The sequence below is a fragment of the Myxocyprinus asiaticus genome, chromosome 17 (genome assembly GCF_019703515.2).
Source record: "Myxocyprinus asiaticus isolate MX2 ecotype Aquarium Trade chromosome 17, UBuf_Myxa_2, whole genome shotgun sequence".
Classification (NCBI taxonomy): Eukaryota; Metazoa; Chordata; class Actinopteri; order Cypriniformes; family Catostomidae; genus Myxocyprinus; species Myxocyprinus asiaticus.
In genome coordinates, this window is record NC_059360.1 from 5,862,140 (window position 1) to 6,006,318 (window position 144,179).

Below are 144,179 nucleotides of genomic sequence, written 5' to 3' on the forward strand. Positions count from 1 at the left end.
CTATTTCGCCATTGCAAAGCCTTTCTATGGACAAAAGAGTCCAGAGTGTTTAATTCGGACATTTATTTAAATGTTGCCTTGCGCATATGGCTGAACCCAAAATTATGTATTAATAAGTCCCCTTTCTGCTGGTCAGAGTGGGTTGTGAGGGAGGTTAATACACTCTGTGACCTATATGAGAGTGGAGTGTTGAGATCCTTTGAAAATTTGGTTCAACATTTTGGGATTCCCAGATGTCAGTTCTTTAGGTATTTACAATTGTGCCACCTGCTCTGTACTATTTTTGGGAGTAGCATACACCCCCCTAAAGCAGCAGATACTCTGGGAGTGGTGATTACTGCTTTTGGAAAAGGTCATGAGGCAACAGTACGGTGGTGCTTTAACTTCTGTCAAGAGATCATGGGAGAAATATTTAAACTTGGTATTGGAGGAAGAAGTGTGGGCTAGGATTAAAAAAAACATCAAGTCTGCATCTAGAGATGCAAGGGTGCGCCTTATGCAATTCAAGATTTTACATCAATTCTATTGGACCCCCTCTAGATTGTATAGGCTTGGTCTTAAAGACACACCTACCTTCTGCCAATGCCAATCAGAAGATGGAGACACAACCCATGTTTTTTGGTGGTGTGTTAAGATTCAAGAATTTTGGTTGAAGGTTCAGAGTTTTATGTGTAATGTATTGGGCACTCAAATTTAATTTTTGACTCTGTTTTTTAGGATATCCTAAAATCTCCTATCCTAAAGACTCCTCTCATCAATATAGTAGATAAACACATAAAATATTTAGTTCTAACCAATGTCATGATCGATAGACAAATTGTTTTAAGGGGATGGAAGTCGGCTGGAGTGCCCTCATTTCAAGAATGGTGCATGGAGATGGGGAGGGTGGCGGCTTTCGAGGAAGCGTCACGTAGAAGGCTGGGGAGTTGGGATTTATCTGATGGGAAATGGGGCAGCTATTTGGCATTTTTGGAGGGCTCTCGTGGAAGGGCAGTGGAGAGAGAAATTTAGTTTTAAATCTGTATGATTATAATGTGGTTGTTTCAAGGAGCACAAAACGACAATACTTGAACAAAAATGAGCTGCATGGTCGAGTTGCCAGAAAGAAGCCAGTGCCTCAAAAAAGCCCGGTTACAATATGCCCGACAACACCTTGACACGCCTCACAGCTTCTGGCACACTGTAATTTGAAGTGACAAGACCAAAATAGAGCTTTATGGTCACAACCATAAGCGCTATGTTTGGAGAGGGGTCAACAAGTATTGTGCTCCTTGAAACAACCACACCGTCTTTTTCCAGAGCAGCCTGTATTTCTCCTGAGGTTACCTATGGGTTTTTCTTTGTATCCTGAACAATTCTTCTGGCAGTTGTGGCTGAAATCTTTCTTGGTCTACCTGACCTTGGCTTGGTATCAAGAGATCCCTGAATTTTCCATTTCTTAATAAGTGATTGAACAGAACTGACTGGCATTATCAAGGCTTTGGATATCTTTTTATATCCTTTTCCATCTTTATAAAGTTCCATTACCTTGTTACGCAGGTCTTTTGACAGTTCTTTTCTGCTCCCCATGGCTCAGTATCTAACCTGCTCAGTGCATCCACGTGAGAGCTAACAAACTCATTGACTATTTATACACAGACACTAATTGCAATTTTAAAAGCCACAGGTGTGGGAAATTAAACTTTAATTGCCATCTAAACCTGTGTGTGTCACCTTGTGTGTCTGTAACAAGGCCAAACATTCAAGGGTACGTAAACTTTTGATCAGGGCCATTTGGGTGATTTCTGTTATCATTATGAGCCAAACAACTATGTGATAATAAATGGCTTCATATGATCACTATCCTTAAATAAAATTTGTTTTGCATGATCAGTCATATTTTCAAAATCAATGCCAAAATTTCACAATTTCTGCCAGGGTATGCAAACTTTTGAGCACAACTGTGTGTGTATATATATATATATATATATATATATATATATATATATTATTTTTTTGTGTGTGTGTGTGTGTGTTTTTAATTGTGTGTGTATAATCATTTGTGACCACAGGGATGTTGTTGAGGGTCAGGGTAGGGTAGGGTAGGGTAGGGGATTGGGAGGGGTAATAGTGGGGTTAAATGTTGATTCTGTATATATATGTTTTCAGAGGGCTTTTCTTTGTTATCTATATAAATCAATAAAACATGTTAATCAGAGAAGAGTGCTGGAGAGGTATCCTAAAGCTGGCACTACACTAGCAGACTGAAGGTGTCACACATGCAGACTATTTTTTTGAGATCTCGCTCTCTTCAGTCTGAGGCATGACACACTTGCTGATTATAAATTGTGGAGGGGTGACACACATAATGACTCACCGCAACTTTCTTTCTGACAAAATAGCAACACGAGTAAAATTGCAATTGCAATAGAGTGATTTGGGGCATTTTCAAACATGTAGCCTGCTTGATTGTTCCGAAACAGGGGCTAAAATAGTTACAATGTTGCATTTTCTTCATGGTTCGGTTGGCTTTCACAAGGTTATATTTTAAAATGTACCAAAACTGTAAAATGTCTGTCAAGGTTATTTTTATCCGTCATTAGTTGCTTTTGTATTATTTCTGCAGAATGACAAAATCACTATGGATTATAATTAGAGTTTGTTATGATATGAGTGTGATTTAAAAAAAGTTCCAATTAGCTTGTCATCTTTTCAGTTCTTCTTAGTGATAGAATGATTTTTTCAAACAAATCATATGTGTCTTTTCAGTACTTGAAGCCATTAATTCAGCAGGGAGTCCCGACGGTCAAGTGATTTACACCTCCCGCTGTGAGGCGCTAATGTGGCTCTGTCTCCCTCTGCCTGGCCGGTGTTAATGAAACTGTAAAAAGGGATAATATTCTATCCGTTCTGGAGTGGAACTTCAATAAATTGCCCTTGAAGGTCTCTGTGTTGTTCTGTCTTTTCTGAGCGCTGAAGTAAAGCAATTATTATTAATTCACACTTTTGATTCCATTATTCATTTTATCTGACTCCAATTTTATATTAATCTGACTCCAATTTTAAGTGGACCTCTAATTTATATTTAAGTTCTAATTAATTACTGATCATTCTTTTAATTTAACATTTTTAGATTATTGATTACTCTAAATCATCTTCTATTCATTGTCCTTTCGATCTTTGGAGACTTACGCTGGCCGTTATTAAATAATGTAAACCTCCCGAAAACGGATAGCCAGTTCCGTTCTTAGTCAGCGGTTTTAGGGTTAACTAATATCGTCTGGTTTGGCTTGTCTCCTAACCAGACGATATTGCTGCTTAGTCACGTACATACAACTTGCTAAGACAGGCGGTGAGCAGTGACTGAGAGTCTTTAAATGGCTTTCTCCTACCCAGTTGTCCTAGGTGGTTGTCCTACCTGGTTGTCCTGAGTGGTTTCTCCTATATTAAAGCTCCAGTATGGTCTACCCTGGTCTAATGAAATTCAAATCCTACCCAGTTGTCCTAGGTGGTTGTCCTACCTGGTTGTCCTGAGTGGTTACTAATGAAATTCAAACTAAGAGTCTTTAAATGGCTTCCTCATATATTAAAGCTCCAGTAATGATATAAATGATTTTGGAGGAATTCAGAATAAATCAAATAATAACAATTTATTTGTCAGGTAGGATATAAAACATTGTTGTAGAAATTCAAATCAAAGCCAATTTAACATGATCAGAATAAACAAGCATTACTAAAAATAAAAGACAAGTCAAAGAAACATACCTGACAAAACTACATGCAGCGGTACAGCATGGGAGATCTGCTTACATATTCCACGAGCTTCTTGCCAACTTTCCTTAAATACCCAGACAGAATAAACATTGTGTACCAAATGGTATTTTCCTTTGAACAATGAGAATTTGGGGGTGAATGGGTTCTTGACTTCCTGGGGTTTAACCTTGTTAACATACAGGAGATCATTTCAATTGTAGGTCAAGGAGGGGGATAGACCTCCAGAATTATGCAGTATTTGGCAAAGACCTTATAACTTTGTCACCATTAGTTTTATCAACATGGGAGAGAGACCATTATATCAGTCACACAGAGACCTCTTAAATGATATCAAACACATACAGTTGCATTCTTTGTTTTCATGGAATTTGTTATATTTTTACATATAAATCTTGTGTCTTTGTATTGGTCCTGAGCTGTTGAAGGGGAGAAGGGGGAGAGAGAAGAGGGGGCAGCAAGGCGATTTGCAATTTATCACACGTGGTGATATTCAGGTGAAGATTTCAGCTTTTGTGAGAGAGTTCTATAACGTTGATTCTCGCAGAGTTCTTTTACTTTTACCGGAAATGGCACCTTTTGGGTTTAGACATCCTGGTGCCAGCCTTACAAAACTAACACCAGAAAATCATTGGAAAAATCAGCTAGTGTATAGCCAGCTTAACCTAGTTAGGAGTAGCACAATCACTGTGTTCCATGGAGACAACACACTCTACAACAAAGAAAGAATGTGTTGGACTTCTGATAGTGGAATTTAGGCAAATGTGTTTTGTAGTTGAGCGAAATGAAATCCATCAATATTATTTTTTAATTGCAGCACATTTTTTTTAAATAAAATGAATACACTGAAACTCATTGTTGTGAATTAAGCATTTGACAAATTTGATGGGCTACATGCCTAAATTTTCAGAGGGCTGCAACAACTAATTAATAAAATCTAAATATCACTTAAATTATAAAAATCAATGATGAAAATAATCAAAAATGAATTCAATTATGATTAGTTGAATATCTTTGCACTAGCTCTGCAACCTCTGTCAGTGACACCACTTTTACAGTAGTGAAAACGTGTTTCTATGGGAAAAAATACATTTGAAAAATGGTACAGAGCTGCACCCTTCTTTTTTTTTTTTTGTTTCTTTTTTTTTTTGAGGCAGCCTTATGTTAAAACGCTTTAAATTATGTATTTTTTTTTTCACATCAATCTACACTCCATACCCCGTAATGACAAAGCAAAAACCAGATTTTTGATAACTTTGCAAATTTATTAAAAAGAAAAAAACTGAAATATCATTGTAGAAGTTCCAATAAAAGGAAGGAAGCGGGAAGCAGGGTGGCAGTCCAGGTAAGATAATTTTTAATGATCTTTAACTTGAATGCAGTACATGCACCTTTAGCTTCACAGCACAATACACTTCAGCTCCACAACTAAAGACACTTCAGCTTTACTACTAAATGCACTTCATTTTCACTGCTAAATGCACTTCAGCTTCACTACTGCGGGTTCCTTGGTTCCCGTCTCTCTCTCCCTCATTGGCGTTCTCGGCGGACTTTTCAAGCCCATCTCTGACGTCACTGTAACAAGACACAGGTGTTACGTATCATTAATCACCAGGTGATGGCCCTTACAGCATCCTCTCTCCCCAGTGACAGACACATGACCACGTCCCGCTCCACATACCCCCACTGCTCGACTCAGGCCTGGGCAATGTCCGGCCTGCTAACTCCCCCCCCCATTCTTGGAGAGGAAATCAGCCACAACCCCGGCCTGTGGACCACCTTGAATTTGAAGGGCTGAAGTGCCAGGTACCGATGAGTGAGCCGCACGTTGGTATCCTTCATGTGGTGGAGCCACTGAAGTCTGATCGGCGTGATCAGAGTGGAGGATGAAGGCCCGCCCCAGCAGGTAATAGTGGAGGGTTAGGGCCACCCACTTGATGGCAAGACACTCTTTTTCAATCGTGCTGTACTTAGTCTCTCTCAAAGAGAGCTTATGACTAATGTACAGCACGGGGTGCTCCACCCCCTCCACCTCCTGCGAAAGCACGGCCCCCATCTCCCTCTCTGATGCATCTGTCTGTAAAAGGAACGGGAGAGAGAAGTTAGGAGCATGTAGGAGTGGCCCGCCACAGAGTGCAGATTTCACTCTTGTGAAAGCCTGTTGGCACGCCTCTGTCCACTGGACCAGATCTGGCGCCCCCTTTTTAGTGAGATCAGTAAAGGGGCTGGTGACATCAGAAAAATTAGGCACAAACCTTCTGTAATAACCAGCCAAACCCTCTCGATATGGTGCTGTATGAGGTTAGGCCGACCAGGAAGAGGAGAGAACACGTCCGCAAACTCTTTTTGCAACCTGGCCACCTCTGTGAGCTGGGACGGTGAGAGGTGGTCTCCACAAGGGTGAATAGATCGATTTTGAAATTCACCTCTGGCCCGAGCTCTACCCTCTCCGGAACTACCGTTACCATGGACATGGGGACCGCCTCTCTCCATAATTTAAGGAGGTTGAGGTGGTAAATTTGACGTGGCCTGCCTCTATCCATTCATTTAATCTCAACGGATCCTTGCCACTTGCCGAGTAATTTCGAGCTCGATGTGGGGAGTAATACAAGTACTTTGTCTCCCGGTGCAAATTCCCGAAGCTGGGTACCCCTATTATAGAGTCGGCTTTGTGTCTTTTGAGCTTGGAGCAAATTCTGTTGTGACAACTGACCCAGTGTGTGTAGCTTTGCTCGAAGATCAAGGACATACTGAATTTCATTTTTGTTCTGGGAAGGTCCTTCCTCCCACACCTCCCGTATGATGTCAAGCACCCCACAGGCCAGTGTCCATACAGGAGCTCGAAGGGGGAAAACCCCGTGGAGGCTTGCGGGACCTCCCTGACTGCAAATAATAGGGGGTCCAGCCATTTGTCCCAATTTCTATCGTCCTCGTGTACGAACTTACAAATCATGTTTTTCAGGGTGTGATTAAACCATTCCACCAGCCTGTCAGTTTGCGGGTGATAAACACTGGTGCGAATCGATTTAATCCCCAGCAATTCATAAAGTTCGCATAGTGTTCGTGACATTGTAAGACCATCACAAAAATTGTCTGCATCACTTCCGGGAAAGTCAAAGAACTCTGTGAGAACCAACGTCATAAAACTCTCACACAGAGGAGCATCTCCACCTGAGAAAACACACCCCACTGATTGGGGACCATAAAACGCAAATCACACTCACATCTGCTCTCTCTCACAAGTAAGATTTAAGAACTTAGTAAAATACAGTATTCTATTCGGGGCATGCCCCTCCCAAGTCTCACACAGAGACCAGATGCTGTATGCAGATTAGGTGCATTCTTTGTAAACATCAAACAACCTACTCAATCAAAGGTCGACTTACAACTCCCTAAACTGTAAACCAAATCCTAAATAACATAAAACACACACATCTGAAATAACAATGGAATCGTTTGGTACTTAAGGAAGGATGGCAGAGGAGCTCAAGGAATCTGTAAGCCAGATCTCCCATGCTTTACCGTTTGCATGTAGTTTTTCACTACCAGGTATTTCTTATTATTGATAAATGTTTGAAGGAATCTGTAAGCAGATCTCCCATGCTGTACTGCTGCATGTAGTTTATATTTATCAAAGTCTCTCTGTAGCCAGAAGATCCACACAGTAAACATTGTGTGTAGTTTTTTCTCTACCAGGTAATTGCAATTTGTATTTCTTATGTTTGGTAAATGTTTGAATGGAATGCAACTTTAATTATATTATTATGCTTGGTTCACTGATAGCTTTGAGTTTGAATTATTATTTTAATTGGATTGTTTGAATGTATTACTATTAACTGGTAAATAAATTGTTATTATGATTCATTCTGAAGGACTGTTTTCTAGTATATTTCTTATTAACTACAAATCTATGGTCAGAGTTGGCTTAATTAAGCTTCTTCAGAAGTAACCCATTAGTTAAGTATGTAAAAGGCTAAACGGCAAACCGAGAATCTATAATAGAACTTAGCCAAGTAGAATTAAACGGGAATACTAAGGGTAGGACCGAGAATCTGTAAAACAGAACTTAATTGACTGGGGCTAAACTGTAAACCGAGAATCTATAATAGAACTTAGCCAAGTAGAATTAAATGGGAATACTAAGGGTAGGACCGAGAATCTGTAAAACAGAACTTAATCGACTGGGGCTAAACGGTGAGTCGAGAATCTATATGAACTTAGCCAAATAAGACAAATGGATAAAGCCGAGAACCTATAAGGACTTAGTCTAAAACTTATTAATATCTGAAACTGATGAATTTGTAGTTAAAGGACCTGTGTCCGGCCGGCACAGGACCCAAATAACATTGAAATAACAAATGCAGTCTAGAAGAGAGAATTACTAAAATTCAGAGCATAGATACATCAACGAGGTTTTTCATAATTGGAGTCAGATGAAATAAAGAAAAGAATTAATGATAAGATTAATAAAACATGGAACTCAAATCAAATAATAAAAGTATTATTTAATGTCACGCACGATAAGACAAAACACACAGGAGACCTTCAGCCATGCCACTGGATACCGTCCTTGGACCAGTGGGTGACTTCCCCCGTACAAAGTGGTGACCGACCTCTGTGATCTCCAGCGAGCGAGTGACGTCTTCCGAAGCACGACATTCAGTTCCATTCCACACAGGACAAGAGGTTTGAGCTTCTACTTCTCTGTCTCCAGCTGCTGTAGTAAGTCCATTCTTTTTGCCTTTTAGAAGTGTTGAGGGAAAGCACAGACGCACCCCATATAGACACAGTTTGTAGAACGGGTTGGAATACCCACTGTTAGACCGGAGACCGCAAAAATCCGGTGGGGCTAAAGAAATTAGATAAAACCACATGTGTATCAGGGAAGTGGTAGCAGCAGGATACGAGAAACGAAATCTCTTGCTCTGCAAATTAATGATCTCTTTGTTCGCCAAGCTACAAGAGATCAAACTTAAACTAGAAAAAACATCATCCAAAATTGTATTCTGGTATTCAAGGGAGGATTGCAATTGGAACTTTCATTCTAAAATCAATGAACACCGTCGCTATTGTTTATTTACTTTGCTGCAACGAACTCGCAACATTTCAAAAGAATGAGCGGGTAGCAACTGTAAACAAGTAAAAAGTAGAGATTGAGATATAAACATTGCAAGTCGATGTGTTTGCATATGAAAAGCAAGGCTGGGAAAAACAGAGTGATGTGATAAAAAAAAATTGTAACAAAAGAAATGTCACTAATTTATAAATCAGTAAAGAGTACTATAACAACCTATTTTTAAATTTACAACTGTGCTAAACACTTGTTATCACAGAACACACTTGATGATAGTTGTTTGTGATACTGCATGTACACATAAGCTAATGCAGTTTATTTCTGAAAACACTTGACTGTTTCTGCTGTAAGTGTTAAGAAACACTTAGGTTAGAGGTTGTAAATGCTTCGGGCATTCTAGACTTTTCGTCTTGTGTAAATCTGAAATAACTGTAATCATGTTTCTCTTGAAATTGTTCATCAGTTTCAAGCTGAATGTGTTACTATGTCGGATATGTTTGTCTCTGATATGGCACACTGTGCTATTTACCTATATAGCTGTAGTTAAATCATACTGAGTACAATATTTCATGTGACTACCAGTAATTTTACACAATTACCAAACTCTCAGTAGTTTTACACAATTACCAAAGTCTCAGTAGTTTTACACAGTTAGCATTAACCTTCAGTAATTTTAAAAAGACAGAAGAACTTCATTAAGCCTTTAAAATTCAAGAATACACTTTGCGCCTTGCATCACCTCTGACTTTGCCCAGCCCCCTCTTCATATTCAAATAGATTCGCATGTGAATACATCTAATGACATCTTAACTCAAGAAAATGAGAAAATTGCATTCAATTTGATACTGTAATCGCAAAAGGTCTGCAGCTTGAGCAGAAATTTGACCCATGTAAATATGCGCCTGCAGTCATTGGGTGTTTACAGCAGCATGTCCAAAGGCTTTCAGCCTGACCTGTGCATACAATACACATGATCCTGCATCTCATACAGGGCCAAATCAAAAGGAATGTATTCTTAAAAGAGCATCAAGATGACAAATAACTCATTCCAGAGAACCTCCAGAGACCAGTAATAAAATTATTTTAATTTATACTATTTTTAATATAATATAATTGTATTATAATCACATTATAATATGCATTATATTATAATGGCCAAGCATGGCCATGTATATTTGTAATGACACTGCCAACCGAACATCCTTACAGGTTGAAGAATTCTTGCAATTGAATTTCATTGGTTCGCTTATCAGTGCCAAGAGGGAGGGTATACAGTCGTTTTTGCTGTGCATCAATGCTGTAAAGAAATTGGCACATGATAATGAACCAAATCATCTCTCACTGAGAAGCACCAATTCAAATTAAATCTGATCAGGGGAACCATTCTACTGTGTAGACAATGAAAAATGTGTGTGGAAAATGCTAAACATCAGGCAGAAATTTCACAACCCTGACAGACCACAGAGATCATAGATCACAGATGATCAAACGTGTGAATAGCACCCTTAAAAAATGCTAAGCAGACAACACATCACCGAAAGAGGTGCAAGAACAGTTTAAGGTGCTACACACTTCAAACTGCACTAAAATATCAGCAGTAATTCAGATCTTACCAAAGATGCTCAGTCTTATTTGATCCCTGAAACTAAATTTGCATCAGACATTGTAATGGTACATGTTTTTGTAAAGCAAAATGCATCTTCCCCTTGATGGCACAAACCATACAGTATGAGACTAAACCTGTCTGTAAAAGTTTGGCTTTGACCATCAGAGGAAAATAAAGTACCACATGTCTAAATGCAAATTATTTAAAGGTTCAACATTAACTGTTCTCTCTCTGTGGTTATTCCCATTTCAGGTTGCAATCTCGTGAGGGACAGATGCCAAAAGGTTTCTGATCCCCCTGCATCAAGCCAGGACAACAAATTGACCATGCAGGAGATGGGTGCGAAGGCAATCTAAAGGGGCCATTTACACCTCACAGCACTACAAAAAAAATTATAAAAAAATAGATATATGGCCTCCCGGTTTAGCACCGGAACCAAATTGTGCAACACCAATTGTTCTAGAACAGGTTTCACCCATCTCCCAGACATGATCATACAGAACACACACTTTCATCACTACACTCATGACACCTTGACCTGGTACAGACAGTAAAACTAGCCAGGCTCAACCATTACACATCATGGAACACAATAATGGCCTAGATTCCGAAAGTACTGATCCACTGAAGATCTGGCCTGCCTCTCACATATAAGACATTACAAACCCGTTTCCATAAAACAATTATAAATATGGCGCACACGACATGCACTATTTACAACTTCACAACAATTTATTTGAAACACTGTAATGTACATGGGACATGTGCATGGCTATAATCACACATCGATGATTTAATTACTAATTGCAAGCAAACTTGCCACCCAAATTTCAACATTTCCACCTACATAAACTCGAACCAATTGATTGTTTTTGGCATGGCTGCAAACCAGAGAACCCCTGGTTTTCAACACATCGCTAATAACAATGCAAACGTAATAAGAAGTGGATGATATGAAGTGCAGACACTTCTATCGATCCACTACACACTTTGAAAATAGACATGTATCATCAATTGTGACTTAGCCAGCAAATCACACACATTGGATAATTTTTAATTAGCACTGTGATTATTATATATGTAACTGTGATTAAAATGTAAGACTTCTCAGCTAAAGGAGGAGGCGAGAAGCAGATTTTCTGGTTCAGGTAAGCGTTTTATTCTCCCCACTGCAGCAAATGCACTCTTTCAGGGCTCTCAGCGTGTTCAACAACTCAGTCTAAACATAAACAACAACTTCAGAAAAATAAACTCTCATCTTTACAATAATAAGCTCTTGGCTTCACAATCAGGTCTCTAGTGCCCAGGTACTCTCTCTCCTCTGAGTGCTGCGTGGCCCTCTTTATGCCGCTCTCCCCGTGCTCACTGAAATTAGAGACAGGTGTTAGACATAATTTGGCTCAGGTGTAAGCGCCCTTACCGCTTTCTCTCTCTCCGGAGAGATGCTTGACCACGCCCCCGCTGCCACATATAACTATATGCTTAATGATATATACTGGTGATGAATGTTCTGATTGCTTTGGATTCTCTGCCACCTTTTCTTTAATCCATCCAGATCAAACTTTTCCAAATTCCACTACTATACGTCCGATTGGCGTGGTAGTGAAATATTCAGATAGTAAAATGGGATCACCTTACTGGATACATGACCTTGAAGGGTACTGAGACCTTGTTTACCAGTCGCACATGTTGTCATGAAACTCATAACTATGTTGCTTGTACCTGTAACACCTTACAACCTTTTTCCCATAATGACACTAAACTCATAAATATTCAGTCATTGCATGGCCATTCTGACGCAGTCCAGGTGTCACATACTCAGTGATGTGTCGTCAGTGAGATGAATTCCTTCACTTATGGAGGACTGACCTGTCCTGCCACTCACTCCTTTTGTTTGGAGGTAACAGAGGACTTTTCTATAGGTCAGATCAACATCCTAGGGAGGATACCCCTGGACACTGAAGTTTTCCCATGATGGGATGACACATTCTACGAGCACAGTGCACAAGCTGTGGCAGACACAATGGACTTGGCACAAAGAATGATCCTGCAGATCCAGCAGACATTTTACAATGACCCCACCAGGACGTTTCTGGAACTGTCCCCGGGGGGCCAAGCGGAGGAACTGTAAAACTGTCACAAAAATTGACTGCATCACTTCCGAGAAAGTCAAAGAATTCTGCGAGAACCAACGTCATAAAACTCTCACACAGAGGAGCATCTCCACCTGAGGAAACACACTCCACTGATTGGGGACCATAAAACGCAAATCACACTCACATCTGCTCTCTCTCTCTCACCTCAGGTCAATTTAAGGACACTAAAAACTAAGTTATGACTTATCCTGTTTGTAATGTAAAAGGTTTTCTGATCATACATGTTTGGTATCATTCAAGAGGTCTCAGTGCAACTGGTAAAACGGTCTCATTCCCTTTCAGCAAAGTCAAATCACAAGTAAGATTTAAGAACTTAGTAAAATACAGTATTCTATCCAGGGCATGCCCCTCCCAAGTCTCACACAGAGACCAGATGCTGTATGCAGATTAGGTGCATTCTTTGTAAACATCAAACAACCTACTTAATCAAAGGTTGACTTACAATTCCCTAAATTGTAAACCAAATCCTAAATAACATAAAACACACACATCTGAAATAACAATGGAATCGTTTGGTACTTAAGGAAGGATGGCAGAGGAGCTCGAGGAATCTGTAAGCCAGATCTCCCATGCTGTACTGCTGCATGTAGTTTATATTTATCAAAGTCTCTCTGTAGCCAGAAGATCCACACAGTAAACATTGTGTGTAGTTTTTTTCTCTACCAGGTAATTGCAATTTTTATTTCCTATGTTTGGTAAATGTTTGAATGGAATGCAACTTTAATTATATTATTATGCTTGGTTCACTGATAGCTTTGAGTTTGAATTATTATTTTAATTGGATTGTTTGAATGTATTACTATTACCTGGTATATAAATTGTTATTATGATTCATTCTGAAGAACTATTTTCTAGTATATTTCTTATTAAGTACAAATCTATGGTCAGAGTTGGCTTAATTAAGCTACTTCGGAAGTAACCCATTAGTTAAGTATGTAAAAGGCTAAATGGCAAACTGAGAATCTATAATAGAACTTAGCCAAGTAGAATTAAATGGGAATACTAAGGGTAGGACCGAGAATCTTTAAAACAGAACTTAATTGACTGGGGCTAAATGGTAAACTGAGAATCTATAATAGAAATTAGCCAAGTAGAATTGGACAGAGAATCTGTAAAACAGAACTTAATTGACTGGAGCTAAACGGTAAACCGAGAATATATAATAGAACTTAGCCAAGTTGAATTAAACAGGAATACTAAGGGTAGGACCGAGAATCTGTAAAACAGAACTTAATTGACTGGGGCTAAACGGTAAACAGAGAATCTATAATAGAACTTAGCCAAGTAGAATTAAACGGGAATACTAAGGGTAGGACCGAGAATCTGTAAAACAGAACTTAATTGACTGGGGCTAAACGGTGAGTCGAGAATCTATATGAACTTAGCCAAATAAGACTAAACGGATAAAGCCGAGAACCTGTAAGGACTTAGTCTAAAACTTACTAATATTAATTCATCATAAACTGATGAATTTGTAGTTAAAGGACCTGTGTCCGGTCGGCACAGGACCCAAATAACATTGAAATAACAAATGCAGTCTAGGAGAGAATTACTAAAATTCAGAGTATAGAGACATCAACAAGGTTTTTCATAATTGGAGAAAATAATTAATGATAAGATTAATAAAACATGGAACTCAAATCAAATAATCAAAGTATTATTTAATTTCACGTACGGTAAGACAGAACATGCAGGGGACCTTCAGCCACGCCACTGGATACCATCCTTGGACCAGTGGGTGACTTCCCCCTTACAACATAAACGTTGTGCCTTGGTCGGTGAGGATTTCTTTCGGAATCTCCACCCGGGAAATAATTTTGAAGAGTGCCTCTGCAACACTGTGTGCTGAGATGTTGCGTAAAGGCACTGCTTTCGGATATCACGTAGCATAATCCACCAGGACTAATACAAACTAATATCCACGTGCTGACCCTTCTAATGGCCCGACGAGCTCCATACCAATTCTCTCAAAGGGGGCCTCGATTAACAGTAATGGGCGCAATGGCGCTCTTGGGGTGGCCGATGGATTCACCAGCTGACATTCACGGCATGCTGCACACCATCTGCGTACATCCCCATGAATGCCCGGCCAATAAAAGCAGGCCATTAAACGGTGTAGTGTTCTTTCTTGCCCTAAGGGACCCGCCATAGGATTGTGGTGAGCCGGCTGGAAAAGTGTTTCCCGATGGCTCCTCAGGACTAATAACTGGGTCGTATTTACATGGGTTTGAGTGTCCTGCGTCACTTGATACAACCGGTCCCTAATAATTAAAAATACGGATATGTGAGGGCGACGTCGGGCTGGAGCTGCTGGTCATCAATTACTCTCACTTGGTCAAAGGCGTGCCTAAGGGTTTCGTCACGCGACTGCTCCAGAGGGAAATCCACCTCCAGGAATTCCCTGAGGGCAGGAATGCCAGAGGATTCCCCTCCTGCGTCATTCTGAAGTGAGCAGACGCAGACAGCCCGGCTCTGCCTCCCCAGCCATCACGTCACAAATCACACACCGTGTTTTTGGTTTGCAGGACCCATCCACACACAACGCTTTTAATAATTGTTTAAACCCTGGCCAATTGGTTCCCAGAATCAGTGGATGGGTGAGGCGGGAATTAACCGTGGCCTCCACTCTATGCTTTACTCCCCGAAATTGAATAACGGTAGTTTCTACTGGATATTTGTGAACATACCCATGCACACACCTTACCATCACCTTGTGTTTTGTACCCAAAGCCCCATCATGAACCAAGCCATGGTGGATCGAGGTTTGATTACGGCCCTTAATTTTTAATGTCCCTGCTCGACCGGGGGCAGACTGTGGAATGTCGGGGACCCGAATCTATTACTGGACGCTGGTCATGGACATGACCTGGCTCCCCACAACCCCGACAGACCGGCCCAGGCTTCCTGGCTGCACCCATGGCAGCGGACACATCAACCTGGGAAGGACGTTTCCAGGGAGCGGGTATAGGGCGAGAAGGAGGAGAGGGAGGTGAAGCAAGAGAGGGAGAGTGAGAGAACTGGACTGCTCGCCGTCTTCCTGGTAGGCCGCCATGTGGGCTTTGGGCAGCTGGATGGTGTCATCCACTGACGTGGGGCGATGGCACTGGACCCATTCCGCAGTTCCTCGGGGCAGATGAACGGTTAGTTGCTACAACACCATCAGGTCGATAACTTCCTTCACGCGCCCTTCATCGGCCAGCACTGATCTTCGGCAGTGCAGGGCTTTACTGGTTGTTTAGATCAGTGTTGCTATCAGAAATAATGAATTATTATTTCTGTAGTTATTAATTAATATTTAAATTAATCAATTGAATCTAACTCATTAAAACCTCATATGGGGCTCCAGTAAATGTAGTGTGCTACGTTTAGGAGCAAGTTTGGTTATTAGCAATAATTAATAATTATCAAAGATAGTTATTAATTATTAAAATCAATGGAACATTGATGAGAATCAATGTTAGCTTTTTTAAATCCTTTAAATCAACAATTATTAAAGATAATCGTTAATTGTTAACATCGATGAAACATTAATTAAAATTAACACTAGCTTATTGATCATTCAAATTCAATCATCAAAGATAATTATCAATTATCAAAAATCAATAGAATATTAATAAGGATTAACATTGATGGGGCACCACCCTGGAATTAGGGACTAATAACCAAATAGTAAAACAGTCTCAATATTAGATTGTTTTCTTAGGGAAATCGACATCCGAAGAATATCGATTTTCGGGAAAAAAACAATGAATGAAGGTTTGAATCCGACATCCCGTCAGCATGACACAAACGTATGCAAAACAAACCAGAACACTTCTCTTTGTAATATAAACAAAGTTTATTTATGCAGTAATATCAATTAATAATTAATACAATGCAGTCAATAAACTTCCGACATACAACTACAAACTAAGCAGTGATATGATTAGATATGGAAATAAAATAATCCTATAACACATAAGGTGTGTGTGTGTGTGTGATTAGTGAGAGAGAGAGAGAGAGAGAGATGATTAAGTGACAGCCCTAAAGCTGATTTCGCGATAGTGGGAGAGAAAGCAGCTGTGTTTATCACTCAGAGACGCGGTGGACGGCTCACAAAAGTCCCGCGTTATTTGACTCTTTAATGGATGAACTCAGTTGCTGTCTCACCCGCGATGGCGAAATTGCACAACAATCCAATTTGGTTGGACCACAATACAGCAAAACAAATTTGTGATAATTAATACCCTGAGTATTAATAATGAGCGGACATGGCGATCCGTAAACTGTACAAGCAAAAACCTTGAAACACAAGAATAACACACTATAATATTCTATCTCTGCCCAGACGTAAACCTCTTACTTGAATCGCATGAGGACACAGGTAGAATGTGTGTTCCTCCGTCCTTTAACTCTGACCTGGTTCCTTGAGGCTCGGGTGATGACGGGAGGCCATTTCCTCGCTCTGTCGGCGGGCGGTACGGCTGTTGATTCTCAGCGGGCTGGCGGAGAACTCTTGTCGACTTGATTGAAGATGGAAGAGAAAACTTTAATCTCTTCTGTAGGCAAACGGATGAAGATGCAGATTGCTCGGCGGTCTCCTTCGGATCCGTTGGAGTGATCAGTTGAACACAGAGAAATCTCAACTTGTCCAGCGAGATGGAGATTGTATGGCCACAGTTTCAAGTCGGACGTTACTTCCTTGTGCCACGAGGTTGCACCTGAGAGCAGCAAAGAGCTACGTCTATATTCGGTGAACAAAGTCGCTGGAAGCGAATTCTGGAAGCATTTCAAAGGTATTTCAACTCCTGATGATGTCATGTTTGAGGGACGTTCTGTTGTGTGCCTCATCCAATAGGAGTTGAGAGTTCGATCCTTTAGTGAGCAAGGCTTCATGGATTTGTAGTCTGTTTTGGAATCCCTTTGTTTGATTTTGGCGCAATTTTTATCAGTAAGATTTACGACTTGGAAGGTGGGGGCTTGAGTTAGGTTTTTACGACTGTATTAGGCCTGCCTTTGTCTTCTATCTGAATACATGAGGCCCAACAGCAGGCGTCACGAAGCTGCTGGGCAAACGTGAATGGGCGGCCGGCGTCGCTCAAGGTGAGGGAGCGGAATCGCTGCCGATGATGTTTGCAGGACAGCAACCTTCAGCTTGACATAGTCCAGGTGGTCCTCCGCTGGCAGTTGCTGTGCTGCGAGCTGGGCCTCCCCGGAAAGCAACGGCAAGAGGTGAAGGGCCCACTGTGCTCGTGGCCAGCCTTGGGGCCCCAACTCAGTGAGCAGGAGGTACGGACTCTTCGCTGCCTCCGGGGTCATGGCGGAAGATCCGTCTGGAGCTAACCAACTCCGTAAAGCCTGTCGATCCTCGGCCTGGGCTTGAAGGAGCTTCCGGAAACGTTGCTCCTGGACAAGGAGGGCTTGATGGTAGGTCTCCTGAGTGCTGGCCAGGGCATGGATGATTTCATCCAGCGGTGAAGTGTCCATGGCGACCAGTCTTCCTTTTCCTGGCTTTCTGCACCAGTGTAGAAGTTCCAATAAAAGGAAGGAAGAAGGAAGCGGGTGGCAGTCCAGGTAAGATAACTTTTAATGGTCTTTAGCTTGAATGCAGTACATGCACCTTTAGCTTCACAGCACAATACACTTCAGCTCCAAAACTAAATACACTTCAGCTTCACTACTAAATGCACTTCAGCTTCACTACTGCGAGTTCCTTGATTCCCGTCTCTCTCTCCCTCACTGGCGTTCTCGGCGGCCTTTTCAAGCCCATCTCCGTCATCATTGTAACGAGACACAGGTGTTACGAATCATTAATCACCAGGTGATGGCCCTTACCGCATCCTCTCTCTCCAGTGACAGACACATGACCATGTCCCGCTCCACAATCATACTGACACTAGTATTCAGACCCTTAACACAGTACTTAATCGAAGCACCTTTGGCAGTGATTACAGCCTCAAGTCTTTTTGGATATGATGCGACAAGCTTTGCACACCTGGATTTGGGGATTTTCTGCCATTCTTCTCTGCAGATCCTCTGAAGCTCTGTCAGGTCGGATGGGGACCGTCGGTGAACAACCATTTTCAAGTCTCTCCAGAGATGTTCGATTGGGTTCAAGTCTGGGCTCTGGCTGGGCCACTCAAGGACATTCACAGAGTTGTCCCTGAGCCACTCTTGCATTGTTTTGGCTGTGTGCTTAGGGTCATTGTCTTGTTGGAAGGTGAACCTTCAGCCCAGTCTGAGGTCCTGAGCACTCTGGACCAGGTATTTTGCTGAGTTCAGCTTTCCTTCAACTCTGACCAGTCCCCCAGTCGCTGCTGCTGTAAAACACCACCACAGCATGATGCTACCACCACCATGCTTCAACTTTGGGATGGTATTGCGAAGGTGATGAGCAGTGCCAGGTTTCCTCCAGACAGGACGCTTGGAATTGAGGCGAAATAGTTCAGTCTTTGTTTCATCAGACCAGATAATCTTGTTTCTCACAGTCTGAGAGTCCTTTAGGTACTTTTTTGTGTGTCTTGCACTGAGGAGAGGCTTCTGTCTGGTCACTACCATAAAGCCCAGATCGGTGGAGTGTTGCAGTGATGGTTGTCCTTCTGTAAGTTTCTCCCATCTCCACAAATGATCTCTGCAGCTCAACCAGAGTGACATTGGGCTCTTGGTCACCTCTCTTACCAAGACCCTTCTCCCCCGATTGCTTAGTTTGGCCAGGCGGCCAGCTCTAGGAAGAGTCCTGGTTGTTCCAAACTTCTTCCATTTAAGAATTATTGAGGCCACTGTTCTCTTGGGAACCTCCAATTCAGCCGAATTTTTGTAGCCTTCCCCAGATCTGTGCTTCGACACAATCCAGTCTCTGAGCTCTGCAGGCAGTTCCTTTGATCTCATGGCTTGGTTTTTGCTTTGATATGCATTTTCAGCTGTGAGACTTTATATGGACAGGTGTGTGCCTTTCCAAATCATGTCCAATCAATTGAATTTGCCACCGGTGGACTCCAGTCAAAGTGTAGAAACATCTCAAAGATGATCCAGAGAAATGGGATGCACCTGAGCTAAATTTCAAGTGTCATAGCAAAGGGTCTGAATACTTATGTCAATGTGATATTTCAGTTTTTTCTTTTTAATACATTTGCAAAGTTGTCAAAAATCTGTTTTTTGCTGTCTTTTTTATTTATTTTTTTGTTTATTTTTATTTATGGGGTATGGAGTGTAGATTGATGTGAAAAACAATAATTTAAAGCATTTTAGCATAAGGCTGCAACATAACAAAATGTGAAAAAAATGAAGGGGTCTGAATACTTTCTGAATGCACTGTAAAACATTTAATAAGCTCATAGTTTTGTGTGGGGTGTCAGGTGTTTTGACAGATTCCTTCTGCAGTTTAATGTGCTTGAGAGATGTTTAACCCCAGCTCATAACTTACATTTGACTAATGTATACTTATTTGTAAATATTATAACCCCAAATCATGCAAGTTTCCATTTCCATTTAGCAAAACAAATAATTTAATTTAATTTGTAACTTGTATAACTACAGTATAAATATGGCCCATTTTCAGGAGAATGTGCCATTTGAGCCACCAAGGCTTACTACTGATATAATTAAGAGGAAAACAAAATAGATACTAGGCTTTGTCACATTTATTTTTAAATTGTTAATTATCAGACTATCTGCCAATTTGTATATAAATTTATATAGAGACATTTGTATGCTTTCACTGTCTATTGTTTTTATTATTATTATTATTATTATTATTATTATTAATGCAGAATTTGTGATATATCCCACCTTTTACAGAAATGTTTTTTAATCTTCCTGACATCATATTTGATGACATAATAGCGCAAATAATGTGGTAGCATGCTATCATATTTGCTAGTTAAGGCCATTTTTCGCCACTGACCTTTAACCTTGTAAGATACTACCCTGAAACATTTTGAATGTAACAGGGTTGATTGGTCATTGCACAAAATATGTTATGAGAGAGAAATGTCATGGGTTATTATTTTTCAACTAACGACCTTATTCACGCTAGCACCATCTTTGATTTTTAATGGGAATGAAAACGACACTATGAGGGATAGACTTACCATCTCTTCAGTGGCACGAACGGTATAAAGCTGTATAAAGCTCCTAGATAACATCTGATTTTCCACAACTCATGTTGTCTGGAGTTCTTTGTATACTTAATATTCTTGGACATATATTTTATCAATGTTTTGTCCGCGGAACGATACAAAAACACTTTAAACTGCAGTACAGCCCGTTGAAGAGACTGTACATCTATCCCTCACAGCCTCGTTGTCATTCCCATTAAAAATCAAAGATGGCGCTAGCGTGAATAATGTGTCATTTATTACACTACCAGAATTACCCAGTTATCTATTCAAATTATAAGTTTATAAATTCCAAACTTACTGTGACAGAGGTAAAATAATGTAACCTATAGGGTTAGTGTTAGTAATGATAAATGACTATTGCTTCTTTGCAAGACTTAACCATATATTTAGGATTGGGGGTAATAGTTTAAGAATCGGCCATTGAAAAAACATGTATATTAGTTATTGTGAAAAAATAAAAAAGCAAAAGGTATATTTTCATGAGAATAGACCATATTAGTATAAATATCCACAAACATTAAACTCAGAAAATAGGCCTGATGTATCACAAATGTCACAATTCAAATATAATGAATTCAGTTCTTTAAGGAAGAATGGTCCATCCGGGTATAATCCGCTGCAACCGGAAATGCTTGGTTGAGGTTATTGCTGCCAGAGGAGAGGGAGAGGGAGAGAGAGGGAGGGAGGGAGGGAGGGAGAGGGAGAGAGAGGGAGGGAGGGAGAGAGAGAGAGAGAGAGAGAGAGAGAGAGAGAGAGAGAGAGAGAGAGAGAGACAGACAGCACACACACACACACACACACAAAAGACATTTCATATAGGCCAATTACGGGACACAGTTGTCCAGCATCTGCCAAGAGCATCAAAATCTAGCCTATATATTTACGTTTAGCAGGGAAATAAATACGGCGTATGCCCAGAGGTTTTCAAACTTTTTGATGCCAAGGACCCCCAAACACGATGATCCCCTTGCGAGGGACCCCTTTTCAAAAATATATTAGGCAGCTTTATATTTTAGATATAAATTCCCTTTTATACTATGTGAGAAAAAAAGTAAGCGTTATATTATAAAGACAATGTGTGGTTTGCTAAATTAAATAACTGGCTGTTATTTTGTAATATAGGAAATTAAGAAACTGAAAAGAAATTATAAAAATATCATATTAAAAAATCTGGAAAATATTACTTTGTATTAAGTTGAGTACTTATCTTTGCATATCACCTATCCTGCGGACCCCTTAGCACCTCCTGGCGGCCCCGTAGTGTCCCCGGACCCCAGTTTGAAAACCCTAGATTACACTACTGCAAGAGATCCTTATTAAGGTCTATTAGATTCATTGGAGCATACAAAGTCGAATGATACCAAAGTCTTTCTAGCAAGTCAGTCCACTGGCGGCCATTTTTTGACCGTCCCAGGAGACTATTTCCAGTCAAGCTTGAATGGAGGAACACGCTTACGTTTAAATTACATATTTCAGATCAGCAGTAAACTCAAACAACACTGATATCATAAATTGTGCTTCTTCGGATTACGCTAGAAAACGCAATTTTTCAGGTTTGTAGAGCTACTGCGCATTCTCGAGTTGATTGACAGGCGATGTCTGTATATAAAACGTGATTAGCTCTTTTACCTGTAAGGCGGGACTTAATTTCTACATCAGTTGACCGCAAGCATCTTGGTTGGGCGTTCCAATTTCTCCCATTCATTTAAATAGAAGTGGCCAGTCTGCTAAAGTTTTTGATGATAACCCAGGGTGTCTCATACAGTTGGCAAGGAGGCCCCGCCTACTCGTGGGGGAAAGAAAAGCACTGTTACCTTGTAACCTTTATTTCTGTCGGCTGGCAGGCTGCAAAAATTCAGTTCCAGGATTTAAAGCTTTGTCTTAAGTGTAAAAAACTGCACAACACCTTTAGTCATGTTTCTCATGGTTAAAATAGACAAATCCTTTAGATATGTCTCCCCATTTTTCCTCAAAGGAATGAATAAGTTACTATGGTAACAGAGCTTCGCTTTCCCCCATGCTAAACCACGCCCCCAGGGTATGATGCGTTTATGATTCTATGTCATGAATCTGTATATCGTGAACATGAATTCAGGCACTGGCAAGGGTGTTGATCCACTGAACACCGAGACACTTATGACTCAATTCTATACAACACGAAACGAGGTCACGCGTTTTAACCCATAGGACAGTCCTAGAAATGGCCGACTCCCTGAACAGTGCCCCAAGTATGGAACTAGGGAGCTATGTTGGCAGTATTGGGTGTCAGCCATTTTGAATTATTTTGTAAAATGCTGTATTTTACAAACGCATTGGCGCATCGTTACAAAACTTGGTAGGCTGTCATCACACCATGCCATGAAGGTATCTTAAGTTTAGGGTCAGCACCACCTAGTGGCCAAAAATATATCAAAGTTTAAAAACGCTTAAAACTTGCAAAAAAGTTGGCTTATTGTCTTAAGACTGGTCTTTTTACACAGTCCTTAGTTTCATGGAAAGTACAATAATGAAGTCCTTAGGGTCATGGAAAGTACAATAATACCAATGTTGCCATGATCGGCAATACTTCCTGTCCACCATTTTGATGTCATTCTGAAACTGATTTTTCGAAATCCTCCTACACCATTTATTGGATCTTCCCCAATTTTGGATCAAATCATCTTCAGACCATGCTGGCAAAACATTATTAAAAGCTTTTTGATAGACCAGACCACTCATTGAATTTCTGAGGCTCTTACCAAAGCTTTGTTTTGATATGAACCTTGATATCCCTGACAATATTACATAAATTTTGTGACCGCACCACCTGTTGGTCAAAATTTATAAGCAGATTTATTTACATTTTAAGTAATTCCACTTATGACTTTTAAACCACTTTGATTCTGGTGTTCATTTTAGGCAATCAGTCATTTTTGAAATGGTTGCTATTGGTCTGCTTTGCCCCATAAGTGCTGCTGGCAGCAATTCAGTAATTATTAAATAAAATGTTTTACCTTTTAACTTCTTATGAAATAGTCTCAGACACCTATTTTTCGAGAGCCTTTATTGTAAATGACTGAATACATACATTTCCATGGGATAATCTTTCACAGAACATTTTTATTATCAATATATAATATCACCAATCAAAACATTATTGAAAAAAAGGAGGGGAAAGAAAACTAACCAAACCAAAACAAAAAAAAATCCATATTTAATGTACTACAACCTTGGTGCGCCATAATCGTCCGGCATTCTCTCAATGTTATACCTGTCAAAGAAAAAATTTGTAACAGTCTTGCTTAGTTGAGAACTCACATTTATGACCATAAATAATGTGTATCCATATTTGTACCAAGCTAAAATTCTGCCATTACAATAAATGTGTAAAGAGGTTGAAAACAAGCTTGAATTCTTGAGTTCCTGAGACTTGACCAAACAAAGCTTGAGTACCTGTGATTAGAAATGTACATGATTGGCACTCCTGGGATCTTTCGAATCCTCCTTTTCAGGTCCCTGTCCACTGTGGCCACAATGTAACACTTGTGCTAGTGGAGCAGTAAGGAATCATTTAGTAAGAAAGCAAAGCAAGATATAAAGTAACACTGACAATTTACTGAGCTCTTGTACCTGTGTTACTCTTTGGACTAAGCAGTCATCAGCATATGTTCCTTTGTGTGAGCATGGTAAGCGTTCAAAGCGAGAATCTTTGGCTATCCTGCACAGAAAGTAAAAAAATAAATGTGTAATGTGTAGCTAATTAAAGCAAGAAACATTTGCTTTAATCTCTCGATGCTTTAAAGCAAAAACACTCAAGAAACAGTTTCAAATGACAGTCAAGTTCAGCAAGTTATTTTAATCCATCAAAACTGGCTACCTTCCATTGACAGCAATGCAGGTGGAACTTTCATGATGCTAAAATGTGAAGACTTACAGATTATGATAAAGGTTTATTAGGTAAAAACCTCTCCATGTTACTCTTGGCTATTATCAATCCCTGATTGGTAAAGCCACTTAGTGGTAAAGCATGGCAGCAGCAAGTGAAGATTGTGCATCGGCAATATACTGCTTTGCAATGCCAGGCTGAATTTCCAATCGAATTTGAACCACTCAAATTTTAAAGGCGAATTTGTAAAATGAAATATAATGGAACAAATTTGACCTGTCAAATAATGTATGTAAATTATGTCGTTTTTAAAAAAAATGTAATATTTTGAAACTTCGAAAGGTGAATATTTACTATAGTTTTTTTTACTGACTGAAATTTTGTGCAAACTGCTTTTTAATTGAAATATCTAAAACATATATAACAAAGTTAAATTGCAGCCCCAAAAAATGCAAGCACTGTTAATGCAATGCATTTATTTTCAACCAGTGCAACTCGGTGTGTTTTTATTTTTTCCAAAGACTTTTGTTATTAACATACTTCCAATTTAAATACTCCCGCTATTTACTCACCCTCATGCAATCTCAAACTCGTATGACTTTCTTCTGCAGAACACAAAGATTTTTTCAAATGATGTCTGAGGTGTTTTTGTCCATACAATGCAAGTCAATGGGGTCCAAAACTTTCAAGCTCAAAAAGGACATAAAGGCAGTATAAAAGTAATTCATACGACTCAAGTGGTTTAATTCATGTCTTCTGAAGCAATATGATAGCTTTGGGTGAGAAACAAAGCAAAAATTCAGTCCTTATACATCTTAACACCCCAGAACACCTCATACATCCTTACATTTTTTTGTTGTTTTGCAGATGAAAGTCATACAAGTTTGAGATGCATTAGGGTTAGTAAATGATGAAAGAATTACCTTTTTTTGGGGGGGGGTGTAAACTATCCCAAAGTTTAAATTAAGAACTATTACTAAAGTGTCTAAAATAGATGACTGTTTAGCATGTGTTACAGGTATTTTGTGTGTGTCATTACCGCAAGGCCACTCGATACTTCATGCCTAATTTTTCAAGCTCAGCCATCACACAGTCTGTAATGCAAGGAACACCTGAACAACACAAAGCCAACAAATTATTACAAAATTCCCACTCATGATATATATATATAAAAAAATAACATTCCAGGTTGTCATTGCCCATTTCCCTGGCAGAGGTCACTGAGGTAGTTGAAAAACTCAGAAGCAGCAAGGTGCCGGGAGTGGACAAAATCTCATTCTGAGATGCTTCAGGCCCTGGATGTTGTTGGGCCGTCATGGCTGACATGCCTTTTAAGCATTGCATGAAGATCGTGGTCAGTACCTGGGGATTGGCAGACTGGTATGGATGGTTCCCATTTTTAAAAAGGTGGACCAGAGGGTGTGTCCTTATTATCGAGGGATCACACTTCTCAGCCTACCTTGGTGTTGAACTCCACCAAGGCTGTCCCTTACCACCTATCCTGTTCGTGATATTTGTGTACAGGTTTTCAAGGAGCAGCCGAGGGCCAGGGTGTCTCCAGTTTGGACATCTTAGGACTGCATCTCTGCCATTTGCAGTTGGGATGTCAAACGGGCTGAGAAACTAAATTCAAATTTTTCACTGAAATATTTCCAAAATTCGAATTATACTAAATTTTTAAAGACATCATTTCAGATGTTTTCAGGGAAAAAAGCTACAAGACATCTGACTTTGTCTCTTATGTCCACAAGAGGGTGCAATGAATCAATATAAACCAATCAGCAACGTGTTATTGCTATTGCTTATTGCAAAGAACTTGGCTGTTAACGAAAACTGATAAAAACAAAAGATTTAGCCAGTTCATATCACCAAATCCTAAGTAAAACCAGGAATTGTAGGAACATTCCTTATTAAAGAATTTACGCACGGCTCCAGGGCACGATTAATTGTGTTTTTAAATGCGTTATTATTCACAAAATTAAAATCGCAGTAAATTAACACTTTATATCGATAGCCGAGTTTCACCTTTCTGCTGTGTTGTTTATTGTAATCTAGTATGTTGTGTATGGAATACATGTCATATACTGTTAACTGCTGGATGTTGCTGCACAGGAATTTCTCCCAACACGCATCAAAAATACATCCACCCTCTTCACAACATCAAGAATTCTGAGAAAATAAATGGTGACTCACATTTAGCATAGAGGCAGTCCATCATTGACTGAACGACATCTAGTTTGGCCTTAATCGAAAAGTTGATGAAGTTGGTATCAACAAGGATGTAATATGGAGGTCCAAGCTGAGTGTTGTACTGGAAAAACAGACACGATGGATACTTTGCTCTGAGAAAAAAAAAAAAAAAAGATTACAAATAGTGGCTTGAGAATTTAGATTATTAGTGTAGATTGTTCATTCAAACATACAGTGGCACGAAAAAGTATGTGATCCCTTTGGACACACAAACAATTATAATCTTTTATGTCTTTATTGAACGCATCCCAAAAACGAAACATTCACAGTGCTGTGGAAAAAATAAGTGAACCCTTGGATTTAATAACTGGTGGTTTAATAATCCTCCTTTGGCAGCAACAACCTCAACTTAACGTTTCCGGTAGCTGTGGATTAGACCTGCATTTTGGACCATTCTTCCTTTTAGAACTGCTTAAGATCAGCCATATTCTTAGGGTGTCTTGTGTGAATGGCTCTCTTGAGGTCATTCCACAGCATCTCTATTGGGTTAAGGTCTGGGCTCTGACTGGGGCACTCAAAAGGATTTTCTTTTTTTGAAGTCATTCTGTAGTGGAATTACTTTGATGTTTATGGTAATTGTCCTGCTGCATCACCCAACTTCTACTGAGCTTCAGCTGGCACACAGCCACCCTGACATTATCCTGTAGGATATCTTGATAAACTTGGGAATTAATGTCCCTTGATGATGGCAAGCGGTCCAGGCCCCGAAGCAGCAAGGCTGCCCCAAATCATGATGCTCCCTCCACCGTACTTCACCACTGGGATGATGTTTTCATGTTTGCATACGGTGCCCTTTTTACACCATACCTAGTGCTGCATATTCTTCCCAAACAATTCAACCATAGTTTCATCAGTCCACAAAACATTTTCTCAGTAGCGTTGTGGAGTGTCAAGGTGGTCTTTGGCAAACTTCAGGCGTGCAGCAATGTTTTTGTTGGAAAGCAGCGACTTCCTTCATGGTGTCCTGCCATAGACACCATGCTTGTTTAAGGTTTTCTGTATGGTAGACTCATGAACAGAGATGTTAACCATTTCCAATGATTCTTAACTATCACTCTAGGGTTCTTTAATTACCTCATTGAGCATTCTGTGGTGTGCCCTTTGAGCCATCTTGGCTGGATGTCGACTTCTAGGGTCAGTAGCCACAGTAATAAATCATCTCCATTTATAGACAATTTGTCTAACTGTAGACAGATGAATATCTAAGCTCTTTGAGATTACTTTGTAACCCTTTCCAGCAAACTCAAAATCTCCAATCTTGTTTCATTAACTGGATGCCAGGTTTGCCAACTCCTGACTCTAATTAGCTTTCACTGACGTACACTATATTGCCAAAAGTATTCGCTCACCTGCCTTTAGACGCATATGAACTTAAGTGACATCCCATTCTTAATCCATAGGGTTTAATATGACATCGGCCCACCCTTTGCAGCTAGAACAGCTTCAACTCTTCTGGGAAGGCTTTCCACAAGGTTTAGGAGTGTGTTTATGGGAATTTTTGACCATTCTTCCAGAAGCGCATTTGTGAGGTCAGACACTGATGTTGGACAAGAAGGCCTGGCTCGCAGTCTTCACTCTAATTCATCCCAAAGGTGCTCTATTGGGTTGAGGTCAGGACTCTGTATAGGCCAGTCAAGTTCTTCCACACCAAACTCGCTCATCCATGTCTTTATGGACCTTGCTTTGTGCACTGGTGCGCAGTCATGTTGGAACAGGAAGGGGCCATCCCCAAACTGTTCCCACAAAGTTGGAAGCATGGAATTGTCCAAAATCTCTTGGTATGCTGAAGCATTCAGAGTTCCTTTCACTGGAACTAAGGGGCCAAGCCCAGCTCCTGAAAAACAACCCCACACCATAATCCCTCCTCCACCAAACTTCACAGTTGGCACAATGCAGTCTTACAAGTAACGTTCTCCTGGCAACCAGCAAACCCAGACTCGTCCATCAGATTGCCAGATGGAGAAGCGTGATTCGTCACTCCAGAGAACGCATCTCCACTGCTCTAGAGTCCAGTGGCGGCGTGCTTTACACCACTGCATCCGACGCTTTGCATTGCACTTGGTGATGTATGGCTTGGAACCCATTCCATGAAGCTCTCTATGCACTGTTCTTGAGCTAATCTGAAGGCCACATGAACTTTGGAGGTCTGTAGCGATTGACTCTGCAGAAAGTTGGCAACCTCTGCGCACTATGCGCCTCAGCATCCGCTGACCCCGCTCTGTCATTTTACAGTTGCTGTCATTCCCAATCTCTTCCACTTTGTTATAATACCACTGACAGTTGACTGTGGAATATTTAGTAGCGAGGAAATTTCACGACTGGACTTGTTGCACAGGTGGCATCCTATCACAGTACCACGCTGGAATTCACTGAGCTCCTGAGAGCGGCCCATTCTTTCACAAATGTTTGTAGAAGCAGTCTGCATGCCTAGGTGCTTCATTTTATACACCTGTGGCCATGGAAGTGATTGGAACACCTGAATTCAATTATTTGGATGGGTGAGTGAATACTTTTGGCAATATAGTGTATTTAGCTAAGGGTTCACTTACTTTTCCACAGCACTGTGAATGTTTAATGGGATGTGTTCAATAAAGATTATAATATAATTATATGACATGAAAGATTATAATTGTGTGTTGTTAGCTTAAGCCCAATGTGTTTGTCTATACTTGTGACTTTAATGAAGATAAGTTCACATTTTATGACCAATTAATGCAGAAAACCAGCTAATTCCAAAGGGTTCACATATTTTTTCTTGCCACTGTATCAATAAATACATATTAAGTACTAAAACCATTGACCAGTTCTTTTACCAATAGGGTTGGGAATAGAGAACCTGTTTTTGTTCAGAACAGGTTATTTTATTTTTTAAATACAGGAACCGTGTAAATTTCATGACTTTTTAGGTCCCGAATGTGCAGTTTTCCACCGATGCGAATGCAACACAATACTTAAATATTATTACAGCCCAATTCAGGGGCAGTGCCGCTGCCCTATTAAATCTATTGCGTGTCCAGTGCAGTCCAATTTCCAAACCAATGACTAATGAGCCGGTTCTTTTTGGGAAACAAAAACACTTTATACATCAGTCAGAGCAGTTACTGAATGAATGTTACTGACAGGCAAGTAATGATTTTCATCATGTTGAACTTAAAATGAAATAAGAACTGATACTGTGTTATGTAATGTTGTACTTGAGGCTTGCCATACTTCAATCAGGCAGTGCAGCACTGAATGGTTTTTCAAATTACAAGAGGTTTGTTGGAATCAATTCATTTATAAAACAATAAATGAATCAGGGAAACATGTTGTCACATTTTTTGTTTTAGAATTTTTATTTAATATTTAGTTTTTGGATCAATTATTGGATTGTATTTATGCCTCTTAAAAGTCTGTGTAAACATGCCTTTTACAAACATTTTATTTCTCATTTGTGATATCTGCTCTGTTAAAATCGGAAATAATCTCATTTGGCAACAGAGCAATAAATATGGTAAAAATTGTCCATTGCTGCCGTCAAACATTGCAGCAAACATTTGATGTCTTCTCACTGTGCGTAGACGTGTCTGCTTTACAACCTCCGCAGGTTGTATTTCCACTTGAATTGAAATCATTAAGACACATGGCAGATAAAAATGTTTTGTAATGTCACTCTTCATTCAAGCCCACAAATGATAAGTCATTCAGTATATTTGACAATTCAATTATTTTGCCAATTATTGTGACATCCACACTGATCTCCTATTTATTTCGATGGGATGTGTTGCAAAGCTTGTCTGAGCGAGTAACAGATACCAAGGTGGGTGGATCTTAGTGAAGGATCAATTCTGATGCAGCTAGTGATGTAAAAACTCCACACTGCGGCTTTAAAACCAGTACAGGTGTAAAAATGTAAAAGTGAAAAAATGGAAGGTAGCACAAAAGCGATATCAGAAAGTTAGAATGACACTTACACTTCTTGTTCTTTGATGGCTGAGGGATCTTCTTTTTTCTTCTTTTGTGTTTTTTTTCTGTCCTTTTCTTTTCTAAATGAAAGGATGCTTTATCAGTCAGGGCATTCAAAGAGCAAATGTACAAACTGATGCATAGTGGTAAAATTGTTATCTTTTACAATCAATGATATGGAAAATTGTAAATACATAGCTTTCAGTTTACAAAATAATTTTTAATTAACTATTAATTTAAGAATGGTCTCTTACTGCTTGAAATCCCTCTGTTTACTGTTAAAGGGATAGTTCACCCAAAAATCATGTTATCACAGACGTATATGACTTCCTTTCTTTACAAACAAAGATTTTTCGATGAATATCTCAGCTCTCTAGGTCCATAAGTCAACAGGGTCCAAAACTTTGAAGCTCAAAAAGCACATCAAGGCAGCATACAAGTAATCCGCAAGACTCCAGTGGCTAAATCCATGTCTTCAGAAGTGGTATGATAGGTGTGGGTTAGAAACGGATACATTTTTAAGTCGTTTTTTGTTACTTAAAATCACCACATTCAAACAGCCCTCCAATGAGCTCTTCTCTCCTAAGAAGAGTCCTTCTGTTTTTGCCGATTCACATTCTTCGTGTATATCACCACCTACTGGGCAGGTAGGAGAATTTATAGTAAAAAAGGACTTAAATATTGATCTGTTTCACACCCAGACCTATCATATCGCTTCTGAAGACATGTATTTAACCACTGGAGTCGTATGGATTACTTTTATGCTGCCTTTATGTGATTTTTTGAGCTTTAAAGTTTTGGACCCTGTTGGCTTGCATTGTATGGACCTACAGAGCTATTCTTCTTAAAATCTTTGTGTTCAGCAGAAGAAAGTAAATCATACTCATCTGGGATGGCATGAGGGTAAATAAATTATGATAGAATTTTCATTTAGCAGAGCCAAATGTTTTAACCATTATGATTTTGGCCTTAAAAGTCTTAAGATATTGTTATATAAATCTAAACTCTCACAAATCACGTTCATGTGTGATTTGTAGATGAGCAAAAACAAACACATCAGCACTGTCATGTCAAAACTGGTCTAAATCAGTGGTTCTCAACTGGGAATTGGTTCGCAGGTCTGTTATGACAGGGTCACAGAAGCAGGACAAATAACACTAAATGCAAACATTAAAATTAAACTTACAATATAATGCATTGTTAGTACAGTAAAATGGATATATGAATAAAATTCAATTTTGATTTGAGGACATTTTGTTTACTTTTGTATGATAATCAATTTTGGTAATGTTTTGGGTCTCTATAAGGGTCCTGATGCAAAACCAGTTCTGCAGTAGGCTTCTAAACTTCCTGCTTCCTTCCCTGTGTCCAAATAAGAACTGATCCTTCCAGGGTACAATATAACACCCCAGGGAATTTCTAATGCATATAGTCACTTTACAAAATGTGTAAGCTGGGTTAAATTCTCATTGCACAGATATCGTCTATTTATTGTTTCTTTACTGTCTCATATTTTGCTTGTTTGTTGTTTGCACTTGTTGATTTTTGTCTTGAACTGCCCACTGTAGCACCATTGGTCTCAGGGAAACAGTATCCGCCACCCTATTCTCTCCTGTCGACGTTCACGGATGTAAGCGCGTCCAGTGGGAGATGCAGATATAAACACGGAGATGGTGCGCAATAGCAAAATCCTTCCGTGTAGCGCATGGTCATAATGTGAGAGTGGTTGATAGGCATAGGTGAGAAACAGATCAATATTATAATTTTTTTCTCTATAAATTCTCCTCCCTGCCCAGTAGGTGGTGATATACACGATAAATGTGAATCGCCAAAAACCAAAGAATGTGTAAGTGAAAGTTGAGATTTATAGTAAAAAAATACTTAAATATTGATCTGTTTTCACCCACACGTATCATATTACTTCAAGACAATGAATTAAACCACTGAAGTCTTATGGATTACTTTTATGCTGCCTTTATGTGCTTTTTGGACCTTCAAAGTTCTGGCATCCATTCACTTGCATAGTATGGACCTACAGAGCTGAGATATTCTTCTAAAAATCTTTATTTGTATTGAGCAGAAGAATAAAAGTCATATACATGTGGGATGGCATGAGGGTGTGTAAATGAGAATTTTCATGTTTGGGTGAACTATCCCTTTAACCAGCGTTCTTACCGGCTTATCCAGTGCACGCAAGTCTCTTCGTGGTTTGACGTCAAAAGCAGAGAATAATACGCGATTATTTCAAAGATCATGCAAATGGGATTTCTTTGTCAGATTTTTTAAATAAGCTGATTTTTAGGAGCGTACTGCTGTGCTTGTAAACAGATATTTCTCAACTGCATCTTGTCCCTCGATCTCCTTCTATGCACCAAATCCACCAAAATGAAAATTGTTGCACAAAACATTTTTTTTGTGTATGTGTGGCATAACTAAGGTGAGGGCCAAAATCTTGAGACCACATGGTTTCTTTTAAGGTTTAAATGAATACATTTCAAAGATTTTTTAAAATCTTAAAGAAAATGTGAAATAAAAAATAAATATTGACCATACATTTTAGCCATGCTAACTCCTTGTTTAAAAAACAAAACAGACTGTCCTTCCATTGAAGCCCAACAGTAGTTGTTTGGAACATTATCAAATAATGTATATGAACATGGGTCATCGGGTTTTGCAAAAATGAAGAGAGTCCATAATGTCATTAATGCAACAGGGGAGTGAATGAAGTGAGTGAGTGAATTCGGACACTGACGTATACACACAGCGTTGGAGAGAGCAATGGAGCTGTCGCGAAACGACTTCATCACATATATACTTTTATATGTCCATTACTTTGCAAAATAATAATACTTGCTATTCTTAAATAAAATGGTATATTAATACAATAAATCTTCATTTTGTTTGTTTTTATAAATGTTAATAATGATTTAATTAAAACTACACAAGTTTAATAAAACACAATGCGTACATTATTGTTTTTATTTATTATGTTATAGTATCTTTAAACTCTGATCCTATCTGGGTAGCGTTTCTGGCGCCCTCATGTGACCATAAAACAGCACTGAAGTTATCAAAATCTACGTGTGAAAACCGAATATTTGAATCATCCACTAAATTATCATTGCCACTGTGTGCAGTCTCCTGATTTTCAATAATATCACCAGTGAATTATTTAGTGAAGAAAACATTCTTTAGCTTAATGGCAAAATAAAACTCCACATCATAACATCATCTATATTTATAAATTATACATTTTAATATGTATCTGTATGATTTTGTCTCACTATATTTTCATGTTATTTTAATCAAGTAATATTTTTCAAAAAGGAAAACAATACAGTCAGCGTGAAATAAAACATTGCAGGAATGAAGGAAGCTGTAAACTGGCGTCTCTCTCCCAGCACGCCAGTCCTCCCCGCGGTGGATTATGGGCAATAAACTGTCGTCGAGTGTACATCCGATGTACACTCAAAATCAGAGTGCATTGTGGGTAAGAATGAGTGACCGAATGTAGGGAACGAATAATTCACTCCGAATTCGGAGGCTACTACAAAATGGCTGACACCCGAAATAGTGCCCTATATAGTGGATGGGGATAGTGATTTCGGACACAGTATGAGTGCAATATCTCATATAATGAGGGCTGAAATGGCTGCTATGCCCATACGCCAGCACCTCTATATACATACCTACAAGCTCCTGCGCTCAAAACGACTAGATGCGAGTTTAAACTTCCAATGGTCAAGGGCTATGCAGGAAGAGTTGTTTGCAGTGTTGGGTAAGTTACTCTAAAAAAGTAATGAATTACTAACTACTTATTACATCTTCTACAGTGTAATTAGATTACTGTACTAATTACTCTGTCTGAAAAGTAATTGCATTACTTATTACTTTCTAAAACCCTTATCAACCTCGATCAGATGAAAAATACAAGGATAGACATGAAATTGTCCTTTTAATTCTTTCAGATAAATCATTCATGAACTGGCCAAAGAATTTAAGGGGGCTGCATTAAAGGAGCAATACGTAACATTGACATCAAGCATTTAAAATGGGTGCTGCAGTCCAAATTCAAAATATTGGAGAGAGTTGTCTCCCCCGCCCCCTCCTCCCCAGACTCAAAGCTCACGCGGGTTGCCAGGTTGAGGACACGCAACAGGAATGAGCAAACTGACAATGGCAAGCGACGAGCCTTACACTGTAAGTTGATCAGCTAATGTATACATCTGCAATGTTATTATTGTTTGTAAATTATAAAAGCAGCTCATGTGGATTTTTTATAACTCTGTCAATGTTAGCTAGATGTATTGCTGCAGCGTACTGTGTTTGCCCGCTAACTTGTTTCAAATCTGGCAACACGGGGTGTCAAAATACTATTGGGAAATGGGCAGTGGCCGGGATCACACAGGCCAAAACACAAACAGAAATTCTGGCCCAGAACGGACATTTCCAAGTAAAATATACTGGCTGTAGCATTATTTTCGGAGAAGCCAGTATTTCAACTTAGCATGTTTCCTAAATCTCTGATAACATATTATGATAATTATATGCTTTAGTACAGTAAATATATTACATATTGCACCTTTAAATAAGAAAACATATTTTAACATTAGACGTTACATTTCGAGTTTAAATTCACTATCGTTTTATATAGAATTGTTCTATAGTCTATACAGTATTTAACAATAACATCAGAAGTTACTGTAATTAAATTACTGAAAAAATAAGAGTAATCCCTTACTTATTTTTTTCCAATGAAAAAGTAATTTAATTACAGTTATTAATTAGTAATGCATTACACCCAACACTGGTTGTGTGCCAAGGTCTGACCTTTTGTTGGGGCAGTCACATCAAGCTATCGCACACCCATACCAACCGACGAGCATAATGCCGTCGCGCTTTACATGTACAAATGGTCAAAATAAACTGTTTAACGCGCATTTCAACTAATGCGAAACTCTAAACAATCTACCTCCTCCTACCGCATTACATTTCTACTTGAACAAGCGTTTCCATTCAGGATTTCTTATTCGCATTTTCAAAACGCGCATCAAAATAGTTGGATGGAAACTCAGCTACTGTATACAATTTCTCATGGTGTGCAGAAAAAAACTAATGATCAAAGAGTAATTCGTAAACTGATTATTGGCTATCACATCTGTACCCTAAGACAACAAAGTGCACAGTAACTAAATGACTATTTCTAAAGGAAAAGTTTCGAATTCTGTACAGCTTTTCTTTTTTTCTTTTTGCCATTTTCACACGAGAGCCACACGCAGGTCATCACCGTACTGACCAATTTGTGACACACTTTATCAACATAGTGGCATTTGTAAGAAGTAATGAACGTATTTTATGCATGTTTGGAAGCGTCCTGTATTTACAGATAAACAATAAAACTTATAAAACACGATACTCACATCCTCTGATCTTTTAAACTGATCATTCTTTTCATCGCAGCATATTTCTGCTTCTTCTGTTTCCCCTAATTCACACAAATCATAGTTCACAACAAAATAATATTTTTGTAATAAAAAATATTTTATCATCACTATTGAATATTAGTGAAATTATTTCATTATTTTACCATCACGGCCGAATAAGTTGATATCACGAATCCAGCCCTCGTGTTTTTTCTGATCTGCGACCAAAGTGTTCCTCTACGTCATCATCCTGCGACACACTCCCCATTTTATTTGTGTTTCGTCATTTCCTGTGTCTTTCCGGTTCTGAATACACATCAAGCAAGGTAAATATGTGAAAGACAATACTGCTGCTGTCCTCTAAAGATGCATTCTTGTCACCTGTCGCGTGGTACTTTTGGTTTATAGTTTTCCCTTGACTACATTTCAGGTATGTCATTACTGTTTGTTGGTACTATATCTGTATCTGTTATTGTGTGATTATTCTGCATCACAAATGTTTTGTTTATACCTTTGTAATTCGCTCTGCAATATCTGTTGGTTTAAATTGGTTCTATATTTGGCAGCTCATCCTAAAACAGATTTTCAGTGACTCTGTTGTTTTGAGTGGTTTGGATTACTAGTGTGTTACAAACAAATTGTATTATGTCATGCTAGTTTGCATTGTCAGCAGGAATGCTGAAAGATCAAGAGCAATGATCATTTAACAGATGCCTTCTGTGCAGCTTCAGCATTTGGTCAGATAGTCAGGTTAGAATGTATGTGGATGTGTAGCCTAATCATTGGCTATGCAGAAAAATGCCAAATGAATGACAGGGTTCCTTGAGGTTGCAAAACCCAGAAATGTTAGGGAGTTTTAAACTTGTCATTTTTAAATTATTCAATTATTTCATTATATTTAATTTGACTAATGTTGCTCTTTGTGAATGCAGTCTCTATAAAATGGTATCCTTATACTGATATGAACGCTTGGAAAATTCATGGAAATTCATTGGCCAAATGGAGTGTGAACCATTAATCATCATACACTTAATCATCTTGCCAGTAATGATGCCTTTGAAGCACAGCAATCATTTTTTAGTCTCATAAACCCTTTTGCTGTGTTGCTTCTTGCATTTGTCAAATGTTGGGATCACCCTGAAAATTCTACATATTTACACATTCATTTGCAATCACACAATACTTCAAAAAAGGCTGAATTGTGTGTATCCCATTATCTTCCCAAGTACTGGAGAATACCTCGGAGAAATGCTCGGGGCCAGATAGGACAGCAGCGAGGGAGGCAGACCCTGAGCTCACAGAGGTCTGAGTGGAGGCTGAAGATGGTCTGATGGACCGCCGCTTTTTGCTGACCTTCATCTTCTGTTCAGTCTCGTGGGTTTTCTTCTGGGAGGTGCGCTGGAAGAAAGGCAAGGAAAATCAGATTGAAGAATGGCTCCAGGGGCACAGCCTCTCTGAATACAAGTATTTGTTTGAAGGTCAGTTTAACACAATAAACATGATCACTTTTTAGTCTGTCATGACAGCATGTTGCTCTCACATATACTGTAGCATATATGTATAATGTTTATGTAATTTAAAGCGTTAGGGGTGGACGATTTGGCCAAAATCCAGTATCAAGGTACAAGTAATTTTATGTCATAGCAGTAAATATCACAATTTTGTTTTGTTTTCCCCTTGAAATGCCACTCTGCACAAAATTTAATGCCTGAAATTTCTGTGACCGATTTAGATTGTTTTTACAAGCTGTGAGTTTCTTTTGTAATATTTTAATATAAAAATGCAGATTTTTTGTTAATCCAGTGATTTTTTTTTTTTTAAGACTGTGATGTGTTGCTGTTAATATGTGACTATACAACATACACACATGCAGGCATTAAGAGTTACTAGAGAAATAATATACATATGAAAGATATACTTGATTTATTACAAAGGACTATAGACACCTCTTATATATATATATATATATATATATATTATTATTATTTTTTTTTAAATGACTGAATGAACATCTGATAAACAAAAAATATATTGGTAACACTTTATACTTGCTTTCATTAGTCATTAACAAACATAATATAATTCTTAACAGATTAGTAGTTCATTCATTCAAATATAAATGAAAATATATTGATCAAACGTTTATGACATTCATAACTATTTGACTATTTAAATATATTTAAAATGTTAACAAATAATCTGTTAATCAATGTATAGGCTATAAACAATAAACATTTTATGACATGCACAAACTACCTCACATTTTTTATTAAAGATGTCTGTTTTTGCATCCGTATATGCTTTTTAAAATTTTATTTCTATGTTATGCGCTAGACGGAAGTATTTGATTGTTGTTCCCTGTCACGCTGTTTTTCTCAGCGTCTTGCACTAGTAATCAATTTACCGAATGCTCATTCAGCTTTAAACATTCGACTAGTAAAAACACTACTCGACATATCACATATTGACTTTCTTTGTGCCTTTGCCTGCCAAGGAATAGTTGATCCAAAAAGGAAAATTCTGTCATTAAAGTATTGCTTCCGAAGACTTTGAATGTATTTTTTTATGTGTGAGAGCAAATGTTTTTTGTTTTTGTATCATTTTTTAATCTAGAAGTTGTTGTTTATGCACCTTTATGCTAATGTTTTCATAAGAAAAACAGGTTCAAAGGTTTAAGGTTGAACTTTGCCGAAATATAATCTACACAAGTAAGTGAACGCAGACGCATCTTACAATGGAAGCTCGATTTCATGCGTCGTGCACATAAAGTTGGCCGCAATTCATAACTTAGCGTTCCTATGCGTTGCATTGTCAGTGTTGCCGCAGGGAGCGCTATAGCGAGATTAATGTGAACTGTCCGCTTCTACGAGTTTTCTCTTTCAACTCAACTACTGTCATGGTGGAACAACAGTTTAAAGAGAATATATCAGAGCAAGAAAGTTAAAGTCAGTATATTTATAGCAACTTACCTGAATAATAACACATCCAGGTTAATGGCACAGATGTTTGAATGTAACTCTATCGCCCTCTTGAGTACTGAGATTTGTTCCCATAATGATAATAAAAGAACGTACATTAAGCATGTTTAACCGTTCAAGTACTTGCATACAGAACTGTATGTTTTGGCATTTAGACACATGTATTCCACCACGCCTTCTCCGTACGTCTGATCATGGACAGGATAACACAATGGCTTTTTTAAAAACAGAAGACAATTATAAAAACCGAAAACTATTTTGCTTTTCCCACTCACATTTTGATGTTCAGCCATAACTCTGTCGTGAGTGAGTGAATTGTTATGCTCGAAAAAGTTAGTTTTCATTCATTTTTAGTTTAGGTAGTTTTGGAGTCATGAAAATGTATTTTAGTTTAGTTTCAGTTTTTAAAATAAAATATATTTTATCGGAATATTACATACAATACTATGTATTTATTTCAGTTAACAATACATTTGCAATCATTTTTTAGTTTTCAGCATCAACTGTAAAACACACTGGTCTATGATATGTCAGTTCATCAGCCTGAATTAGCAGTGATCAATGTGCTCTTTTTCACCTCCGAGGCCATTAGAGCTGTCCAATGATTACCACTAATAAAATGTTGTTTTTTTTCTCTCCTTTTTCTCCCCAATTTGGAATGCCCAATTCCCAATGCGTTCTAAGTCCTCGTGGTGGCATAGTGACTCCTTCAATCCAGGTGGCAGAGGATGAATCTCAGTTGCCTCTGCGTCTGAGACCATCAACCCACGCATCTTATCACGTGGCTTGTTGAGCGCATTACTGCGGTGACATAGCGCAAGTGGAGGCTTCACGCCATCCACCGGTGCATCCACGCACAACTCACCACACGCCCCACCGAGAGCAAACCACATTATAGCGACCACGAGGAGATTACCCCATTTGACTCTACCATCCCGAGCAACCGGGCCAATTTGGTTGCTTTGGAGACCTGGCTGGAGTCACTCAGCACGCCCTGGGATTTGAACTTGCAAACTCAATGGGTGGTAGTCAGCGTCTTTACTCGCTGAGCTACCCAGGCCCCCACTAATAAAATGTAACATGTTAGATGTCCTCAGAGTGTCGGCAGGGTCATTATTTCGGAAGAGAGTTCTGTTAATGACTTTGAGAGATGCGATGGTGCACACTGATTTTCTCTGATTTACGAATAGCTATGTAAATGAAGCTGGATTTAAAAGTGGTACATGTTCCTTTGTATAGATATTCAGACTCTGGAGGAGCTCAGTTTGAGTGTGCTATCTCGACTGGAGGAGGTGGTAAGGGAGAAGCGTCGCTGGAGGGAGATCACTGAGGCCCACGTGCAGCTGCTCAGAGACTTTGCCTTCCAGGAGTGGCTTTGTTCCCAGAGCCTGGAGCACTACTATCATACGTGAGTTTACAAACTTGTCATTACCATTTAAAAAAAACAGCAACAGGTATACCTGTACTTCAGCATTCTTGTAGAAGAATGAAACGGGGGTCCCTGGAGCTCAGCTGGTAGAGAAGGGCACTAGCAACACCAAGGTTATGGGTTTGATTCCCAGGGAACACACATGCTGATAAAATGTATATCTTAAACACAATGTAAGTAGCTTTAAATAAAAGGATCTGCCATATGTGAAAATGTAATGCAATGCTAAGAATTCAAGGGGTTGTATTTTGAGTTACCACAAAGTAGAGATTGACCAATGTATTGTTTTTGTCGATTAATTGGCACTGATAGTGCTTAAGACTTAGTACTCTTAACTTTTTAAGCTCGTATGGGGCTGCCAAGAAAAAGATATTTACCAAAACATTAATAACTACAGTCGTGACCAACACAAAATAGGTATCGTTTTAAAGCCTAGAAGCTGCACATTACAATGCATGTAGGCATTATAACCAAGTGATTTGAAATTTGCAGACAAATCAGAAGTGTTCCATTTGAATAATTTATTAATATTTTTGCATTGCACATTTTATTGTAATCAGTAAAAACATAAAACTGATCAAATAGCCATGTATCATATGTCATTGGAAAGCTTTCAAAGAGTAGAATACAACCAGCCTTGTTTTACTCTCATTCAAAAAATATAGCGAGTAATAGCCAAGTAAATGTCTTTGACATACATGTAAACAGGTGTTGGTGCCGCTTATAACTTCACATACCATTAATTAGAGGAGGCAGTTATCTTCAAAACAAGCCCACACACAACGTAATCGGATGCATAGATCATTAGATAATCCACACAAAGCACAATGTGCATACAGCACATAATGTGCTATCTTGCTAAAAATAACACGTTAGCTTTCCTGGATCTGATGGCTTCATTGGAAATTATGTAGTTTGTTGTCCAGCATCATGGAACGCTGAACCAATCTTATTAGCATTCAGATCGCTAGAAGCAGAGGTGGAAGTCATTCAAATATGGGCAGAGAGGATCGTTCACTCTAATTACATATGGACACCAGGAGATGGCGCCAAGTACATGGCACAGACATATTGATGGCCCTAATGACACAGAATGGAACTGAATGAAATGTCATTACTCATGCCTGCATGCTTTGGAGAGAGAGCATACCTTTTGTCATTGTTGTGTTTGGATGTAATTAGTTCTTATGTACAATTATTAAGTTTTATTTGTTTGGAGAGGCTTTTGGACACTAGGATAAATTATTTATGTAATCAACACAAAATTTTACTCAGTTACAGATGACACGATTGGAAACAAAACAAAAGCAGTTTTTTGAAGCTAACATATTTACACCCTGAGATATATAATGTTAAATCAGAAAAATAAGAAAAAATAAATTTGCTCAAGTTTTTTTTTTTTTTCAACAGTTTCTTAGGCTGAGAGTCTCAGAATTTATCATAATCTATATAATAAAAAAATGTAAAAGTTTTCTTTAAAATGACACCAAACACTTGACTCCCCTTGTTTTTTTGTAGAATTATAAGCCTTTAATTTTGGGTATGCCACTGAAACAGGAAATCTTTAAAATCACTCTCAGAGCTTAAAGGGTTAAAATACTGTTGATGAACTTCAGCTCATATTTGTTAAATGGCAATATTTACTTCATAGTGTTTATAATGTAATAGGTGGTAGATGATTGTAAAAGTGCATGTTTCTTTCCCTAAAGCCAGTGTCACACTAGCCAATTTTTCCAAATATTTTAGGCGTAAGCTTCATTTACATTATTGCCAGGCAGTAGGTGAGAGACAGAGTTTGCATTAGCATTTGCCAGTGGAAGGCCACTAATCCCTTGACCGATAGGACTCCCTGCTGAGAAATTGGTTCCAGCAACTGGGAAAGCACATCAAACATGATAGAAAAAACGTTTAGTCGCCGGAGCGGACTCTCGTCAAGTGACCAATGAGCTACGTTTACTGAAGAACTGACCAGATTTCATGACCCTGTTTCCACCTGCTATTAAGACACATTTCAGGTGATCCGATCACATGTGGTCAGCCCTAAATACAGCTCTAAAGGGGGCCTAAAACGTTTTGTGATCAGATCACAGAAACCACATACAAATGTGGTTGTGGCAGACACGCCTCTTGTTCATCAGGAAAGGAGGAAGCAGGAACACTCACAAAGACTTTTAATTAAACAAAACACAACATAAAACTGCTTTTCAGCATAACAAAAGCACACTCATAAACACTGTTACAGCGTTGCAGCCCGGCCACGCCCTCCTCCTTGTCACATACCCCCAACGCCCGATTCAGGCCAGGGAAACCTCCGGCCTGACTTCCTCCCTCCCTTCCTGGAGGGGTGGTGTTGCTCTTTCGGCCATCCTCCTGCCGGCCGGTCTTCCCCGCCTCCTGGGAATCTGATTAGGACGAGGCGAGGGAGAGGGGAGAGGGAAAGAGAGAGTGGTAGAGCCCGAGAGAGAGAGGAAAAAAAACTCTGGTTCCCGACCACACTGCCACATGGTACTCAGCCAGCTGCAGTACCCCCTAGTGGACGGCAGCAGGCTCCTCCGCCTCCTGACAGATGGCAGTGGCTCCTCTGCCCCCTGTTGGACGGCAGCGGGTTCCTCTGCCCCCTGGTGGACGGCAGCGGTAAGGACTCCATGACAGCGTGTCTTCCTCCAATCCCGGGTTTCGGCACCAGTGTGGCATACAAGCCTCTTGTTTGGTAGGGAAAGGAGGAAGCAGGAACCGGATTAACATTCAACAAGAATTTATTTACAACATTAAACGCTGAACTGAAACAACTACACATTGACACACACACACAGCGGCTGCGTGCATCTCTCCCTCTCTCTCGAACTGGTGGTCCCGGCTCCTCTTTATCCCTCTCCCGGCTGATTGGGCTGATTCAGCACCAAGCGTCCATCGTTACGGCCCGGCCATGTCCTTCTCCTCGTCACAGTGGTCAAAAACGCATGTGTCCACATCGCATTTGAGGTGTGAAAACTAATCCATCCTGTATGCATCCCAGCAGCATTGAAGCACCACCCTCACCAGTCAATCAACCACTGCACTAAAACTTTGTTTAACTGAGTTTAAACTTTGCCGTTTACGAGCGGCTTTAGAAGGAAATAATCGTCCGATAGGAAAAAATAAAAAAACTGGATGCATACACAATCACGAGCTTCACAGATCTTCTTTAGTGTGTCTGATATCAACACAGATGACAAGCACGAACACCTGAATCTCCTTTAATACAGGTATTCGACTAAAATAACAGATAATTCTGCTTGACATTTTGCGTTTGTGCTTAGATTAAATTTCAACCGTATCTGGGAGAAACAGAGCACCGTTTTTTTTTGCGCTTTCTTTGTCTTTTCTGACGTTGTTGTGTTTTAAAATCATGCAGTAACACACTGACATAGTGATTGATGTATGTCGTCATGAAACAGAGACCCTCCCCTCCAAATTCGAACACAAGTGGTCATAGGAGACACATTTAAACAACCAGATGTAAACAGCGATGTGTCTCACCTGACCACATGTGATCAGATCACCCAAAATGCATCTTAATACCAGGTGGAAACGGGGCCCATGGTGATCTGAATGTTTTCATCAACGATCGCACTCAGCCGCACATCATCACACACTCCGATTGTAATTCATAGTGATTCTGTCATCACACATTTTTCCTGGGATCATCCTACATAAAAATTACTAATAAAATCAGAAAGTGGAGGGAGAACAGTCTGTTTTTATTTAACCTAAATACTTCCTAAAAGGTGCATATGGACAAACACTTTCTTACAGCAAGCCCCGAGGAGATAAATACACAATCATGCACATCCACAGGGTAAAGTAACTCCTTGAATCGCTAAAATCTTTGAATCCTAAATCACTCTGTTACAGTTGTTTATGTTATGTTGTTTTGGCGAGCTCCACGTAAAGGGGAATCGTAGAGAGAGATGGAATGTTTGTTACCCCTCCACTATTCTGGATCGGCAAGTGTGACAAACCTCTCTGAAGAAAGCTGCCTGATTTTTTTTGTTTTGGGAGTTGGCTAGTGTGATGCCGACTTTTTCTTTTTGAGTGAGTTCCTGGTGTATTTTGGGCTTTTTTTTTATAGACAAAAGTCTCACGTTATGCACCAAATCTTAATTTAACTGGTTATCAGGATTTTGTTTGGACAACACACTGCATCTGGGATTTTAATCAGTTTGAACTTTTGTAGCCTCTGGGCACCCTCGATATCGGTAGACCTCTGCCCCAGAGGGGAAGTTTATTGTATGAGTCAGTGATTGACAGTGTTGGGCAAGTTACTCAAAAAAGTAATCAAATACAGATTACTTATTACTTCTCTAAAATTGCACTCGGATTACCTCATAGCAAAAGTAATCAGATGACTTTACTTTCAAGTTACTTTCTAAAACCCATTTTCACACTGCGCTTAACCCCAGTTTATCGTCTTTTTAAGCCCTGCTTTTTTTATCCCGGTTAAAGCAACGTTTCACACTTGTAATTTTGAAAGTGGGTTAGCACCACTTTTATCCCAGGGTTATGAAATCCTGTCCAGAAAACATTCACAAGCTTACATTCTCCATCTGAGGGAAACCGCTTAAATGTAGAACAGTGTTGGCCAATGCGATAAATGGCCCGATGAAGAGATAGGATTCCTTTTGCATGTGTTTTCATGTTATGTTTCAGAAGACAAAAGACAAACAGTGATAATTTGTTTGACGACATTTCCGCAGCTACATTGACAGGTCGCGAGCTGCAAAACACATCTGCAAACAGTTTTGATAGTAAAATGGGACTATGGGACTCCTAGGAAAGGACGGCTTATCTGACGTATCTGTTTTCAAGAATAGATGGCAGAGAGAAGTCGAGGATGTGTGGAACAGGCTCAGACGTTTCATGAACATCTATAAAAAAAAATTGCTCTTCTTTGTTTCTTGGCAGTCTGAAGACCCTTGGCTGCTCTAACCTGGATGATCTAGCACAGTTTGACAGCCAGCTTCAGCTCTCTCTGGCAGCGTGGGGCTATTACTACGAAGATTACATTAAACTGTCTACAGGTGTGAGGGTCCTTCTGGCATCGAAGGGAAGCAGAGATCAGGACTACGAGATTCAGCTAGTGCACAGCCTTGCTGAGAGACGGCTGAATGAGAAGTGGTCTTTTGGTAAGTGTCATACTGATGGATTTCATTCTCCTTTACAGAGTTTCTTAAATCAGGCCATATCTAGGGACCAGAATATCACAGGCCCCATTTACACCTGGCTGGCCGGATGCATTAAACTGCAAGGTGTAAATGCATTTCAGCTAAAGAATATACAGATACTGTCCAGATATGAAATGCATGTTAAATGCAGTAGCGTTCCGATCACAGTTAGCCAGGCAAAAATTGCACCCCTTGTACCTCATCCATTTTTTGGAGTTGTGCCCACACCTTTTTAGTATTCTTCAATCTATCTCTTATAAATAGTGTGATGCACAAAAAACGACAAAAAACATTAAATAAAATCATGTTTTATTTTTTTCAATGAACATTTTTTATTGATTCATAGACATATAGAAAAAATATAACATATATACACTGAATCAACATTTAACCCCCACTATTACCCCTCCCCAATCACCGACCCCCAACGAACACCCCTGTGGTCACAATAAGAATACACACACACACACACAAAAAAAGAAAATATAATAATCAAATATAATTAAAACTAAACTACTCACACCACCGCCCCTCCCTGAGAGTCTCCCAAAAACACTAAGTAATTGCCCCATTTCCTATCAAACAAATACCGAACCCCCAGCCTTCTGCTTGACCCCTCCTTGAAAGCAGCCACCCTCCCCATCTCCGCACACCACTCCGGAAATTAGGGCGCTCCATCCGACTTTCATCCCCTTAAAATAATTTGCCTGCCAATCATAATACCGGTCAGAACCCAATTTTTTATGTGTTTATCCCCCAAATTTATGACCGCCCCATCGCCCAAAATACAGAGTCTGGGGCAAAATGAAACCCAAGTGCCCAAAACGTCATACACAAAACTCTGAACCTTCAACCAAAATTCTTGGATCTTAACACACCCCCAAAAAACATTGGTTGTGTCTCTATCTTCTGATTGGCATCGCCAGCAGGTGGGTGTGTCTTTAAGACCAAGCCTATACAATCTAGAGGGGGTCCAATAGAATCTATATAAAATCTTGAATTGCATAAGGTGCACCCTTGCATCTCTAGATGCAGACTTGATGTTTTTTAGAATCCTAACCCACACTCCCTCCTCCAATTCCAAGTTTAAATCTTTCTCCCATAATCTCTTGATAGAAGTTAAAGCTCTGACCCCCAGACTCTGAATTAGCAGGAAGTAATACACTGATGCCTCATGACCTTTTCCAAAAGCAGTAATCACCACTCCCAGAATATCTGCCACTTAAAGGGGCGTGTGTGCTACTCCCAAAAACAATACAGAGCAGGTGGCGCAGCTGTAAATACCTATAGAACTGAGATCTGGGAATCCCAAAATGTTGAACCAAATTTTCAAAAGATCTCAACACTCCACTCTCATATAGGTCACCGAGTGTAGTAAACCCCTCACAATCCACTCTGACCAGCAGAAAGGGGACTTATTAATACATAATTTAGGGTTCAGCCATATGCTTGAGGCAATGTTTAAATAAATGTCTAATTTAAACACTCTGGATACTTTTGTCCATACCGAGTGCAAATGCGAGATAACGGGGTGTAACTTAACTTCTCCGATTAGTTTGATAGAAAGGTTTTGCAATGGCAAAATAGGGGCAAGAACTTCCTGTACAATACAGAACCAGGGAGGGGCTCTCTCATGTGGAAGCGACCAATGAGCCAAATGTCTGAGACCGAATGCATAATAATAAAACAAAATTTGATCTTGGGTAAGCCTAGCCCACCTTTGTCAATCGGCCTATGTAACTTATTAAAATGTAATCTAGGACGCTTACCATTTCAAATGAAGGACTTTGCTATGCTATCAAATTGCTTGAAATAAAAGAGGAGGACATCTACAGGAAGAGACTGTAGCAGGTAGTTATATTTTGGAATACAATTCATTTTAATAACATTAACCTTCCCAATCATAGATAAATGTAATGAAGCCCACCTGCCCACATCGCTCGAAAACCTTTTTATTAAGGGGCCAAAATTAACTCTAACTAAATCAGACAAATTTGCTGGGAATAAAATGCCCTGTTTGGGCCACTAGGAGGCGCCTGCTGGAAAGCCGTTACTGGACATTATGCTGTCAGAGCCAAAGCTTTGGATTTAGACCAATTGACTCTGTATCCTGAGATACAGAACTTAGAAAAGGAATTAATAATTCTATGGAGGCAAGGCATAGATCTAATGGGGTCAGAGACGAATAATAAAATATCATCTGCGTAAAGCAAAAGCTTATGCGCCACACCTCCTGCCACCACCCCTGGAAAATCATCTTCCCTTCTTATCGCGGCTGCTAATGGTTCCAGGGCAAGACAGAACAATAATGGGGAAAGAGGGCAACCCTGCCGGGTGCCCCATCCAGAGTAAAATAATCTGAAATTAATCCATTTGTTTGTACTGCCATTACCGGGTGTCTATAAAGTAACTTAATCCATCCAATAAAAGGATTCCCGAACCTGTATATTTCCAAAATCTTAAAAAGATAATCCCATTCTACCATATCAAACGCCTTTTCAGTGTCAAGTGAGATGGCAGCGACCGGAGTCTGATCATTCGCCAATGACCACATAATATTGATGAAACGCCTAATGTGATCAGAAGAGCTGCAGCCCCGAATAAACCCCACCTGATCTATATGTATAAGAGATGTCATAACTTTACTTAATTGGTTAGCCAGAATTTTTCACTATTTTTATGTCTAGCTGGATCAGGGAAATTGGATGGTAACTCTTACACTCGCTTGGATCTTTGTCGTTTTTAAGAATCAGACTGATCCGGGCTTGTGTCATGGTTGGCGGAAGCTTTCCATTCTTTAGTGATTCTGTGTAAACTTCTAACAAAAGTGGAGCCAGTTCTGTAGCATATGATCTAAAAAATTCAGCGGCAAAGCCATCTGGCCCCTGAGCCTTGCCTGTAGGCAAGGCCTTAATTACCTTGTCAAGCTCCTCCAAGGTTATCTCAGAATCAAGAGAATTTATATGCTCATTCGTCAGTTTAAGGAGTTCTAATGGTTCCACAAAGTTCTAATGTCTTCATCAGTAGACGAAGATGTGGAACTATAGAGATCAATATAGAATTCTTTAAAAGCATTATTAATATCAATGGCTGCGGTAAATATTTCATCACCAGCAGATTTCACTGAGGGAATGGAAAAATACTCTCTCTGCTTAATATATCTAGCCAAAAACTTCCCTGCTTTGTCCCCCGACTCAAAATATGACTGTCTTGTCATGAATAGCCAAAACCCCACCTTCCGTGACAAAATAGTATTTCAATCGAGTCAATTCTCTGAGGCCATCAGACGACATTCGGCGCTTCAGCTCTGCCTCTGAACTTTTAATATTCTCTTCCAACTCCACGAGTTCTCGTGCTTTGGATTTTTTTGTGAATGACGCATACTGTATGATCCGGCCCCTAAGAACTGCCTTAAGTGCCTCCCAAGCCGAATATATAAATCTATTCTAGAATAAATCTTATGGACTGATGAATAAAATGTATATTCCCAACCAGATGGGTTCAAAAGTCTTCAAATATCTGTAAGACCAAGATTTTTACACATCCTGTGAAGTGTTACTGTTGCTCTAGGGGGCTTGCAAACTTTTGCTTCACTATGATGTGAGTCCATCAAATTGAAGTCTCCTCCCAATATTATATCATGAGGGGTGCCAGCGGCTTGCAACATCCCTTCAAAATCTATAAAAAGCCCTGATCATCAGCGTTATCTGCGTAAACATTAGCCAAAATCAAACTTTGCCCCTGAATTTCTGCTAAAACAATCACGACTCTTCCTAATATATCTTTAATCTGTTTGAGACATTTGAATTGTAGATGCTTACTTATCAGTGTAATGACTCCCCTGCTCTTACTTGTGACAGCACTAAAGAAAGCATGTCCACCCATATCTTCCCAAATTTTTCAGCTTCCTGTGGGGAAAGATGCATTTCTTGAAGAAACACTGTATCATATTTCTTACATTTAAGAAAAGAAATAACCTTCCTTCTTTTTATGAGGTGCCCCAACCCATTCACATTCCATGTGGGGAGAGAAAATCCACTTATATTAACATTTGACATTTTGACATTAGAAAAAATAGATTGTGTGTCAAAAATAAAATGATAACAACCACATTACAACATTAGTGCAACAATCAAACCCCCGAAAATCCCCCAGAACAAAAAAAACAGAAATAAGAAAAATGTGCATGACAGCACCAACTGGCATCTATCCCTCTAAACTCAAACAGTCCATGTACGCCTACGAGAGCCCCTGCGACAACTTTGCTGTCAGATTGCTCAAATCCGGTGCTTCTATACAAATTTTGTGAGACAGAATTACACAACAGAAAATAATCTATAAAACAAACTCCAACCAATAGGAGGCATAAGCACAAAAAGAAACAAAAAAGGCGCTCAGCTTCCTCGGACAGTCAAGTGAATGTTCAGTGAGTCAGGCCCACTCGGCTGCAACATGAGAACCACAAATAACTTTCTTAGTCATTGACTTTATGAAGGACATCGCTTGATGTGGGCATGTAAATATTTTGCGGCCATCCTTAGTATCTATTCGCAATTTGGCCGGGATCATCAGTGCAAAAGCAACCTTCTGTTGATGTAAGAGTTTCTTGCATTCCTTGAATCTATCACGTTTCTCTCTTGTCAAATTCGCAAATTCTGGGAACAAGAAAATGCTGTGGTTCTTCCAAGAAAGCCCTCCTTTACTCCTCGCCTCACTTAACACGAGATATTTATCAGATGATCTCAGAAATTTGTCCAGAATTGATCGTGGCCTGTCTCCCTCCGGGGATCTCTGAGCCGGAACTTTGTGAGCTCCAGTTTATGGCCTGTTATGTTGAGCAGACTCGGGAAGAGCCCGTCTAGGAATTTCACCATATCTTGGCCTTCTTCGTCCTCAGGAATTCCAACGATTCAGATGTTGTTTCGCTGGTTACGATTCTCCAAGTCTTCCAACTTTTCCTAGACGCGCTCCAAGTCTGCCTTGGTCGCTAGCGTGTTAGCAGCTAATTCCCTCTCCGATGACTCCAGATAATCGATCCGTTTCTCAACATCCGCCACTCTTGTAACAATCTCAGTGAATTTAGTCTCCATGGCAGTGATCGATCAATGTATTACAGCAAGATCCTCCATGACAGCAACGACCTTCGTCAGCATTGCCGACACGTTTACTATGAAATAATGTAAGTTGTGCATCTATATATTGCCTGAGAAAATACACAAGATACACATAAGCTACACATAAGTTGCATCTCATGAAATTTCTGTTTGAAAATAATGAATCCTATTCTTGATTTGTTGCATTATCGCTTTAATTTATGAAAAATAAAACATCAAAATATATCAAAATATATTTTATTCTTTTTTAATTGTCTTGGAAATAGTGTAAAGTTTTACACTGTCTGGGCATTTTATACATCCATTTTTGATAGATATAAGTGCCGGGTCTCTAAAGACCCGAATATGTAATGGTGTTTGGGAAAATTACCATGCATTTAAGGGTTAACTGCCCAATCTTTCAATAACATTTTCTTTGCAAAGCTTGAATCACTAGATGTTTTTTTTGTTTTTGGTACCAATCTGAGTAAACTCTAGAGATTGATGTGCATGAAAATCCCAGGAGTTCAGTTGTTACAGAAATACTCAAACCAGCCCGTCTGGCACCAACAGTCATGCCACGGTACAAATCACTGAGATCACCATTCTGATGGTTGATGTGTACATTAACTGAAGCTCCTGACCCATATATGCATGATTTTACGCATTGGACTGCTGACACATGATTGGCTGATTAGATAATCGCATGAATAAGTAGGTGTACAGGTGTTCTTAATAAAGTGCTACATAATTAATTACTTGTTTTTGTATTCGGATAACAAAAATGCATTTGCATTTACACCTTCTTTGAATGTGATCAGAATCCATCTCTGACCACCTCCGAATGTGGTTTTAGTGATCCGATCACCATCTGATTGCATTACATTTTGGGTGTAGTTCCATCTAGCATGTAATGTGGTGAAGTGCCATCTGATTGTGATCCGATCTCCGAAAACGTATGCTAATGCCAGGTGTAATGGGGCCACAGTAACTTGGGGGTAGGCTCTTTTGACTTAAGCCAGTAAGCAACTACTCAGAACACCTTGGTGGCCACATACAATTCCTTAGTATCTGCATGGCATGCCCTTGCAACCACTAACAAAACCCTAGCATTATGATGGCGAGTTTTGCGCAGACAAGCACCTCTCATATTTTTTAAAGAAAATCTTCTTGCATTAAGTTCTTGATTTTGTTCAAGACTCTGAACAAAATCAAGGACTTAATGCAAGAAGACACCGAGCAGGTGTATGCTTGTGGAAGAATTAGGTTGCTTGCTGTATGTTAAGTGCATAATATATATTAGTAACTCAAGTAGCAAGTGAATTCTTTAATAGTGTCCCTCAACAAAACTTGAAACTCCATGTAACTCTAATATTATTTTATTCTTTAGCATTGTATTTGTGTGCTCTGTGTATGGTCAGGGTTTTAAACCAGACATGCATTCTTTTGTGAGAAAAGAGTTCTCCCAAATCTTTCACGCCTGTGACATGGATGACTAGGTCAAGAAGCATGATCATGATTTTTGGTACCTCCCTGTTGCTCACACCCACTTGTTGTCCATTGTAACCGACAATACCTGTCTTTTACTGGTAGTACTTTATTTTGTTTCTGATTCTGCTCTAGTAACTTTATTGTTATTGCAAAATAAATGGGTGATGTTGTTATGATTGATCATGGTGCTTTGATTTACATTAAGTATTTTAATGTCTCACCTCTCAGCAGGAGCTCTGATATTTGGCTGTACTGTTGCACTGTGCTTTCTGATAAGGGACCTCATGTTTTACGTGATTGGTGAGTCCATCACCTGACCTTTTTTTTTTTTTTTTTTAGCTTAATTATGTAGTTCCAAAATGCCTGTTGCCACAAATTTTATGCTGACATGTTCATCTATCGGTTCCTTTTAATGTGATTTTGCAGCATGATGTAATTATTTGCATCTATTATGACAGCTGTTTTAAGGACATGATTTATTTTTTCATGTTGTTTGTGAGTTGCTTCATTTAGTTTTATTGTCTGGAAACATAGTTTCTATAGTGCATGAATTTATAAACTCTACTTCTAAATTTACTCATAATCTCTTAACGTCATTCAACTCTAGGTGGAATAACTGTTTCCATCATCGCATTTGTCTTCACCATCAAGTTCCTGTGTGAGCTTGCTGCTCGTGTGGTCAGCTTCTTACAGAATGACGACCCTGCCCGACATGGGGACCGCAGTATCTATGACTATGTGCGGGGTAACTATCTGGACCCACGCTCATGCAAAGTGTCCTGGGACTGGAAGGAGCCACAGGAAGTGGGCCAAACCATGAGTTTCAGAGTACAGGTGACCAATAAGTCGGCACACTGGTATTTTCGATTGTAATTTTATTTTAATCTCAGAATCAGAATTCATGTTTATTGCCCATGTAAGTGCACTTTGTTGAATTTGACTTTGGTTTGTTCAAAGATCACAAATATATGTGTAATAAACAGAATATACACTTGAAATACAATACACCATACATTTAATGAATGTACAAAATGCAATATATAATATACACACAACAGACATGATGTACAATACAGTAAACAAAACAAATCACAGTATACACACAATACCCACGTGGGGTGTGTGATGGTGTAGATTCGGAGTGCAAATGTAATGAGCAGAATAAAAAGTAATATATTACCCTATTAAAGGATAATAGAATACTAATAAAATAAGCAATAAATTAAGAATACATGACTAAATGGTGAGAGAGGCAATGAATGTGATTAATGCAATGCACTACACAACAGGTGTATGTGTATCTGTGTAAAAAACAACAAAAAAATTTTTTTGTCTAGGTGTAGATTGTGAATGGATATATATATGCACTTTTCCCATTGTTTGATTGTTATTTTCTTTTAGGCTACAAATAACAGATCATTTAAAACACTTATTTTCTACTCTGTTGTCAGGTACATATCGGGATGGATTAACTTTTACACTACAAAAGTGTTCAAATGTAGTCATATGCATTAGACTAACTCTGAATGTGGTTTGAGTGATCACAAAATGTTTTTGACCTCATTTACACCTTTATTTAATGCTGTCAACTTGTGATCAGGTTGCCCAAAATGTATCTTAAAAGAATAGTTCACCCATAATTGATAATCTGTATGGCTTACTTTCTTCTGCAGAATACAAAATTAGATTTTATGATGGCAAGTCAATGCGGTCCAACACTTTCAAGCTCCAAAAAGGACATAAAGGCAATCCATACAACTCGACTAGTTTAATCCATGCCCTCTGAAGCGATAAGAACGTTTTTTTTTTTTTGGGTTAGAAACAGACCAAAATGTAAATCCTTTTTCATTAAAAATCTTAACATTTGCTGTCTCCTTGGCACGATCATAAAGCTCAGTTACACTTCCTCACTCTTGGAATATGCGCAGAGCACTGTAAATTTTGTTACATTTTTGGTCCATTTCTCACCCAAAACCAATCGTTTTTCTTCAGAAGACATGGATTAAACCACTTGAGTTGTATGGATTACCTTTATGCTGCCTTTATGTCCTTTTTGGAGCTTGAAAATGATGGACCCCATTGACTTGCATTGTGTGGACAAAAACACCTCATATCTCCATTCAAATATATCCGTTCGTGTTCTGCAGAAAAACGAAAATCATAACCAGTTTAAGAAGGCATAAGGGTAAGTAAATGATGAGAAAATTATACATTTTGGGTGGACTATTCCTGTAATACCAGGTGTAAACGGGTTCTATTAGAGATCCTTACGCTCCGTACATTACAACCTTTACTGACTATACAGTTGCTGCCTCTTTCATCCTGCAGTTCAATTGAAAAAGCCTACAGTTTGTATCTATGCAGTGATTAGTTGCTATGAAATCTTTTTTCTAGCTCTTTTACAAAAATGGCCAGCCGTTCCCAGCACACAGACCTGTGGGATTGAGGGTGAACATCACTCACATAGAGTTGGCTTTAGAAGTCCCTGTCACTCAGGAGGTCCTTCAAGAGCCAGAATCCAACATAGTCAAAGTGGCCTTCACAGTGCGTAAGGCTGGACGCTACGAGGTAGCTGTTAAACTTGGTGGCTTGAATGTGGCCTACAGCCCTTACTACAAGATATTCCAACCAGGTAAAATGCTGTTAGCTTGATGTGGGATGTGTTTTGAGAGTAGTCCTGAGCTAACCTCCTATTCTTTCAGTTCTTTGACTCATTTTATTCCAGGGGTGTCAAACTAAATGTCAGCCTGGTCCACATCAGCGTTATGTGTGCCCTCAAAGGGCCGACTGAAAGTGTGGCACCAGCACCTGATTTGGTAGCCCCCATGCAGTTACCAATAATATTGCACATTTTGTGCACTGAAATGCATATGTGACAGTGAAGCATTAGTACTGAGGTTGGGATGCATGGTAACCAAAGGTAAAATGCATGGCTCCTCACTACCATGGTTAGTAACTATGGTTTCTATAAAAAATATAATAAAAAAATATGGCATTTTTGTAATGAAAAAGAGTAGTCTAAATACATTTAGAAACTATCATATGTGTCACTGCCAAAATACCATAGTTAATACAGTTGTTGAATTGTTACTACAGTAAATGATGTGTGGATTGAAAAGTCTTCTAATTTATGTCTATGCATGGCACAGAGTTTTCTCCCGTTTTCTTCAGCAGATGCTGTGTCAGTAACTGATGCAATGGGAGCTTCTCGCAGGAACCCCCTGAAACCCCTTTCAATCATGGCAATCTTATTGGCAGATGGCACTTGGCGCTCCTCCACCAGTACACGCATCATCATGGTCATATTAACCAGAGTAGAGCACCATTTAATCCGGATTTTTCAACTGAAGGGAGGAGCATCTCTCGGTCCCTTAGTGAGAAATCAGTAGTGCAGCAAAGCTATGCAGCGTTTCGTTCCTTCCTTTCAGGGAGCCAAGGGAACAGTCGTAACCGAGATGTCCGATTTCTAGTCTGTCACTTCGATGCTACGTCAGTAGCTGATGCTATGGGAAAATACCATAGTGATGAGCTACTGATTTACACGCACAAAGGCAATGGCCACTAGCCAACAGGGTGGTCAAAAGCATTAATATAAACTCCCTTCATATTGAAAAATAGGAAGGAAGAGGGAGAACAAATAAACCATTTGTGGTAATGGTATAACAATGACACAAGCCATTCTGGGTAGCGAAACATTGTTCAGAAAACTCTTCTTCACACACAATGGGAAGGGAAGAGATAGACTGTTGAAAGACCAGGAATGTACTACAATGACACTAGCCTATGGGGTAGTGAAACATGAAAATAAATACTCTCCGCAAACAGTGCTGAAGAGAGAAGACGACATGGCCATGAGACTAGTCCAGTAACATAATCAATGACACTAGCCAAGTAGGGTAATGTAACATTGATATATCAACCCTCCTTTGCAGTCAAAATGTGGGAAGAGAGGGAGGAAACATCCAAGTAATAGAAGCTGGCAAAGGTGTTGGGGGAGGCCCAGCCTGCAGCCAGACAGATGTCCTCTAAGGACATGGCCTTCGCCCACGCCCAGGAGGAGGCCATTTTCCTGGTGGAATGACCCTTAACACCCATGAGACACTGTATGCAACTCTAAACAAGAGAGACAGCCTGAAACTCTAAAAAAGAGTCCCTGACCGACAAGCCAAAGGTCCCCAACATGTTTGACTGAAGCTAAAGCGAGTAGCCAGTAGCACAAAGGAGAGTATGTGTAAAGGCTCGAGTATACTTTGTTTTTCCACATTCTGCATCATCTCGCACACGGCCAAGCGCTCAGCTTTTCAAAGTATACTTATTTGACCGCAAACAAATACAAACACATTCGACATATGCACACTCCGACTGCTTTGTTAAACTCTTTTAGTACAGTCAATGGCAAGAATGGCAGAATGGCTTTGTCCTTGTTGTGAAGCTCTGACAAATAAAGCCAGACATGCCGCTCAATGGAGTTCCCATAGATCTGCCAATAGCCTCGGCGGTGACATGGGTAGCCCAGTGTGCGATATCTGTGGAGCGACGCAGCTCTTTGAAGGACTCTGGGTCAAGGCCATTTTCATCCACGTCCCTTAGTAGTTCAGCTTGGTAGGCTTGTAGGACCGCCATGGTGTGAAGGGCCAAACCAGTCTGACCAGCCGAAGCGCAAGACTTACCTACTAGTTCAAACTTGAGCCTACACTGCTTGGATGGATGCAGCGGCTTAGATTATCACACTAGTGTGGAAGAGGGCAGGCACAAGTAAGCCGTGACTGTGCGACTGGGGGAAGCTCAATATAGCCTCTAAGCGTGGCATGATCAAGCGACATTGAGGCAGATGCACCGGAGACATGCGGTCTCGTTGAGTATGGAGCACACAATGTCTTGACCAGCTGGTCATGCAGCTGGGGAAAGAACAGCACTGGATGGCAGGACTCAGAGTGGTGCCAATTCAGTAAAAACAGCTCATCAAGTCGAGAACCTTCCCGGGAGCCACAGAAGAAGTATAGTGGGAGAAAGAAGGTTTTGAGAAAGAAAGCATGCTGAGGTGAAACGACTTGAGTATCATGTGCTTACAATGAACGCAATCAGTTTCACCGAGCACTGCTTCCGCATGAGCTTGGCTCAGGCAAACAAGGTAGTGCTCGTGTCCGTCAGACAGAGCAATACATTGCTTACATGTGGGGAAACGTGCAAAACAGCATCTTTACAAAGACGTCTTTAAGCAAAAAGCTCTTTTTGTTTCTATTAACTGTAAATTAGGGGTTGCATAGACTAGTCGACAACAACTAACTTATTCGACACCGTCAGCCTGAAGTCGACTAGTCGCTCATTATTATCCCCCCAGGTGTCAAACTCCAGTGTGCATTTCCATGGCAACCTAAAGGACCCCAGGCATAGTCTAGCTGGCTGTCTAATGCCTGACGACATATAGCTACTTGATATTTTAGTAAATACATATAACTAGCTAAAACCCATTAAATTGTTGCGAACATAGTTGGAACATAGTTGTGTTGTAATTGTATGGATTGGGGAGTGGGATTTTTGCGGTGGGCTGAGGTCAGATGTGCGGGGGTTTGTAGGTGGAATGACGTCATGACTAGTCAAATTTGACATGACTAATGGCTCGACTTGTCGACTTAAAAATCAGTAGTCGTGCAACCCCTATTGTAAAGAAACACACTTGAATACACAATATAGAACACGGAAGGGTTCAAAGGAGACACTATAAACAATTCACTCGCTGTTGAGCGGTGCAATTCCAAACAACAAAGCGATGAGTCTGGATTTCAGAGGACAAGAGATGTCAATCGGACCCTGAAGAGAAAAAAATTCTGATGAAATGGCGCTGTGCTCCAGTTTATATGCCCATGAGGACGCGCACATTGGGCGCCGGAGCGCCTAACGCCATCTGCAAATAAAATTGCCGTGATAGTAATGGGTTTCACAGCTTCAAAGAGACCGACTTGAAAGAAAACCCCTGCATGACATTATCTGACTATAATTTCCATATGAATATGTACATCCAAACAGATGCTAGTAGAAACACATAAGAAAATAAAACTGGCTGTAAATGTTGTCTATTAAAAAAGAAGTATGAGCTGCAGTGGACAATTTGTCAGAGTTTTTTAATCTCTCAGTCAAAATGAACAGTTTGTGTTGATTTAATTAATGCATACATGTCTTGCAGGTACAGTAGTGCCATCCAAAACAAAGATAGCATATCACTTCTCCACACTGGTGCTGACCTATGGTCAGCAGCACACACTGCAGATAGAACCACGCGATGAGTACGGCAACCCCACCAGTAATTCTGTCTCACTTGTGGATGAGGTCAATTACAACATGCATGTCCACTCAGTAAGTACATTTACTGCATACCTAATACTTTTTAGTTTAGTGAGTTTTTAGCTCAGATTAAGTAAACCTTGGATGTTTATGTACAGGCTCCAAAATAAACTTTTACTGTCCATGAGACTGTATTTTGTATTATTTTTATTAAAACAAAATTTTTATTCCTATGACAATTAAATGAAAATGCTGTTTTCTCAGTGGATATTTGTGACGAAATGCGTAGGTAATCATGTCATTTGTAGCATTGTATACAAGATGAGCCAGTCTCTTGGTAAAACTATACCATCTGGATTTTGTTCCTCATTTTTGTTTTGGTGCCTTAATGCAAGGAATATTTCACATGTGTGTCACCACATGGAGTTAAAAACGTTTTTCCTAGCTAAACAGCTGTTGGCAAATTTTATAATGTCGTTAGAAGAAGTAAGTAGACGTTTTATCACATGTCACTTACATTAGCAAAGGTCAAATAATTTTTCTTACTTTTATATTTAAACCATTATGTATTATGTTGCAGTTTCTAATATAGTTACCGGCCAACTGTCGAGTACCTCCATTTACTTACTCGCAAAAATACATTTTTACTCGCATTTGACTCTTCGTGTTTATTTTGGATCTTGTTTGTGTCAGTACTAGGATGAAAGCATTTCAAACAAGTTGTTGGTCCTTTACAGTTTGCTGAATTCCATTTACATCTCTATATTTCTTTGTTCTCACAGTTAGGCACAGTGGAGGAGGAGAGCTCAGAGGATTACTATTGTACTTCTGTATCATTAAATAAGCCGCAGTGTCAGGTTCTGATGAGGCTCACCTTCAGGAAGAAAGGCTGCTTTAGAGCATGCATCTCATACTGGGACCAGCCCCTCAACAATGGGGAGTTTGACATCATTGTTCTTAGTGGTGAGTTAATTTTGGTATCGGAGAGGCCAGATTTACCAATGGTCTATGTTTGCTATATAGTGTTTATATAGTGTTTTTCTGCTGGTTGACAGAGGCTTCTGCTTGGTCTTAGAGCTGTCATTTTACATGTCCTTCTACAAATGTTTTCTTTGCACCTCGGTCAAGCAAAATTAAGCTCTTATATTATAATTATTTCTCAGTCCCCAGTGGTGATGACCTTAGTGGTGGGATGACCTTAGAAATTTCTGTAACAATGCCCCTGATAATGAATACATATTTGTACTTGTGCTCTGCTCAACATGTTGCTCTCTAAATGTATTTTTGTGGCCCACTTGATGTTGCCATCATCTAAATATTAAATGTGGATGAGGTTTAGCACCCTCGATGCTTAGTTTAGAAAAAAACAGTTTAAAAAGTATAATTCCTTGTAACAATACAATTACTTGAAACCAGGCCCAGACGGGATCTGCTGACCTTTTTCACATTTTCTGCCTTGATTGTTTGGGAAACTCTGTGGAATTCGGTGAAAGCGATTTCAAAATAGTAAAATGTGTTAATTGGAGCTGAGAATACTGTACTCTTATTGGTAGCTGAAAGCACACTCAAATTAGCCAAAATGTAACCTTGGTTCCCTGAAAGGAGGGATCTAGATGCTGTTACAGTAGCTGACACTATGGGAACTTCTCCCAGGAGTGCCGATCTCTGAAGCCCATATGGAATCATGCTAATTTTAATGGCAGATGGTACTTGCCGCTCTGCCTCTTTTATGCATGTCATTGCGAGCGTATAAACCGGAGCACATCTCCATTTTGTCAGGATTTTTTGACTGAAGGAAATAGCCATTTCTCAGTTCCTTAACAGCTAGAAATCAATAGTGTGGCAAGCTACGCAGAGTCTCGTTCCCTCCTTTGAGGGAACCATTGTTACAGTCATAACCGAGATGTTCCCTTTCGGTCAATTCGGTGCTGCGTCAGTAGCTGACGCTATGGAAATTGTATTCCATAACATTGTGCTACTGATTTACACGCACAAGAACAATGTCCACTAGCCAACAGGGTAGTGAAAAAGTATCGTATTCACAAATTGAATGGAAGAGGAACAAACATTCAAATTGTTTTTGTGGTAAAAAACATTACAACAATTTCACTAGCTGGTCGACCACCAGGGGGCTCCCTACCACTGGTTCAGTATAGCCAAATAATTACATATTTGCAATAAGTGTTAATAGCACTTCCCTCAGAGCCCAGCTATATGCACATCAATAGTCCAAAGGAACCTGTCAAATCTATCATAAATATTGCATTAGTTTTAAAGAAAAGACATGGAGACATGTCCAGTCCTAGCATTTTGGGAGCCCTAAGCAGATTTTCAAAATGAGGACCCCCTGCCTACATGTACACCTATCTAAAAACACCCAACATCAATAACTAAGCAAGCTTAAAATTGTGCAGATAAACATGTCTATTTATTAAAAAAGCATAAAGCTTAAAAAGGCAAAATATCAACTGTGGTTTATCAGCAATTCAAAAGTACAAAAAAATAATATATAAATAATATAATTTTTTTTTTAAATTTTTTTTTTTTTAAACAAACTTATACACACATTAATAAATTAGCCTATTTTTAATGAAATTCTGCGCAAATGAATAACAATAATTAAATTACCAAAATTAAGGTATGGTAGATGCTATTTATTTACACTAAATAGTGGTAATAGCACCCTGGTGTATTATACAACAGTATAAAATATAACAATATAATCAGTGTTTCTAGTATAAGTATTGGGACAGAACTTAAATACATAGCTGACAGCGGAATGAAACGCACCTGATGTGTCACATAATGGTACCTTGTCACTGCTGTCCTTAAATGCCAAGCGCAGCTCTAGAGAGCACTGTCACTTCAGGTCCAGGGAACAGGTAACCACGTGGCCATCACGTGGCCGCACGCACCTTTCCTTTCTTTTTCCAGCGGCTTGGCATTTAACAGGCTGGTGGAGAGTGAGGGTCATGACGGCAATGCGATTACCCGTTCCCTGGATCTGAAGAGAATGCTCTCTCATGCGGAAGCTCTCTAAAGCCGTGTTCGACATTTAAAGACAGCAGTGACAGCCCTGGATATAGTGTAGTGGATAAGATCCCATTGATTATCCAAACTTGAGTGTCTAAAAATGGAAGCTTACAACTACTAAGATGGTCAAGATGGCGCTGCGGATGGCCGCCTCGGTGTGTAGCTCTTCTTTTGTTGTTTTTGTTTGTTTGTCCTGTGTTTAGTAATCTTTTTCCAGTCAGTTTTTCCAGGGACGAACTGCTGAACATTCGGCAGCATATACCAGACAACCTCTTCTCGGTTTTTGAATATTCTGACGTTTTGCTGCACATTTTAGTCAGAGGCGCGGCTGTGTTGTTTAAATGTGCTAGGAGACGCAGGCGAGGGAGACGAGCAGGCACGCTGGTCAGGCTCCGTCGACACGGCTTTCGAACAGCGCTGCCGTGTATTCATCTAGAGAATCTCCGCTCTCTTCCTAACAAAACGGACTAACTACATCTCCTCACCTGCACAAACAAGGACTTTTCAAACTCTGCTGCCTTGTGCTTCACAGAAACATGGCTGAGTGAAGCCATTCCGGAGAGCGCGTTACATCTGCCGGGCTTTCAGCTGTTCAGAGCAGATCGCATCGCGGAGTTAACGGGGAAAATGAGAGGCGGTGGAACATGCTTTTACATCAATGACAGTTGGTGTACAGATGTAACAACAGTAAAGAGGATGTGCTGTCCTAATTTGGAAGCGCTCTTTATTAACTGTAAGCCGTTCTACTCGCCGCGGGAGTTTTCCTCGTTTATTCTGGTGAGTGTGTATATCGTGCCAAATGCGTGTGTGAACACAGTGCTGCAACAGCTGACTGATCAAATCACAGACACAGAACAACAATACCCGGACTCAGTTATTATTATTCTTGGGGATTTTAACAAAGCAAATCTCACACGTGAACTGCCCAAATACAAACAGCACATTACATGCCCCACCAGAGACAGGAACATACTGGATCATTGCTACACAACAATAAAGGATGCATATCGCTCTGTCCCTAGAGCAGCTTTGGGACTCTCTTATCACTATCTGGTTCATCTTCTTCCAACCTACAGGCAGAAATTAAAATCAACCAAGCTAGTAGTAAGGACTGTAAAGAGATGGACCAATGAAGCAGAGCTGGAACTACAAGCCTGCTTCGATTGCACGGATTGGAGTGTTTTTGAGGCTGCAGACACAAATATGGATGAGCTCCCAGATATTGTTACATCATATATCAGTTTCTGTGAGGATATGTGCATTCCTACTAGGACTTATTTAAAGTTCAACAATGACAAACTGTGGTTTTCAGCAGAGCTCAGGCAGCTTCGTCAGGCCAAAGAGGATGCTTACAGGGGTGGGGATAAAGTCTTGTACAATCAGGCCAGGAATACACTGAACAAGGAAATCAGAGTGGCTAAAAGAAGATACTCTGAGAAGCTGAAAAACAAGTTTTCAGCTAACGACCCTGCATCGTGTGGAGTGGCATGAAACAACTCACAAATTACAGGACTCCTACCCCCAACCCTGTGGTGGACCAACAACTGGCTGACGACCTGAATGTGTTCTACTGCAGATTTGAAAGGCCCAATCTCACACCCCACACCCACTCTGACCTTCACTTCACACAAACACCAACACCTCCTGCAACCCCCCCTCCTCCCACCTCCTGCTACTCAACATGCACTTAAGATCTGTGAAGATGGTGTGAGCTGGGTCTTTCGGAAACAAAAGACGAGGAAAGCTTCAGGCCCAGATGGCGTCTCACCAGCGTGTCTTCAATCCTGTGCTAACCAGCTGGCCCCCATCTTCACACAGATCTTCAATAGATCACTGGAGCAGTGTGAAGTCCCATGCTGCTTCAAACGCTCAATCATTATTCCTGTCCCAAAGAAACCAAAAAGTCACAGGACTTAATGACTACAGACCTGTCGCCCTGACTTCTGTGGTCATGAAATCATTTGAGAAACTGGTGTTGGCCCACCTGAAGTACATCACTGGACCCTTTCTAGATCCCCTTCAATTTGCTTATCGAGCAAACAGGTCTGTGGATGATGCAGTCAACATGGGATTGCATCATATCCTGCAACTCCTGGAAAGACCAGGGACATATGCAAGGATCCTTTTTGTGGACTTCAGTTTGGCTTTCAACACCATCATCCCAGCTATACTCCAGAATAAATGACACCAACTCTCTGTTCCCGTGTCTATCTGTCAGTGGATTACCAGCTTTCTGAAGGACAGGCAGCAGCTTGTGAGACAGGGGAAACTCATTTCCAGCACCTGTACAATCAGCACTGGTGCTCCTCAGGGATGTGTGCTTTCCCCACTACTCTTCTCCCTCTACACCAATGACTGCATCGCCAAGAACCCCTCTGTCAAGCTCCTGAAGTTTGCAGACGTCACCACTGTCATCGGCCTCATCCGAGATGACGATGAGCCTGCATACAGAAGGGAGGTTGAACAGCTGGCTGTCTGGTGCAGTCAAAACAACCTTGAGCTGAACACACTCAAAACAGTGGAGATGATTGTGGACTTTAGGAGGAACAACCCAACACTGACCCCCCTCACCATTCTAAACAGCACTGTGGCAGCAGTGGAGTCATTCAGGATCCTGGGCACTACCATCTCACAGGACCTGAAGTGGGAGACACACATTGACTCCATTGTGAAAAAGGCCCAGCAGAGGTTGTACTTCCTTCGCCAGCTGAGGAAGTTCAACCTGCCACAGGCGCTGCTGATACAGTTTTACTCAGATGTCATTGAGTCTGTCATTGGTTCAGCTACGAAATCAGACATCAGAAGACTAAAAATGACAGTTCGGACTTCTGAGAGGATTATTGGTTGCCCCCTGACTCCCCTTCAAGAACTATACACTTCCAGAGTGAGGAAAAAGGCTGGAAAAATCACTCTGGACCCCACTCACCCTGCCCATTACCTTTTTGAACTGTTGCCTTCTGGCCGACGCTTCAGAGCTCTGAGCACCAGAACCGTCAGGCACAGGAACAGTTTTTTCCCTCAGGCTATCCATCTCATGAACAGTTAAATTGCCCCATTGAGCAATAACTATGTGCAATACACAGTTCAGTCTTTTTTATATTTATCCAACACATCCAACCTCTTCTGCCATTTCATTCCTCTGGAAAAAAAACTAAAAAAACATTTGCAATGTACATAACATATTGTATTTGCACTGTACATAACAGATAACAGATTTGTATTAGATTTGCACTACGTATGTGTATGTGTGTGTATGTATGTATGTGTGTGTCTGTGTGTGTATGTACGTATGTGTATAGTTATTTTTTATTATTATCTGTGTCTTGCTGCTGTTTTTGTATTGTTTTGTATTGTTGTACACTGGAAGCTCCTGTCACCAAGACAAATTCCTTGTATGTGTAAGCATACTTGGCAATAAAGCTGATTCTGATTCCGATTCTGATTCTATGTTCCATACTGAATTTGATGGAGCTGCTAAATCCATTCATATACTCATGGAATGCATGTAGTATACCTGGAGCACTTTGATTTTGCACATTTACACTCATTAACCAATAAAGAAGAACATTTTGGATACCTATTTTTGTGAATAAATGGGAGTGAGTTGCAATTTTTTCTTTTTTGAATTTAATTATTTTGAGTTAATTGCAACCTTATTACACATTATTGACCAAGGCACAAGATCTCCCTAATTTGTATGGCATTGTGATAATAAAATAAAGTTTTGTGGCAGTACTCGCAACCATTGAAATTATACAGCCTCCCTTCCTGCTACTTTGCTGGAATGCATTGAATTATTACATGTGAACGGTTCGCTAAATAAAAAATACATGCAAATCATTCAACCTCCACTTTCTGATGATTATTTGACCCAAATTTGGGCATGGTCTGATGAAAGCTCAAAAGGTGCGTTTTCAACTAAATTCAAAATGGCAGACAGGGGTTGACATTAAGGAATGTCATGTGCTTGTCCTTCTGACAAGTAAATTGGTCATTCACTTGTCCGAGTAAAAAAGTTACTTGTCTGGAGAAAATTCTTTTTTTTTTTTTTTTTTTTTTTAACTGTGGTGTAAATATAATTTTGTTTCAGAAGCAGTATTCTCATCAATATTCTTATTCAGTCACTTGTTTCCCAGCAAGACGTGATACAATCATGTACCAACTTGGAAAACCAAATACTTAAACAGGTCATTAAAAGGAAAGTTCACATAGAAATTAAAATTCTGTCACAATTACTGGACCTCATGTTGTTCCAAGCCCACAGAAGAGAGAAATTTAAATCAATTACAAAAGACAGAATGTTAGCCCAAGTCACCATTCATTTTCATTCATCTTTTTTTCCATTCAATGAAAGTGAATGGTGATTGAGGCTAACATTCTGCTTAACATCTCCTTTTGTGGTCCATGGATGAAAGAATGAATGTCATAGGGGTTTGCGATACATTAAGTAAGTTATGACCGTATAAAAATGTTTGGGTCAACTCTCCCTTTAAGCTCACCAGACTAAACTGTGCAGAAAATGAACAGATGAAATCTTGGGAGGGGACCTTGCTGCTAAATCAGTTATGTTAATGAAAAAAAAAAAAAAAATATATATATATATATATATATATATATATATATATTATACACACACACACTGACGGCCAAAAGATTTTGCTGTTTCAGAAGGAAATTGGTACTTTAATTCACCAAAGTGGCATTCAACTGATCACAATGTGTAGTCGGGACATTACTGTTGTAAAAAACAGCACCATCACTATTTGAAAAAAGTCATTTTTGATCAAACCTAGACAGGCCCCATTTCCAGCAGCCATCACTCCAACACCTTATCCTTGAGTAATCATGCTAAATTGCTAATTTGGTACTAGAAAATCACTTGCCATTATAGCTATTTGGTTCGTTAAATGAAGCTTAACATTGTCTTTGTGTTTGTTTTTGAGTTGCCACAGTATGCAATAGACTGGCATGTCTTAAGCTCAATATTGAGACACAAATGGCAAAAAAAGAACGGCTTTCTCTAGAAACTCGTCAGTCAATCATTGTTTTAATGAATGAAGGCTATACAATGCTTGAAGATTTCATACAAATGTTTACACTACTGTCTTGAAAGACAAAGGACAACTGGCTCTAACAAGAACAGAAAGAGATGTGGAAGGCCAGATGTACAACTAAACAAGAGGATAAGTACATCAGAGTCTCTAGTTTGAGAAATAGACGTCTCGCATGTCCTCAGCTGATAGCTTCATTGAATTCTACCCGCTCAACACCAGTTTCATGTACAACAGTAAAGAGAAGACTCAGTGGTGCAGGCCTTATGGGAAGAATTGCAAAGAAAAAGCCACTTTTGAAACAGAAAAACAAAAAGAAAAGGTTAGAGTGGGCAAAGAAACACAGACATTAGACAACAGATAATTGGAAAAGAGTGTTATGGATCTTAACCCCATTGAGATTTTGTGGGATCAGCTAGACTGTAAGGTGTGTGAGAAGTGCCTGACAAGACAGCCACATCTAAGGCAAGTGCTACAGGAAGTGTGGGGTGAAATGGCACCTGAGTATCTGGACAAACTGACAGCTAGAATGCCAAGGATCTGCAAAGCTGTCATTGCTGCACATGGAGGATTTTTTGACTCTTGAAGCAGTTTAAGAAGTTCTGATTTTTATTTTTTATGTTATTTTTTTTTAATTTTAGTAGTATTTTTTCCCGTTATTATTGTCCTGACAATACATTGTGATCAGTTGGATGCCACTTTGGTGAATAAAAGTACCAATTTCTTTCCATAAGAGCAAACTCTGTACATTATTCCAAACAGTATGTAGTATGTAGTATATATATATATATATATATATATATATATATATATATATATATATATATATATATATATATATATATATATTTTAAAGGTAGATAATAGGATGATGTTTTAAATATGTATGTACAGTATATTATTAATATATTATTTATATTACATAAATCAGTACATAGGCCTACTTACGTATATTATTCAAAAGGAAGAATAAATACCTTTATATGTCAGATGGAGCTCTAGGTGTTTAAGGATGAAGTTGTCTGTTTTAAGTGTTTCTCTTCACTCAGCAGCTGAGCATTTTTTGCTGTTTCTGCCTTTCTTGTGAAAGGTGCTGTAATATGAGCCGCACAATGTGAGGCAAATCAGATCACTCCAATGTCACCCCTTTAGCACTATAATCTGCTTCATTGTTTATAAACAGGAGCGAAAGTTTAATTGCGTAGCTTGTTTATAGAGATTGCTCTTTTTATATAGGTGCAATGACATTTGCCTGTCAAATTAACAGGTTGAAGTTCAGCAAAAATGTGACAGTGAGCTGATCAATGAGCCGCAGAATGCTGCAAGAGAAGCAGTAGCACTGATCAGTCACGCTTATTCTAACATTACGAAAGCGTGGAAAAAATTGTGCGCAATCCCCCGCTGAATTTCATGCCCAGTTTGTAAGAATTGACACAGGCCTAGGCTATATCAAATATAGCCAGTTATTTTTTCATTTTTGACATTTTAATCAGGCTGCTTGTCTGGTCAGACAAGTAAAATTCTCTTTCACTTGCCCCTTTAAAAATCCACATTTCCTGGACAAACGGACTAGCGTTCTAAGCATTTTTTAACAATTTTGTTATATCTTAAATTGTCCCCAAACTTTTCTGAGACCCTCATGGCATGTTGCTATTGACAAATACCAAGTTTTATTGCGATATGTCAAAATTAAAAATGTCAGATGAGCAATGCGGCCAACCAGATGTTATCACTTTACTCTGTGTGACCTAAGGAATCTAAAGAGGCCAGTCTCATGATTTTAGGACAATTAATCAAACGTTTTAATCGAAAATAAAAAAAAAATCTTGACCAGTAGGTGGTGCCATCACTAAACTGCTAAATGCACAAATTTAGCCATGATCCGATGAACGCTCTAGGACGAGTTCCGAAAATATATTTTTGGGCATGGCGGATAATCTAGTCAGGTGGAAACCAATACAGTCGACTCAGAATGAGCCAATGAATCATAGGAATAAATAATTGGGATTCTACACTGTACGGTTCAAAAGTTATAAGCAGAAACATAAGTGTAACTTTGACCTGTTAAACAGGAAATATTTACTGAAAATGCGTTTTATTTTATTCATGTTTATAAAGTTTCCATAGTGTATTAAAATCGAGTGTAAACACGATAAAAAAAAGTGTACACAGTCTACTTGCATCAAAAAAAGTAATTATATGTTTTTTTTTATTTTTATAAAACAGTAAAAAAGATTGCGCCTCTTGATGCTAAAGCGATCCTGCTTTGCGGCCCCTGAGCTTTATTTAGCTTTTGTAGAGTAAAACTTGCTCACAAACCAGTTGGCATACTAACATGAGTTTGTCCGTTAAGTGTCACTGCCACTGTGTGTGTCATTGTTTGACTCAATGGACGGCAAATGTTACTAGCTAAAACGTTTCCTCTAATTAGGACCAAAAGTGGTCTTCCTTTAGGAAAAAGGGGGCTCAAAAATCAGAATCCACATTCAAATCTCAGGATGCTTTTTGTCTAATTGGAGACATAGAAGTTTATTGGTCAAAATGTGAGATTTAGAATGTGGAAACCCCTGTTTTTTGTTCATTCATTTGAAGGACAGCAACAACCACAGAAATTGACATGACACAATTGAATCAAATATTATATAATAACATTCAGTGCATTGCCAAAACCCCACCATTTCTTCATGTCATTACATTCTCGTGCAGAAAATGAGAAGAACTGTGTGGAGAAAAACGTGTCTACCCCAGGTATCAGCATCTACTTTGAGGCCTACCTCTACAACATGGGCAATTACAGTAGCTGTCCCTGGCAGTTCCCAGCATCCTCTCAGCTGGCCCTGCAGAGACGGCCCTCCATGGCCGATGAGGAGGAGGAACATGACTCTCCTGTAGAGGGCCAGTCAGAGAAGATCAAGAAACCAAAAAAGGTCTACTGCTATATATCACCAAAGGTAAAGAACGTCTATATGGATTAGTGGTACATTTGTATGGTTCATTTGGTTTGTTAATTTGGGATACCAACTCCTGTTGTTTCAGCAATTCTCTGTGAAGGAGTTTTACCTGAAAATTATTCCCTGGCGTCTTTTCACCTTCCGTGTGTGCCCTGGAACTAAGGTTAGCTTGCATAACTTGCACAGATGTTAAAATACAAGTTCAAGATTTTTATTACAGTGCTTGTATTATTGATTTTTCATTATTCTTCTCCTCCTCTTTCTACTTCTCCTCTTTTTTTCCTATTGTCCCTTATTCTACTCCTCCTTCTCCTACACTTTCCTGCAGTTAATTCTGCTCCAACTGCAACAATGCACAGACTCCGTTACTCCATTCAAATTGTGATTTCTAGATATTAAGATTTTCCTCTTGCTTTACTTAAACCATAACACTATCTTTTCCTGCCTTTCCTGCCTGGTATTTCCTTCAGGAAATGCAAATCTTGAAATTTAACAACAATATATATATATATATATATATATATATATATATATATATATATATATATATATATATATATATATATATACACACACATACAGTTGTGCTCAAAAGTTTGCATACCCTGGCAGAAATTGTGATATTTTGGCATTGATTTTGAAAATATGACTGATCATGCAAAAAAACTGTCTTTTATTTAAGGATAGTGATCATATGAAGCCATTTATCATCACATAGTTGTTTGGCTTCTTTTTAAATCATAATGATAACAGAAATCACCCAATTGGTCCTGATCAAAAGTTTACATACCCTTGAATGTTTGGCCTTGTTACAGACACACAAGGTGACACACACAGGTTTAAATGGCAATTAAAGGTGAATTTCCCACACCTGTGGCTTTTTAAATTGCAATTAGTGTCTGTGTATAAATAGTCAATGAGTTTGTTAGCTCTCACGTGGATGCACTGAGCAGGCTAGATACTGAGCCATGGGGAGCAGAAATTAACTGTCAAAAGACCTGCGTAACAAGGTAATGGAACTTTATAAAGATGGAAAAGGATATAAAAAGATATCCAAAGCCTTGAAAATGCCAGTCAGTACTGTTCAATCACTTATTAAGAAGTGGAAAATTCGGGGATCTCTTGATACCAAGCTAAGGTCAGGTAGACCAAGAAAGATTTCAGCTACAACTGACAGAAGAACTGTTTGGGATACAAAGAAAAACCCACAGGTAAACTCAGGAGAAATACTGGCTGCTCTGGAAAAAGACAGTGTGGTTGTTTCAAGGAGCACAATACGACGATACTTGAACAAAAAGTTTTTTTGCATGATCAGTCATATTTTCAAAATCAATGCCAAAATGTCACAATTTCTGCCAGTGTATGCAAACTTTTGAGTTTTTATATATATATATATACACACACACACACACACACACACACTGGCAGCCAAAAGTTTGGAATAATGTACAGATTTTGCTCTCATGGAAAGAAATTGGTACTTTTATTCACCAAAGTGGCATGCAACTGATTACAATGTGTAGTCAGGACATTAATAACGTGAAAAATTAATATTAGAATTTGAAAAAAATGTTCAGAACTTCTTAAACAACTTAAAAGAGTTCTCATCAAAAAATCCTCGACGTGCAGCAATGACAGCTTTGCAGATCCTTGGCATTCTAGCTGTCAGTTTGTCCAGATACTCAGGTGACATTTCACCCCTCACTTCCTGTAGCACTGGCCATAAATGTGGCTGTCTTGTCGGGCACTTCTCACACACCTTATAGTCTAGCTGATCCCACAAAAGCTCAATGGGGTTAAGATCCATAACACTCTTTTCCAATTATCTGTTGTCTAATGTCTGTGTTTCTTTGCCCACTCTAAACTTTTCTTTTTGTTTTCTGTTTCAAAAGTGGCTTTTTCTTTGCAATTCTTCCCATAAGGCCTGCACCACTGAGTCTTCTCTTTACTGTTGTACATGAAACTGGTGTTGAGCGGGTAGAATTCAATGAAGCTGTCAGCTGAGGACATGTGAGGCGTCTATTTCTCAAACTAGAGACTCTGATATACTTATCCTCTTGTTTAGTTGTACATCTGGTCTTCCACATCTCTTTCTGTCCTTGTTAGAGCCAGTTGTCCTTTCTCTTTTAAGACTGTAGTGTACACCTTTGTATGAAATCTTCAGTTTTTTGGCAATTTCAAGCATTGTATAGCCTTCATTCCTCAAAACAGTGATTGACTGATGAGTTTCTAGAGAAAGCTGTTTCTTTTTTTGCCTTTTTTGACCTAATATTGACCTTAAGACATGACAGTCTATTGCATACTGTGGCAACTCAAAAACAAACACAAAGACAATGTTAAGCTTCATTTAACGAACCAAATAGCTTTCAGCAGTGTTTGATATAATGGCAAGTGATTTTCTAGTACCAAATTAGCAATTTAGCATGATTACGCAAGGATAAGGTGGTGGAGTGATGGCTGTTGGAAATGGGGCCTGTCTAGATTTGATCAAAAATGACTTTTTTCAAATAGTGATGGTGCTGTTTTTTCATCAGTAATGTCCTGACTATACTTTGTGATCAGCTGAATGCCACTTTGGTGAATTAAAGTACCAATTTCCTTCCGAAAAAATTTGGGGTCACTTACTTATTCTTCTTTATAATTTTTTCTTCACATTTTAGAATAATAGTGAAGTCAGCAAAACTATAGAATAACAGAAATGGAATTATGGGAATTATGTTCCAAAATAAAAAATCCAAAATAAATAAAAAATATGTTATATTTTAGCATCTTCAAAATAGCCACCCTTTGCTTAGAATTTGCAGAAACTTACTCTTTGCATTTTCTCAACCAGCTTCTTGAGGTATCACCCTGGGATGCTTTTTAAACAGTATTGAAGGAGTTCCCATCTATGTTGGGCGCTTATTGGCTGCTTTTCTTTATTATTCGGTCCAAGTCATCCATTTCAAAAATGTTTTTTTAAAATAAGATGTTAGTTTTGTAATGAAATAAATTAATATGTTGGCGCAATTATATTTTTGTCTACAAAAATAATTTGTAACATTTAAGCATACGCCTTCAGATCAAAAGGTTTTTTAAGATCATGAGAAACATTTCGGTCAAGTGACCCCAAACTTTTGAACGGTAGTGTGTGTGTATATATATATATTAGTATATAATCATTAATTTCTTCCTCCTGTCCATGGCAGTTCACATACCACGGACCAGACCCTGTTCACAAGTACCTGACACTGGTGGTGGATGATGGGTTCCAGCCTCCAGTAGAGCTAAGCTGTAAGGACAGGAACATCATGGCTGCTACCTTCATCCGGTTTCTGCACAAGAACATCGGTCAGTATGAGTGCTGGTGTGTCTATTAATCAGTGGTGGAAAGTTTTTTTTTTTTTTTTTTTTTTTTTTTTTCATAAGTCTTCAGCACTTTCATTTTTTATTTTTTTTTTGATGTGCGTGCTGATCCATTAGGAGGATCAGAGACATTTCAGGACAAGGTGAACTTTTTCCAGCGTGAGCTGAGACACATTCACTCTAAGAGACCTCGTACCAAAACCTGCCTGAAAATCAGCCGTCATTTACTCCTCGAGTCTGTGAGTACCTCTGAGTGCATTTTAGAGGTCATTCCTCTTGGTCAACATAGGACAAGAATCACAAAACACATAGAAACAAAGGAACAAGCTAAAAGAAAAAACTGTCTGTACTGTAATGTTTAGTATACATTGTTATAAACTGTTGTAAACCTGCCTTACATCTTTAACCTCCTGAGACCCCTGCATGACTACTGTGTGCATTTTCCATTCTCCTTTTTGATTTGTAACTTGTAGCCCCTAAGAAACATGCAAAAATATATATATATATATTTTAGACCAAATAGTTTTCCTAAAAATTGATGTCCACATATGTGGACAGTGAGACTAAGTTATTTTAAATAATACCAAGCTATAGAAAGTATATATTTTTAATCAAATTGATTGTTTCTAAGAGTGTTGGTTATTCATATTTTGTTACAGATATTACATCAGAAATTAGAATAAATAATTCTGATTCAATGTATTGGCCAGCATCATCCAATCAGTGCCAACCATGTTAAAATAAAATTATACATTTTAAATTCTGAATCTGTGTACTGATTACCATTGCCCCATGTCTGCCAAACATGCTGAGTGATCCAAACATCATCTGCAGCCAGAAACTTTAAATAGGAAGACTAGATTGAATGCACTTAGCTGCATAGAGAGCTATAGGTTGCTCCATTGCTCTCTGTTTAGTGAATGATTTAACCTCCAGTGTGTTGTCTGTCTGCACTGGACTAAGAAAAGTTCGAAATGCACCTTATTTTCATCCTAACTCCATATAAATCCTCTGAAAGCATAATTTTCCAGTTTTTGGATGCATCCATTAATTCTCAATGTGATAATGCATAGTAAATATAGGATATTTTAACTGAAACTGAGCATACGAATGTGGTCATTGTGCTTAACAGCGTGCTGTTTCGCAATAAATCACTCAGATTTGTAAAATGGCATATCGGATGAAACTAGAGACTCTAATCTTTTGATTCAAATAGGTTTCAATGTAAAAGCTTAATTAGGTTTCTTACCAGATGTAGTTGGCATTTCAACCAAACACAAACTCCTCTGCAAATGCCGCCATCTTGTTTAACCCTTTACTGACAGCACAGAGTCTCCTGATATGAGATCAGTAGGTTTAAATGAAATTATGCATTACATATAGCGAAGCTGAAATACAGTGTCCACACATGTGGACGCGGGGTCGCTTGAGGTTAAACTAAATTGTGGCAATACTGCAGCACACCAGTAGTACTGGTTTTCAATGTCTCATTAATCAAACACACCTGATTCAACTTATCAGCTCTTAGTAGAGTACTCCAAGACCAATAATGGATGTGTCAGATCAAGGAGACATCCTAAATGTGTACTGTTGGTGTGCCTCCAGGAACAAAGTTGGGAAACACTGGTATAGACCACTATCTGAATTTGGAACACGATAGGTTAATAGAAAGTGACACATTCTTTTGTCTCTTTTCAGTCTTTAAAGGCCACCAGGAACTTTTCAGTGTCTGATTGGAGTAAGAACTTTGAAGTTGTGTTCCAGGATGAGGAGGGTTAGTTCCAGGATGAGTGATATTATTCTTTAATTCTTTAATTATTCTTAATAAGGGCTTGATGTACAAAAGAATAAATAAGTTAAAAATTAAAAACATTTGCTGGAGCACAACCAGTAAAACCTTGCCATTGTCTGATTAAATGATTTGATCCCATTGCAAAAACATTGTGACACAGAAGTGTTAAAGTAACTTATATGTTTGTGGTATTGTGATTTTTGTGATATTGTGTCTAAGTATATATATATACATTTTTGACTTGTTTTTTGTGTGTGTGTCTAGCTCTGGACTGGGGAGGGCCGAGACGTGAGTGGTTTGAGCTCATCTGTAAGGCTCTATTTGATACCAATAACCAGCTCTTCACACGCTTTAGTGACAACAACCAGGGCTTGGTAAGTCACATTAACTGCTTCTGATCAGCTCACTGAAGATGAACAAAAAATAACTGAATGTTATTTTGTGTGTGTCCATAAAAATTTATGAAATTTGGGATGAGCATAAATATAGTAACCATATATCAAAGTTCCTTAGTAGTACCATGGTTTTCTTGGAAATACATTGAAGAACCATGTAAATACAGAATGGTACATACGTATGGTAGTTGTATATCAAAGTATTATGGTATTACCATGTACTAACATCAGATATTGAAGTGTTATTGCCCAGATGTGCTCACACACTCAAGGAATTTGGCCTCTGAACAGAAGCTTCCAGTACATACAGAAATACAACAGCTAGACACAGAATAACAGGATAAGATGAATTGTATTCTGTATGTATGTAGAGTTGTTACATAGGAATGTGCAAAATGAAATTGTTCAAATGGGTATGGGTTTGTACAGGTAGTAGTTTAAATATGAAAATAAAATGGAAAATTAGTGATTTTGCATATTGAACACATGGGTGTGTATAGTTAGCATGTATAAATTTGAATGACATTTTTGTAAAATGATGTAGCTTAAATGTAGCCAGCTACTTTTGGTGTGTAGGTTGTAGTGTAACTTGCTACTTTTTCTAAAGTGTAGCTTTCAGCCTAGTTTAACCTATCTTTCTGTTGAGTAGTTGGTAGCTTAGCTAGCAAAATATTTTGAGCAGCTTGTCCAACACTGTTTTTAGAGTTGGTCCTTGTCCCCAGACAGACCCCTTGACATTAGGGCTTTCAGCAGGGCTAAGAAACTAAATTTAATCAGCGAGTATTGACCAAATTGGCCTGGTTGCTAGGGAGGATAGAGTCACATGGGGTAACCTCCTCGTGGTCACGATTAGTGGTTCTCGCTCTCAATGGGGCGCATGACAAGTTGCTCTCTTTGTCTTTTCTAACTTTGAGCTTTAATATAATGCAGTAACACACTGACATGATGTACAGTATGTCGTCATGAAACAGAGACCCTCCCCTCCAAATCCAAACACAAGTGGTCACAGGAGAAGCATTTAAGCGACCAGGTGTAAACAGCGATTTGTCTTAATACCAGGTGGAAACGGGGTCTATGTTACCATGGTGTTGCACTTGTGTCATAGTACTACCCCAGACTCAAGCCATATACTAATGGTGATGCCACAGTGTTTTTCATTTCATTAGAGTTGTATCTATGGCAGAAATATTCCCAGATATTAGTTGTATCTGGCTCAATTCTGTGGTGAAGCTGCTCAGACTCTGAGAACAGGGGCTGTTCAAACAGATGGAGAACAACAGAATGGCACAGAAAGCGGCGATCTCAAGATGCACATTTCCAAATTGAACTCCTTTCCTGACAAAGCATTTTAAAAACCCATTGCTTAATCTAAGAAATGCTGAGAGCAAGATGCAACAGACCTCCATCAAAGGGGCTGTTCACACAGGATGTTTTCCAGTTGTTATTCTCTGTAAACATGCGCTAGACGGACATCTTTGACAGTTTTGAGTTTATTCAGCATCTCATGCAGGAGTGCTGTGTTTTTTAAAAGATGCTGTATCAAGTTAAAAAGAACTTCAAAAGAACTTCAAACTTTAAAAACGCATCTCAAGACACCTACATTTACAGTATAGTTTGAATTTCATGATAACACTGACTAAATCTAGAAGCCGAATTTTTGTTTTATCGAAAACAATAGAAAACCCCAAACAGCAAAAACTGCTCATTGCAACTTCCGACTCATTTTGATGGAGAATGTCACATATACTGTATACTTGCACCCTTGCCACACAGTGTGGATGATTGACATCGGCTTTCCGGGATTTAAACAGGTTTATGTGCTGCAGTATGTTGGGAGCCCTTGTCGTTTTGGTGGCATTATCTCTTCCACCATTTAATTGAATTCTGGGCCTGATGGCTACTGCATCCATGGTCACAACCTTTGGGTTGCTTCACATAAGGCCTCTTTAATATTGGGTGAATGCCAGGGGCAGGACCAAAATGTATGAGAGTATTTTCCTGAATCTATTTTACATTTGGAGCGGACTGCTGACTTTTGCGGATCAATTTTGTGGAGAACATAAGGAGTACAGTGGATGCGATGCAATATTTTAAACTGTCTCTGCATTCGCCAAACCTTTAATAGCAGCAGTTAAGAGTTGGTCAGACTGTAAAATCCAGATTCCACACTTTTAAACGACTTTTCTTCAAGGGAGCAGTTTTTAATTAAATAGTTGGCAGCTACAGTTTAAAGGGTCAAAATTAAGATTAAATTAATTGATTACATTGAAGTATTTGACATTAAAGGATGACACGAAGTCATTTAGGAAAAAAAATGCCCTCATAGTGGTAAAAAATGCTCATGAAAATCAGTTACAGGTGACAGATATTGCCTTCTAATGGCAAAGTAATTTCTGACACTGGTCAGCTCCTTTAAACCCTTCAGAGAAGGGATAACATAAATGGAGATGACGGAATAAGTTTTTTAAATGACGGAATGGTTGCAGAGTTGTATAGCACCCACTATGAGCAAAACTGGATGACATTTACATGTCTGCGTGTTGAAATTTACCAAGTTTTGTTCATTTGTTCTTTGCGTTTAAAGATATAGGTCGAGAAGTGAATGTTTTGACATGAAAATTCTTTGAACAACTTTTTGTCAGGAGGGTCACTAGAGGATATATGCCAAATATTGTGTAGGTTATTATTAATAGAGGATATTGTGTAGGTTTTGTAGAAATTTGTGTAGACTGAAAAAAAATTGGATTACATTTTGTTTGGCTTGACTCAAATTTGGCTTGAAAAAAATCCTTTTAATTCTAGTCCAAGTGGCTCTGGAGCTGTTAGCGAAAAAGTAAATATATTTATTTATTATAATGCCATCTAGCACTTCGGTGCTTTGACTCATAATAATAATAATACAAGTGAAACCCTACAATTACAAATTGTAGAGCTTCCTGCTTGAACCTCTAATAACTGGAAAATCAGTACAAATACAATAAAGTGGTTGCACCCCTAAAAATCCATAAACAAATTGAAGCCTATGTTAGCACTGAAAAGATGTTTTATATTGTGACCTTTCATTACAGTTAAGCAAATTTGTGCATGTTTTGAATGTCTGGAAGTTTTACTTTTGAGCTTTTTTTGTTATTCCCATTATTTTTAATGTTTCTCCACATTTCATTTTCATTACTGTAATACAGTTTTGTTTTACTGTATTGCAGAAAACAATATTGTATTACAGTATTTTTTTTTATGCATAAGCAGTACAAGTACAAAACAAAAACTCTTGTAAATACTTTACCATATTTTTCAACCTTTTTGTTGCATTGGTTTGTTAATCAAAATAATCTAGAGAAATGCTGTCAGCCATAGAAAAACAATGTTCTGCAAACCATTCGATTAACTGTAGTTATCGGCACTAAGCTTTGAATGCTGTGTTGGACATTAGGATGATGTGTGGTATGCTGTTCTGTGTTTTCTGGGCAGGTCCACCCAAATGCTGAGCGTCCCCCTCATCTGAGGGTGAAGATGTATGAGTTTGCAGGGCGAGTGGTGGGGAAGTGTTTATATGAGTCAACTTTAGGCGGGGCCTACAAGCAGCTGGTACGAGCACGGTTCACCCGCTCCTTCTTGGCTCAGATTATTGGTTTACGGATGAACTATAAGGTGACAAAACACTTCAGTTCATAGTCTGTTAATGTTTGTATATTTTAACCTGCACTGTCCATTTACAAATGCATATCACTATTATGTCTAGTCATGTCTCCTTTATTTTTGTGTAGAAATAATATAACTTTTGTAAATACATTTGTCTTCATATGTACAACAGTTCTAATCCACTCATTTCATATTCTTTGAGCTTAGTTGCATCTAAACCTCAGTTATAGAGGTGGAATAAAGAAAAATATAGAGGCAAGAAAAAGTATGTGAACCCTTTGGAATTACCTGCATTTATGGATAAATTTGTCTTAAAATCTGTGTGATCTTCATCCAAGTTACAATAATGAACGAGCACAATCTGTTTTAACTAATAACACATAAATTATTATATTGTTCTTGTACATATTGAATACATAATTCAAATATTCACAGTGTAGTTTGGGAAAAAGTATGTGAACCCCTAGGCTAATGACATCAATAAAAGCTAATTAGAGTCAGGAGTTGGCGAATCTGGCATCCAATTAATGAAACAAGATTGGAGGTGTGGGTTAGAGGTACTTTGACTTATAAAAAGCACTCAAACATTTTGAGTTTTGAGACTCAAACAGCCAAGATGACTCAAAGGGCACACCGCAGAATGCTCATTGAGGTAAAAAAGAACCTTAGAGTGACAGCTAAAGACTTGAAGGAATCACTGAAGCTGGTTAACATATCTGTTCATGAGTCTACTATACACAAAACATTAAACAGTCATGGTGTCCATGGTAGGACACCACAAAGGAAGCCGCTGCTTTCCAAAAAAACATTGCTGCACGCCTGAAATTTGCTAAAGACCATCATGAAACTCCACAACACTACTGGGAAAATGTGTTGTGGACTGATGAAACTAAGGTTTAATTGTTTGGGAAGAACACACAGAACTACATATGGCATAAAAACGGCACCGCATACCAACATTAAAATATAATCTCAGGGGTGAAGTACGGTAGAGGGAGCATCTTGATTTGGGACTGCTTTGCTGCTGAGGGGCCTGGACCACTTGTCATCTTCGAGGGAAAAATTAATTCCCAAGTTTATCAAGATATCCTACAGGATAATGTAAGGGTGGCTGTGTGCCAGCTGAAGCTCAGTAGAAGTTGGGTGATGCAGCAGTACAATGACCCTAAACATCGAAGTAAATCCCTCTACAGAATGAGCTTTAAAAAAGGAAATTTCATCTTATGGAGTGGCCCAGTGAGAGCCCAGACCTTAACCCAGTAGAGAGGAATGAACTATAAAGATCCCTTCACACAAGACATCTTAAGGATTTTGCTGAGCTGAAGCAGTTCTGTAAGGAAGAATGGTCCAAAATTCCTTCTGAACGTTGTGCAGGTCTAATCCGCAGCTACTGGAAATGCTTGGTTGAGGTTATTGCTGCCATAGGAGGATCGACCAGTTATTATATGCAAGGGTTCACATACTTTTTTCACAGCATTTTCACATGTTTTATGGGATGTGTTCAAAAAAGACATGAAAGATTATAATTGTTTGTGTGTTGTTATCTTAAGCACATTGTGTTTGTCTATACTTACGACTTTGAGGTCACATTTTATGACCAATTAATGCAGAAAACTAGCTAATTCCAAAGGGTTCACATACTTTTTCTTGCCACTGTAGTTGTCAGTCATAGATGTTGCTCCAAATTTGTATGATTTTCTTTCTTCTGTGGAACACAAAAATAAATATTTTTCAGATTGTTGGGTTCAGTGGTTTCCATACAATGAAAGAGGACGATGATTTTTACTGAAAAGCTCCAAAAAGAAATTAAAAGCACCATAAAAGTATATAAGTCACCAGTCTTTCTGTGTAAGCTGCTAAGGGAGTCTCCAGCTGACCCCCACAACTTTCCTCGTTTGAGTTTAGCAAAATACTGTATATTTAACATGCATATATCATATATACAGTATATATAATTATCTAAAAGTAGATGGGGAGGGACTAGGGCTGCATAATTTGGACAAAATGTCAAATTGCGATTATTTAGAAAAATATTTCGATTGCGACTTGAAATTTGATATGGTAAAAAACAAAACAAGTAAGTGATTCCTTTTGACCAAATTTAGGTAATGTTTTTGCCCATGCCCTATTGCCAATAAAAAGACATGGGCTACTCTTTAAGGGTTCACACTTGAGTCCATTCCAGCCATAAAATAATAAACAAAATAAACAAAACAGTAAAGTAAAGAGGAAAAACATGTCTTCATATTCACATTGTACCTGTTTTGGTCCAATTTGTGATAGGGCTTCAGCCCACTTTTCTTCATTTTCTGGAACCCAGTCAACTTGATGATGATAATAATAATAATATTAATAATAATAATAATTATTATTATATAGTAGTAATGTATTTCTGTAATAAAATCTTAACTTGCACGGGACATTGCTATGCAACATAACAAAATGTGAAAAAATAAAAGGGGTCTGAATACTTTCTGAATGCACTGTAGTACGCAGAGCGCACGTTAGCAAACTTAACCAAACTCTGCACAGAACCTCTCTGAATCCACTGATCATGAGCCTTATGTATGCTCTTAGAATTTGTAATACACTCATACAACACAGACGGAACAGGGCTGCACACATAAACTTTGAAGCGAGCAGTGCGTGCAGACTATTAATCTATTTTCTTTTTTTAAATCTCAGCCATAAAAGATCATATTGCAATTTCCATAGTTTTTCGATTAATTGTGCAGCCTTAGTAGTGACCCTGTCCTTTTATCTTTCACCTCGGATTTTTATGTAGAGTAGTTCGCTCAGATTCGGTTTGCTCATCAGCTTTTAGCAGCTTGCGCTCTGTCTTTGCAGGGGGGAGGGACCGCTTGTAAAACGAAAGTTGCCTTGCAACGTCTGGCTTTATGATTGTTCTGTGAGTCCGACCCATACAGGACAACGGAATAGAATAATAAAGTTTGCTTTGTTCATTATTTTGCGGTGGCCAGTATTTTTTATTTATTTATTTATTTATTTTTCGTTGGACAGCAAACACGCATAAGAAATTTTGTTTGCAGCTTAACTAAAGAAAACACTGTACCTCACAAGTCATTTGGACTAACCCTTTAAGGAACTTTATTTGTTTATAAAACAAAAGCATTTTTGATTTTTTGTTCTTTGCTCTGGCAGTACTTTGAAACAGACGATGAGGAATTTTACAAAACAAAGGTCTGCTTTATACTGAACAATGACGTCAGTGAAATGGATCTGGTGTTTGCCGAAGAGAAATACAGCAAGTCAGGACAGCTGGAGAAGGTAGTGTGCAATAATTCAGTGAAAAGAAGAAAACAAATTTCAAATAGAATCATAGAGTTTGATGGGTATATGTATGTAAGTGGCCCAAGGGTTTTTTGAAGGTGAAGTGTAGGTTTAACTCCATTATTCGTGTCATAATGTTACAGGTGGTGGAATTGATATCTGGTGGTGCTCAGATTGCTGTGACCAATGACAATAAAATTCACTACTTGAACCTTCTGGCCCAGTACAGACTAGCCAGTCAGGTGCGAGAAGAGGTAGAGCATTTCCTCAAAGGTAAGAATCCATGATTTAACTCTTCTGCTGGATTTCTCTGAGAGAAGACAGTGGGCTCTATTTTCATGACTGCGCTAGGCACAGTGCAACGCGCAGCGACCGTTCGTAACGTCTTATCTAAATTTCTTAGTGCATTTTTTTGTGCCAGTGCAACGCGAAAGTGGCCGCGGGTAGGAGTGTTTGCACTATCTGTGGGTGTATGCGTACCAACTGTGGGTGCATTGTATGTTAATGAAGTGGTGCAATGCACAATTTGCTAATTTCCTGAGAAATAGGTTTCAGGATCACGTCTGTTTTCAACACAAAGTCTAAACTCAGTTCCTGCATTTGAAGTACGGAGATTCCAGCAGCAGGTGGAAATAAAGTTCATGTTCAAACTCTGAAAAAACAATTAGACCTCAGAATTAAATTGCACTTGACCCAGCCAATTAGCGCTTTGGGCGCACAATTTCGTTAGACCCACTTGTGCCTAGACTTGGCGCATGCTTACCAAATACAGAATACCAAAACTTCATGGCCATGCCCATTGATATTGCATATATGATGTGTCGCATAGCGCTGCGCTTAGCGTTTTAAAAATAGGGCCCAATGACTTCAGCTAAATGACAACCTTTTGCTCAGGTTTGAATGAACTCGTCCCTGAAAACCTTCTGGCCATATTTGATGAGAATGAGTTGGAGGTGAGAATCTTTGTGTAATTGTTTTTAATTACAGATATGTTTCTTTGTGCGAACAAAAAACATGTCTTAAAAATAAAAAACTTTTTGGGATTTTTGGTTGCCTGTAATATGAACCATTAATAGTGTAAAGTATTAATTTTTGTATGGACTTCTTTTGCATGTTTTATGTGTGTCCTATTAATTTTTTTTCAAAAAGGCCTATAACTTTGACTTTTCTCTCCTGTTCTCAGTTGTTGATGTGTGGCACAGGAGACATTAACGTGCAGGACTTCAAAGCTCATGCTGTAATTGTTGGAGGGTCATGGCACTTCAGAGAAAAGGTGAGCGACTTCATTTATTAAGAGATGCAGCTACCATGAATTATTTATTTTTCTTGCTGTAAATGTTGTTTGTGTTTCCCCGACAAAAAGAGGATCTTCTTACGCACAAAGCCGTATGAGATGATTAAAAGAGGAATTATGAGGAATGCTGAGATTATCAGTGTAGTAATGTATCCTTTATCTTTTGCGTACTACTCATTTTTGTCTTAGTTGTACAAAATGGTGGGCCTACAAGTCAGCAAGCACAACATGACAGAAAAAAACTCAATAGGCCTCATTCATGACATTTCTGTGTAAATCATTCCTAAATCCATTCTTATGTGTAATGTATATTGAAACATAAAAACAGTTTTACGAACAGTTTACACAGAAATTAATTATATGCCTTTTAGGTATTGGTATATACTGTAATGTTTGTTTGTATGCAAGATTTCAGATGTTCAGCTGAACAAAAATGATTTAATTTTAGACTTAAAGAATGGTAATGTGTCTGATTTCCATGTATATGCTAAGAGGTCACAGATATGGAATTTTGGATACAAGTGTGTTAAAACGAGGTCATTCTGATTCTCCTGTGTGTTTAGGTGATGAAGTGGTTCTGGGCAGTGGTGTCATCCTTCACACAGGAAGAGTTGGCACGCTTGTTGCAGTTCACCACTGGCTCCTCGCAGCTCCCACCCGGTGGCTTCAACACGCTCTGCCCCTCCTTCCAGATCATAGCAGCTCCCACACACAGCACGCTGCCAACCGCACACACCTGGTGAGACACACACGGCTATCAAACATTCCTTCACTTCAAAGAAGGACCACAATCCAAGTACTAGAATTAAATGTCAAATTACCAGAAGCAGCCTTCATAATCAGAACTTTACAGGTTTCCATGAATAAAATATATTCATAATTATTTATTTTGTGCTCCTGTAGCCATTAAATTAAATAAGATAAAATGCATAATTTGTTAATAAGTAACTTTTGATTTTTTCCATAGTCATTAATAATTATTAGTGTTGTTGCAGTGGCAAATTTTTACCACCGCAGTGTTTAAGGGCCAACCACCGCCAATGAACGGTTTTGCACGGTAGTTGGACGGCAGGGGAGGGGGTGCGTGCAAATTCCGTGTTTATTGTGGATCAAACTTTAAAAAGTGTGTCACTGAACACGGAATAAAAATGAAACAATATGTGAAATATCAAAAAAATACCATAATACAAAACTAAAATTTTTTTGTATTAGCTTTAAAATTGTATCTTATACACTTGGAACATGTAAACATTATTGGCAAAAAATATTCCAGAATGTAAAAATCTGTTAATATTGCTAAACTCGGGGGGCCTGGGTAGCTCAGTGGTAAAATACGCTAGCTACCACCCCTGGAGTTCGCTAGTTTGAATCCCAGGGTGTGCTGAGTGACTCCAGCCAGGTCTCGTAAGCAACCAAATTGGCCCGGTTGCTAGGGAGGGTAGAGTCACATGGGGTAACCTCCTCGTGGTCGCTATAATGTGGTTTGTTCTCGGTGGGGCGCGTGGTGACTTGAGCGTGGTTGCCGCGGTGGATGGCGTGAAGCCTCCACACGCGCTATGTCTCCGTGGCAACGCGCTCAACAAGCCACGTGATAAGATGCACGGGTTGACTGTCTCAGACGCGGAGGCAACTGGGATTCGTCCTCCGCCACCCGGACTGAGGCGAATCACTATGCGACCATGAGGACTTAGAGCGCATTGGGAATTGGGCATTCCAAATTGGGAGAAAAAGGGGAAAAATCCCCCCCCCCCAAAAAAAATTAAAAAATAAATATTGCTAAACTCGAATATTCAACCATTCTAAATATCAGTAAACAGCCGAACTGTAATTAAATGGTTCAGTCCTACCTTGGCTGAAAGCTTTTCAATTGTCAGATGTTTTAAATTTTTTTGACAGGAAAAAACCCCAACATTGTCCGTTTTTAGAAAGGACCTCTCTGGGGTTATAATGTATTTTAGCCGCACTGAATACCTGTTCAGTAAAAGAAATTACTGACAAAATGTGTTTTTTGTTTATTCCGATAACAAAGACGAGATGGAAAATAATACGCATCATGAGGATTATTCTACTGAAAACATACTGATGACAAAAATATGACATAAAATAAATAACACTGCAAGATATTACCATGCACTAACAATGTTTTATTTAGATGCTTTATACCTTGTCAAATGATCCGGTCATAATATTTTGAGAATTGAGCTGCGGCAGCTGAGCTGAACATTGATAAACTTACATTTACATTACATTTATCCAAAGGGACTTACAGTGCAGTTATTCCAAGGACAATCCTTCCAGAGCAACCTAGATTTAAGTGCCTTGCTCAAGGCGCAGTGGTGGTGGCTGTGGGGATCGAACCCGTAAATCTTCTGCTTACCAGTTCTGTGCTTTAGCCCACTACGCCACCACCACAACATATAGCTGAAATGCTTAGTGGGCTAATCACCTTTTCAAACACATCCTATATGATATTAATCAGCTAAATCAGCAACATAAATATAATATTACCACTTACATCTGAACAGAAAATGAAGCGAATTCACAACTGAGCTTGAACTAAGTTGCGGGAATCTGCACAGACAATGAAGCTTTTGCAAAGCTGAACTTGAACAAGTTGCGCTAGATGCCTAACTCACGTTGTGAAAAGGTTGGTGCTGTAGCAATGTGCTATGTAGTTCAAAATCCTGTAGTCTAAATAACTGAAAATGAATGCTGTCTCTAGCATTAAGATTCAACAACACAGTAACTAAGTATCCAATACTTCACTACAAGTGCGTAGATTTGCCTTGAACATTGAGAGGGTTGTAGCGTGAAGCATTTACATGTTTACATTGATCATGGTATAAGTTATGAGTGCCGCTGTTAAATTTCAGTGGTTCAGTTAAAGTCGGCTTGAAATGAAAATTCATCCATGCATATGTTTTATTTTATTTTTTTTATTTTTTTACCTTGTAAACTTTAATCAAAATGTCATAACTCGATCTTCCGGTAAAACAACAGACTTCTCTCTGGTGACGTATGCAGGATTTCTCCAATCATTTAGTCCGCTTACACCCGCCCCTTTCTTATAAATACCACAACCTTGCGTAGAGTTGAACGAAACATCAATCACATGTTGGTTAAGATGTCAAGGTGTATTTTCATCTGTTTTCCTTCAAAACTATCGTTCCTTAACCCAAACGTCCTTGGTTATGGGTCAGCTGGCTTGAATTTACATTTCGAATTAGGAGCAATAATGGCAAATTCGCGGATTTATTCGAGACATTTCACGCCTGAAGCTGAGGTGATCACTAATGAATACAATGCTTCGGTTGCCTCTGGAGTTTATTTATATTTTTGAATGCAGTTATTTGGGATGCACAGCAGGAGTAAGTGTTTTTTTCCTTTATCTTTATTGTATTGTGATTCAAAACGTTAAAATATGGTTATCTTTTACTCACTCGTTTTTCATCGGCTAAAGCCTCTTTGTAAGCAAAAACTCTTTGTGCATGTGCGTATATGTTGTCAGTTTGATTACAAATGTGTTGAGATCGCTGCACAGTTTCCCCCATAACTGGCTCTGACTCGAGTCGCAAGTCGGCCTCAACTTCCATTTCATGCCAACTTTAATATTCTTGACGCAACATAACTCTTGCTAGCCCCGGTCATCTGTGCGCTTTCTACTATGTGAAAGAGACCCCACCCAACACATACACGCATACTCAGTGACGTCACCGTGTAACACACAGGTGTCAAACTCAAACTCACTTTATTTCGTGTGGTCCTCAAGCTAATTTCTGAAACTTAGGATGGCAGGGGATCGTAACGTCTCACTGACCAGTCAGTTAGCGCTTTCCTCATGAATGTTAATGAGCCTTCCCATGTCATCTTAACCTTATGTTTTGGAGTGCATTTTTCTAGCTTCAAAAGCTGAATAAAACAGCACTACCCGGATCATTTATCAACACGGTTTAATGGATAGAGCAGAGCGAGAGCAGAGCAGGTGCGTTAACTCACAGACCGCGCCGATCATTTTCAACAGCGCTAGACGCTACATGGATCAATTATCAACACAGCAGAATGGAAAGATGTGTGCGAACAAAGGGCAGATGAGTGTCCTTGTGGACCAATCACACCGAAACAAACAGCCCCCACATTCTAAATGGCACTGACAAAGAAAACATAAATTAGAAGGCTTTTCAATCCTCACATCACAATGCTTACAAAAATTTACCATGAATTTACTGTAGCAACACTTACTTTATTAACTATGCTATCTGTGGCAGAAAAGGTTTTTAAATGTATTTAGACTCCTGTTTTTTTATTCCAAAACTACTAGTTCTTTATATAGAGCCCATAGTTACTAACCGTGGTAGTGATGAACCATGTATGGTTTTACCTACGGTTACCATGGTCTTATTACAAATAATACAAATAGAACTATGGTACATTTTCTTAATTATTATGGACCAAGTTATCAGTTTTCCATCTGTATAAAATCTGTTTTCTTGTAATGATCTCTGATTGTGGGAAAGTGGTTTTGTTTGTCTTTCAAGAGAAGAGTAAAGTTTAATCAGTAGGAGCCTGATGAAAGGAATCTGTAAAGGAGACCCAGCTTAGTCACACTGTCAGAATATTTCATTTTAGCCTTATAAAAATTAGGTGTTCATTTCTTTGCCAAAGATGTTACTGTAAATTCATAATTAACATCTGCATCCCAACCTCAAAATCAATGCTTTACTGTCAAATGTGCATCTCAATGCACAAAATATGCAATATTATTGGAAATTGCATGGGTGCTACCAAGGCAGGTGCTGGTGCCACATTTTCAACTGGCCCTTTGAGGGCACACGTAACGATGTGGCCCAGGCTGAAATTGAGTTTGACAGCAATTCGTCCACCAACACGCATTAATACAGGTTCGGAGTTGCGGGCACGTTGACGTACACACAACAGCACCGCTGCTGTTTCTAGGGGAATTGCTGAGATCAGTTGGTGAGGAACATTGTTAGTGAAGTGTCAGCAGACATCATGATGCTAAGCACACAAACTACACAAAAAAAAAAAAAAACAGTAAAATTTTAAATAGGTTGTGCCCAAGGCATAGAAATATAAATGATACAATAAAACATTTCACACTTTATATTAGGTGTCTTTAACTACTGTGAACTAACATTAAAATACATACATGTTGTTTTGCAAAATTATAACACGATTCACATTTGCTGCTACTCAGTGATGGGAAGTAGCTTCGCTACAAAGAGCGAAGCTATTAGCTTAACTACATTTCTTAGTTGTGAGGCAGTAGCTTCTCTAGTTTTTAAATTAAGTAGCTTTTCAGTAGTGATGCTATGTTTTTGATTAGGTAGCAGCATAGCTTTAACAAAAGCTAGCTACACCACTACATCATGCCTTGTACCCGTTGTTTACTCTCTCCAGTTTTGAATCAGAACTAAAAATGTCCAATTCACAGTTGAATCGCTCATTTGAGTCGGTTCTTTTCAATGAATTGATCACATGTGATAGCAAAGTGTTCTGAATTGGTTTGCAAATCAATCTGAATGACTCAGAATCATATGGTGCGCGCTCTCACTTGCCAACACGCTCATGGAATATTTTAAAATCCGGACAATTAAGATAATGCTGGTTGCAGTGGATCTATAATCAATGGAAACCAAACCTGCAAATGCGTCCTATCATTTGCCAGTGATTAAGGTCTTTATGAAGTTCAGCACATGTGTAGCTTGTAAACGACAACTGCAGGTAAAGACATTTTACCACCAAAAGAGTATCAGAATAACACTTAGCCTACACGAAAACACATAAAAAAGTATCATGGCATGTACCATTACCTGGGAGCACCATGGTAATACATTAGTATATGAATATGGAAATCATATATCAAATAACCATGGTAGTACCATGGTATTCTTTGAAGTACTTTGAAGCCCCATCTAAAAACAGAATGGTACATAAATATGTCAAAGTACCATGGTATTATCATCTGATATTATCAGATATCACATTGTTATTGCCCAGATTTGCTGGTTGGTAGCTTAGCTAGCTAAATGTTTTGAGTAGCTTGCCCAGCACTGCTGTTACTGAGGTTGATGTACGGATAGGTTTAGTAGGGTGGGTAGGTTTAGGATTAGGTGTTAAGGTTAACAGTGTAACTACAGATATAGGCAAGGCAAGTTATTTTATATACAGTGCTGTGGAAAAGTATTTGCCCCCATCCTGATTTCTTCTGTTTTTGTGTATTTTTCATACTAAATTGATTTAGATCTTCAAACGTGATATAACATAAAACAAAGGCAACCTGAGTAAACACAAAATACAGTTTTTAAACAACCTTTTTTTTATTTTATTATTGAAGCAAAAAAGTTATCCAACACCTACTGTATATCAACCATGTGAAAAACTAACTGCCCTCTTAAACTTAATAGCTGGTTGTCCCACCTTTAGCAGAACAAACTGCAAACAAATGCTTCCGATAACGAAAGATCAGCCTTTCACAATGCTTTCACTGCCACAGCATCTCAATCAGGTTCAAGTCAGGACTTTGACAAGGCCACTCCAAAACTTTAATTATGCTTCTTTTGAGACATTCAGAGATGGACTTACTCCTATGCTTTGGATCATTGTCTTGCTACATAATCCAGTTGCGCTTGAGCTTCAACTCATGGACTGATGATCGGATGTTCTCCTTTAGGATTTTCTGGTAGAGAGCAGAATTCATGTTTCCCTCAATTATTGCTTGACCGTAGTTATGATGTTCTTTTTGTGGAATTCGGATGTAACCGAACCCCTGTCTTCCAAACAGTTCCACTTTCGACTGATCGGTCTACAGAACATTCTCCCAAAAGGTGAGGATGATCAAGGTGTGTTTTGGCAAAATTCAGACGAGCCTTAATGTTCTTCTGGGTAAGCAGTGGTTTTTGCCTGGCCACTCTTCCATGGATGGCATTTTTGGCCAGTGTCTTTCTGATAGTGGAGTCATGAACAGTGACCTTTATTGATGTGAGAGAGGCCTGCAGTTCCTTGGATGTTGTCCTTGGCTTATTTGTGACTTACTGGATGAGTCGTCGCTGTGCTCATGGAGGAATTTTGGAAGGTCGGCCGCTTCTGGGAAGGTTCACTACTGTGCCAAGTTTTCTCCATTTAGAGATAATGGCTCTCACTGTGGTTCTTTGGAGTCCCAGAGCCTTTGAAATAGCTTTGTAACCCTTCCCAGAACCCTTCCTTTTTCCTCGTCATTTCTGGAATTTCTTTCGACCTTGGCATAGTGTGCTACTGGATGAGACCTTTTAGTCAACTTAATGCTGCTGAAAAAGTTCTATTTAGGTGTTGATTTGATTGAACAGAGCTGACAGTAATCAGGCCTGGGTGTGTCTAGTCCAGCTGAACCCCATTATGAATGCAGTTTCATAGATTTGGGGGTTTAGTAACTAAGGGCAAATACTTTTTCACACAGGCCCGTTGGTATAGGATAATGTTATTTATTGAAGCAAAAAAATTATCATTTAAAAACTGTATTTTGTAATTACTCAAATTGCCTTAGTTTTATGTTAGATTTTGTTTGAATTTTTGAAACAATTTAGTATGAGATATACACAAAAACAAAAGACATCAGGGTGGGGCAAATACTTTTCCACAGCACTGTAGGTACAATAATTATACAATGTAAGTACAATGCAACAACACATATGTACATAATAAGTACATTGTATCAAATGCTTAAGTACATAGTAGTTAAAGACACCTAATATAAAGTGGGTCCAAAAATAATATTTCTGTATTATAATCTTATTATTAAAACAGGTGGTCCCTCCCAAATCTCATGTCACTTGTTTAGCCAATGTTGTTATGTTAGGTCACTCAATCAAACAGAGCTTTGTTTAAATGCGTCCCAGAGTCACTGTTTGTTTACAATCTTTTGGACATTTTTCTGAAAAGATATTTTTTAAAATATAATAAAACATTTTCTTTTCCATTTAAATTCGAATTATACATTTCTCGCAACATGAATCGCAACAGTTGTATAAGTAGGTGTAAGACAGTAAAAAAAAAAAGATAGAATATCCATGTATTTTTGACTTGTGTGATTAACTCCAACTCCATCTCCTGTCCTGCTCAGTTTTAACCAGCTGTGCCTCCCAACATATGACTCCTATGAGGAGCTCCACAAGTTGTTGAAGCTGGCCATCAGCGAAGGGAGCGAGGGCTTTGGGATGCTCTGAACATCTGACCAGCTCAGACCCCCCTTTCCCCCTTATGGACATGTCACCCCAGTGTACCATGTAACAGGAGGACTCGGATCACAAGATGCCTCTGGGAGGATTCAGGAGTTATGTACATATGTATTTAAAACGATTGTACAACAAAAACATGAAAAAGAAAAAAGCTCATTTGAATTTTATTTAGTTGCCTCAGTGCAGGCATAAATAAATGGCCTAATTAAGTGTCAAGATGCTTGTTTTGCATTTGGCATGAACTAAACTGGATTTTTGTATGGTACATTGTAGTCTAGAGATATCAGGAATGACTGCATACTCACTGCACTTTGGCCTTAACTGATCAGGGAAGGTTGTGTATATAACTGATATTTCATTGTGTGTTTTGTTTAAACAGTGTATACATATTTTCCCTGTAATTGTTAATTTGTTCTTATTTATAAAGAAAGGACCTTAGACATGTTATCACTTACAACGTTCTCCTCTTCTAATGTTTTTTTTTTTTCATTTAATGCAGATTACATAAATCATAAAATACGTTTATAAAATGTTTGCTCTCCTCATTGAGCCCCTTACTATACATTTGGACAATAATCATTACTGAACATATGAGTATGAGCATATAAACATAAAGGCGTGCATTTAAAGTAGTTAGTGCTAAAATATTATAATTCAAGGACTCATCAAGAACCCTACCTGTTGCAAAACTATATGGTACTTAAACTTCTATTTACTGTTATTCTGACATCTTTGGGCAACATCTATGCACCATACCAACAGGCCCAAATAACCTGATAACACTGGGTTTTGCTTGTTTCTTACATAATTGATTGCTGTGTTAAAATTATCATGGTTCTGTTAATGCCCATGTTTAGCCTAAAGCAAAAGTACAGTACTAGAAAATTAAAGAAGAATGAAATCAAACCATTGGTGAACATTACTGACCTGTTTTCAATAGAGCCTTTAGCAATACTGTAAGAGGTCACATAAATCTGTAGGGTCATTTTGTGACCACTACAAACCATTTGCAGGGACAACAGAAATGCTAAAACATGATTACCCTGATGTTACACTGTGCTTTTGCCTGTCTCACTCTCACTTGTTTTAAATGTATATAATGTAATATAATGTGGAGGGGTTTGAATTGAAATAATTTTAAATTTTTCTTTTTCCATGAAGTTTGCCTTTTGGGTTTCAAAATGAATATTTGTTTGCAGATTGCTACAGTTTACCTGGTATTTATGCAACAAAATAAAAAGCAGAAAATCTACTTTACTTGTGGCGTCATTCATTCTTTTATCTTTATGTAACACTTTTGAGGTGATATTATAAAACATGTTATGGATAAACATCATCACCAACAACTGATGAAAAAAAAAAAAAAGTGTTTTCATTTTGTATACTACAATATTAACGATAAAGTTAAATGTCTTTGGTACACATATTTGTTTGTTTTTTTTTGTCAATGGAGTACTCGATCTTACTAATGCTAATGCCGATTAGTGACAAAATCTTTTCAAACTTGATATTCTGTAAAAGAAACACTTTTTAGGATCATATTAGAATTTAGATAGTAGATATTAATGTAAAAATTTTTTTTTTTTTTTTTAATGTTGTAAAACCTTAAACCAGAAAGTATTTTAATAATACTTGTATTTTTATAGCACCTTTTTGCAATTTATTAGCAATTCACAAAACATAAAATCAAAACACAGTAAAACACAAGGCAAAATCTAAAATTCACAAAGTCGTAAAAGCAAGTCTATACAAATGAGTTTTGAAATGAGACTTAAAAAACAGACACAAATGTTGTGATGTTACAAAACACATGAATATTAATTAGGTTATGCACACATCATTTTAAATAATCTTTTACTGATTTGATAAATAATCATTGTTGATGACCAAGCACTTATATTTCACAAATAATTTGATAACTTTATCCCTATATCAGCAACTGTTGGTCCTGGGTTAGTCTGTGGATAAATACATGGATAAGTACGACTTAAGCCAGAATGACTGATTGTTCTCATGATAACATTTTCACCTCTAGTACAAGGAGTTCCCAATGTCGTGCCGATTTCTGATTACCTAGTATGGTTATGTTTAGGGGAGGTGTGGCCTTTAGGGATAGGGACCAATGACTCCCTACTATGGTTAGGGTTAGGGGTGGGTGGGTGGTTGTAGGTGTAGGCTAATCCGCCAAGACTACATCTGTATGTCAATGGATGTATAATATGAGTCGGGACACATTTGTTTGTATTTTGCTTTGTGGTTTACCTGGACAAGAGCACAAGCTGCGGAACCATGGAGCAAGTACAGTGCACATCTGTGTGCATGACAGAACATTGCATCTGCTGCAGTAAAGTGAGTAGACAATATATTTTAACATTTTTAATATAATATTATTTGTTTTTGAGATGTATTATTTCTTAAACCAAAAGCCCTCCCACGTGAAATTATATCCTGGTCTGCTGCATTGTCTGAAAAAAAAAAAATTGCATACTAAAAGCCTTGCATGACCACCCCTCAACAGAGCGCAACAGTTTGGTTCCGGAGGTAAAAGTCCCATTCAATTTTTCCTTCATTTAACCTTAAAACGCAGACCTACCGTAAACTCCGAGGTTGTTCATCGATGTTCAACCTTTGTTGAAGCCATCATTATGTGTAATGTCAACTTTATAGTTTAAAAATCATGTTTAATAGTAGAATTCCTGAGTAAGATGATGCCATGCGAAGGGCAGACGTGTGAGAGACAGCTCTGCGCACTTTGCTAATTTAAAAAAAATTATTTTCATGATATAGCCGGTGAAATTTGATACACCCAGTTACACATTTACTGTTTGAGGTAAACATGGCAAAGAAGTCAAAATCCTCGGGCTCTGGAGACATTAAAAGACACTTACGGTTTCAAGATGAAAGCCCAGACAGGCCTGTGGACCAGGGACTCGATTTGGATGGCGCGGCGGGAGAAGGAATCCAGCGTCAACTGTCCAACATGTCGGTGATGTTGACAAAGGCACTTGCGGACTTGGAGGATCTCGCTGTAATACGTCGATCAATTACGGCGATGGAAAAAATTCTCTGAGCTAGTCACAAGAGTGACAGATGTTGAAAAACGAATCGATTTTTTGGAGTCATCAGAGAGGGAATTAGCCGCTAATCTGCCAAAGTTGATTTGGAACGTGCTCTTGAAAATAGAAGCCGCAGGAATAACATTCAAATTGTTGGAATTCCTGAGCATGAGGAGGGCAGAGATATGGTGAAATTCCTAGAGGAGCTTTTCCCAAGTCTGCTCAACATAACAGGTCACAAGCTGGAAATTGAGCGAGCTCACAGAGTCCCAGCTCACAGATCTGCTGAGGGAGGAAGGCCCCGATCGGTTCTGGCCAGATTTATGAGATCATCTGATAAAGATCTCGTGTTGTGCCAGGCGAGGAGCAAATGAAAGCTTTCTTGGAAGAATTACAATATTTTCTTGTTCCTCGACTTTGCGAACTCGACAAGAGAGAAACGCGATCGGTTTAGGGAATGCAAGAAACTCTTACATCAGCAGAAGATCACTTTTGCTCTGATGTTTCCAGCCAGACTGAGAATAAACACCAAGGACGACAGCAAAGTATTTACATGTCCCAATCAGGCAATGTCTTTTAATGAAACAATGGGTGAGTAACCATTGGGTGTTTTTCTTGTGAGTGGATTGACTCAGTGTACATACTCTGGCTTTCGGAGGAAGCTGGGCGCCATTTTTGTTTCCTTTTGCATTGGCTCCGCTGAGTGGTTGGAGTTTGTTTTGTTTTGTGGATTAACACTTTTCCTTAAAGAAACTTTTGCATTGACGGAAGATCACTTTTACAGTGAATGGATGACCGCAAAATATCTACATGCCCACACAAAGGATGTCTTTTATAAAGTTGGCGGACTGTGTAAGTCATGGGATATACTTTTATGCGGCCTCCAAGTGAACTGACTCTTGACCATCCGAGGAACCGGGATGCGTGTTTCGTTTCCTTTTGTGCTGGTTCCGCCTAGTGGTTGGAGCTTGTTTTGTTAAATAACATTACTTCGGGACAGTTATGGATGAATCTGTCAGTTCCTTGTGCTTATGCCTCTTGTTGGCTGGAGTATGATATGTGGAGTATTTTCGTGGGACATTGGAATGATTATGTCATCTGCTGCACTCATCAGCTGGATCACTGAAGATTCGTTTGTCTGTCCAAGGAAACTGAATGGCTTTATGTCGGCTGGAATTTGTTTTGTGAAGGAACACACCTTTGAGACAGTTCTGTGAATGAGTCTACACGTTCTTTGTGTTTATTCTGCCTATTGGCTGGGGTTTGTTTTACAAAATATTTGATGTTATGTAATTTTGCCTTACAAATTTGTGAGGCAAAATTGAGCAATCTGATGGCAAAATTGTCGTGGGGGCTCTCGTAGGCGTATATGGACTCTTTGAGTTTAAAGGGATTGACGCCGGTTGGCGCTTTCGTGCACGGGGTTAATGCGCACGTTTTTCCTTTTTCTGTTTGTTTTGTTCGGGGGAAGTTCAGGGTTTTATTGTTGCATTAATGTTGAAATATGGTCTTCATAATTTTGTTTTTGGCACACAGTTAATTTTTTCTATTAAATCAAAATGTCAAATGTTAATATGAGTGTACTATCTCTCTCCAAGTGGAATATGAATGGGTCGGGGCACCCCATAAAAAGAAGTAAGGTTATTTCTTTTCTTAAACGTAAGAAATATAATATAGTCTTTCTTCAAGAAACGCATCTTTCCCCACAGAAAGCTGAAAAATTTGGGAAGATATGGGGTGGACATGTTTCCTTTAGTGCTGGCTCAAGTAAGAGCAAGGGAGTCATTATATTGATTAATAAACATCTACAATTCAAATGTCTCAAACAGACTAAAGATAAATTAGGGGGGTGTCATTACTGTTTTAGCTGAAATTCAAGGGCAAAGGTTGATTTTGGCTAATACGTACGCACCTAACGCTGATGATCAGGGCTTTTTTATAGATCTTGAAGGGATGTTGCAAACCGCTGGCACCCCTCATGATATAATTTTGGGAGGAGACTTTAATCTTTTGATGGACTCAGTGCTTGATCATGGTAAAGCAAAAGTGTGCAAGCCCCCTAGAGCAACACTGACGCTTCAAAAGATGTGTAAAAATCTTGGTCTTACAGATATTTGGAGACTTTTGAACCCATCTGGTAGAGACTATACATTTTTTTCATCAGTCCATAAGGTTTATTCTAGAATAGTTTTTTTTTTTATATCCAAATCCCTCATTTCATCTGTTGTTGATTGCTCAATTGGAAACATTTTAGTCTCGGATCACGCCCTGGTAAGTTTAGAGGTGTTGCCACATATAGAGAAAAATAAATCATATAGTTGGCGCCTTAATGTATCCCTTTTGCAAAATCCTGATTTCCAACAAATGTTAAAGACTGAAATCAGTGTTTATATGGAGACCAACTGGTCCTCGGTATCCTCTGTGGGCGTGGCTTGGGAGGCACTTAAGGCGGTTCTTAGGGGCCGGATCATACACTGTGACTCATTCATCAAAAAATCCAAAGCACGAGAACTTGTGGAGTTGGAAGGAAATATTAAAAGTGCAGAGGCAGAACTGAAGCGCCGTATGTCATCTGATGGCCTCAGAGAATTGACCCGATTGAAATATAGATATAATACTATTTTGTCGCAGAAAGTGGAGTTTTGGTTATTCAAGGCAAGACAGTCATACTTTGAGTCGGGGGACAAAGCAGGGAAGCTTTTGGCTAGATATATAAAGCAGAGAGAGTCTTTTTCTACCATTCCCTCAGTGAAATCTGCTGGTGGTGAAATTTTTACCTCAGCCATTGATATTAATAATGCCTTTAAAGAATTCTATCTTGATCTTTAAGGTTCCACACCTTCGGCTTCTGATGAAGATATTAGAAACTTTGTGGAACCATTAGATCTTCCTAAACTGAAGACTGAGCAAAAAAAACGCTCTTGATTCTGAGATAACCTTGGAGGAGCTTGACGAGATAATTAAGTTCCTACCTACTGGCAAGTCTCTGGGGCCAGATGGTTTTGCTGCAGAATTTTTTAGATCCTATGCTACAGAACTGGCTCCACTTTTGTTAGAAATTTATACTGAATAATTAAAGAATGGAAAGCTTCCCCCAACCATGACACAAGCCCGGATCAGTCTGATTCTTAAAAAGGACAAAGATCCAAGTGAGTGTAAAAGTTACCGTCCAATCTCCATGATCCAACTAGATGTAAAAATGTTGTCAAAAATTTTGGTTAACTCATTAAGTAAGGTTATGACATCTCTTATACATATAGATCAGGTAGGGTTTATTCGGGGCCGCAGCTCTTCTGATAACATCAGTCGTCTCATCAATATCATGTGGTCAGTAGTGAATGATCAGTCTCCGGTCGCTGCCATCTCACTTGACGCCGAAAAGGCGTTTGATATGGTAGAATGGGATTATCTTTTTAAGATTTTGGAAATGTATAGGTTCGGGAGTATATTTATTGGTTGGATTAAGTTACTTTATAAACACCCTGTAGCAGCGGTACAAACAAATGGATTAATTTCAGATTATTTACTCTGAATAGGGGCACTCGGCAGGGTTGCCCTCTTTCCCCATTATTGTTCTGTCTTGCCCTGGAACCATTAGCAGCTGCGATAAGAAAGGAGGAGGATTTTCCAGGGGTGATTGCGGGAGGTGTTTCAGTGACCCAAACAGGGCATTAAGTATTTGGGAATTTTATTCCCAGCAAATTTGTCTGATTTAGTCAGAGTTAATTTTGATCCCTTAATAAAAAGTTTTTCAAATGATGTGAACATGTGGGCTTCATTAAACTTATCGATGATTGGGAAGGTTAATGTAATTAAAGTGAATTGTATTCCAAAATTCAACTACCTGTTACAATTTCTCCCTATAGATGTCCCAATCTCTTATTTCAAGCAATTTGATAACATAGCTAAGTCCTTCATTTGGAATGGTAAGCGTGCCAGGTTAAATTTCAATAAGTTACATAGGCCGATTGACAAAGGTGGATTAGGCCTACCCATGATTTTGTTTTATTATTATGCATTCGGTCTCAGACATTTGGCTCATTGGTCGCTTCCACCTGAGAGAGCCCCTCCCTGGTTTCTTATTGAACAAGAAGTTCTTGCCCCTATTTTGCCATGGCAAAGCCTTTCGATCAAACTAACCAGAGAAGTTAAGTCACAGACCCGTTATTTCGCATTTGCACGTGGTTTGGACTAAAGTGTCCAGAGTGTTTAATTCGGACATTTATTTAAATGTTGCCTCAAGCATATGGCTGAACCCTAAATTACATATTAATAAATCCCCTTTCTGTTGGTCAGAGTGGATTGGGAGTGGGGGTTACTATACTCGGTGACCTATATGAGAGTGGAGTACTGAGATCTTTTGATAATTTGGTTCAACATTTTAAGATTCTAGATCCCTGTTCTTTAGGTTATTAAGGGTTATAAGTTGATTCCTAATGCATAATTTTGTGGTTAAATTTATTTTTGTCTGTCTTGGAATCAATAAAAAATGTTAATAACAGAAAAAAAAAAAAAAAATTGTGGAATTCCTTGTGAACTACACTACCCATGGTCCAGCAGAGAAAGATCCATTAATCAGAGATCCGTGGCCAACAAAGAGCACCAAACAAGTCCAGCAACCATTTCCATGACGCGCTGTGAATGGAGCAATCGAGTTGGTCTCCCTACACCCTCAAACTACATGTATCTATTTGTATATATTAGAATATTTTACAGTAAACATAAAATATATTGTTTCTATACTTATAATCCACAACCTAAATTCAATAATTTTATATATTTCCAGCACTTTTTATTCGATTGCTTCATTCACAATGCTTCATTGGATAGTAGTTTGTGCCCTCGTGAAAGATGGTAAGTACATAGTCTTCTGCCTTTATCTTTTTTTCCCATTTTCAAATACTTTTTTGCTTCAAATCAAAATTTGTAATGTTGTGATTTGCCTTGGAGCTGGTTGGTTTGGTACGGTTCATGGCTTAGAACTCTTTTATGAAGAATTTTTTTGAAAAGCCTATGGAAAAAATGAATGGGAAAAATACTACCGGAACACAGATGGATGAAAAGTGAATGGTTTGCGCTCTATACGGATTATAGCTGTGGCAGCTATCGACACGTGTGTTGTAATAATCAAGAGCATGAAGAACAAACCACTGAGAAATGGAAAGTTGGAAGAATTTATCCACCACACAAGACTATGTACAATTTCAAAGCAGGAGAAAGCAGAGAGATAAACAGATAGAGAGACAAGTAACTAAAAGACAGAAAAAGACAGCAGCTACTGACTACACAGGCATAACATTTAAAAAACATTCAACTTAAGGGCTCTAGTCTTTCAAGCTTCAAAGATGAACTACAACACCATATTGAAAAAAACTGTAGACATTACAGTTAAGGAACTAGAAAGGCGATTTGAAACGATGAGAGAAAACACAGCAAAAAAGTACACAGGGGAAAGAGATAATTTGATGCTTCAGTCTTCTGTCATGATTCATGGCCAGATGATGTTACCACTTTTGGAGAAAATGAGATTGACACTGTTAAAATGGTATCAAGACATCTTGCTGAAGGATGAGTGTGACGTGAATGCTGTATAGACACAATGGAGATTGCTGAAAACTCTGATTAAAGGACAGTTTGCAGACAAGTCCTATAGCAGTTTATGGGAAATCCTATTGACAAAAGAACCTTACTGCTCAGATTTCAAGAATGTTTTGCATCTAGTTGAGATATTGCTTGTTCTACCAATTTTAGCGACTCAGTGTGAACGTGACTTTTCTGCCCAAAACAGAATAAAATCCAAAGACCGCAATTCACTCCATGTCTCAACCTTGGAGGATTTAATCAGGATCAGCACAGAGGGTCCATCACTTGAACAGTTTGATCCTAAACCATGTATGAAATGCTGGCTTACTGCATAAAAGAGGAAAAGGAGGCCAAACTACACTGGATGGCCAAGTGATACTGGCTGAGTAAAGAACACTTCTTTATGACTGTATATAGTTCTCAAGTTGGAAAAGTGATCTGGTTCCCACTGTTTGTGGTAAACATTGATGATTGATGAAAATCAGTTTCCAGAACATTGTAAAGAATCTGATGCTAAAAAAAGGAGGGCAGATGACAGTAAGACAAAAAGGAAGTATTTGAAAGCTTAATGTTTTAGTGCAATATTATTTGACACTTAAAAAAAAGAAAAGAAAAATGTGACACCTATTTTATTTATTTATTTATTTTATTTTAGGAGCCAGCGGCTCCTACATGTGTTTTTTTTGTTTTTTTTTTGTCTAGAGCCCTGGTTAGGATATTCAGTAGTAATGCCTGCAGATGGCACCAGAGGCTTAGGGGTTGCAAGTTGCCTGAGCAAGTTTGTGTTGGCTGCTATGCTGTGTTCAAAATGGAATACTAGCTTACAGCTGATCATTAAAACAGTAGTTATTCATAATTAACATTTCAAACATTAGTATGCTACACTATTGTCACATTGGCGGTTTGATCAAATAAAGAGTCAAGGAGGATACCGCACGAGATCACCTCCGGTTCATTTGTTACACTGGAAATGGAAGGTCAAGTCAAGTACATGCATTGTGAGATACAGTGTTCTATGCCATGGTCTGCTGTATAGACCATTTCAAGAATGTAAACAAAGGGGGGGCCTGGGAAGCTCAGCGAGTAAAGACGCTGACCCCTGGAGTCGCGAGCTCGAATCCAGGGTGTGCTGAGTGACTCCAGCCAGGTCTCCTAAGCAACCAAATTGGCCCGGTTGCTAGGAAGGGTAGAGTCACATGGGGTAACCTCCTCTTGGTCGCTATAATGTGGTTCACTCTCAGTGGGGTGCGTGGTGAGTTGTGTGGGGATGCTGCAGAGAATAGTGTGAAGCCTCCACACGCGCTATGTCTCCACGGTAACGCGCTCAACAAGCCACATGATAAGATGTGTGGATTGACAGTCTCAGACGCAGAGGCAACTGAGATTCATCCTCCGCAACCCGGAGTGAGGCGAGTCACTACGCCATAAAAAAAAAATTGTAAACAAATACAAATTAATTGGAAAGGTCCAAACCTATTTCCAGGTCCTTTCAACAGTCTCATTTTCAAGGTAAGTCAGTCCACTCGGCGGCCGTTTTTGGAACGCACTTGGGCACTTTGGCATATTTATGTAAACAAGTGTCATGACAGTGCAGCTCCTATCTTCTTGAATGGGGAAAGACTGAAATCTCCAAAACGGTTGGTCAAGATTACGATAAAAGAACATATTTCAAATAAGGAGTAAAAATGTATTGGTCCTAGGCACTGGTGTTATGGATCAACTGGGGATTGCATTTAACTGGGGATGTGCGTGTGCACGTCAGTAATTTTACTTGCATTTTCAGCAGATTCGTTCAATGTGAATTGCCAAGGAGCCAAGAAAAAGCGTTTTGCACATCATAAAAAATGTTGGTATCATTATTAACCCGCCATGTATGATCGATGTCTGTTCCAATTAATTTGACACAGTTTAAGAGCGATTTTAACATGGTTTCACAGGGTAACATGGTTACACATGTTATTGTGGGACATTGGTTCGAATGAGAACTGGCGATTACACTTGTTAGAGCATTAAATTGCATGTGAAAATCTTTTATTTGCATCACTAATGCATCATAGGTTAATATGTGTGAACAATAGGCCTATACTCTTAAATTACTTTTAATTTTAATTTCAATTGTTACTGTTCACATAGAAGCAGGGGTGTAGATGATGGGGGGGAGGTAACACCCACAATCAAATAAGCAATTACATATAAAGGCTTCAGGCTACAACCCCCCCCCCCCAGCCAAATATACGCCCTTGCATAGAAGGTCTGTTGGTCTAGGGGTAGTGTGTTTGCTAACCATACATACAGACCTAGGTTCAATTTCCTATGAGTATCTGCATTTTTATTTAAATTGTTATAATAGCATCTTTTACTTTTCAAATGTTCTGTGCATGACAGTATCGTATGTTTATGACTACCCATTACACTGCCAAAAGATGATCTTTCAGAACAGTGCAATACAGTAGCGGATTTAGCATCTTGCGGTGGGGTGGCATGAGGCACCCACACATACAACTTTGTTGTATGTGACACTGTCAACAACTTTGGGGGCGTGTTGAAGCGGGTTTCGCCCAGGGCGCTATACAAGCTAGAACCGCCACTGGTGCAATATTTTTGGTGGAGAGCAAGTAGGCCAAATTGACCAATGGGTAAGAATAAATGGAACTCTGAGAAAGTTCTAAGAAAACATAATGATTTTGTTAAGATGAATCTTAAGATTTTCAATCTTAAATCTTAAAAATGTTTGACAATTTTAAACAGCCTGTAAACTTTAGAAACTTTAGTTCACGTTTTTTTTTTTTTTTTCTTCAGTAATTCAACCATTCTCAGAAAATTCAGTAGAGTATACTATAATTACTGGCTGTCAGATTCAGTTGCAATTTTGATTGATTTATTTAAAACAATAATATAAACTTGTTTTCAATAGAACTGTTAAAAATACATCATAATTTGCAGCAAAACTACAGATTTGTCCTGATTGAGCAGGATTTGAACCTGGGTCACTATGTTTACTGCCAGTACGGCTTACCACTGGGCCAATGTCCCATCTAAAATTTCTTGTAATTATTAATTATTGAAATCATATTATTGACACATAACAGCATATGATGTTTTAGTGTTGCAAATAAAAAAATTCAAAATGTAATTTACTGCTCTGACAAATGTAGTTGCCAGTTTCCACTCAAACCAATGTCCCACGTTAACATGGGCAACCATGTTACCCTTGTGAAATGGTTAAAATCGCTCTTAAACTGTCAAATTCATTAGAACAGACATAATTAAAAAAATGTTTTTGCTTAATAATACAAAAAAAAATTTTTTTATAATGTGCAAAACATCTTTTTTTTTGCTCCTTGACAATTCACATTAAACGAATCTGCTGAAAAGGCAAGTCAAATTATTCACATGCACGCGCACATCCCCAGTTAACACGATCCCCAGTTGATCCATAACACTGGCTTCACTCGAGCGGCCTGGCCGCAATGCGTTCTCCAATCCCCAGCGTCACATCTAACTCGCGCTGGGAGTGCGGGTCCGGTGACGAATCTAACTCGCACCAGACCCTCACTGCTCAGTTTGTGGACCCGTGAAGATGCCAGCAGGTAGAGACCGGTCTCCTGAGGAGAAGTCTCCTGAGTGCACTAAGTGTTTAAAGGCAGCGGTGATGAGGTTGTATTTTTTTTGTTGACCGTTGGCTGCCGTTGAGCGTTCCAATTTTTTCCATTCATTTGAACAGAAGTGGCCCATCTCTGCTAAATGCTCTCTGTTTTGACAAGCAGGAAATGTACATGGAACAGTGATGTCACTTGACATCACCAATGGTCTATTCCCTTATGTGCCAGTGAAACTAGCGTGCAGCTATCTTGAAAATTTTATATTTGATCTTCCGGTCTAGCGTATTCTATATAGATTTCTATGGTGTTGATGTCTAAGTGTAATTAGCTAGCAAAGTAGATTTACAGGTTATAGATTTGCCAAAATTTCTCATGTGTATTTTAACCTGTTGATGTGCATGACCACCCCCCCCCCGAGCTGATGTCACTTTGCTTAAATTAGTTCACATATACTATATAATCTAGTCAAAAAAGAGTTAATAATGTTGACATATTATAAAGATGTATAATTTGTCAACATTATGAACAATTTTGAACAGCACACTATATGGTAAATGTGAACTAATTTAAGCAAAGTAAAGTCAAACCCATGGGTGGGGTCAATGAGCATCAACAGGTTAAAGTATTCAGGGGATGTCATAGCAATGAAAAGCAGAGCAGGGAGAGTTTTCATATTCATAAATAAAGATCCTATCTTCACACTGTGGATGTACTGATATGCCTTTGTGCTCATGAAACTCCAAGAGACAACACAAAATCATTAAAAATATCTCTGTAAGAGGTCACGTGACGCCATGCAAGGGGCAGACGTCTGAGCAACGAACTCTGTGCACTTTGCTAAATTTTTAATTATTTTCATATTATAATCTGGTGAATTTTGATACATTTGCTCTTTGAGGCAAAACATGGCAAAGTCAAAATCCTCAGGCTCTGGAGACATTAAAAGACACTTACATGTTCAGGATGAAAGCCCCGACAGGCCTACAGACCGGGGACTCAATTTGGATGGCGCGGCGGGAGAAGGAATCCAGCATCAGTTGTCCAACATGTCGGTGATGTTGATGAAGATTCTTGCTGACTTGGAGGATCTCGCTGTAATACGTCGATCGATTACGGCGATGGAAACAAAATTCTTGAGTTAGTTACAAGAGTGACTGATGTTGAGAAACGAATAGATTTTTTTTAATCTTCGGAGAGGGAATTAACCGCTAATCTGCCCGCGACCAAAGTTGATTTGGAACATCTCCTTGAAAAGCTAAAAGATCTTGAGAATAGAAGCCGCAGGAATAACGTTCGAATTGTTGGAATTCCTGAGCATGAGGAGGGCAGAGATATGGTGAAATTCCTAGAGGAGCTTTTCCCGAGTCTGCTCGACATAACAGGCCACAGGCTGGAAATCGTGTGAGCTCACAGAGTCCCAGCTCACAGATCTGCTGAGGGAGACAGGCCCCGACCGATTCTGGCCAGATTTCTGAGATCATCCGATAAAGATCTTGTGTTGCGCAAGGCGAGGAGCAAAGGGAAGCTTTCTTGGAAGAACCATAATATTTTCTTGTTCCCTGACTTTGCGAACTCGACAAGAGAGAAACGCGACTGGTTCAAGGAATATAAGAAACTCTTACATCGGCGAAAGATCACTTTTGCTCTGATGTTTCCGGCCAAACTGAGAATAGAAACGAAGGTCGGACGCAAAGTATTTACATCTCCCAATCAAGCAATGTCTTTTATTCAATCAATGTCTGAGTAAACCATTGGATGTTTCTCATGTGAGTGGGTCGACTCGCTGTACTTACTCTTGAGGAAGCTGGGTGTCATTTTGGTTTCTTTTTGCTTTTTGCGTTGGCTCCGCCGTGCGGCCGGAGATTGTTTTGTGAATAACACTTTTCTTTAAAGAAACTTTTGCATTGAAGTTCCCGGCCAGTTTGAGAGTGGACACTACGGATGACCGCAAAATATCTACATGCTCACACAAAGGACGTCTTTTATAAAGTTGACGGATTATGTAAGTCATGGTATATACTTTTATGCGGCCTCCGAGTGAATTGACTCGACCACCCGGGGAACCGGGATGCCGGTTTGTTTCTTTTTGTGTTGGTTCCACCTAGCAGCTGGACTCATAACAGCTGGCTCACTGATCATTCGTTTGTCTCTCAGAGGAATCTTAAGGCAGTTCTTAGGGGTCGGATCATACAGTATGCCTCATTCATCAAAAAATCCAAAGCACAAGAACTTGTGGAGTTGGAAGGGAATATTAAAAGTGCAGAGGCAGAGCTGAAGCGCTGTATGTCAGCTGATGGCCTCAGAGAATTGACCCAACTGAAATATAGATATAATACTATTTTGTCACAGAAAGTGGAGTTTTGGTTATTCAGGGCAAGACAGTCATACTTTGAGTTGGGGGACAAAGCAGGGAAGCTTTTGGCTAGATATATAAAGCAGAGAGAGTCTTTTTCTACCATTCCCTCAGTGAACTCTGCTGGTGGTGAAATTTTTACCTCAGCCATTGATATTAATATTGCCTTTAAAGAATTCTATCTTGATCTTTAAGGTTCCACATCTTCGTCTACTGATGAAGATATTAGAAACTTTGTGGAACCATTAGATCTTCCTAAACTGAAGACTGAGCAAAAAAACACTCTTGATTCTGAGATAACCTTGGAGGAGCTTGACGAGGTAATTAAGTCCCTACCTACTGGCAAGTCTCCGGGGTCAGATGATTTTGCTGCAGAATTTTTTAGATCCTATGCTACAGAACTGGCTCCACTTTTGTTAGAAATTTATATTGATTCATTAAAGAATGGAAAGCTTCCTCCAACCATGACACAAGCCCGGATCAGTCTGATTCTTAAAAAGGACAAAGATCCAAGCGAGTGTAAAAGTTACCGTCCAATCTCCCTGATCCAACTAGATGTAAAAATATTGTCAAAAATTTTGGCTAATCGATTAAGTAAAGTTATGACATCACTTATACATATAGATCAGGTGGGATTTATTCGGGGCCGCAGCTCTTCTGATAACATCAGGTGTCTCATCAATATCATGTGGTCAGTAGCGAATGATAAATCGCCGATTGCTGCCATCTCACTTGACGCTGAAAAGGCGTTTGATATGGTAGAATGGGATTATCTTTTTAAGATTTTGGAAATGTATGGGTTCGGGAGTACATTTATTGGTTGGATTAAGTTACTTTATAAAGACCCTGTAGCAGAGGTACAAACAAATGGATTAATTTCAGATTATTTTACTCTGAATAGGGGCACTCGGCAGGGTTGCCCTCTTCCCCCATTATTGTTCTGTCTTGCCCTGGAAACATTAGCAGCCACGATAAAAAAGGAGGATGATTTTCCAGGGGTGATTTCGGGAGGTGTGGCGCATAAGCTTCTGCTTTACGCAAATGATATTTTATTATTTGTCTCTAAACCTACTAGATTTATGCCTTGCCTCCACAGAATACAAAATCAATTGGGCTAAATCCGAAGCTTTGGCTCTGACAGCGTACTGCCCAGTATAGGCTTTTCAGCCGGGCGTTTTCCAGTGGCCCAAACAGGGCATTAAGTATTTGGGGATTTTATTCCCACCAAATTTGTCTGATTTATTTAGTGTTAATTTTGACCCTTTAATAAAAAGGTTTTCGAGCGATGTGAGCAGGTGGGCTTCATTACATTTATCGATGACTGGGAAGGTTAATGTTATTAAAATGAATTGTATTCCAAAATTTAACTACCTGCTACAATCTCTGCCTGTAGATGTCCCCCTCTCTTATTTCAAGGAATTTGATAGCATAGCGAAGTCCTTCATTTGGAATGGTAAACGTCCCAGATTGCATTTTAATAAGTTACATAAGCCGATAGACAAAGGAGGGCTAGGCCTACCCAAGATTTTGTTTTATTACTATGTGTTCAGTCTCAGACATTTGGCTCATTGGTCACTTCCACCTGAGAGAGACCCTCCCTGGTTTGTAATTGAACAGGCAGTTCTTGCCCCTATTTCGCCATTACAAAGCATCTCTATCTTAAATGACTGGCGTCCTGTTGCTCTGACCCCCATCATCAGCAAATGCTTTGAGAGACTAATCAGAGATTACATCTGCTCTGTGCTGCCTCTCTCTCTTGACCCATTGCAGTTTGCTTACCGCAACAACCGCTCCACTGATGATGCCATTGCATCTACAATACACACTGCTCTCTCCCACCTGGAAAAAAAGAACACTTATGTGAGAATGTTGTTTGTAGACTACAGCTCAGCATTCAACACCATAGTACCCTCCAAGCTAGATGAGAAACTCCGGGCTCTGGGCTTAAACAGCTCGCTGTGCAGCTGGATCCTGGACTTCCTGTCAAGCAGATGCCAGGTGGTTAGAATAGGCAGCAACATCTCCTCATCACTGACCCTCAACACTGGAGCCCCACAGGGCTGTGTTCTCAGCCCACTCTTGTATTCCTTGTACACACATGAATGTGTGGCAACACATAGCTCCAATGCCATCATTAAGTTTGCTGATGACACGACGGTGGTAGGTCTGATCACTGACAATGATGAAACAGCCTACAGAGAGGAGGTGCATACTCTGACACACTGGTGTCAGGAGCACAACCTCTCCCTCAACATCAGTAAGACAAAGGAGCTTGTGGTGGACTTCAGAAGAAAAGACAGAGAACACAGTCCCATCACCATCAATGGAGCACCAGTGGAGAGAGTCAGCAGCTTCAAGTTCCTGGGTGTCCACATCACTGAGGAACTCACATGGTCCATCCACACTGAAGTCGTTGTGAAGAAGGCTCATCAGCACCTCTTCTTCCTGAGACGGCTGAGGAAGTTTGGAATGAACCGCCACATCCTCACACAGTTCTACACCTGCACTGTAGAGAGCATCCTGACTGGCTGCATCTCCGCCTGGTACGGCAATAGCACAGCCCACAACCACAAAGCACTGCAAAGGGTGGTGCGAACTGCCAGACACATCATTGGAGGTGAGCTTCCCTTCCTCCAGGAAATATATACAAGGCGGTGTGTGAAAAAGCTCGGAGGATCATCAGAGACTCCAGCCACCCGAGCCATGGGCTGTTCTCACTGCTACCATCAGGCAGGCAGTATAGCAGCATCAGGACCTGCACCAGCCGACTCCATGATAGCTTCTTCCCCCAAGCAATCAGACTTTTGAACTCTTGATCTCCCACGATCAAAATACATCAGCACTGCACTTTATTACTCTTACTCTTATATCTCACACCGGACTGTCATAAATTATATTATTATTATATTATATTCTCTCTTAACAACTTACTATCAACCGACAGCCTGAATGTCAATACAGTACAATATGACCTACTGTATGTTCTATTATACTATATATACTTTTTTTTCTATTATTCTATACTACTATATATACTTTTTTTATTTTTATTTTTTTATTGAATAATGTGTATCTATATTGTGTGTATTGTATACTGTACAGTGTATGTTATTATTTGTATATTGTGTTGTGTGTAATTATGTGTATATTAGACTTTAAATTGTGTTGTGTTAATTTGATGTTATTGTAAATTGGTATATGTCTCATCACTGTCACGACTGCTATGTTGAATGGAACTGCACCCAAGAATTTAACACACCATTGCACTTGTGTATATGGCTGTGTGACAATAAATGTGATTTTATTTTATTTGATATCAAACTGATCGGAAAAGTTAAGTTACACACTGTTATTTTGCATTTACACTCGGAATGGACTAAAGTGCCCAGATTGTTTAAATTGGACACTTATTTAAATGTTGCCTCGAGCATATGGCAGAATACAAGACTGTGTATTGGCAAGTCTCCTTTTTGCTGGCCAGAGTGGATTGTGAGGGGGGTTGCTACACTCGGTGACCTATGTGAAAGTGGTGTGTTGAGATCGTTTGAAAACTTGGTCCAACATTTTGGGATCCCCAGACCTCAGTTTTATAGGTATTTACAACTGCGTCACCTGCTTTGTACTATTTTTGGGAGTAGCACACATCCCTCTGAGGAGGCAGATGCTTTGGGAGAGGTGATTGCGGCTTTTGGAAAAGGTCATGAGGCATCAGTGTACTACTCCCTGTTAATTCAGAGTATGGGGGACGGAGCCTTAACTTCTCTCAAGAGAGTATTTGAGAAAGATTTCAACTTGGCATTGGAGGGAGTGTGGGCTAAGATTCTTAAAAACGTTAAGTCTGCATCTAGTGATGCAAGGGTGCGTCTTATACAATTCAAAATTCTGCATAGATTTTATTGGACCCCCTCTAGACTGTATAGGCTTGGTCTTAAAGACACACCCACCTGCTGGAGATGCCAATCGGAGGATGGAGACATGGCCCATGTTTTTTGGTGGTGTGTCGAGATCCAGAAATTCTGGTCGAAGGTTCAGAATTTTGTGTGCGACGTGGTGGGCACTCAGGTTTCGTTTTGCCCCAGACTTTGTGTTCTGGGCGATGGGGCGGTCATCGATGTGCGGGATGGCCATATAGAGAACTGGGTTCTGAAATGTGTGATGATTGCCAGGCAGGTTATTTTGAGGGGTTGGAGGTCAGCTGGTGTGCCCCCATATCCGGAGTGGTGCACGGAGGTGGGGAGGGTGGTAGCTTATGAGGAGGTGTCATCGGGTAGACGGGGTGGCTTGGATAAGTTTATTCGGAAATGGGGCAGGTATTTGGAGTTTTTGGAGGGCTCTCGGGTGGGGTGTGGAGAGAGTAGTGTATTATAGTTAGTATGATTATTATGTGTGTGTATGTATGTGTATATATATGTATATGTATTTATGTTTGTATATGTATGTGTATATATATATGTATATGTATTTATGTTTGTATATATATATATATGTATATTTTTTTTTATATATGTATATATGTGTGTCGGTTTGATTTTTATTTCTATATATTTTCTTATGTTTGATCACAGCGTTGTTTTTTGGGGGGGTTGTGGGGTTTAAATGTTGATTTTATATATATATATATATATATATATATATATATATATATATATATATATATATATATATAATGTGTGTGTGTGTGTGTGTGTGTGTGTGTTTAAATTTCATTGCTAGTGTATGATTTAATAAAAAAAATTTAATTACAAAAAAATATCTCTGTATAACACCTGTGGTCATCTCATGTCATTCACCCATGGCATTATAGTTCAGGTGAGCAGATTTTTTGAGTATTAATCTGGAACAAATGGTTTTATTTTATATTGCATTTACAAATATGTTAATCATATTTAAGCCTCTGAGGTGAAAAATAAAAAAGTACAAATCATTTCCTTTAATGTCGTGAACTTGCATGTAAAATAATACTGAGGTGTCCTGTTTGAAATTTCATGTCAACTACACATTTTAACACAAATTAACAAGTTGAAACCTAAAAATTGCGCAGAATTACACGTTTAACAATGAAACGCTTGTATCATAAAAAGTGCATAGTGTCGTAGCTGTCTGAATGTGATCTGCCAGTTCCAATTTACCTCCGCTGGTGTCAGAAAAACGAACATTTACAGTGACAGAAAAAAACACCTCACAAGCATTTTCATGTAGTAAAGGACTAACACCGTCAACTTTTGGTGAAAAATTCTTTCGGTGTTCCCACACGTAATCCATTTGGATTGACTCTTCTCAGTAGCTTCAATACAAACAGGAAGTTAGATGACAAAATTCAGAAGAGTGGAGCGCAGAAAAGGGCGGGGCTGAATAAAGTGAATACTGCACATTTAGGATAAATAATATGTTGCATTCACATACTGTACAAAGTATACATTCAGCAATAATAGTTCCGAACATAGCTGTAGTTTTTTGTTTGTTCAGTAGGAGGAATAAAAATAGACACAAATCAGACAATTATTGAAACACAGTAATAAAACTAATGTGGATAGCATAGATAATTTGTTCTGAACACAGTTTGAAACATTGTTGAGATCTCTCCTGAAACCCTAGAGATCACACACGTGAGATTACTGAGGTCTCTTCATTAAGCAAAAGTCTCCATTTGTTCTCCATTTAATTTAATTGCTGTATTGGAAAAACAGCTGAGATAATAAAGAGACCTAATTTGTGATTTTGATCTTTATTATGGGTAAAATTTAACTCACAATCAAAATAATTAATCTGCATAAATTATCTGAACCATGCATGATGATATAAGTCTGTGTCTTTTAACCAGCCAGTGTTATTATTTCAAAATATGATTTAACAACATTAAACTGGTTTCACAGTTCCCATAAATTATAGGAGCAACACAACACTACAACCAACAGAGCTTTAATAGTCACAGAGAGAGGGGCTCAGAGATGTGTGAAGTGTGGTAGATGGTTTTAAAAACATCTTCAGGGATGATGTAATCCTCAAATGAGAGTCCTTCTAAAGTGCCTGTTAATCTTCCTCATCTTCTGATGAAAGGCACCACCATATTAATATCTCACTCACATTTACTGTGTGCAACTGTACAGTTCATTACTAGCTACTCAGTGCTGGGTAAAGTTCTTTGTCTGAACCTACCAGTACATGGCTTTTCTGCTTTCCTGCTGCTCAAAGTATGAAGCCCCTTTGAGGACAGGGCAGGATTTTATTTTTATTTTTTTCAGAAATAGTTTTGCGTGCCCTCGCAATAAATTTACCATGGTTTTCCTACAGAAACCATATTTTAACTATGATATTTGTAGTGAAACCATAGTGATAATACAGGAAAACTATGGTAATACAAATCATAATTTGGTGGTTATTATGATTTTACTATCAAATACCATAGTTTATTTGACTATGGTTTTACTATAGTAATATCGTAGACTGTAGTAACCATAGTTTTTGCGGAAATCATTTTTCTATTGTAATATTGTAGTAACTATGACTGTTGTAGACTAACCATGTTTTTTCTTTCTTTTTTTTTTTTTTTAATATTGTAGTAACTATGAAAAGTTAAGTAACCATGTTTTTTTTGGCAAAAACCATGGTTTTAAGACAGTATACTGTATCCATATATTAACCAGGGTTGGACTGGCCATCGGGAGAGTTGGGACTTTTCCCACTGGGCCGCTAACAGGCTGATGCACATTATGATAAATATATCTAAAAAAAGCCAAAATTAAATAAATACATCTCCTTTAAATTATTACATTATTGCTGTACAATACATTTAATTTTTAAATAAAAAAATCAACCCCCATAATGCTTAAATCTTGAATGTTTAACATGCACATCTTTGTCATCAGCTAAAACAGGATCAAGGAAAGAGAAAAAGGCCAATTACACCGAACGCGCCCTTGCCGCTACAATGCTAGAAGCAACGAACAGAACAGAGCACAGGCGTCTCGAGATTCGATTTATTTTGGCATGCCCGCCTTGGCATTATTTGTGTGTAATCTTATTATATATTGGATTTGAAATCGTAATGTGCCACAGGGCCTCAATATCAGCAGTTGGGAAAAACTTTAAATTCAACGTAAATTTTTCAGTCTTTACTGAAATGAATGATGTTTATCTTCTTTATACAAATGTGCGAAAAAAATATTTATAATATTGCCAATCATAAATTTTTGGTTTCTTAAATATTTAAATAACTCGTTATTGCTATTTTCCTATCTACCATCCAGCTGCATAAAGATAAGCACCTGAGAGTAAATGAGGTTATGTGTCATATACAATTTCATAATAACAATTTCAATGCATCGTTAATTTCATCAGTCAGTGGGTCACAAAAATCCTAAAATTATTTTTATTACCATAGTTTTAATTTTCCTGTATTATTACTATGGTTTACTACGAATATCATTAAAATATGGTTACTATAGTAAAACCATGGTAAATGTCTTGCAAGGGAATGTAGACTATTGCAATGGAACGCAAAACGTTTTGTGAGGGAATGCAAACTATTGTGAGAGCATGCAAAACTATTTCAGAAAATAAAATTCCCGCCCTGTCCTCTAAGGGGCTCCATACTCAAGTGCAAGATATGAAAGACCTCTTTTCCCCATACCACTGTGTTGAACTACATTATAAACTCACAGCAGTTTAGAGAGATTTCCACACCTCTGTTAATTGTCTTGAGCATATTTGAAGCAGATAAAGCGATTATGTTGCTGACTCCAGTAGAATTACAGCGAGACAGTAAGTGGGAGAGGTAGAGAGCGAAAGCTCATAGGTGAACATTGTCAGTCTATCCATCCATTCATCCATCTGTCCTTCCATCCATCCATCCATTTATCTATACCTTAGCAACTTCATTGCAACCAGTGGCATGTCCAGACTTTTTTGACTGGGGTGGCCCATGTGGGTCACAGACTCATTCAAGGGTGGCATGAAGCGTACCTCAACATCCTTGATATTAATAATAATAATAATAATAATAAAAAGAAGAAGAAGAAGAAGAAGAAGAAGAAAAAGATATGTACATTTTCAGGAATTTTTAATAGTCGAATGTTACTTAGCTAAATAATTGATTTATTGTTATTAATACTGAAAAACACAGAAGACTCCAAATAGCATTTATTTTTTTAAATTTAGTATTTTTTCTGTATAATTTTAAGTGTCTCTTTAAACTGCATAAATGTTATGGACACTGCTAATATGAACAAATTAAGGACAGCACATCATTGAACACATGGTAATTCTGTGCAATTTTGTGAAGTTTTGGAGTTGGAGAGATGATGCTACCGTGGCGTTATGTGATACTGTCAAGTAGGCTATTGTTTTATTTTGAGACAATAAAGAAGATATTGAAGATATGTCTTACTTTTATCAAGGGCCTACATATAAAGAATGTGCAATGTACAATGTGAATGTGCATTCAGTTTTGTGTAAGCTACTCAATTTAGCCATATATTGGGACTGCCAAACGTAATTTGATTAATTAAACAATGCTTTAAAAACAACTTAATTTGATATTAAAACTGATTTCCTGATCTCCAAATTATTTTTGAATTTAGCATCTTTTCTTAAGAGATGTACTGCGAATTAAGACTGAATGCATTACATTATGAAAGGAAATATAGGCTATATGAAGACTCACCTTTCTGCTAATTAAAAAAATTATATTTTAAATTGATTAATTTTAACTCCAACACATGATTATGATAAAAACCCTGCCAAAGTTTACAAGGTTCATGGCAATGTGGCATCGTATCTTTAAAAAAAAAAAATTAAAACTTGGAGTGGGCACACTGGGCGGTCAGAAAATATCCTGGGAAAAAAAGATGTGGAAACATTTTTTATTTGAATTATTAATAATTGCAAGAATTGTTACATTTTTGAAAAGGTAAATAAATGTACACCACAGCACTAATCAGATTATACAATATTTAGAGCAGGCAGGTAGTCAACAGGGCTTTAGAAGAATGGCAGAGCAAAGCGTGGGCACACTGTGTCATCAAAGGCTGTGTATCGTGGACAAGAAAATTATCAGTTTAGTGTTAAGAAACCAACCTCAGGCAAGTCAGATGGGCATCATGGACATTTGGTAATAGCAATAACAGAAAAATAAAAAGTTTTTGTGTACACTTGTCTATTTGTATGGCTTTTGCCCTGGTTGAGGGAACAGGAGCGGTCGGAAAGAAAAAAACTGCAGGTAGAGAGCGGGTAAACATGGAGTAAAATTCAGAAATATTTAATTTCAGATGACTGTACGCAGTGTTACCCCGAGTACACTTGGATAACTATCATTTCCTGACACTGCTTTCCGCTCCGATTTAAACCAATGAGGTGTTGCAGCCTGATTGAATAAAACAAATTTGCTCTCTTTCACCGATGTTTGTGATTGTCTTCCTTTTATTCTTTTCACATATTCTCCACAACACAACACAACACAAATAAAATAGTATGGATATTTGCTGGGGGAAACTGATTTAAACAAACCAGAGAAACAAACACAAGTGGATATTATACAACAAAATTACACATTAAACCCATCATCTAAACATAAACGACATAGAACTGAACATAAACCAAAGTAACTGACATGAAGACAAAGATATGCTAAATATTAACACATAAAATAAACAATACTGAGCTTGTGCCATTATCAACAAGGTTCTAGATGGAAAAAAATAAATAAAAAATGTGCAAATTTCCACTTTTCGACACGTTAACTACACTGTGGCTCATTTACTGTTATGTAGGCCTACAGTTGAGTCAGAAGTTTACATACACTTAAGTTGAAGTCATTAAAACTCATTTTTTAACCACCACAGATTTAATATTAGAAAACTATAGTTTTGGCAAGTCATTTAGGACATCTACTTTTTGCATGCAAATAATGTTTCCAGCAATTGTTTACTGACAGATTGTTTCACTTTTAACGGACTATATCACAATTCTAGTGGGTCAGAAATTTGCATACACTAAGTGAACTGTGCCTTTTAGCAGCTTGGAAAATTCCAGAAAATGATGTCAAGCCTTTAGACAGTTAGCCAATTAGCTTCTGATAGGAGGTGTACTGAATTGGAGGTGTAACTATGGATGTATTTTAAGGCCTACCTTCAAACTTAGTGCCTCTTTGCTTGACATCATGGGAAAATCAAAAGAAATCAGCCAAGATCTCAGAAAAAATAACACTGTGTAACAATTTTCTTTCTTTCTTTTTTTTTCTTCTTTTTTTCTGGGTAGTAAGTGTAATTTCTTAATTGCTTATGCGTCAAAAGTATAGAAATTAGCTATTATTCCCCACAAACTTTGCTTTTGTGACCAGGACAGTGATATTTTGGAATGTACCTATTTCCGATGAGAAAACGGGCTTGGTAGCGGCGTTCAAAGTCCAGTATATCCTGATGGAAGCGCTCGCTTGATCCTATGAGTACGCTCCCATGTTCTCCTTGAATTTATCAAGATGAGCATCAAGCATATGGACTTTGAGGGATTTCAGAGGTGGAGCTGAGGAGAGAAACCCATACTACCCCAACCAAAAAGACCTCAACGACTTGATTAGAGATCTTGGTCTCACCAAGACCAATGCCGAGCTTTTGAAGTCTAGGCTCAAGCAGTGGAACTTGTTGGATGAAAGTGTGCAAGTAGCAGATCAGAGGAAGCGTCACCAACCTTTTTCCAGCTTCTTAACCCATCGAGATGGGCTCTGCTTCTGCCAAAATGTGACCAGTCTGTTTGAGGCAATCAGAATCGCCTGTAACCAGAATGAGTGGCGCCTCTTCATTGACAGCTCATGCAGGAGCCTCAAAGCCGTGCTGCTCCATAATGGTAACAAGTACCCGTCTTTTCCCCTGGCTCACTCGGTGCACCTCAAAGAGGATTTTCAACAGCATCAAAACCTTGCTGGACGCCTTGAAGTATGATGAGTACAGCTGGGAGGTCATAGGAGACTTCAAAATGGTGGCATTCCTGATGGGTCTCCAAGGCGGTTTTACCAAGTTTCCCTGCTATCTACCAAGTTTATCCCTGACACCACGGTGCACTACCACAGGCGAGACTGGCCACAGCAGACCGAGTTCTCTGTGGGGAGGAACAACATCAAGTGGGAGCCACCGGTGGACCCCCGGAAGGTGCTGATGCCACCACTGTACATCAAATTGGGCCTTATGAAACAATTTGTCAGAGCTCTAGATAAGGAGTTAGCAGCCTTCAAGTACCTTCAAGACTTCTTCCCTAAGCTGTCTGAGGCAAAGGTCAAAGCCGGTGTCTTCATCAGACCACAGATAAAGGAGATCCTGGAGTGCAATGAATTCCCCAAGAAGCTCACTAGTAAGGAGAAAGTGGCTTGGAACAGCTTTGTCGCAGTGGTTCGGGTTCTTCCTGGGCAGTCACAAGGCCGAAAACTATGTGGAGCTGGTTGAGATTTTGGTGTTTTTCTTTTTTCTGTTTTTGTTTTGTTCGGGGGGAAGTTCAGGGTTTGATTGTTTCACTAATGGGGAATGTGGTCTGTATAATTTTGTTTCCTTAACTGTCACTCACTCGACGTTGTGTCGATGTAGTGACACTAGGGGTCACTCTTGGGGGCCCGAGACACCTCTGGTCTTTGATAAAAGGCCAATGAAAATTGGCGAGTGGTATTTGCATGCCACTCCCCCGGACATACGGGTATAAAAGGAGCTGATATGCAACCACTCATTCAGATTTTCTCTTCGGAGCTGAACGTTCATGCTCACTGAGCTGAATACTACTGTTCATTCACCTCTGCTGGATCTGACGGCGCATTTCAGCAGCTTCTCCCCCCTCTGCACTGGTGCACTGCAGAGAATGCCCCTGGGCGCTTCGGCAGAAATAAAAGAGTATATTTCTCTAAAAGAGCGGCACACACGGAACGTCTTTTTAAAGATGCTTTTCCGATTGTGTGTTATTCCTGGTTGCGCTCGATATCGCTCACCTTCTGATGGTCACGATCACTGTCTTTCTTGTCTGGGCACTGCTCACGCGGAGACAGCATTCGTGGATGGTCATGTTCTCATTGCGAGAATATGTCCATGGCAACGTTGCAGTCGCGGCTCGTCTTCGTAAGAAAGCAAGCCACCCCAGAGTCTCCCTGCCTCAGTCCTTTTATCCACGGGTATGAGGCCAGCGCGGCTAGCACTGGGGGCGATTTGGGGACCCCAATGGGACTGCCTCTGCTGGGTATCCCCCTGCGGACCTCCCATTCCCCACCACGCTCATCTGCCCCGATCGGGCTTCCGGATGAGTCCGCCGGCTCGTCTCACGGCGAGTTCGACCTCTTATTCGGAGCCCGCGGAAGTGATGAGCTCTCGAGCGCAGCATCGGAGAGCGGGCTCGTCCAGTCGGAAGCCTCAGCTGGGCTCCTCCCTTCGGGGTCGATTGCCCAGTCACAGGCTGATGCGGAGATGACGACATGCTTTCCCGGGCAGCCGCGAGTGTCGGCTAGAGTGGAACTCACTGCTCTTCCCTGAACCCTCACGTCTCGGTGATTGGTTCCTGGGCTCGCGGCGCCACTCAAAGCCACGCCCCGACTCAGCTGTGTGATTCACTTCGCCAGGCGTCCGCCCAGGTTCAGCGGTGTCCACTTCACCTTGGTGAAAGACGAAAATGCTGCTACCTTGCGTGGAGATCACTACCCTCCTACGGAAGGGCGCAATAGAACCTGTCCCTCCAGCCGAGATGAAGAAGGGGTTTTTCAGCCCCTACTTCATCGTACCGAAAAATGGCGGTGGGTTGCGGCCAATCTTGGACCTGTGAGTTCTGAACTAGGCTTTACACAGACTCCTGTTCAAGATGCTGACGCAAAAACGCATTCTGGCGAGCGTCCGGCATCAAGATTGGTTCGCGGCGGTAGACCTGAAGGATGTGTACTTCCACATCTCAATCCTTCCTCGACACAGACCCTTCCTTCGGTTTGCGTCCGAGAGTCAGGCGTATCAGTACAGTGTCCTCCCTTTCGGCCTGTCCCTGTCTGTATGCCTTTAAGTGGTGTCTGTTCGCTAAGTGGTGTTCTTCCCGTCGGGATGACCCCCAGAGATGCGCAGTCAGATCAGTGCTTTCCTTCCTGCAGGAAAGGTTGGAAGGGAGGCTGTCCCCTTCCACCTTGAAGGTGTACACTGCCACCATATCAGCACACCATGACGCAGTCGACAGTAAGTCCTTAAGGAAGCACGACCTGATCATCAGGTTCCTAAGAGGCGCCAGGAGGCTGAATCCCTCCAGACCGTGCCTCGTTCCCTCATCGGACCTCTGTAGTTCTTCAGGGTCTACAGAGAGCCCCCTTGGAGCCTTTGCAGTCAGCCGAGCTTAAGGCACTCTCCTTGAAGACTGCCCTCCTGACTGCGCTCACTTCCATCAAGAGGGTAGGTGAACTGCAAGCGTCCTCTGTCAGCAAAACGTGCCTGGAGTTCGGTCCAGGTTACTCTCACATGATCCTGAGACCCTGACCGGGCTATGTGCCCAAGGTTCCCACCACCCCTTTAGGGACCAGGTGGTGAACTTGCAAGTGCTGCCCCAGGAGGAGGCAGACCCAGCCCCGTCATCACTGTATGATAGATGCTTTACGCATCTATTTGGATCGCACGCAGAGCTTTAGAATCTCTGAGCAGCTCTTTGTCTGCTTTGGTGCACAGCGGAAAGGAAGCGCTGTCTCCAAGCAGAGGATCGCCCACTGGCTCATTGACGCCATAACTATGGCATATGTCGCCTAGGACATGCCGCCCACGGTAGGGCTACCAGCCCATTCTACCAGGGGCGTAGCGGCTCCCTGGGCCCTGGCCAGGGGTGCCTCTCTAACTGACATTTGCAGAGCAGCAGGCTGGGCAACACCCAACACCTGTGCAAGCTTCTACAACCTCCAGGTGGAACTGGTTTCGTCCCAGGTAGTGGCACGCAACACAAGCGGATAAGCCCGGGATAGCTGGCCAGGTGTATCGCTTGCACATTGCACCTTCCACCTCCCTTGGAGCTGAAGACGTGCACCATTAATTCCCAGTAGTGTTCACAAACTTTGTTCCCTGGTTGACTTCCTCCGAGCCTGTGGCAGTCGAGTTTTCGGAGAGACTCGCTGCTGGCCCAGTACACACGCTAACTAAGAGCCCTGTTCTGGGGTAGGTGCTCCGCATGTGGTGGTTCCCTGTAAGGCTAACCCCATGCGATATATATCTTCCGCTAGTTCGTTTCCCTGCTGGCAAACTGCGTCTTCCTTGGGCAGAGCCCCTCTGCCCCAGTCTCCATGTTTGTAGTAACTCCTCCCCCATTGGGCAGGATCTACCTTGAAGGCTCTCCACATGGTTGGAAAGACCATGTGACGTATTCTTCCACTTAAATATCCCCCCTCTCTTTGGGCGAGGTGTGGTCTCCGCGGTGTCTTCCCCTTGGGAGGGACACCCCCCGACTAGACCTGGTGGCCCAGTCAGATAATCCCCCTTCTTTTTTAGGGAGTGGAAAAAGGGAAGGGGAAAAGAGGCCACGACTGGGTTAAGCCCGTCTCTATCTTTGGGTAGTCGACTTGTCCCCAAAAAGGGCCGTTCGACACTCATAACTATGTTGGGGGAGGTTACGTATCGACCTGGTGCACTGGCTATGAGGCACACAGCAGTCTGCCCACCACACACCGCCAGTTCACGTAACACAGTTCAGCCAGTTGTGGCGTTTCGTATAGGGACCCCTAATGTCACTACATCGACACAACATCGAGTGAGTGACAGATAGGGAACGTCATGGTTACTGTTGAAACCTCCGTTCCCTGATGGAGGGAATGAGACGTTGTGTCCCTCCTGCCACAACGCTGAACTACCTGCTGAAATGGCCGGACCTTATATCGGCTCCTCAGCATAAAACCTGAATGAGTGGTTGCAAACCAGCTCCTTTTATACCCGTATGTCTGGGGGAGTGGCATGCAAATACCACTCACCAATTTTCATTGGCCTTTTATCAAAGACCAGTGGTGTCTCGGGTTCCCAAGAGTGACCCCTAGTGTCACTACATCGACACAACGTCTCGTTCCCTCCATCAGGGAACGGAAGTTACACCAGTAGCCATGACATTTTCACACACAGTTTATTTTTTCTATTATATCAATATGTCAGTTGTTAATATTCCACATTCCATGTCTCTCCACATGGAATGTAAATTGGTTGGGGCACTCCATAAAAAGAAGGAAGGTTATTTCTTTTCTTAAACGTAAGAAATATGATATAGTGTTTCTTCAAGAAACACATCTCTCCCCGCAGGAAGCTGAAAAATTTGGGAAGATATGGGGTGGACATGTTTTTTTTCAGTGCTGGCTCAAGTAAGAGCAAGGGAGTCATTATATTGGTAAATAAACATCTACAATTCAAATGTCTCAAACAGATTAAAGATAAATTAGGGAGAGTAATTATTGTGTTAGTTGAAATTCAAGGGCAAAGGTTTATTTTGGCTAATATTTACGCACCTAACGCTGATGATCAGGGCTTTTTTATAGATCTTGAAGGGATGTTGGCACCCCTCATGATATAATATCACACATTGATATAATATAAAGGAGACTTTAATCTTTTGATGGACTCAGTTCTTGATCACAGTGAAGCAAAAGTGTGTAAACCCCCTAGAGCAACATTGACGCTTCACAGGATGTGTAAAAATCTTGGTCTTACAGATATTTGGAGACTTTTGAACCCATCTGGTAGGGACTATACATTTTTTTCTTCAGTCCATAAGATTTATTCTAGAATACATTTTTTTATATCCAAATCCCTCATTTCAACTGTTGCTGATTGCTCAATCGGAAACATTTTAGTCTCAGATCATGCCCTGGTGTGTTTAGAGGTGATGCCACATATAGAGAAAAAGAAATCATATAGTTGGCGCATTAATTGCAAAATCCTGATTTCCAACAAATGTTAAAGACTGAAATCAGTGTTTATATAGAGACCAACTGGTCCTCGGTATCCTCTGTGGGCGTGGCTTGGGAGGCACTTAAGGCGGTTCTTAGTGGTCGGATCATACAGTATGCCTCATTCATCAAAAAATCCAAAGCAGGAGAACTTGTGGAGTTGGAACAGAATATTAAAAGTGCAGAGGCAGAGCTGAAGCGCCATATGTCACCTGATGGCCTCGGAGAATTGACCCGATTGAAATATAGATATAATACTATTTTGTCGCAGAATGTGGAGTTTTGGTTATTCAGGGCAAGACAGTCATACTTTGAGTCGGGTGACAAAGCAGGGAAGCTTTTGGCTAGATATATAGCAGAGAGAGTCTCTTTCTATCATTCCCTCAGTGAAATCTGCTGGTTGTGAAATTTTTACTTCAGCCATTGATATTAATAATGCCTTTAAAGAGTTCTATATTGATCTTTATAGTTCCATGTCTTCGTCTACTGATGAAGATATTAGAAACTTTGTGGAACCATTAGAACTTCCTAAACTGATGAATGAGCAATAAAAACTCTCTTTATTCTGAGATAACCTTGGAGGAGCTTGACGAGGTAATTAAGTCCCTACCTACTGGCAAGGCTCTGGGGCCAGATGGTTTTTCCGCTGAAATTTTAGATCCTATGCTACAGAACTGGCTCCACTTTTGTTAGAAGTTTATACTGATTCATTAAAGAATGGAAAGCTTCCTCCAACCATGACACAAGCCCGGATCAGTCTGATTCTTAAAAAAGACAAAGATCCAAGCGAGTGTAAAAGTTACTGTCCAATCTCCCCGATCCAGCTAAATGTAAAAATATTGTCAAAAATTTTGGCTAACCGATTAAGTAAAGTTATGACATCTCTTATACATATAGATCAGGTGGGATTTATTTGGGGCCGTAGCTCTTCTGATAACATTAGGCGTCTCATCAATATCATGTGGTCAGTAGCGAATGATCAGACTCCGGTCGCTGCCAACTCACTTGACGCTGAAAAGGCGTTTGATATGGTAGAATAGGATTATCTTTTTAAGATTTTGGAAATGTATGGGTTTGGGAGTACATATATTGGTTGGATTAATTTACTTTATAAACACCTTGTAGCAGCGGTACAAACAAATGGATTAATTTCAGATTATTTTACTATGGATAGGGGAACTCGGCAGGGCTGCCCTCTTTCCCCATTATTGTTCTGTCTTGCCCTGGAACCATTAGCAGCTGCGATAAGAAAGGAGGATGATTTTCCAGGGGTGGTTGCGGGAGGTGTGGCGCATAAGCTTCTGCTTTACGCAGATGATATTTTATTATTTGTCTCTGAACCTACTAGATCTATGCCTTGCCTTCACAGAATTATTAATTCCTTTTCCAAGTTCTCAGGATACAAAGGTAATTGGTCTAAATCCGAAGCTTTGGCTCTGACAGCGTACTGTCCAGTAACGGCTTTCCAGCCGGGCGCCTTCCAGTGGCCCAAACAGGGCATTAAGTATTTGGGGATTTTATTCCCAGCAAATTTGTCTGATTTAGTTAGTGTCAATTTTGACCCTTTAATAAAAAGATTTTCGAGCGATGTAGGCAGGTGGGCTTCATTACATTTATCGTTGATTGGAAAGATTAATGTTATTAAAATGAACTGTATTCCAAAATTTAACTACCTGCTACAATCTCTGCCTGTAATTGTCCCCCCTCTCTTATTTCAAGCAATTCGATAGGATAGCGAAGTCCTTCATTTGGAATGGTAAATGTCCCAGATTGCATTTTAATAAGTTACATAGGCCGATTGACAAAGGTGGGCTAGGCCTACCCAAGATTTTGTTTTATTACTATGTGTTCAGTCTCAGACATTTGGCTCATTGGTCACTTCCACCTGAGAGAGCCCCTCCCTGGTTTGTTATTGAACAGGCAGTTCTTGCCCCTATTTTGCTGTTACAAAGCATCTCTATCAAACTAATTGGAAAAGTTAAATTACACCCCATTATTTTGTATTTACACTCGGTATGGACTAAAGTGTCCAGATTGTTTAAATTGGACACTTATTTAAATGTTGCTTCGAGCATATGGCAGAACCCAAGATTATGTTTTGGCAAGTCCCCTTTCTGCTGGCCACAGTGGATTGTGAGGGGGGTTGCTACACTCGGTGACCTATATGAAAGTGGTGTGTTGAGATTGTTTGAAAACTTGGTCCAACATTTTGGGATCCCCAGACCTCAGTTTTATAGGTATTTACAATTGTGCCACCTGCTTTGTACTATTTTTAGGAGTAGCACACACACCCCTGAGGAGGCAGATGCTTTGGGAGAGGTGATTGCGGCTTTTGGAAAAGGTCATGAGGCATCAGTGTATTACTCCCTGTTAATTCAGAGTATGGGGGATGGAGCTTTAACTTCTATTAAGAAATTATGGGAGAAAGATTTGAATTTGGTATTGGAGGATGGAGTGTGGTCTAAGATTCTGAAAAATGTCAAGTCTGCATCTAGAGATGCAAGGGTTCGCCTTATGCAATTTAAGATTTTACAAAGATTTTATTGGACCCCCTCTAGATTATACAGGCTTGGTCTTAAAGATACACCCACATGCTGGCAATGCCAATCAGAAGTTGAAGACATAGCCCATGTTTTTTGGGGATGCGTTAAGATCCAAGATTTTTGGTTAAAGATTCAGAATTATTTGCGTGACATTCTGGACACTCATATTTTACTTTGCCCCAGACTTTGCATTTTGGGCAATGGTGAAGTTATAAATTCGGGTTACAAATATATAAAAAATTGGGTTCTGACTAGCCTGATGATCGGTAGACAAATTATTTTAAGGGGATGGAAGTCAGACGGAGCGCCACCATTTCCAGATGGTGTGCGGAGATGGGGAGGGTGGCGGCTTATGAGAAGATGATAGATGGAAGGCTGGGGTGGGAGGACTTATTTTTCAGGAAGTAGGGTAGGTATTTGGCAGTTTTGGAGGACTCTAGGGGAAGGGATGAGGAGGGAGATGTTTAGTTTAATGATGTATATTTATTATATATTTTATTTTTATTATTTTTTATTTTTTATTTTATTGTTTGTGTGTGTGTATTATTTTATGTGACCACAGGGGTGTTCTTTGGGGTAGGGTGGGGTGTTAATGAGGGTTAAAAGTTAAATGTTGATTCGGTGTGTATATGTTGTGTTTTTCTCTGTTGTGCTTTCTTTTTGAATCAATAAAAAAATGTTAATTACAGAACATTCACAAAGATAATGAAAATGACACATTGGGATTAGCATTTACTGATATTCTCTAATACAAAATTAGAGGTATTTCGCGGTGCATGGAAGGATTGTGTCTGTAGCTACAGACAGGCAGTAAAAGATGCCATGTCAGCATATTTTAGCAAACTCATAGAAAATAACCACAACAATCCTAGGTGTTTATTCAATACTGTGGCTAAATTGGTTAGGAATAAAGCATTGACTGAACCAGATATTCCGCCGCAGCACAATAGTAATGACTTCATGAATTTCTTTACTGATAACATTGAAATAATCAGAAATAAAATTGGAACTATGCAATCAACTGTCACAGCACCTCAGAAAAAAGTGTCTCATAATTTTGCTTACGAGCAACTTCAATCCTTCGCTGTCATAGGTCATTAAGAGCTAACAAAACGTATCAAAAAATCCAAAGCCACAACATGAAAGTTAGATCCAATACCAACTAAACTCTTAAAAGAGGTATTCCCAGTATTCTCAGAACTTCTGCTTATTATTATTAACTTGACGCTATCCTTAGACATGTCCCAAGAAACTTTAAAATGGCAGTTATAAAACCGCTTATTAAGAAGCCACAGCTTGATCCTAGAGACTTGTCAAAGTGTGCCACATGGATCAGTTTTAGGACCTCTGCTTTTCTCCTTATACATGCTTCCCCTGGGAGATATTATCAGGAATCATGGAATAAGTTTCCACTGTTATGCCGACGATACCCAACTTTATAAATCTTCTAAACCCAATGAAAATTCACAATTCTTCAAATTGTCAGCAGAACAGCATTCTTCCACCTGAGAACTATTGCTAAATTACGACATATGCTCTCTGTTGCTGATGCCGAAAAATTTATTCATGCATTCATGACCTCAAGACTAGATTATTGTAATGCATTATTGGGAGGATGCCCAACAAGTTAAAAAATAAACTTCAATTGGTTAAAAATGTAGCAGCCAGAGTACTGACTAGAACCAAGAAATATGATCATATTAGCCCAATTTTATCATCGTTACATTGGCTACCTGTTAAATTTTGTATTAATTTTAAAATTCTGTTAACTACATACAAAGCTTTGAATGGTCTAGCTCCACAGTATTTAAGTGACCTTCTGACACACTATATTCAGTCACGTTCATTACGATCACAAAGTTCTGGCTTGTTAATAATTCCAAGAATATCAAAATCCACAAAAGGGGGTAGATCCTTTTCATATTTGGCTCCTCAACTATGGAATAGTCTCCCTAACACTGTTTGGGATGCAGACACACTCACTCAGTTTAAGTCTAGATTAAAGACTCATCTATTCAGCCAGGCATACACCTAATTTATCCATCAACTCACAATTAGGCTGCTTTAGTTAGGTCTGCCGGAACCAGAAACATCCATCATGATCTATAACTTTGCATAAATTGAAAGGCATTTACGCTAATATTATTCTATTTGTTTCTTTGATTCATATCCAGAGGTTACCAGAGCCTGCCAGATACTGCTTGGTGTCGAACTCCACTGCTACGTGTCGCTGAGAGATGACAACAAACTACAGCCGGTGCTAGCCGGCTAGTGATGCTAGATATCACTTCAGTTTTTTGACTTTAGAGGATGAACTGATGCCAGCTCCAACTGTAAGACATCATATACTTCATAGGCCACTGCCTGAACCTTGGACTTAGGATGGACCCCACCGAACTACACTCTTGAAATGGAATACGTAGACTATCATTTATCTGCCAACTAACAAAGGACAATGCATCATGTGAACTTCTGCAGTTAAACCAGGATGGACTTCAAAGACATTAGTCATTAATCTTACAGTTCATAAAACAAATTTTCTTTTTATTTTTAAAACACTGGACCTTAACGCTTACTTAATTTACAAATGTAAAACTATGACTTGAACTGCATACAAATAACTAATACTGGCATAATATTCATGTTGTTTTGCCAGAGGGGAACTGGCCCCCACAGTGAGCCTGGTTTCTCCCATGGTTATTTTTCTCCATTAACCAACATCTTATGGAGTTTTGTATTCCTTGCCACAGTCGCCTTCAGCTTTCTCACAGGGGTTCTAAATACAATTTTTATTTAATTATTAAATTTTTATGCACATTGTACAATCACATTTAATCAAACTACACATTGGTCAGTGTAAGACATTATAGATATTAGTTTCATTTTTTTTTTCTTATTGCATGATTTCCTGTAAAGCTGCTTTGTGTTGTGAAAAGCGCTATACAAATAAAAATGACTTGAAACAGTAAAAAATAAGTACATTGTTATCGTTATTAATTGCACGAATATTGGGCTTCAAAATACTGTAATAAAATAAAATAAGTGGTATCACCCATCCTTACCAAACATGGTTTTTAAATTCAGTGTTTGTTGTTTACCACTAGGGGGCCTCATTCCCAACAGACTATTGTCACTTACTATCTATATCCACCACAATTTCGGCAATCTGCATCTCAGCCTGGTGAGGCTTTTGACGACAGCCCAGGTATATTTCCCCATGAATCTGAAAGCAGGTTGGCATTTGTTGTGCAGTTCATGCTGTTTTTATGATAAATCCTTATGTAAATAATTCCCTTCGGTCCATGTGTTGTATATTCCCCCACTGACACATAACGTAATTTAAATTAGGAAGAAAAAGAGTGAAATGTATATCCTGAGATTGTTTTTTTTATAGGTGGCGAGTAGGGACAGTGGGCAACCTGTAAAAGGGCTGAGCCTAGCCAGTCCGAGGAGGTAAATGTCATGCTCTGCTTGTTTTTATTGAAGGTTCTGGCGTAATCTACCCTTTTCCATTCCTGGGGCCTATTGTTTAAATAGGAGCAGTTAATGCAAGACACCAGATGGGCCCTCAAACAAGTGTGGATAAAGGCATGTTTACCAGTCAGCGGTGTGTGCAGACCAGGTGAAAATACTGCATCCCCTGCACCAATGGCTGTGAGGCAGACGTGCTACTTTTGCTTGTAAAGCTTTATTAGGCATGTGCAATTGCTGAGAGAATATTAGAGAAGGGAGGATATGAGCAGATATGTGCAGCAATTTTCCTTTGCTAAGTGGGATGAATCATTACTGTATTATACAAATAAAAGTCTGTTTTATGAAAAGCATAAAAGGGCTGAGGTAAAGGCCAGAGTATGTTTGAATGAGGGCAGGGTTTTATATAATGCACAGGTTTTTTTGTGGGACAACGATGTTTGTGATTGGAAATGTATTTACATGCATAATGGTGATCTATAGTACCCTGACAGGACACGTTATTTTAGAATTTTCTCCCTTTTTCTTTTTCTCTTAGAAATATTACTCATATTACTGTAAAATTTGACATTCAACATGGTTCTGAAAAATGGGTGGAATGCCCCATTTAATGTCTTGTATTTAGAACGCGTGTCATGGATTGCGTGTGTTTGAGCAGCTGGCTCTCTGTCAACACAGGATCAGGTCACTGTGTACATTACCCTGCTCATAGCTATCTCACTGAACATGACAAAAGGCTGCTTGGTTTCCTGTGATTAAAACTGAAGGCCAATACTTACCACCCTACGCCTTTGATTAACTGCCTCGCCATCCATTTATAAGCATGTTTTCGCACATTATAATGATGCCAGCAAGGTTTTGAGTTGAGTAGAGTATTACTTTCACCTCAAAATTATGGAACTATACAGAAACGCTAATGATTATTATGAAGCTATGTCATGAAACAGTGAACTACCATGTCTACCTATAGGTAATTAGGTACGTGCATCAGTGTTGAAGTCCAAGACTAGGAATGGACCCCATGAGGCCCAGATCAAGACCAAAACCTAACCCAGACCTGTTTGTCCAAGAAACTAGAGTTCTACATGGGCATTAAGTTGAAGCCTGAACCTGCTCTGTAAAAAATAAATGTATTTTTACAGAGAAAATACAGTTTAATTTAACATTCATTCCCCATTTTTCATTAAAAGTGTAAAATTCCCCTAAAATACATTTATTCACAATTTACATTTTCCCTGTTACTTAACTGATAATATGTGTTACTGACAAAAGCAGTCATTCTCCTTTAAATGAAGGTAAACGTCATGTTTTTTACATGTAAATATGAAATTTTAACCTAAGATTCTGGAAAAATATGTCCGTAAAAAAAGACATAAAAATACATTTATTCAAAACAAATGTACATTTTCAGCAAATATTGCTCATTGAAAAAAAAATTACTTATAAAGTTATGTTTTGTACTTTATTTGTTGCTATATCTGCAACACAAGATATTACAATTATGCTGTATTCATAATAATGAAGAAACTCAACAAATAGTGTCAAAATTAATCTGTAAACTCCAAAGAAAAATACATTTTTGCTGCTCGTTCAGTTTACGTCATTAAAATGAAAGCAAACAAAATGTCACTTAGTGAAAAACACTTACTGTAGAAATTTAGCATACAGGTTTATTTAATCCATTTATGTTGGGATTTCTATAACTGTAAAAAAAATGTCTGTAATTTAACAGAAAAAGAATGCAAAAATGCTACTGTAAAAAAAAGAAAAAAAAATGGGTTAACAGGTAGTAACCTTAACATATACAGTAAAAAAAATGATAATATATTTAGTAAGACAATAAATGTAATTTTACAGTTAAATATTCTAAAAAAAAAAAAATGTTTTTAGATGTAAAAGTACCAAATATTTAATGGTAAAAATGTATATTATGTCAAACAAGAGATTACATGTACTTTTACAGTAAACTTTTGTTAAAATCACGGTGAAAAACAATAATTGGGCATTCCCAGAATTCCCTGCATGAGCCATCACATTTCATTGTATTTTACGGAAATACAATTTCTTATTTTTATATCAGTTATGTACAATGGGGTGTTCTATGCTATTTTTTATGCAGTTTAGTTAATGTTTATTACATAATTTTAGTGTCACATGTGTTACCGGGATGGTGTTTTGTGTTTGTGTGAGTAACACTGTGCACTGTCTATGCATAAGTATTAATTTAATTATTGTTCCTGGAAAGGTCACTGTGGCATGGGGGGCGTGGTCATGTGCCTGTCTGCGGGAGAGGGAGAGCGGTAAGGCTCGTCACCTGGGTTGTGATTAACACCTGCCTCTCATTATATGTGATGGTGGAGGGAGACCTGGCATACCAGAGCATCAGTGTGGAAGAGAGACAGCAGAGAAAGTTGTGGCTGCATGTGCCCGCCTGACTAACAAAGACTCGTTTATTTGGCCACTAAGTGCCCCTTTTTTTGTTAAGGTTTTTGTGTGACGCTGAAGAATAATAAAATACTCACGCTGACAGTTCTTTGCCTCCTGACTCTTCCACTGCCCACAAACATAAACTTATCACAGTGGTGCCAAAAACCCAGCTTTGAAGGATTACGCCATTATGGAGTCGTCACCGCTGGGCTAATTTGTCAAGTCCCTCGCCAGCATCCAGAAAAACCAGCATCGAGCCAGCTTCCCCAAGAAATGTCTGAGTGGGTCCAGTGCCACCTCCCGGCGTCGCTGGAAGAGGCCATCCAGCTTGCAGAGGACTTCATGGCGGCGTTTCCAGGAGGCAGCAAAGCAGTGATTTTTCTTCTTCTCCCTCTTCTCTCTCTCCACCCCCTGTGTCTCATTCTTCCCCCCCTCCTATCCCTCCCAGTCCCACCCAGTTCTGGCTCCCCGGAAGTGGGGAGAAGCCCCACCCAAACCCCTTCCCCAGTTCAGGGGACCCCTCCCCTTGTTTGTCCCTCCTACTCCCCCTGTCTCCCTCTGCTTTCCTCCCCAGGTTGGTGAGACTGCCCCCATGAGTGTGGAAGGAAAGCCTGGGCTTGTCTGTTGGAGCTGTGGGGAAGCCCGGCACTGCCAGGATTGTTGTCCGGTGATGGAGGTGGGGACATTGATCTGGATTCCTGACGCTCCGCAGGCCGCCCCCGATCAGGCAGAGGCGTATCGGATACCGGTAAGAGTAAAAGGGGATACACATCAAGCCTTGGTGGATTCGGGTTGTTCCCAAACCTTTATCCACCAACACTTGGTGCAACGCGGGGCATTGGGTAAGAATAAACAGGTGAGGGTGAGGTGTGTGCATGGTGACATTCACAAGTATACGGTGGTTACCATTGAGATACGATTCAGAGGAAAAAGAGTCGAGGCCGCCATTAATTCCTGCCTCACCCATCCACTAATTCTGGGAACCAATTGGCCTGAGTTTAAAAATGTATTGAGAGTAATGTGTGTGGATGGGTCCTGTAAAGTGGTGTCACGGTGTGTGACTGGCTAGAGAGGCAGTTCCGGGGCCATCGACATCTGCTCCACATCATGATGACACGGACGAGGGAACTGCATAATCAGGGGCTTCCCTGAGGGGGATTTCCCTCTGGAGCAGTCACGTGACAAGTCCCTCAAGCACGCCTTTGACCAGGTGAAAGTAATTGATGGTCAACAGCTCCAGCCTAATGTCACGCTCACATATCCGTACTTTTCCATTATTAAAGAGCGTTTGTATCGAGTGACGCAGGACACTCAGACCAAAGAAAATACAACTCAGCTATAAGTACCAAAGAGCTGTCGGGAAACACCATAACCCTCACCATAACCCAATGGCTGGCCACCTAGGTCACAAAAAGACTTTAAACCATATAATGAATCGTTTGTTTTTGGCCGGGCGTTCACGGCGACGTATGCAAATGGTGACGCAGGACACTCAGACCAAAGAAAATACAACTCAGCTATTAGTACTAAAGGGCCTTCGGGAAACACCATAACCCTCATAACCCAATGGCTGGCCACCTAGGTCACGAAAAGACTTTAAACCATATAATGACCTGTTTTTTTTTGGCCGGGTATTCATGGCGTCATACGCAAATGGTGTGCGGCGTGCCGTGAATGTAAGTTGGTGAATCCACCGGCCACCCCAAAAGCACCACTGCAGGGGGCCTGGGTAGCTCAGTGGTAAAATACGCTGGCTACCACCCCTGGAGTTTGCTAGTTCACTAGTTTGAATCCCAGGGTGTGCTGAGTGACTCCAGCCAGGTCTCCTAAGCAACCAAATTGGCCCGGTTGCTAGGGAGGGTAGAGTCACATGGGGTAACCTCCTCGTGGTCGCTATAATGTGGTTCGCACTCGGTGGGGCGTGTGGTGAGTTTAGCGTTGTTGCCGTGCTGGATGGTGTGAAGCCTCCACATGCGCTATGTCTCCGCGGCAACGCGTCTCAACAAGCCACATGATAAGATGCGTGGGTTGACAGTCTCAGATGCGGAGGCAACTGGGATTCGTCCTCCGCCACCCGGACTGAGGTGAATCACTACGTGACCACAAGGACTTAAAAAGCACATTGGGAATTGGGCATTCCAAATTGGGGAGAAAAAGGGCAAAAAAAAAAAAGCGCCATTGCGCCCTTTACCGCTGATCGAGGTCCCCTTTGAGAGAAATAGCATGGACCTCGTCAGGCCATTAGAGCGGATTGCACACAGCCATCGCTTTGTATTAGTTCTGGTGGACTATGCAACACGATATTCGGAAGCAGTGCCTCTAAGCAACATCTCAGCACGTAGTATTGCGGAGGCACTCTTCAAAATTATCTCCCGAGTGGGGATTCCTAAGGAAATCCTCACTGATCAAGGCACGACATTCATGTCACATACAATTTGCGAACTATACGAATTGTTAGGCATTAAATCGACTCACACCAGCATTTACCACCCACAAACTGACAGGTTGGTAGAACGATTTAATAAGACCTTGAAAAACATGATTCATAAGTTCATGCACGTTGATGCTAAAAATTGGGATAAGTGGCTCGAACCCCTGTTGTTTGCAGTACGAGAGGTCCCGCAAGCCTCCACAGCGTTCTCCCCATTCGAGCTACTGTATGGGCGTTGGACGCATGGATGCTCGACGTCCTACGGGAAGCTTGGGAGGAAGGACCTTCGAATATTAAGAACCAAATTTAATACGTTCTTGACCTTAGAGAAAAACTCCATACTTTGGGGCAGATAACACAGGAGAATTTGCTCCAAGCGCAAGAATGTCAACGCCAACTGTATGACAGGGCCATTCGACTACGCAAATTCACACAGGGAGATAGAGTGCTTGTATTGCTGCCCACTTCAAGCTCCAGATAACTTGCCAAGTGGCAAGGACCCTTTGAGGTCACACGACGAGTTGGAGATCTCAATTACGAGGTTAAGCGAACGGATAGGGAGGGACACATCAAAGCTACCACCTCAACCTCCTCAAACCATGGAGGGAGGCAGTGCCTGTAGCCTTGGCGACGGTTGATCCGGAGAGGGTGGAGCTCGGGCCGGAGGTGACTCCCAATCCAAATTCATTCACCCCGGTCCCTTGTGGAAACCACCTCTCACCGTCGCAGCTTACAGATATAGGCCGGTTGCAAGCGGAATTCGCGGACGTATTCTCACCCCTTCCCAGTCGCACGAACCTTGTAGAGCACCATAGAGACCACCCCGGGGGTGGTGGTTCGTAGCTACCCCATCGTCTTCCTGAACATAAGAAAAAGGTTGTTCAGGAAGAATTAGAGGCAATGCTCGAGATGGGCGTAATATAAGAGTCACACAGCGATTGGGCCAGCCCGGTGGTTCTGGTTCCTAAATGCGACGGGTCGGTCCGGTTCTGTGTGGACTACCGGAAAGTGAACAAGGTGTCCCAATTTGGCACTTACCCAATGTAGCGAATTGACGAGTTACTCGATCGGTTGGGCGTGGCTCAATTTTACTCGATGCTGGACTTGACACAGGGTTATTGGCAGATCCCTTTAACTCCAATATCCCAAGAAAAAATGGCTTTTTCCACTCTGTTTGGATTACACCAATTCGTGAGTCTTCCGTTCGGTTTGTTCGGAGCCCTGGCCACGTTTCAGCACCTCATGTACAAGATCCTCAGACCGCATTCGGCATATGCAGCATATCTAGACGACATTATTATTTATAGTAATGACTGGCAGCGGCATATGCAACATCTGAAGGCTGTCCTGAGAGCGCTGCGGGACTCACGGCCAACCCAAAGGAGTGCACAATTTGGTGGGTGGAAGTTAGGTATTTGGGGTTCCACTTGGGTCACGAGCAGGTGCGTCCACAGGTTGACAAAACCGCAGCAATCATGCCCGACGCCCAAGACCAAAAAGTAAGGCAGTTTCTGGGGCTGGCTACTACCCGAGGTTTGTGCCTCGCTATTCTGATGTCACCAGCCCGCTGACTGTCCTTGCTAAAAAGGGGGCCCCCGAGCTGGTACAGTGGACAGTGTCGTGCCGACAGGCTTTCCTTAAAGTAAAGTCCGCACTTTGTGGGGGGCCACTTTTACATGCTCCTGACTTCTCTCTCCCCTTTATTTTGCAGACGGATGCATATGACAGGGGGCTGGGGCAGTGCTCTCGCAGGAGGTGGGAGGGAAGGAACGGCTAGAGCTGTTTTTAGTCGCAAGCTCTCCTTCAGGGAGACAAAGTACAGTACCATCGAGCAGGAGTGTCTTGCAATTAAGTGGGCTGTTCTTACCCTCTGCTACTACCTGCTGGGGCGGGCTTTCACCCTCTGTTCCGACCACGCTCCTCTGCAATGGCTCCACCGCATGATGGATACTAACTGGCAGATCACCCGTTGGTATCTGGCTCTTCAGCCCTTTAAGTTTGAGGTGATCCACAGACCAGGGGTGCAGATGGTTGTGTCTGACTTCCTCTCCAGAAATGGGGGGGGGGGGAGATGTTGCCCCAGTCTGAGTCGGCGGTGGGGGTATGTGGCATGGGGGGGCATTGTCAAGTGTCTGTCTGCGGGAGAGGGAGAGCGGTAAGGCTTGTCACCTGGATTGTGATTACTCTAACACCTGTCTCTCATTATAGTGATGGCAGAGGGAGACCTGATCCGGCACGCCGGACCGTCAGTGTGGAAGAGAGACAGCAGAGAGAGTTGTGGCTGCATGTGCCCGCCTGACTAACAAAGACTCGTTTGTGTTTATTTGGCCGCTAAGTGCCCCTTTTTTTGTTAAAATTTTTGTGTGATGCTGAAAAGTAATAAAATAATCACGCTGACAGTTCGCATCCTCCATTGCCCACAAACTTAAACTTATCACAGTCACTCATGATGAACTTCATGTCATCATGTGGCCTTTAGTAGTTACAGTGTTTAACATATAAAGACATATAAAAAACAGATAAAGTGAAAAACAGATATTTGTAGTTCCAGAAGGCTCATATTTGAAGTTTTTAACATTTAATAATATAAACGGTAGTGAACTGTAAATTTATGGTATTTTACTGTGGAGTTTTGTCCCAACATGCTTTGCATGAGACTTGATGGGGAGAGTAAATGTTAAAATTAAGAGCAATTTCATGTGTTTTGGTGCAAGAGGAATAAAGGGGGAGATTTGTAACTTGAATGTTCTGTTATGTTGAGATTTAGAACAGTTTCTGTAATGTTAGAGTTTTGGGGTTACCACTGTGGTGTAGAGTCGAGCTTGAGCTTAAAAGGTCCTGAAATGAAAAGTTTCTACATCTAAGTCTCAATGAGTTTAAAATGCATGATGGAGTAAACCTACTTTAGGGTTAAAAAACTGAAATCATTTTGTTGGCGAGGCACAATAATTACAGTGAAAATATGATGTTGTTGTTTTTTAATCAATGGTCTAACAATGTTATTTCTATTTACAGTTATTTTTCTAAATGAACAGTCAAAACAAATTATTTTATTTTATATTTGAAACATGTTCTTTGAAATTACATTTAGTGTTAACATGCTATTTGAAATTACTATTTAAACATGTTATTTTAGTTTATGGTTGAAAAACCTATTTCATTTTGCAGTCTAAACATTTTAATTCACTTCACGGCCTAAAACTGTTATTTCAGTTTATGGTAAACATTTGGCAGCCTTTGCTGCCATGAATTTACCGTTATTTTACGTCATTTGTTTTTACAGTGTGGCCCATACCTGAAACTGTATGACCTTTTGACAACAGTCCAGGCTGTATATTTCAATGAATCTAAAAAGCTGGTTGGCATTTGTTAATGCTGATTTTATGGTAAATCCATATGTAAATAACTCCCTTTGGTGCACAGGGGGCCACGGCGGCCCCTCAGCACACCAGAGCAAAAGAAAAGAAAAAGGTTTCTTCCTCTTCACAGGCACTGATGATTTGTGAAAATACTACAAAATTAACTGAATTACTTAATATCTAAAAAACAATCTGAGATTCAAAGCATATGCATAAATCTGAATTCATTTTAGGAATTAGATTAGCTATCATGTGGTTCTTTTTGAGTTTCAGACACCTCCCTATTTAAATGTCAAATTACCATTTAATTTCAATTTAAATATAATCCAGCAGATTGTAAATGTACACACATGTGCATATATGTATTCTGATTGCTACTCAGATTATCCAGAAACTTAATACAATAAACATAAATCCAAGTTTTGACCCAGCAACCTTCTGCTACCATTAACCTGCTAGGGTTAGTTCACCGAAAAATGAAAATGCTCTCATGATTTACTTACCATTCAGCCATCCCATATGTGCATGTCTTTCCTTCTTCAGCAGAACTGAAGTGAAGATTTGTATAAACACATTTCAGCTCTGTTTATCCACACAATGGAAGTGAATGTGTGCCATCAAGCTGCTGGCTGATTGACCCTCCAAAAACCATATTTAGGCAGCATAAATGTAATCCACATGACTCCAGTCGATCAATTAATGTCTTCAAAAGCAAATCGATAGGTTTGGGTAAAAAATAAATCAATAATTAAAACTTTATTAACTTTAAAATATCACTTCCTGCCAGCAGTCGACGCATCACGTGATGTAAGCGTGATGGAGAAGTCGGAAATGTGTGCTTTGTTTACAACATAATCTCTACAGGTTTATATGCAGGTTTCAACAACTTTATTTAACTCTTTTGCATAAAGCTGCTATGCTTTACTCCATGCTCCTGCAGGAGCATCTTGACTATTCTAAAACATGCTTGCATTGGAACACTGGCTTTTATTATTACACATGCATATATAGGGGTTTCTTCAGGTATGTTTGCCTTTAAGCAGGCATCTACAAGAGCTTGATCCATTATGTCTACAGGATTGTGTATCGGTTTCATTACAGCTCTCTCTATAGGTCCATCCCAAAGATGCCTGCCGGTGTCATGTTTCCCCCTCTTTAGATGTGTTCGTGCCTTGCACATACTGTATATGCCTTTTCTTCCTCTGTACTAATTTCTCTCAACAGGTGTTGCAGGTGTTTCTATTGCTCTTTAAAGTGTATGTACATGTACTGTACTCTCCCCACTTTCTTGCATGTATTTATGTAGGTTTTCTTTATTTCTACATTTATCTCTTCCTTTATCACTCCCTTTGCAGATGTCCAAGGATGTAGCCTACTGTAGTGTCTGCAGATGTCTCCACTGCTCCCCCTACAGGTGTCTCATAGTATAGCCACATTTTTCTTCCCTTTTTTTCTGATTAACACTTTTTATTGATTTACACAATTGACAAAGCAAAACAAATATTCACAGAATCAACATTAAACCCCCATTATTCCCTTTCCCCCTCCCAAACCCCAAACCCCACCCTGACCCTCAACAAATATCCTTGTGGTCACACTTGAGTATAAATACACACACACACAAAAGAAACATACATTAAAAAAAAAAATAATCACACACATTTAAAACTACACTTCTCTCTCCACTGCCCCTCCCTGAGAGCCCTCCAATAAGGCCAAATAGCTGCCCCATTTTTTATTAAATTAATCTAAGTTGCCCAGCCTTCTACATGACATTTCCTTGAATGCCGCCACCCTCCCCATCTCTGTGCACCACTCTTGAAATGAGGGCGCTCCAGCCGACTTCCATCCCCTAAGATCAATCTATCTGCCCATTTTTTATATATTTATCCCCTATATTAATGACCAGGGATGTGCACAGACATTTTGGGGGGAAGGGGCTCAAGTGGAAAAAAAAGGGCACTTCTCATAATTATTTATTTAAACATTGTTTTTAACAAAACGTTAAATATATTAACACAACTCTGACTTCCTTACCAATTTATTTTAATTCCCTCACACTCATGCAATTGTTTCATACTCAACAGATTTCTACAAAATAATCAGTTCACACAGAGACCATGGTTTTCTTTAGTATTCACTAGGTTTATCACAAGAGCAGGCAACAGCAAAGGAAACTATGCCACAATGTGCATGTTTTCTATGCTTCTAGTTTCAAGTATATATTTAGAATAAATAACTGCACCAAGGAGAGGGATATATAATTTGTTTATTATGCACAAGGCAATAAATTGTTTTAATTATTTTGGTGTTATTGGACCACTGTATCTTGTAAAGATCTATCAGCATACAACAAACTAATAGAATGGATAGTTATTAGATGAGGAGTCTACGATCAAAATTATGAAGTTACTGTTTAAGGCAGGACACTTTTTTCATGTAGTGGTCGATTTTGAGATTTTGGTCTATTTTGCTTCCATGTCTTCTTTTACTCTAATGGAAAGAAAACTTCCAAAATACACATTTAGATGGTGTTTGTTTTAAGCCTACTACCCTTCATCTGTTTGCATCTGTAGATTTCTTCTAAATGAACCAAAACAAGCTAATCTGCATATTTAAACATCACATTTCAGGGGAAAAGACTCTTGATGTAAGTCATTAACTGGGGAAGTTCTGTGGTGATATGCTTTAGTTATTTTGTTTATCCTATTCACCTGCAGTGCCTTGTCAAATGTATGCAAATTAGCTTTTTTCATAGTTAATGCCTAATTTGCATATCAATGTGGCGATTGCGATGACGTTATTAGACACAACTTTTTACTGTATTCACCTGTAGTGTCTCCATTAAGTACAGTACATTAGCCTGTATGGCCATAATATATTGCCTTAGCTAAACTTTAGCTAACTTATTACATTAGCTAGTAGCTCATAAGCCATGCATGTTAGCAAGACACAAGTTAACTATATTTGTCTTTTGGCTAATTAGCTGTAAAGTTGAGGCACTGGTAGCTTAGTCTTTTGTTCATCACCACTCACCTACACACAAGCCAAGAAAAACACAACTGGGATAGGAGCTGGGAGGGGCTGCTGCCTGCCTGTCTGTGTGTCTGATGTGCTGATGTGTGCTGCACTGCTGCACAGAGACACGGAGAGAGGGGGAGGGAGAGAGAGAGAGAGAGAGAGAGAGAGAGAGAGAGAGAGAGGGAGGGCATCGGAATTCGACAAAGTGTCATCTCCCGACCTGATATTTAGATTTTTTTATTCAATAAATATATTTGTTTGACAGAGAAGCTGTGCACAAACAGGAATATTTATATATTAATTTATTTAAAAAAAAAAATAAATAAATAAAATAAAAAGCACCTGAGAAAAAAGGGCACTTTCTCTCGAGGAAGAAAAAGGGCAGGTGCTCAAGCCCCCTTTGATGTTTATGTGTGCACATGCCTGTTAATGACCTCCCCATCGCCTAAAATACAGAGGCAAAATGAGATTTGAGTGCCCAATATGTCGCACATAAAACTCTGAACCCTCAACCAAAATTCTTGGATCTTAACACCACCAAAAAACATGGGTTGTGTCCCCATCTTCTGATTGGCATCACCAGCAGGTGGGTGTGTCTTTAAGACCAAGCCTAAACAATCTAGAGGGGGTCCAATAGAATCAATGTAAAATCTTAAATTGCATAAGTCGCACCCTTGCATCTTTAGATGTAGACTTGACATTTTTTAGAATCCTAGCCCACACTCCCTCCTACAATACCAAGTTTAGATCTTTTTCCCATAATCTCTTGAGAGAAGCTGAAGCTCTGTCCCCCAGACACTGAATTAGCAGGGAGTAATACACTGATGCCTCATGACCTTTTCCAAAAGCAGTAATCACCACTCCCAGAGTATCTGCCACTTTAGGGGGGGTGTATGCTACTCCCAAAAATAGTACAGAGCTGGTGGTGCAGCTGTAAATACCTAAAGAACTGAGATCTGGGAATCCCAAAATGTTGAACCATATTTTCAAAGGATCTCAACACTCCACTCTCATATAGGTCACCGAGCATAATAACCTCCCTCTCAATCCACTCTGTCCAGCAGGAAGGGGACTTATTAATACATAATTTTGGGTTCAGCTATATGCTCAAGGCTACATTTAAATAAATGTCTGAATTAAACACTCTGGACACTTTTGTCCATACCGAGTGCAAATGCGAGATAATGGGGTGTAACTTCTCTGGTTAGTTTGACAGAAAGGCTTTACAATGGCGAAATAGGGGCAAGAAATTCCTGTTCAATACAAAACTAGGGAGGGGCTCTCTCAAGTGAAAGCAACCAATGAGCCAAATATCTGAGACTGAATGCATAATAATAAAACAAAATCTTGGGTAGGCCTAGCCCAACTTTGTCAATCACCCTCTGCAATTTATTGAAATGTAATCTGGGACGTTTACCATTCCAAATGAAGGACTTCGCTATGCTATCAAATTGCTTGAAATAAGAGAGGGGACATCTATAGGGAGTGACTGTAGCAGGTAGTTGAATTTTGTAATAAAATTCATTTTGATAACATTAACCTTCCAAATTATAGATAATTAATGAAGCACATCGACCCACTTTGCTCGAAAACCTTTTTATTAAAGGGTCAAAATTAACTAACCAAATCACACAAATTTGCAGGGAATAAAATACCCAAATACTTAACGCCCTGTTTGGGCCACTGCAAGGTGCCCGGCTGAAAAGCCATTACTGGGCAGTACGCTGTCAGAGACAAAGCTTCGGATTTAGACCAATTAACTCTGTATCCTGAGAACTTAGAAAAGGAATTAATAATTATGTGGAGGCAAGGCATAGATCTAGTGGGATCAGAGATGAATAATAAAATATAATCTCCGTAAAGCAAAAGCTTATGCGCCACACCTCCCGCCATCACCCCTGGAAAATCCTCCTCCTTTCTTATTACGGCTGCTAATGGTTCCAGGGCAAGACAGAACAATAATGGGGAAAGAGGGCAACCCTGCTGGGTGCTCCTATCCAGAGTAAAATAATCTGAAATTAATCCATTTGTTTGTACCACTGCTACCGGGTGCCTTTAAAGTAACTTAATCCAACCAATAAAAGTATTCCCGAACCCGTACATTTCCAAAATCTTAAAAATTTAATTCCATTCTACCATATCAAACGCCTTTTCAGCGTCAAGTGAGATGGCAGTGACCGGAGTATGATCATTCGCCACTGACCACATGATATTGATGAAAGGTCTAATGTTATCAGAAGAGCTACGGCCCGAATAAACCCCACCTGATCTATATGTATAAGAGATGTCATAACTTTACTTAATCGGTTAGCCAAAATTTTTGACAATATTTTAACATCTAGATGGATCAGGGATGTTGGACGGTAAATCTTACACTCACTTGGATCTTTGTCCTTTTTCAAGAATCAGACTGATCCGGGCTTGTGTCATGATTGGTGGAAGCTTTCCATTCTTTAATGATTCTGTATAAACTTCTAGCAAATGTGGAGCCAGTTCTGTAGCATAAGATCTAAAAAATTAAGCGGCAAAGCCATCTGGCCCCGGAGCCTTGCCTGTAGGCAAGGACTTAATTACCTCACCAAGCTCCTCCAAGGTTATCTCAGAGTCAAGAGAATTTTTTTGCTCAGCCGACAGTTTAGGAAGTTCTAATGGTTCCACAAAGTTTCTAATATACTCTTCAGTAGACGAAGATGTGGAACTAAAAAAAGCATTATTAATATCAGTGGCTGAGTAAATATTTCACCACCAGCAGATTTCACTGAGGGAATGGTAGAAAAAGACACTCTCTGTTTTATATATCTAGCCAGAAGCTTCCCTGCTTTGTCACCCGACTCAAAGTATGACTGTCTTGCCCTGAATAGCCAAAACTCCACCTTCTGTGACAAAATAGTATTATATCTGTATTTCAATCGGATCAATTCTCTGAGGTCATTAGACAACATTTGGAGCTTCAGCTCTGCCTCTGCACTTTTAATATTCCCTTCAAATTCCACAAGTTCTTGTGCTTTGGATTTTTTGGTGAATGCGGCATACTGTATGATCCGGCCCCTAAGAACCGCCTTAAGTGCCTCCCAAGCCACACCCACAGAGGCCGCTGAGGACCAGGTGGTCTCCATATAGACATTGATTTCAGCCTTTAGTATTTGTTGGAATTCACGATTTTGCTAGAGGGATACATTAAAGTGCCAATTATATGATTTCCTTTTCTTCATATGTGGCAACACCTCTAAGCACACCAGGGCATGATCTGAGACTAAAATGTTTCCAATTGAGCAATCAATGACAGAAGAAATGAGGGACTTAGATATATAAAAAACATCTATTCTAGAGTAAATCTTATGGACTGATGAAAAAAATGTATAGTCCCTACCAGATGGGTTCAAAAGTCTCTAAATATCTGTAAGACCAAGATATTTACATATCCTGTGAAGCATCAATGTTGCCCAATGGGGCTTGCACACTTTTGCTTCACTATGATCAAGGACTGAGTCCATCAAAAGATTAAAGTCTCCTCCCAATATTATATCATGAGGGTGCCAGCAGCTTGCAACATCCATTCAAGATCTATAAAAAAGCCCTGATCATCAACATTAGGTGCATAAATATTCAGCTAAAACAATAATGACTCTTTCTAATTGATCTTTACCCTGTTTGAGACATCTGAATTATAGATTTTTACTTATCACCGTAATGACTCCCCTGCTCTTACTTGAGCCAGCTTCCTGCAGAGAAAAATCCGTTTCTTGAAGAAACACTATATCATATTTCTTATGCTAAAGAAGAGAAATAACCTTCCTTCTTTTTATGGGGTGCCCCAACCCATTCACTTTCCACGTGGAGAGAGACAATCCACACATATTAACATTTGCCATTTTGACATATAAGAAAAAAAGATAGTGTGTCAAAAACAAGATTATAAAGACCACATTCCAACATTAGTGCGACAATCAAAACCCAAACTTCCCCCAGAACAAAACAAACAGAAAAAAGAAAAACGTGTGCATTAACCCCGTGCATGACAGCGGCAACTGGCGTCCATCCCTCCAAACTAGAACAGTCCATGTACGCCTACGAGAGCCCCCGCGACCATCGGATTACTCAAGTCTGGTGTTTCTATACAAATTTTGTGAGACAAAATTACACCGCAAAAGATAATCTATAAAACAAACTCCAGCCAATAGGCGGAATAAACACAGAGAGTGTGTAGCTTCATCCATAAAACTGTCCTGAAGGTGTGACACTCTACAAAATAAACTCCAGCTACTAGGCGGAACCAGCACAAAAAGAATACGCAGATTCTTCAAACAGTCAAGCAAATGTTCAGTGAGCCGGTCCACATGGTTGCAACATGAATACAACAAGATGACCCACTCACTCCATTGACTGTGCAAAAAATACTCCACAAAACAAACTCCAGCCAATGGGAGGAACAAGCACAAAGAGTGTGTAGGTTCATCTATAAAACTGTCCTGAAGGTGTGTTATTCTACAAAATAAACTCCGGCCACTAGGCGGAACCAGCACAAATAAAACATGCAGATTCTTCAAACAGTCAAACGAATGTTCAGTGAGCCGGTCCACTCGGCTGCAACGTGAGTACAACGAGATGACTTGCTCACTCCATTGACTTTATGAAGGACATCAATTGCTGTGGGCATGTGAATGTTTTACAGCCATCCTTAGCATCTATTTTAAATTTGGCAGGGAATATCAGTGCAAAAGCGACCTTCCGTTGGTGTAAAAGTTTCTTGCATTCCTTGAAT

The 144,179-nt window shown here is 39.6% G+C and overlaps 2 protein-coding genes across 4 annotated transcripts; one reads left to right on the forward strand and one right to left on the reverse strand.

Annotated features, from left to right (window-relative positions):
* Positions 1 to 23,711: 23,711 nt before the first annotated feature.
* Positions 23,712 to 36,441, reverse strand: fcf1 (FCF1 rRNA-processing protein). The gene is made up of 8 exons (XM_051722457.1): positions 36,333 to 36,441; positions 36,166 to 36,230; positions 30,754 to 30,825; positions 26,744 to 26,892; positions 25,590 to 25,662; positions 24,295 to 24,382; positions 24,118 to 24,212; positions 23,712 to 23,935 (listed from the first exon to the last, which is right to left on the reverse strand). Exons 1-8 carry the CDS (start codon positions 36,333 to 36,335, stop codon positions 23,887 to 23,889), a joined length of 594 nt encoding a protein of 197 aa, XP_051578417.1. The 5' UTR covers positions 36,336 to 36,441; the 3' UTR covers positions 23,712 to 23,886.
* Positions 36,442 to 36,457: 16 nt separating this feature from the next.
* arel1 (apoptosis resistant E3 ubiquitin protein ligase 1) lies at positions 36,458 to 92,919 on the forward strand. Of its 3 annotated transcripts, none has more exons than XM_051722413.1 (22): positions 36,458 to 36,598; positions 37,395 to 37,646; positions 40,386 to 40,554; positions 45,520 to 45,740; positions 52,592 to 52,663; positions 52,971 to 53,197; positions 54,758 to 54,995; positions 58,548 to 58,717; positions 59,428 to 59,608; positions 69,436 to 69,680; positions 69,766 to 69,843; positions 72,869 to 73,010; positions 73,143 to 73,264; positions 74,724 to 74,799; positions 75,082 to 75,191; positions 78,681 to 78,860; positions 82,014 to 82,139; positions 82,286 to 82,415; positions 83,037 to 83,095; positions 83,326 to 83,415; positions 84,000 to 84,175; positions 91,553 to 92,919. In XM_051722413.1, the coding sequence occupies exons 2-22, from the start codon at positions 37,499 to 37,501 to the stop codon at positions 91,653 to 91,655; spliced, it is 3,063 nt and encodes a 1,020-aa protein (XP_051578373.1). In that variant the 5' UTR covers positions 36,458 to 36,598; positions 37,395 to 37,498; the 3' UTR covers positions 91,656 to 92,919. The 3 variants fall into 3 exon arrangements, with proteins under 3 accessions (XP_051578373.1, XP_051578372.1, XP_051578374.1); XM_051722412.1 differs by having other exon boundaries at positions 36,466 to 36,494; XM_051722414.1 differs by having other exon boundaries at positions 36,466 to 36,494; positions 52,595 to 52,663.
* Positions 92,920 to 144,179: the final 51,260 nt, after the last annotated feature.

Coding starts and splice junctions, on each gene's coding strand:
- arel1 (XM_051722413.1), top strand. CDS start 37,499: ATGGACCGCCGCTTTTTGCTGACCTTCATCTTCTGTTCAGTCTCGTGG. Junction 52,664..52,970: donor CCTCATGTTTTACGTGATTG/GTGAGTCCATCA, acceptor ATTCAACTCTAG/GTGGAATAACTGTTTCCATC. Junction 69,844..72,868: donor GTGTGTGCCCTGGAACTAAG/GTTAGCTTGCAT, acceptor TGTCCATGGCAG/TTCACATACCACGGACCAGA.
- fcf1 (XM_051722457.1), bottom strand. Junction 30,826..36,165: donor AGTTTAAAAGATCAGAGGAT/GTGAGTATCGTG, acceptor CCTTTCATTTAG/AAAAGAAAAGGACAGAAAAA. Junction 26,893..30,753: donor GCCATCAAAGAACAAGAAGT/GTAAGTGTCATT, acceptor TTTTTTTCTCAG/AGCAAAGTATCCATCGTGTC.